General features: G+C 42.3%; 2 protein-coding genes across 4 annotated transcripts; one reads left to right on the plus strand and one right to left on the minus strand.

The window, feature by feature from the left end:
- Positions 1-7885: 7885 nt before the first annotated feature.
- On the minus strand, positions 7886-27843 carry LOC149321731 (ubiquitin-like domain-containing CTD phosphatase 1). 3 transcript variants are annotated; one of them, XM_089527605.1, is made up of 12 exons: positions 27765-27843; positions 27224-27260; positions 25923-26102; positions 24300-24391; positions 22847-22932; positions 22648-22763; positions 22142-22240; positions 21047-21084; positions 18138-18236; positions 15816-15932; positions 13382-13509; positions 7886-8860 (listed from the first exon to the last, which is right to left on the minus strand). In XM_089527605.1, the coding sequence occupies exons 3-12, from the start codon at positions 26074-26076 to the stop codon at positions 8833-8835; spliced, it is 957 nt and encodes a 318-aa protein (XP_089383731.1). In that variant the 5' UTR covers positions 26077-26102; positions 27224-27260; positions 27765-27843; the 3' UTR covers positions 7886-8832. The 3 variants fall into 3 exon arrangements, with proteins under 3 accessions (XP_089383731.1, XP_089383721.1, XP_089383742.1); XM_089527595.1 differs by having other exon boundaries at positions 27218-27260; XM_089527616.1 differs by lacking the exon at positions 27224-27260 and having other exon boundaries at positions 27765-27841.
- Positions 27844-37805: 9962 nt separating this feature from the next.
- Positions 37806-120927, plus strand: RNF145 (ring finger protein 145). Its single transcript, XM_089527631.1, has 11 exons — positions 37806-38079; positions 55972-56185; positions 83288-83396; positions 89503-89594; positions 98902-99137; positions 108926-109101; positions 110485-110625; positions 112010-112192; positions 114761-114908; positions 116024-116380; positions 119274-120927. The coding sequence occupies exons 2-11, from the start codon at positions 55987-55989 to the stop codon at positions 119706-119708; spliced, it is 2076 nt and encodes a 691-aa protein (XP_089383757.1). The 5' UTR covers positions 37806-38079; positions 55972-55986; the 3' UTR covers positions 119709-120927.
- Positions 120928-144179: the final 23252 nt, after the last annotated feature.

A 144179-nucleotide genomic window follows, 5' to 3' on the forward strand; every position in this document is an offset into this window, starting at 1 on the left:
ACAATAATAATAATAATAATAATAATTTGTATTTTCCTGCCTCTCCCTCCAGATTGAGGGGGGGGGGGATTACATCAATAAAATAACACAGTACAGATATAAAATACAATCAATAAAACACTGACATTATTATTGGTTCAATAAAATACCTAAAACATCTAGAACAACATCTCGAAAACATACATCATAACCAGAAGTGAAGCATTTTATCTTAAAGCTCTCCTACAAGAGGTTGGATGGATAAGCCCGCCAGAAGAGATCTGTCTTAAATGCATCTAAGGTGGTGATAAGACGGATCTTTTCCGGTAGGCTGTTCCATAGTTTGGGGGCTGCGACTGTAAACAATCTATGGGAAGTTGACATTAGCCTGGGTTTACGGTTTCTAATAAATTCTTCCCAGATGTTCTGAGAGTGCGGGGCGGATTGTGTAGGGAGAGGCATTCCCTCAAGTAATTTGGGCCCAAGCCATTCAGGGCTTTAAAGGAAATAACCAACACTTTGTACTGCGCCCGGAAGCTAATCGGCAGCCAATGAAGAGTTTTTAACACAGGTGTTATATGGGCCAATCTATGTGTTCCAGTGACCAATCTGGCTGCCACATTTTGAACCAATTGAAGCTTCTGAAATTGGTACAGAGGTAGCTCCATGTAGAGCGCATTACAGAAATCTAGACGAGAGATTTCCAGTGCAAGTACTACTGCTTCACGGTCCTTTTTGTCCAGGTAGGGACACAGTTGGCTTATCAACCGAAGTTGGTACCAAGCACTCCTGGCCATCACATCTATTTGAGATGACAGCTGTAGAGATGAATCCAGGAGTTCTCCCAAACGGTGAACTTTGTCCTTTAGGGGAAATGTGACCCTGTCCAGGACTAGTTAGCAAAACTCCTTCCCCAGACTTGGCATGCCTATCGCAAGTACCTCCGTTTTCTCTGGATTCAGCTTGAGTTTGTTTTCCCTCATCCAGCCCATTACCGACCAAAAGCAGGCATCCAGAGTAGAGATGCTATCCTTAATCACTGCAGCAGTCGGAGACATAGAGAAATAAATTTGGGTGTCATCAGCATACTGATAACAACACGCCCCATGTCTTCAGATGATCTCTCCCAGTTGCTTCATGCAAATGTTAAACAGCATTGGGGACAGAATCGCACCTTGAGCAATGCCCACTTTGAGCTCCCTCTTAGATGAATAACTGTCCCCAAGCGACACCATCTGAAATCTGCCCGAGCAGTGCCCCTGATACTTAACTCTCTCAGGTATTCCAGAAGGATACCACGGTCAATGGTATCGAAGGCCGCTGAGATGTTCAAGAGCACCAACAGGGTCCCACTTCCCATGTCGATGCCCAGATGGAGATCATCGACTAAGGCGACGATGGCTGTCTCCGCTCCATATCCTGTCCTGAAGCCAGTTTGAAATGGGTCCAGATAATTGGCTTCATCCAAGACAACCTGGAGCTGGAAGGCAACTGCCCTCTCGATCACTTTGCCCAGAAATGGTAATAAGGAGACCGGTCTATAATTGGCTCTCACCAGGGGGTCCAGGGAGGGTTTTTTTAAAAGCAGTCTAACTAAATTTTACATTTTACTTCTTTTTTTAAAAAAAAATCCTGGGGCCTTTCCTTTCTCCTCTCACTGCCCTTCACCCTACTCACACCATCTCTTTAGCATTTTAAAGAGATACAGCCAAATGCCACAGACTGTTTCTGCCAAAATACACATGTTTAAGGAGCAATGATGCCACACACACCCTTAGGGTGTCACCTGATGTGGTCCAAAACCCCTGCACTGGGTGAAGGCTATAGGCTCCCCACCCCTGGATTAAAATGTAACAGAGTATGCAGCCAACTGTATAAAACCAAATGAAGTGTTTATTTATTTTAAAAGACAAATTCAGGTAGGTATAGGGGGCTAAATAAAGAAACCTCAATGGACCTAATTAAATGATTGAAACAATAAACATCCATGTTTCTAATGCTGGTGAAAAATGTCAGTGCTAGGTCCTACCTATCATGCCCTGCACTGTGAATATTCCAGTTGTTATCTGACACCATTGGTTCCCAAACTTTGGTCTTCCAGGTATTTTGGACTTCAACTCCCAGAATTGCTGCCTGTTAGCCAAGCTGACTGGGGCTTCTGGGAGTAGAAGTCCAGAACAACTTAAGGACCAATGTTTAGGGATCACTAGACCCTGGAGATTGAGGTTCAATTCTCCACTCAGCCATGAAAACCAGATGGGTGATCTTGGGTGAGCCACACCCTTTCAGCCCCAGAAAAACCCATGTCATCTAAGGGTACCAAAGTCAGAAATTACTTGAAGGCACACAATAACAACAATGACAATGAGCAGTATTAGAAACCAAACACTAATCTAAATCATGGGTGAGAATTTTGTGACCCTCCAGATATTGTTGAACCACCATTCTCAGAAGTCCTGTCCAGTTAGTTCAGTGGTGAAGCACACTGAGAGTTGCAGTTCAGCTACGTCTGGAGGACTGTTTGGCTATTGTCATGCTGGCAGAAGAGAGTCTGGGAACTGTTGTCTGAAAAAGTACCATGCTTTGGAGTACAATGTATTAAACACAGGGGAAATTGTGCTGTTAAGCTGATCCAGGGGCCTTCTCTAGCAAGAGAAAGTATCTTTTTAAAACATTTGATCTTATATAATTTCCCCAGGCCTAAGATGAGAAAATATCATTTGCTATGATTCTTGGAACAACACAAATGTGATGCTATTTTAAAAGATATCATTTTTCCTTATGTAGGTTGACTGCAGTGGTTACAAGAAGCCTTCTGATAGGACCAAACCCACAAGATGCACCCTGGAGTACTTCCCAATATGTGGCACCAATGCCCAAACATACACCAACAAATGCCTCTTCTGCAGTGCAGTTGTGTGAGTATAGAAATATTACTTCTGAAAAAGAGAATCTGAGATAACCTGCCTTTTCTAAAGGACATTTTCCTTGTAAAATGCTAAATCATCCATAGTTGTGCCGCTGTGGTTGAACTATAACTCCCTTCCTCCCTGACTGATCATGTTGGCTGAACCTGATGGGAATTGGAATCCTACAACTCTTGGAATGCCACAGCTTAGACAGTTTGGACTAAAGGTATAGGTTCAGATGCAGAAGTTTGAAGAGCAGCAGGAATGCCTAACTGATGTTTTTCTGTATGGCTGTCTAAGGCTATAAAGGTAGCATAGTCTAGTGGCTATAGATTGTATTCCAGCTCAGGAAGCCTTTAATTCTCCTGGGTTGTGAATTCACTAGATGGGCTTAAACAAGCCACTCTCTCACCCCCTCCTTGCTCACCTGGAAATAGGAAGGAAAATAGTACTGATTTATCTTACAGGGTCATCGTAAGGATCACTAGTACAGAATCTGCACAAAACACCTGGAACATCTGCAAGCATGATGCAAACATTAAGTATTATCTTAATCCTATTTCCTTGTTTCCTCCCTAGGGCAAGTCAAGGGAAGATCCATTTTAAGCATTATGGGAACTGCTGAATCATTGCCACTGATGACCAGTGGAAACATTAAACAGGCAGATAAAAGTTTTCAGCTCTTCATAGTAGCATTGGCTGGAATTGTCAGCATTAAGGCAGCAGATAACCAAGGAGCAACAAACTATTTAAATCAAAGTTTAAATCATGCCTAAATTGCTTGTAAGAATATACACCATATCCAATTTCACAGAGACATGTTTTAACGTAGGGTTCATTCACACATTGTGTGTTTTTTTATAGCATGACTGTGCAAATAATCTTACGCATTCCGAGGTTGTTGTTCACACTATGGAAATGCACTTATGTGCATTTTTGCAAGTTCAGTTGTTGAAATGTGTCAGCACTTGAATAAAGATGAAATTCTGCACTTATTGGAGGCTTCTGAGTTCCTGCAGAGTCCATAGCAATAGCTTTATCATAGAATCATAGAGTTAGAAGAGATCACAAGGGCCATCCAGTCCAACCCCCTGCCATGCAGGAATTCTCAACCAAAGCATCCCTGACAGAGGGCCATCCAGCCTTTGTTTAAAGACCTCCCAAGAACTCCACTACACTCCGAGGGAGTTTGTTCCACTATCAAACAGCCCTGTCAGGAAGTTCCTCCTAATGTTGAGATGGAATCTCTTTTCCTGTAGCTTGCATCCATTGTTGCAGGTCCTAGTTTCTGGAGCAGCAGAAAAAAAAGCTTGCTCCCTCCTCAATATGGCATCCCTTCAAATATTTAAACAGGGATATCATATCACCTCTTATCCTTCTCTTCTCCAGACTAAACATCTCCAGCTCCCTAAGTCGTTCCTCATAGGGCATGGTTTCCAGACCCTTCACCATTTTAGTCGCTCTCGTTTGGACATGCTCCAGTTTCTCCACATCCTTTTTGAATTGTGGTGCCCAGAACTGGACACAGTATTCCAGGTGGGGCCTGACCAAAGCAGAATAGAGTGGCACTATTACTTCTCTTGATCTAGACACTATACTTTTATCGATGCAGCCTAAAATTGCATTGACCTTTTTAGCTGCCGCATCGCACTGTTGATTCATGTTCAACTTGTAGTCTACTTGGACTCCTAGATCCCTTTCACATGTTGTCTCGTTCAGCCAGGTGTCCCCCATCCTATATCTGTGCATTTCATTTCTCTGTCCTAAGTGCAGTACCTTACATTTCTCCGTGTTGAAATTCATTTTGTTAGCTTTGGCCCAGCTTTCTAGTCTATTCAGGTCATTTTGAATCTTGATCCTGTCCTCTGGCGTATTAGCTACTCCTCTTAATTTGGTGTCATCTGTAACTGATAAGTATGTCCCCAATTCTGTCATCCAAGTCATTGATAAAGATGTTGAATAGCACTGGGCCCAGGACATAGCCCTGTGGGACCCCACTGGTGACTTCTCTCCAGGCTGAAAAAGAGCCATTGTTGAGCACCCTTTGGGTACAGCCAGTCAACCAATTACATGTAACAGTTATCTTGTCTAGCCCATATTTTACAAGCTTGTTTGCGATAATGTCATGGGAAACTTTGTCAAAGGCCTTACTGAAATCAAGATATACTATATCCACAGCATTCCCTTCATCTAACAAGCTGGTAATTTTATCAAAAAAAGAGATTAGATTTGTCTGGCATGACTTCTTTCTCTGAAACCCATGTTGACTTTGTGATTATGGCATTGCTTTCTAGATGTTCACAGACTCTCTGTTTAATGATCTGCTCTAGAATCTTTCCTGGTATTGATGTCAGACTAACTGGATGATAATTGTTGGGATCCTCTTTTTCCCCCTTTTTGAAGATGGGAAAAAAGCTTGCCTCCTCCAGTCTGCTGGGACTTCTCTTGTTCTCCAGGAGTTTTCAAAGATTACAGTCGGCCCTTCTTATACACGGATTTTTTATACACGGATTCAAGCACACACGGTTTGAAAATGTTCCAAAAAAGTATAAATTTACCATTTTTTATAAGGGACACCATTTTGCTGTCATTATATTTAATGGGAGTTGAGCATACACGGATTTTGTTATACACGGGGGATCTTGGAACCAAACCCCAGCGTATAACAAGGATCCACTGTATTGCCAATGGTTCTGATATTACATTTGCCAGTTCTTTTAATACTCCTGGATGTAGTTCATCACATCCTGGAGACTTATATTCATTTAGATCAACAAGGAATTCCTGTACTATCTCTTTATTTATTCTGTGCTGGATTTCCCCTATTCTGTCCTCTGCTCCATTATCCTCAGGTTGAGCATCCTTTGCCTTTTCTGAGAAGACTGAGACAAAGAAGGTGTTGAGTAATTCTGCCTTTTCTCTATCCCGTTAGCATTTTGCCATCTTCTTCTTCCTTTTGCTGCGGATATACCCAAAAAATCCCTTTTTATTGTTCTTAACCTGTCTAGCAAGACTGAGTTCATTCTGCGCTTTAGCTTTTCCGACTTTACCCCTACACATGCTCGCTATTTGTTTGAATTCCTCTTTGGTGATTTCCCCATTTTTCCATTTCTTATACATGTTCTGTTTAAAACTTAGCTCAACTGAAAGTTCTTTAGTCATCCATCCTGGTTTCTTGAGACACCTCCCATTTTTCTTCCTCATTGGAACTATTTTAAATTGTGCCTTCAGTATCTCCCTTTTGAGCAGCTCCCATCCATCTTGAACTCCCTTCTCTTTTAGTATTTATAACCACAGGATCATCCCAAATATTGCTCCAAATTTACTAAAATCAGCTCTCCTAACATCTAGAATACATGTCTGACTATGCCTGGCTACTCCTTTCCACTGCGTAACAAATTCCAGGAGAGCATGATCACTCCCACCTAATTCACTCAAAACCACAAGGTTGCGAGTTCAAGACCAGCAAAAGGGCCCAAGCTCGACTCAGGCTTGCATCCTTCCGAGGTCACTAAAATGAATACCCAGACTGTTGGGGGCAAATTAGCTTACTTGCTAATTAGCTTACTTGCTGTTCACCGCTATGATCTTTGGAATAGCGGTATATAAATAAAACAAATTAATTAATTAAATTAGTATCCCACTACTTGCACCCCATTAACCAGGTCCTCCCTGTTGGTTAGGGTCAGATCTAAAATAGCTGATCCCCTTGTTGCTTCTTCCACCTTCTGTACAATTAAACTGTCTTCAAGGTATGATGGACAGATTTCAATAATCAATATTTAGCTTATAAATATAAAATAGAAATAGAAATGTAGAAAGCAGAGCCACATTAGATTTAAAGGTATTGGCAGAGCTTTGGCCTAACTGCATACTTGGGAAGAAATTTGAAATTAGGGCCCCAAGAAGGAATGCCAGATGAGGATCTGGAACAAAAGTGTTTAGAGACCAGAATGACCCTTTCAAGGATCCTTGGTAATATGGCGCTTGGCACTGCTCTAAAAGCCATAATAAATCAAAGATAAAAGAGCAGCATCCCTGGCAGAGGAAGGGGGCCCAGGATAACACATAGATGATAAGGAAGGATGGAATGTAGCCAGATGTATCTTAAGTATATTTTAATGTACTGTATATACTCATGTATAAGTCTAGAAATTTAGGTTAAAATATGGATCCAAAAAACTTGAGTCAACTTATCCATGGGTTGATGTAAATACTGTACCCCTTGGTGAAAAGCAAGAGCATAATCTGTCCTGGAAGTACTGACCCCCCTCTAGTCTCTCATCCATCCAGCCTTAAGACTGAGCACAAAGAGTTATGTCTGCTGAAATTTTGGAAGTTCTTTTACATTGTTTTGCTTTGCTTCATCCTTTAGATCCTTTGCTATATGCCCCTAAATTTTACCCTCGACTTATCCATGGGCCACAGCAAAATCCATAATTTTGGCCTCAAAACTTGCCCTCGACTTATACATGAGACTTATAGTCGAGTATATACGGTATTCATATATCTTTGCTCTGATTGTAAGAAAGTTTATATTTCCTGTGACCAATGAGATGTATTAGATGTATTAGAAGGTATAAAAGTGGCCATTTTCCTTTGGTCTGGGTCCAGAATCTTTGGAATATTAATTCCTTTTGGGACTGCCAGCATAATAAAGAACTTTGTGTTTAAAACTGACTTTGGTCCCTGATCATTCCTCTGCTCTGTCAAGCTGAAGGTTTGCTGTGAGTTGGTGAGAGAAGGTCACAGGTGGCTGTTTTCCAGAACAGAGGAAAGTGAGGAATTTGATAAACCTTGAGGATTTTGCTGAGTTTAAATTCCAGCAAATATCAGGATAATTGAAGTCACCCATCACTACTAGCCTTGAGAGATTTTTATTAAGAGTGTCATATACTACTACTGCTTAAAATCCTGTTCTCTTCTGTATCAGAGATTTAGTCTAGGACTGCAGTGAAACTGGAGAAAAAAGAACACACTTTTTAAGAAAAGGCGTTTTTATTATTATTATTATTAGTGCACTTGCTATAGCTCCATAAGAACAATATATGCTATCTTCATTTGAAAGAGGAATTCTGTTTTCAAATACATGAGCGGCATGAAGAAGGACTGTCAGCAATGCAAGACAGTGTGCACATTACAACTCCATACTGGAGGTTGAAGCAGCACGTGTTAAGTGATACTTTAGAACAACGGTGACTGCTATCAAGAGAGCTTGTATCCTAACAAGACACAACTACTGCTCATGCAGTAAAGAGCTAGCCTTTGGCTCTCTTCAGATTCAACCTTTCCTATGGTTAGAAATATTTTTGTTAAGAAGAAAAGAAATGCTTTCCAACTAAGCATGAATTTTTTTTAAAAAAAAACCTTTTCCTGTCTTCTCATCACAGTTTTATCATTGAGTTCTACACATGAAAGCATCTTTGCCTTCTAGTGGTGCATTGCACCCTTAAAACTGTCTTGCACAAAAGAAACACTTGACAGACTAATACATAATTAGACAGTTTACTTCATAGACTTAAATACCTTAACAGGGAAGGGAAACTGTTTTAATCACTGAAGATGCCAATACTGTCTCCACAATAAAACTTCTGGGTCTGGGCTGGGTTTTTTTTTTTTGGTCTGAAACTATGCTTCTTCCCCCACTTCAAAGCAACATGGTCTTTATAATTTGGAGAATACTCCAATAGCAGTACAAGTGGCATTGATTTAAATGGTAATACCAGAGATAAATGCAACCAGTTTTCCTTTCTGTTGTTCGCAGTGACCTTCAGAAGACAGAGAGATATACATAGAGACCTACAGCAAACCAAAAGGAAGACCAGGTATAAGCAGTCATTCTGGTTGTTAAGTCAGTGTCCAGCACTACTTTATTCTAGCTTACACAGGAGGAAAGGTCAGAGGGTCTCTAGGTTCCATCTGGTTTCAGTGCCACAAATTAAAGCTACTGGCCTTGCTTCTTTGAAAGGTACCTAAAGAAAAAGACAAATATTGAACATTTATAATATGATCATACATATGCATAACCCGTGCACATGCTGTACATATTCAGGAATAATTTCATTTATTTATTTAAGTATTTCTAAGTTGCCCCGAGTGAGTATATCTGAGGGTGGAGCACAACCAACAATATGACATGAAGATGATGTAAAACAGTTCAAGTATCTTAAAACAATTCAACAACTTAAATAAAACAAAATTTGCAAAACCACAACTGAAAACCAAGACTAGGCCCTGAATGCTCAGATGAACAACTTGGTTTTAACTTGACACCAAAATATTGACAATGTTGGCACTGGATGGACCTTCACAGGGAGGCCATTTCACAACTAGGACATCTCTGAAAGTGCATTGCTAGGGCAAAGAGAAAAACCCCTACCACTGACAGATCTAACAGGGATCAAGCAGGGATACTTACGAAGAGGCACTCTCTTAAGGATCGAGGTCCCAAACCATCTGAGGTTTTCACATTTGTAACCAACAACTTGAACTCTGTCCAGAAGTGCTTTAACAGCCATTTGAAATTGGACAAAATACTATCAGGTCCAGAAAGATCTGTTTCTCGAAAGGGCAACCATTATCTCTTTTAAAACAGCAGGCCCACTCCTGACTCCGCTGGACCCACTCACCTAATCCATTTCTGTTGGAACATACCAACCATGATTGGCAAAGATTGAACTTACATGCAAGGGAGAAGACAGATTCAAGTGTTTTGTCCAAATCAACAGCCCAAAACAACTGAAATAATATGCACTTGCAACTCATACATGGACACTGATATTCTGGAAACACACATAGTGGTAAAACCCACAAAGAGCCATGTAGCATGTTAACTAACATATTTTTAATGGCATAATTGTTAACATACCACAATACTCTTTACTGTTTGTGTTGCAACAATCTCTGGAAAATAAATACTGGTATTAAAAAGTTAGGGTTATTTGTTTTATTTTTCTGTCACTTTCACTGAAACAGTAGTAGTTTTGATGGGCAGTTTCATTAGGAAATCTGATATCCAACTATAATAGAAGAAGTCTGATAAACCAACACTGTTCTAGCTCATGTAGCTGCAAAAGATAAGTTCTTATAAATAGTTCGATTTACTCCTCTGACAAGAAATGCAAACTTTGACGTCTGTTTCGTTCACAACAAATATTCATTTGTTTTAAGATCTAACTAATGAAACAAACACTTGTGCATAAAAAAGAGAAACCTTGTTTTCAAGATATCAAAACATTCAAGATAGCAAACATATTCTATAGTTGGCAAGATCAGTTTTAAAATGCATTTTCAGTATGTAATTGATGCTCTCAAGAAGAGGGTAAATAACCAATTATCTGAACTGCTTACTTTCTAGGATCTTACATATGATTCTATTTTAACAAGTTATGATATAAGGGGAAAGACTGTAATGTTATTCACGCTCACTTCCTATGAAAATACTGAAATAAAGGTATATGCAGGGGAATGTGTGGTCTTCCGATATTGTTTTACGGCAATTCCCATCATCCCTCTACATTGGCTATGCTGGCTAAGACTGATAGGATATAAGGATATGATAGGATATGAGGATTTGCAACAATATCTTGCAAGTCTCTTATTTCCCACACTCTGATAGGTCAACTTCTTAAAAATTATACATTGATTTTAAAAATATTATGGTCACCAAGATCAGAAAATATTGTTTTGCAAAGCTGTATTGACTCTCAAAACCTTCAGCTGTTGATCCTGGTTGTACCTTTAATGCCTGCTAACTAGTAGCACATTCCTGTCTCTCACTACCAAACAAGGCTAATATAGCATTTTTCAGAAGAGGGCTGAGGACACCATGGACAGCCAAAAGTCAAATAAATGAACAGATCAAGCCTGAAATCTCCCCAGAAATCAAGGCGCGTTACAGACCGCTGCCGCCGCCGGTTGCTGCATCCAGGAACCACAGCAGCCAAACGGCGCGGTTCCTGGACGCAGCAAAGAAGGAGTGCTCTTTCTTGCTCCCCGGAAAAGACGCTACGAGGTGCTAGTCGTGCACTCACAGTGTCATTTCCGGGCCGTGTGGAACAGCCGCCGCCGTTTGTTACGGACTCTGTCTGTAATAGGAGTAGGGGCATCTAGAAGAGTTTTTCAAACTGGGACGTCCTGAGGACGTCTGAAATGGCGGTCTGTAACCTGCCCAAGATGATCAAACTGAGGCTGTCATACCATGGCCACATAATAAGAAGGCATGATTCTTTAGAAAACACAATTATGCAGAGAAAAGTGGAGGGAAGAAGATAGAGAGGAAGACGACATGCTGGATGGATAAACACAATTAGGGAGGTAACGGGTATGAATTTATAGGACCTAAGCAGAGCAATGGAGAACAGGGAATCTTGGAGATGTCTCATCCACAGGGTCTCCATGAGTCAGGGAATACTTGAAGGCAGTTAACAACAACAAACAAAATTCTGACTTAGGCATGGAACAGATGGGCTAAATAAAGAGGCTTCCAGCTGCTTTGGAGACATGGCATTTAAAGAACACACATCCTCCAAAGCAGCCTGAAGCCACTCCAGAGCAAAAAGCTGTTGGAGTTGGGTACTCTGGCTGTGACCCACTTTGGGAGCAGAAGATGTGGTTGGTAGACTCAGGCCACTCTTTTGCACCCATCTGCTCTGGCCCTTAGTCCCAGTTTAGAACACAATAGGAGTGGAGTAAAAAGCATGCATAAATCAGTAGGCCTGTAGGAATGAAAGGATTCATCCCTTCGCTATCAACAGAGAGCTCTTTCAAACTACAGCATGATGCTTGTTGAAGCAGCACTAGTGAAGCAGCACTAGTGTTATCTTATATATGTCAGGCATATCTGCTATGAAATATGAAAGCTGTAAAATTTCAATAACAAGAAGTTTAATGTTCACAATGCAAGGTTTACAGGTAGAGAAAACTAGATAATTCATTAAGAAATCTTACTGCTGAATCCTTCCAAACCAGCAATTTTGAAGTGGTCCCAAGAGCAGAAACAGTTACCTAGACCATAAAGAGGAAAATAGGGACAATGGTCCAACTCTGTAAAAATGACATTGAATGGTAGCCTCCTCCTTCGTAAGCTGAAATGTCAGGTATGTATTTTTGATGAACTGCAATAAAATGCGAAACACCAAGACAAGACTGCCAAGCCACATATAATGCTTGCAGTTAGGAGAATTCTGAGAAATACAGGTTTTGTTAGCCTACATTAGCATAAAATATATACACCGCTAAGGGTATTGGATTTTAACAAAGTCACTTGAACTACCCCTTTTACATGTGCAGAAGCCCTGGTAGCAGGAATGCTATTCAGTTTTGTGATAATCCCACTCTGTGATGCGATTAGTCCTTTGCAAGCGTGAAGGAAGTGGATCTGAGGAGGGGTTGTGGGTGGGGACATGTATGCTGGCCCTGCCCACTACCCCTATAACCATCCCATAAATGGTTATAAAAATAAATATACATTTATTTGAGTTATATCCTGCTAGGGGTCGAGCTAGAGTCAAAATGAGGACACTGCCTCCAAATAAAAAATATGCCCCATTGAAGAAATTTTCCTTCAATCCCAAATTCTTAGTATGGCAGTAAATTAAAACCTCAGTTGCATCTGTAAAAATACAGTTCAGGCATCCAAAGAAAACGGGTAGGCACAATTATCTAGAGAATACGAACACAGCATCACAAATGTGAATGAATTGTAGTGTTTTACTCTCTGAAATGTTAGAAATCTGAGGGGCAAAGGAAAATTTCACGGGGGGGGGGCAGAATTCTTATTTGGGAAGGTAATTCCCTCAGTTTGCACCTCTCCCGATAACTACACAACTGGATCCTACCTCTCCCCCAAGACTGGGACTCATGATGGTTCACAAGATTAAAGTAAGTGCAGATAAAAACAAAGAAAAAAAGTCTTTGCTTGCCAACAGTAGGACATCAAAGAGGGAACTAGCCTACCCTTCCTTGACAATGAGTTTCAAAGCATGGAAGCTGCCAGGTATAAAGAGGAATAATATCTGTGTTTGGCTGTAAGTATTCACAGTCCCCTTCAAGAACAGGAACCCTCTTCAGACAGAGTTCACAATGGTAAGAGGGATGTCATATAGCCAGACATGCCAACAATCCTTCTTCAGACCATGCTGATCCATGGAAAAAGACTAAGGGTAGGGAGAAAGGCCAGTGCACAAGCCCCTGTAATCCTGTCACAGACACGACTTTCAGTATGTCTGAATAAGTCTAAAGCTCTTTTTGCCTTTCAAAGCATTTGTATGCAAAAAAGCAAAATGCCAACTAAATTGAACTGGCACTTTCAAGAAGATACTCAAGTGTATTGTTCCCTCAAGGCCAGAGAGGCTAATCTTCTAACAACTTCAACAAGAGATGCAGATCTCTGACCTCTGCTAACTGAGTTTTGATGCTACCAAAAGGAAGGACAGTCTGATTGTCCTATGTAGGATACATTGAGCAAGAGTGACATCTAATTTAAACCTTACCTTTCCCAGTGTTTGTGGTTCAATTCCAAAAAGTCATCTAATTTTGCTATTTCCTTGAGATACTGAGTAAGTTTAAAAAGTTCCTTATCTTTATCTCTGTTTAAATGTGCTTTCATGAAGGGCTTTATCTGTTGAGAAAGAAACCAGGTATAAACGTGTTTAAAAGAGAGACTACAAACTTTAACATTTTAGCATTAACTGAATATGAAAAACTTTCACCTTTTCAGTACAGCAACCTGATCAATCTTACCAGCCCTTAGCTTTGTCCATTCAGTCTTAATTCCTCCCTTCCAAAAGAAGTCTGAACTGACCCCTAATATCAACTAGGGATTCTGTGGAAAGGGATTTTATCCTTCCATTGTGTATTACCCAGATTCATTTCACAACTCAAAGGATCAAGCTGCTGGACCGTGCATGCAGAATGAACCAGCAAAAGCCCTGTTTCCTTTGAAAAGTTTATCCTTTCCTGCACATGTCATGAGCTGCTCAATACATTGGCAACTTATATGTTGTAAGCCTGTACTGCTGCCTCTTTGTATTAGACAAAAATACCCCCATTTCTGCTTAAGAAACAGTAAGGCAATTTTTTGTGTACTATTACATACTGTCACCCGAATACAAACCCATTCTAGAAGCAAAGCAATTTATTTTAACAGCTGTCATTCTACTCTAGCTTCTCCTTGGAACAGATACATCGGTATCCTCTCAGACAGAAAAAGTATGAGGATGGTCAGTCCTTGTTCTGCTTCTCCAATTTCCCCTCTTCACCCTACTTGTGCCAGCACCTTCTTTCTCATTCACCAGCATCCCACTTTTCTTGCTGCTCTTCCCATCCTCATTCTCCCAGAAGAGAGGACCACATTCATTAGCACTGCATGGATTCTGCCAAGAAGCACTGGCTACTTGTTCTCTGCCAGGAAGGGAGTCCCAGGGAACAAATTCCAGAGCCAAGCCCTGTGTCTTAGAAGCTAGGCAAAGTTATCAGGTATTTCTCTTTCATGTGCTTAGCCTTAGTGAAAGGTAACACCCAGTCCAAGACTTTAGCCACTTTGAACCCCATTTTGGGAGAAAGGCAGTATATAAATACAATAAATAAATCCAAGGTTAATTAGTGTCTATTATGGCTGCAGCAATTTGCATCAGCCCAGAGGGTGGTGGTCTATCACAGCCCTGCCACTTCAGACCCTCCTGAATAAAAAAAGAATTGGAACTTTTCCCATTCAAAGTATGGACTCTGCTGCAATAACAGTGTTTGTTCCCAGACCCTGTTAATTTCATCTTTTTCATCCAAGAGGAAATAAGAGCACCCTTTACACAATTCAATTGCTCAGTTGCAACACACCAAATCCAATGGGGATGCCACTGTCATGATTTTTGTCGCGGTAGTCTCCAGTGGTGACTTGTGTCCTTCTGAAAGGCTTATAAAATTCATCCCATGAGTTACATGTCACATTTATCAAAGAGTTGCGGACAATACGTTAATCCTGTATGGAATGGCTGATTAAATTCTGTTGCCTGTGGTAGAACATCTGATCTCAATTCCTTCTACAGCAACATTTCTCATAGACGGTCACCTCTAATTTGTCTGGCTGTCAATAAAACTTGAGCTTCAGCAGTATACCAGCTCTGTTTTCCCAAAAGAAGGCAACCAAATCAGTCTGCCAGCATTGTGCTACGTCAATCCTCCATCCAGCAGTTGAGCAGCACTTTTGAAGCAATTTGCATTCGTCTGTCAGCCATTTCTCAAAATGAGAGAGACTTTACAGAAGGCAATGTTGGCATCATAACAGCCTGTTGTCTTTTCCAGGACAAGAACTTTCTAAAAGTACTGACATGTTTGGGAATTAAGGGACGATGAGAAAGATATTAACATGTAACTGTGTTGACAACCATTTCAGAATTGGTACATGCTGTACCTTAAGTTCATTCTGACTAAATTTTTCCCCAGCCCAAAATACATCTGACAGAAAACTCCTTTAGGTTCCTTCAGAAGGCTCCAACACTGACTTCTGACAGTGAAAGCATGGGAAAATGCTGTCACTTTTTAACTGGTCAGATGTCACAAATAGAAAATTCTCATTAGAAACACAATGGCCTTCCCTCCACTAAACAAGAGAGTAGCTAAGAGTACAATCATTCAAGGACTTACTTCTGTGCAGATATGTGTAAGACTGTGCTGTAAAAACCTAGAATGTAAGCAGAAAGTCCCTGGTTCAAAGCCTGCCCCAGCCATCAACTTACCAGACAGACTTAGACAAGTATTTATGCAAAATCCAAATCCTTATTTGCAGTATACGTACTAGTGTACAGACTAGCTTGATAATGTGAATGACACAGAGCCCTTCACACAAAGGCAACAGTATTTTTCATATTTCAACTCACTTGAATTCCCTTCAATAGTTACCATTTCTCCAAAAACACTTTAAAAATGTACCTTTAGTCCATTTTGTGGGTTCATCAGAAAATTTCGTCCAATGTCATCAAACATAATAGTATTTTTCTTGCTGTAAAACTCTGAAAATTTGCCCCATATGACACCTAGAGGTTTCACCTGCAAAACAAAGTAGGAAAAATCCCAAATTAAAACAGCATTCTAGAAACAAAATCAATCAGGGTGAGCAACTTCCAGAAATACATGTCACTGACCTGGGTTCTGCACCACAACATCACCCTGACACTCTTCTACCTTTTTTTAAAACTAGCAAAGACCTTTTTATCATCTATATGAGGTTTTACTTTGGCCCTTTCCTAAGCTCTTGTAAGCCTTGGAGATACTGGCCTGTTACAGACAGCCAAAATAAAGCTGCTTCGAGGCACATTGGAGGTATGGTGTTTCAATGATGCATGCGTCCTAAGAGTCCAGAAGTCGCGCCAAAGCCATGCTCCAGCCCTTCAGGACTGGAGCGTGGCTTTGGTGTGGCTTCTGGACTCTTAGGACGCATGCATCATTGAAACACCATACCTCCACTGTGACTCGAAGCAGCTTTATTTTGGCTGTCTGTAACAGGCCACTATTTTTGAAAACTGCAAGGGACATTATTGGCCATTTGGGGAACATGAAAAAAACTTTTGTAAATAATAATAATAATAATAATAATAATAATAATAATAATAAATTGGGGGATGGAGTCACAAAAGGTCTTGCTGAAGCAAATTTATTTTCTGATTTCACTGTTCAAAGTTGTTTATTATCCTACTTATCCAAGACTAGGAAAATCCTAGTAAGTTCAACACCATGGTTGCAACTGTATAAAGATTTAGCAGGGACTATGCTCCACTTTATGCAATGGGTCTCACCTCTCAGGTCCAAAACACACTACAGAAATATTATGGTTTGAGACTGCTTTAATTGCCCTGGCTCAATGCTAGGAAATCCTGAGAACTGTAGTTTGCTGTGGCACCAGAGCTCTCTAACAGAGGTTAAATAGCTCACAAATTACAGTTCCCAGAATTCCCTAGCACTGAGGAAGGGCAGTTAAATCAATCTGAAACTGCATTATTTCTGCAGTGTGTTTTGGACCCCAGTTAAGTATAGCTGCACAAGAACATTCCAATTTTACAAACAAGAACCACTGGCTAAAACGTGGCAAGACATCACCTGAATGGATCTTTGAAGGAGCTGGAGAAAATCCAGGTCTCACATTTCTTTTGGGAGATGTTTGCTTCATTTGGCAACTTTAGGTTTTTTTCCCCATAATTAATTTACATTATCAAATTAGATAAAATTATTAATTTCATTTATTACAGAAAAGTACAATAGATTAAAGCAGTTGTTGTATGCCTTTAAATTATTTTTCACTTATGGAGACCCTATGCCAAACCATCATTGTTTTTTCTTGGCAAGATTTGTTCAGAGGGAGTTTGTCTTTTGAAGCTAAGTGCGTGATTTGTCCTGGTAACCCAATGGGTTCCACTAGCTGAATATGGGCTTGAACCCTGGTCTCCAGAGTCACAGTCCAATGTTCAAACTACAACACCACACTGGATCTCATTTTTTCATGAAATTTCAGTTCATTTACTGAAAAAAAATTAATTAATTAGTTAATTAAACTAGTGTTTTTCTGAGGAGCCAGTATGGTGTACTGGTCTGAGCCTTGGACTACAACTCTGGAGACCAGGATTTGAATCCTCATTCAGCCATGGAAACCCATTGGAATAATCACACATTTTCAGCTCCAGAAAACCCCATGAAAGGTTTACATTAAGGTTGCCATAGATCAGAAACGACTTGAATGTACACAACAACATCATTTTGGTCTATCCCAATGTTTCATAATAGAGTAAATTTTGGATACCACTATATCTCTAACATGACAACCAGCACGGCATAGTAGCCTGAGTGTTGAACTACAACTCAGGAGATCAGGGTTCTATTCCCCCCTCAGCTATGAAACCCACTGGGTGACCTTGGGCAAGTCACCTGCTTCCAGCGTCAGGGGAAGGCAATGACAAACCTCCTCCAAACAAATCTTGCCAAGTAAGCCCCATGATAGGATTATTTTAGGACTGCTATAAGTCAAAAACTATTTGAAGGCACACAACAACAATATCTCTAACATACCTTTAAAGTATATGATATTGTGAATTGTCCTTTTGCACAAAATAGAAAAGATGAATGGCAAAGGAAGACAGTTAAATGGCCATGTAGTAACCTCAACTAAATGGCTATTTTGTCACTAATTCTACATTCTAAATTAATGTTATTACTTGTAAAATAAAAAAGGCAATCCTTTCTAGGGAGAAAAAACGTTCATACATCAATTAATCCTCTTCTTGGAGTGTGCACAGTTATCATGGCAGCACTATCCAACATGAAGGCAATCTTGTAGTTTGCATTGGTGCTCACTCCCAGCTCCTGTATTCCAAATAAAATAAAATAAAATAGTTAATGTCATTTTAGACTGGCTATTTGACTGCTGCATTTCCCAAATGTTCTACACTTCACTTGACAAGTGTGAGCTGTAAAGGGTGAAACAAAGGTATGCTAAAAATACATGTCTGCTCCATTCTCCAAGGGATTTATTGTGATGAGGTGGAAACCGCATTCCAAACCGCTACGAGCCAATGCTATCTGCAAGCATCAGAACAACTGTTTTTATGGAGTAGATGGATGGGTTTGGATCTGTTTCACCCTTTTGAGGCCTTGTTGTTCTCCTAGTAAGAAAATAATGGAGGCAAACTGTGATATTGTTGAATTCTCTACTTTTGCTAAACCATTCAACTCAAAAGAAGGTATTCTCATTTTTATTTTTATTTACCAGTTCATTTCATGTTACAGTCACATTACAAATTCTGCAAAAAAAATTCTTCGTATTTACATCAGCACATAGCATTGGAAAGTGATAGGATACTTTAATTCAGCATAATTCAGCTTTCTATGTCCTTTGCTGAAGAGCATGTTTTCATACATTTCACTTGTTGCGAGGAAAAATGTCACAGAAGCCAGTTTCCAGCATGGGGGAGATCTACATTCCTAGCCTCTCTTGTGAACGTGAACTAAGTGGTTAAATTACATACAATGAAGATCAATCGTTTTCAGTGAAGGTGTCTTCATTTGAAATGATCAATCCGAAGTCAGCCCAGAATCATACTTTTGGCTTGCCATGTAATGGACAAGCCCACTAAGACAAGTACGCATGCATAATTTAAACAGCATACCTCCAAAGTGACCCAAAGCAGCTTTATTTTGGTCTGTCTGTATGGGGCCATAGTTTGTGACCTATTTAACCTCTGTCTGGGAGCTCTGGTGCCACAGCAAACTACAGTTCCCAGGATTTCCTAGAATTGACAAGTATGCAGCAAGACAGTCTGAAGAAACAGAAGGTTTACTTAGCTTCCAGAGGCCTATCATATGTGGCAGACTGGGCTGTGATTCTCTTGGAATGCCACAAGGAGTGGCAGGTCTGACAGAAAAGAAACTGATTTTGATTGCTCTTTATGGTCTAAATCCATGTTCCACTAGCATAACCTCTGGAACCTAACCCTCTGTCCATTGCAACCCAGTGTGTCATTGAACAACCAGCCTCAAAGGGTTTTCCAATCTTCAAGAGCCCATGTTAGAGGCACATGGGGATTTGGTGCAGCTGTGAAGGGGAACTGCCCTCTTCTGTTTCTGTTGGATTCTATCATTCCAGCAGTGGGAATACACCACTGTATTCAGTCATTGAAAATCAGATATAGATTACACATGCTGCTATCTTGCCATAGCTTTTCAGTTTAAACACAGGCCAGCATGTTTTAGGCAAATTTGATATTCACATACTGTATAGAGATACTTCAACAGTGAACCAAAAAAAGTTCAACTGCATTCCCAAGAAGAATGTCATAAAGCTGTTCTAACTGACCTGAATTCTGAGTTGTCTTTCTACAAATGAGAGAGCTCCTTCTATTTAAAGAAGGAACAGTGGACAAAAATGCCTCCTCTGGGTGGTAGCAGAGGTTGCCAATTTGTGGCTATATTTCCCCCAGCCAGCCCTCAGAACTACCTCCCATGAAATTTCAACAACCTTCAATCCGATTTTCAGACAGCAAATGGAAACTGCCAAATAATTTGATGCAATAAGGGGTAACAAGTGTTCTATATCTCATGGCCTGGATTTGGACCCAGAGCCCCATGAAGGGGAGTAAGGGAGACAGGAAAAACTGCCTAACCTATGACCTGTACTTCTGTGAGCAGGAGCAACCCAAGAGTGCAACTATTCTTAAGGTCCAAGCCAATGCATTCAATTATGTCAGTTTAACACTTAACAAACATTTCTGCTTTACGATTAAAACAGAGGTGGCCCCCATGACCATTTTTGTGGCCCCTAGGGGTAAACCTCCTAGAGAATTAGACACCCCTAGAGATAATTCTGTCAAGGGCATTTCCATCATGTTTACAGCACCCCTGGAACACCCAGGAGTCAAAATAATTTTTTGCAAAATAATATACAGTGCACCCACCCCATCCGCGGGCTTGCTATCTGCGGATGGAAGCTCACGCAGATAACAAACCCTGGGCATTAAAGAGGCCTGTGCACCTATGGCGTGTGGAAACCACCACACACAGGAGCACAGGCCATAGTGAACAATAGGGCTTAAGGGCCTGTTACAGACAGCCAAAATAAAGCTGCTTCGAGTCACTTTGGAGGTATGGTATTTCAATGATGCTTGAGTCCTAAGAGTCTGGAAGCTTCACCAAAGCTGCACTCCAGTCCTTAGGACTGGAGCGTGGCTTTGGTGTGGCTTTTGGACTCTTAGGATGCATGCATCATTGAAATACCATACCTCCAAAGTGACTTGAAGCAGCTTTATTTTGGCTGTCTGTAACAGGCCAAGGTCTCGCTTTTTCCCCATATGCAGGGGAGTCCAGAATGGATCCCCTGCATATACAAAAGGTCTACTGTAACTTTTTACCTCAAAATTCCCTTTAGGAGTCTAGGAAGGCCCCCAAACATGTCCCCTAAAAAGAATTTGGGGAGAAAAATGTGTGAGTAGGTGAACTGGGTGAGTGCAGCCTTCCAAAGTATCCTGGAAGACTAATGTGGCCCTGGTCTTCCACAGTTCCCCCACCCCCGATTTAAAAGATGATTCATAAATTTATGAGGCGTGGCATTTGACGAAAAATCTAAAATTCTAGAAAACTGAAATCACAAACAAGGTTGCACACAAAGCCACATAGCTTACTTTCATTTTAGCTTCAATCCACTTCATGTTAGTAGCAGCTGAAAGAAAAAACAGATGTTTAAAGTGATCACAGATGAATAGCTAAACTATTATTAAAATCTGTTTTACCTATTTAATCATTACAATCTGGATAGAACTTAATTATTATTCATGAACTATAGATGCCAAAATATAGATGTAAGTTCTCTCTCATCTCAACTAATTTTTAGTTTTGACTCAGCTCTCTCTCTCTCCATATTCATGGCATTCAGGCCATCTAATGCATTCAAGAATAATAGTTGTGTGAATTGGCCATTACCTTCCATTCCAGCTCTACCCTATGTCCCTGTAGCTCTTTGAATTCTAATTTCTCTGAGCTTCTGAACTATTTTAAAATGTGAGTTACAGTAAATATTACACATGAACATAAGGCACAGACTACTCAATTTATTAACAAGAAAAAGTAAAATATATGACACATATGCATTAGAGTTGTTTAACAAGTAAGTATGACACAAGTATGAGCAAGCAGACTCACTTTTCTCCAGTGCCAAATATGCATTACTCTAGCAGCCCTCTCCTCTCACCTTAAATTCAGCAAGACAAACCTTGTTTGAAAAATGAAGTGAAAATTTGTTAAGCAGCTTGCAATATGGCGCAGAGATCTGCTGTTTAGAAAAAACGGTCAAAAGGTCCACCATGAGCTACCCAAAAGGTCCACTCATGGGCTATCTGAAGTAGCTCTTTGATTCCCCTTTTATGTTTACTGCCAGCAGAGTGTCATATCCTATTTTATGGATCAGAGTCTTTGCTCCAGACAGCACTGTGTTTTATCACAGCTGGTATGAAGGCTGCTTTTAATTAGGCATTTATTTTCATTGGAACAGGGATTAAGTGCTGCCTCCCCATAAAAAATAAAGGCTTCATTGAATCATTTCTCACAATTGCCAAAGGGGAAAATGCCATTAACTGTACAGATTTACCAGAAGAGAAAAGCTCAGTACCAAAAAAGATGCAAATCTAGTCTGACATCTCTAGTAGATGTTCTAGTAGATCTTGCAAATTATAACAGTAACACAATAGAAAGCATTGCACTTTGGGGAAAAAATAACTTACACCAGATTACAATATCATAGTCTTCATATGCAGATGTCAGGAACTCGTGAAGGTATGGCCTCATCAGCTCAATCCCAGTTTCTGCACATGACCTGTGATCTGGAAAGAAAGCCAACTACTGTAGTTCATTTTGGTAACTTAACATTCTCCTGCAAAGCATATCGTAGCATCTTTGAAACTGAGAGAAAGATGTCTGTAGCATAAGATATCATAGATTGAGTTGTTTTCAACAGTTGCATTGGTAAATGGATTAATTTGTCCTTACAATTCATATGAGTCCCTCACTGGTGCCATAGGATGCCAAATTTTTGTCTTTGGTTGTTTCAACTGTTAATTACCAGCTTTATTTTAATATTTTTATTATTTAATATTTTGTATTATTACTTGTAAGCAGCCTTTTGAGGATTAGAATGAAAAAGGATGGCTCTAAATATATTAAACAAACAAATAAATTGGGTATAAAGCAAACTGAGTAATGATTCAAACATAAGACACGTGTCACTTACCAAACAGTGTGTAATCAACATCTAGGACCAACAATTTCTTCCCTTCCCGTGGAGGATTCAATATTTCCACTTTGTACTCCTTAACTCTGCGGGAGATTTTTAACAGATTCTCTTCCCTGTGCACAAAATGCATAAATAACATGTGATTGTTGCATCTTCATTAGCCATTCAGTTATTTCTCCATGCAGCAACAACTCACCTGTTTTCTACCTCAACAACCTCCTCTTCAATATCAAAATCATTAACTACATCTTCATTATCAGGGGGTGGCCCAAGGACATCTTCCTATAACAAAAATGAGTTTAAAGATTGGCAAGTTTTCTCCTTAGCAACTGGCTGTGCAAAAAAAAGTCATGGCCACATTTTTCCAGAATCTTCACTTGCCAAACAGAGTGCTAGTGCACGTGTCCAGTGAATGCTTGCTCCAACTAGTTCAATTTGTTAAATTAACCAGAAATGGTTTACTTAACACTGTCAACAGGGACAGGCATGTAGCCTTAAAACCAACCAGGATATGTAGTCAACTATAAACCCTGGTTAATAAACCTGGCAAATAAATAACACAAGCCAGGATTATCTTTTCAGTATGCTTAGCTTCTGATGTTAGTGGGAGAAGCTAAGAGGGAATTAACAGGAAGTGAGCATCAGCACATAGTTTGAACATGAGAAAGCCAAGATGTGCCAGAATTCTGGCTTGCCATTTTAGATGAATACTGCCAGTAATTAACATTTCTGCTCTACTAACCCCCTCACTCCAAATGGTACTCACACCTTGAGGAACAGCAGTCATATTTTAAAATATATTACATTGAGAAGTATATAAATGGAATAAATTAATTAATAAGTCAATAGCCAGCATAAATGCAGAGATGAGTAAAATTCTTTAAGAAAAGGAATCACTAGAATAAATTAGGGTAGAGGAACATATGAGATATTTTAAACAACCCACATGTTATAGCTATTTTGGAGGAGTGTTGTTCGGCAAATGGCAGTGGGAGGGAACTCATCACTTCTGAGGTTGTCTAGATAATAAAATAGAGGAACTAAGATGAAGGGTACAGAGAAATTTAAATAGAGTTAAGGGGAAAGGGAATTCCATTAATGAAAAGGTAGGAAAAGGGCACTTGCTTGTAATTCTGATTGTCTACAATATTTTGAGTCTTCATTGTAAATTATTTTAATCTTAAGAGAATGAGAAATGAATTGGGGGATGGGCTTGCTGCATTTAAAACAGAAGCTGCTTCTTCAAAAATATATACATGCTCCTACTTTTCAAAGCAATATATAAACAAAAACACAATTTAAAAATGATAGTGCAACATAACACATGAAAAACTGCATAAAATAGAGAATGCAGTAATGTCAGCCTGAGAGGACATATTTCTTGTCTATTTTTAAAGGCTAGAAAACATAACAAATAAAAATTAAAATAAAGAGTTTGAAAAACAAAATACTCTATAAATTCACAACACTTATAACTAGAATAAGGTCTTCTCTGTTAAATTCTAATGTGCAAACATATACCAGTAAGTTCTCATTTATACATAAAAGCAAGCTCTGAGGTCATTTCTGCGTAACTCTACCTTATTGTAATCATATTTTTATCATCTTTAAGTGCATGTATGCATTTAGTAGTAGGGGGAAAAAATTACCAAGCTTTCCTCACGAGTCCCCATCATCATGATTTTAGTATTAGGTTTCAGTTTTAATGAACCAAGCTTGACGTCATTTTCTGCTGGTTTGCCTAAAATTTAAACACATTACAGTTTTCTCAGTGAAGATATGCAGTTTCCTGTGAACATGTTCTTCCCTCTCCTTTAACATATACAGTATAGATTTTTTTTTAAAAAGTGAAAAACATATATTGGAGATTCAGAATTTTTCATAATTCAGGCTTGTTGTTGGGAAAGAATATAGCCTCTGTTTTTTAAAATGACCCTCATTTTATAAGCAATGTGCTAGGAGACATTCATTAAAATATGTCTAGATCTGAAATCCTAGGGAATCATAGAATCATAGAGTTATAGAGTTGGAAGAGACCGCAAGGGCCATCCAGTCCAACCCCATTCTGCCATACAGGAAATCCAAATCAAAGCATCTCTGACAGATGGACATCCAGCCTCTGTTTAAAGACCTCTAAGGAAGGAGACTCCACTACACACCAAGGGAGTTTTGTTCCACTGTCAAACAGCCCTTACTGTCAGGAAGTTCCTCCTAAGGTTGGGGTGGAATCTCTTTTGCTGTAGAGTCTCTTTGATGGTCACAATCAAGTTGGGGACCATCTTTTCCCATGAAGCTTGTATAATTCCCAAATTTAACCTTCTTACACTGGACTCTTTTGTTTTAGCAGACAATTACTTGCCCTGCCATACAGCTAAAAAGTTTTTTTTTTAAAAAAATCTGTTCCATATGTCCTTGCTGTGTTTTGTTGATATCAATATTTGGTGCAAATATCAAAAAGTTAATTGATGTAAACTCACTAGATCCTGAGTGACTCACTAGAAAAGACACTAATGCTTGGAAAGGTGGAAGGCCACAAGAGAAGACGAAGACTACAATCCAGAGGGATAGACTCAATCAAGGAAGCCACAGCCCTGAGTCTGCAAGATCTGACTAAAGCTGTTGATGATAGGGTGACTTGGAGGTCTCTTGTTTATAAGGCCATCATAAGTTAAAGTCAACTTGATGGCACTTAGTAACAACAATCCTGAGTGATTGATATTAAAACATTTCTTATGGGTCTTCTGGCAGGTGTAGGTATCTAGCATTCTTACAATAGATAACGGACAACAGAAAATCTGAGGAGATCAAGTGAGACAAGTATATAATTAGTTTACACATAAGACCACAACACAAAGTAGTGTTAGATCTTCCTTCTTGCTCTGCATGTGTGTGTTAATGCACCACTGGGCTATTTCAATAGGAAGAAAGATATATATTACACAACATTTCTATATTATGGGCTCGTACAGATAGGTCAAAATAAAGCTGCTTCGGGTCTCTTTGGAGGTATGCTGTTTAAATGCCACACACATCGTAAGAGGCTAGAAGCTGCACCAAAGCTGAACTCCAGTCCTTTGGACTGTAGAGTGGCTATGGCATGGCTTCTGGCCTCTTAGGACGCATGTATCATTTAAATAGCATTCCTCCAAAGAGACCCGGAGCAGCTTTATTTTGGCCTGTCTGTATGTGCCCTATGTTTAGTCAATTTAACAACCAGCTCTAGCTAAGCAACCTCACTTCCCAATGAAAGACGCATAAAAAATAAAGATTACCTTTCACTTTAAGCCCAAGAAGCTTTTGGCGCTCGGGTAACACTCCCGTAAGTCCTTTGAGAGACTGCTTGAGATCCAGTACTGTGTCTTCTTCTGACAAGGTGGTTATCAAAAATTCCTGCCCACCCCATTTTATAATAAGAGACACAGCCATATTTGTAACATATGTTCAAAATAAACCTATGGGGAAACAGGAAACAGCTGTCAGATAACTCCGAAGTCTTACATTCTTTCCTGTTTTCGTAGCAGTAGTAGTCTAAATGCATACACTTAGGCTGCACTCCTATATCACTCACCTGGGAAGAAATGATAAGCAACTCAGTAGGATTTACTTCCTAATGGAAGTGCGCTATCAAGAACCAGTAGACCATGTCTCTGATAGCAATAGCAATAACAAGTACATTTCTATACTGCTTATCAATGCATGTAAACACTCCCTAAGCAGTTTATAATGTATAAGCTAATGCCAGGCTGAGTTGACCCTGGAGCCCCTGGCTCATATTGAACTCACTGCCTTGCAACTGTGAGCAAGTGGCTGCAGCATTGGCATTTAACCTCTGCACCAACAGGGCTCTGATATCCTATATATACGTTTGGAAAATGTTTCACTGCATGACCCTGTACACATCTCTCCCAGGAAATATGCTTCACTGAATTCAAGAAGACTCATCACTCCAGGTTACGTGTGCATAGTTAGGGTTTTAGGGACTAAATGGTAAAGGGATGTGACCAGAGTAAGCAATGGCATCCTGCATTTAATCAAAGTACGGTTCCCATGATACATCTGCTCTTGTGTCATCGCAATCCTCCCAAACCATACAGTGCCTCGACTGAGCAAGAAGCCAGAGCCAGCGCTCATGTGCAAAATGATGCGCAATATCAAGCTGAACTACAGAAGGATCCTTTTTAATGTCAACTCTGAGGAAATATGAGCAGTACTTTTAACAGCACAGAATCTCCTCATACATTCCAACTCCAAGACGTACATTACTCTAAAAGCAACAACCCATCTGAAACTATTTGAAAAGTTTAATTAAACCTTTTGGCAATATGGCTGCCAAGGAGCAGCTTAACGCTGAGTGTGCAGAGATGCGAAACACGGCCTGTCTTCTGCACCAGGAAAATGCTTTAGTCAACCACAGTTTTTGATTGTCTGAAACACTAATAAGAGTTTGCTTCTGGTCAATGAAGACGGTTGGACGAAGCGCCTGCCTTTATCTGTGCCCTCGCCTCCAGAAAGCAGGGCACTCTCAACTCTGCACACAGCTCCCAAGGGATTAAAGTACTCTGAGTACCTTCAACTTCTGGATGTAGACAGCAGGTGTTCAGCCTTGGGTCCTGCGTAAGGAGAAGAGAGAGATGCAAATCCAAAGTAAGCGCATAAAATAAAGTGGGTGTAACTTCTATCAGCTCATGAAAGGCTCCAGAGAGAAGCCGTGTCCCAGGGCAAGGACGGGCCTTAGAACCCTTGCATTAAAGCTGCCCTTTGCCTTCAAGGAGGTTGGCAAAGCCCTGACTGGGGCAGGGGCCCTGTGCCTTTTGGATCTACAGAAAGCAGCGCTCCGAGCCTAGTTTCTTCTTCAAGAAGAGCCCAGGACTCCGAGGCAAAGCACCAGCCGCATGAACAAAGCCCCAGGCTCAGTGTGTGGCCCCTCTGGGCACAGATGGGAAGGTCCCCTTTCCTAAGCTGTCAGGCATCGTACATAAAAGGATCTTGCAGCACCTCTGGGACTAACTGAGCGAAACGCTCCGCTCTGGGCCCCACAACAGACTCCAACTCCCAGAATTCCACAGCCTTGAGCCACAGAAAGAGCTAAAGCAGAAGGAGGCTCCCGCTCTCACCCTCTGAGCGACCGTTCGCGGGAACAAGCCGAGAGTCAAAAGCAAGGGCCCCGCGCGACACCGGAAGCACTTTTTCAACCAACCGGAAGTGAGGTCCCGGCCGGTGGGAACATAGAGATACGAAATTTAGAGAGCCGAGCTTGTTGGGGGGCGGATCTGCAGTTTCCGAGTTCGCATCTCATTAGAAAGTATTTGTCCTTCCCTCGCTGCTGGGAGAAAGCCAGCGCTCTTACTATTGTGGGTCTTCAAGTCCTTTCTGACTTATGGTGAAGCTATGGTGTGGTTTGGGGGGCAAGGTGTGGAGGGGGGGTTGTCATTGAGGCTGAGAGAGTGTGACTTGGCCCCAAGGGATCCAGTCCAACCCCCCAGGATACCTAGAGGACCGCCTCTCCCCATACATTCCGCCCCGCACCCTCAGAACATCTGGGCAGCAACTTTTGAGGGTCCCAGGGGCTAGATTAGCCTCCACAGCAAGGAGGTCATATACCATCATTGCCCCGACCCTCTGGAACACGCTGCCCATAGAGCTCCGCTCGGCCACCTCCCTGGCCCAGTTCAGGAAGGACTTAAAAACCTTCCTCTTTCGTTTGGCATTCCCAGATATAAGTCCTAGTTAGTCTCTCCCCCCCCCCCCCTGACAGCAGGGGTAGCTGGCTAGAATGGGTTTTAATACGGGTTTTAAATGTTTTTGCATTTGCAATATGTATTTTGTATTAACTGGTTGTGCACCGCCCTGATTGAAAGAAGGGCAGTATATAAATAAAACTATTATTATTATTATTATTATTAAATGAAAACTTTAAAAATGCTTAATCTCAGACTGCAAATCCATGCTGCTTAGTCCTGCTCCAAATGGAGGACACTTTGGAATTCCTCTTGGATAGATAGAAGGATGAAATGGAGGACAGGTTCTGGAGGAGGAGGATACCCAGTCATAACCACCAAGGAAGGTCAAGGCACTGAGGAATGTAGGGCCTTCAAGAAAAATATGTAGGGCATTGCCAAACAAATACAGTGATGCCCCAAATGGAGGGCGCTTTGGAATTCATCCCAGACAGGGGTGAAAAAGGAGGACATGTCTGGTCACCTGTGTGTTTGTGTGCCTTTAGTTCGCCTGTGGACCTACGGCGACCCCATGAATCTCACAGGGCTGAAGGTGAAGTTGAAGGCTTTCATGGCCGGCATCCACAGTTTTTTGTGGGATTTTCAGGCTATGTTCTAGAAGAGTTTCTTCCTGACGTTTCACCAGCAGCTGTGGCTGGCATCTTCAGAGGATGCTGGCATGGAAGAGAGTGGGGTATGTACAATATCCTTATACATACAGTAAATAAAACCACCCAGGGTGAGGGGGGTTTCCCAGCAGACAATGGATCATTAATAGACCCCCTGAGGCTTTGCCATTCAACAACAGACCAACACAGAGATAAGCATGTAAATTGTTTCCTCTCAACCAACTATATATATACCCCACTCTCTTCCAGGCAAGCATTCTCTGAAGATGCCAGCCACAGATGTTGGAGAAACGTCAGGAAGAAACTCTGCTAGAACATGGCCACATAGCCCGAAAAACCCACAAAAAAACTCACAGGATTCTCTTAGGCAATGAGTCCTGGGGAGTGGTTTTGCCAGTTCCTTCCTCTGAAATGGATGCCTTTATAGGTGTTAAGTACTGTGCGAATTCCACTGACCCATTGCCCTTCCCTGGCAGTTTGGGTCCCTCAGGCTGAGAGAGAGACACAAAAGCGCCGCAAAAGGTCATCTAGAATGTATTTTAGGATGATAGGTCAGGCTGCCAGTGGCTCACAACAGCAAACCTGTAGTGTAGTCCCATGCAAGAAGAGCAGTTTGGGGAGACATACTAAAACAAATGACAGTATTTGACCATAGGGAAACCATACTTGCTCATAGAGGATCATTGGAGAATACTTCCCCATAGGGAAACAATGGAGAATACTTGCCCATAGGGAAATATTGGGCCCATACAGACAGGCCAAAATAAAGCTGCTTCAGGTCACTTTGGAGGTATGCTGTTTAAATGATGCATGCTTCTGGAAGTTGCGCCAGCGCTGCACTCTTGTCCTTAGGACTGGAGCGTGGCTTTGACATGGCTTCTGGCCTCTTAGGATGCATGCATCATTTAATAATAATAATTTGTTTTATTTATATACCGCTATTCCAAAGATCATAGCGGTGAACAGCAAATAAGCTAATTAGCAAGTACAGTGGTACCCCGGGATACGAATTGATCGCGTTACGAAATTTCCGGGGTACGAAAAAGTTAGATTGGAAAAAACTGTTCCGGGTAACGAAAGATTTTTCGGGTTACGAAATTCATTTCGGCGCGTTTCGGCGCGAAATTCAAATGCGAAGCGCGGCTAGCGGCTTTCCAGCGCTAACGGAAAGCCTTTTCGGGTTGCGAAATGTATCGGGTTACGAACGGCGCCGCGGAACGAATTAATTTCGTAACCCGAGGTAGCACTGTAAGCTAATTTGCCCCCAACAGTCTGGGTACTCATTTTAGCGACCTCGGAAGGATGCAAGCCTGAGTCGAGCTTGGGCCCTTTTGCTGGTCTTGAACTCGCAACCTTGTGGTTTCGAGTGAATGGCTGCAGTACAGGCATTTACCCACTGCGCCACCAAAGTGACCCGAAGCAGCTTTATTTTGGCCTGTCTGTATGGACCCATTGGGAATTACTTACCCATAGGGAAATGTAGGGAATACTTGCCAATAAAGAATAATTGGAAAACACTTGCCCATGTTGCCCATTAGTAATCCCCATGATTCTCTATGAGCAAGTATTCCACATTATTCTCTATGGGCAAGTATTTGCCAATGATTTTCTATGGGCAAGGATTTCCCTATAGAAAAGTAGTCATTTGTTTTAGTACGTCCCCATTTTGGGGACCTGAATCCAGCTAAAAGAGGGCTTCCTACAGCCACTGCATGGAGCCTGCCCACCTGAGTTCCAGATTGATATACCTCTGGGAAGTGAGGCAATTCATTTTTGTTGTTGCTGTTGTTGTTACTTTGTGCCTCCAAGCCATTTTTGACACTAAGGCAAACATATCATAGGATTTCCTGGGAGGTTTCTTCAGAGTGGGGTTCCCTTCTCCTGAGGCCAAGAGAGTGTGACTTAGCCACAGTTACACAGGCTGCATCAGCACCACAGAAATTATCCAGGTTGACACCACTTTAGCTCCCCTGGCTCCATCCTATGGGATTCTAGGAACTGTGGTACCATAGCTCTCTGGCAGAGAAGACTAAGAAGTTTATCGTATGGGGGTTAAACCGCTCCCCAGCGCGTTCTAACGGGGGCGCGCACAGAACGCGATGGGCACCGGATGGGGCCCAAAACGCGACTTTATCACACGGGGGGACGCCGCCGCCACCGCGCGTTCCCATCGCGTCCCAATTCGGTTCCAGAGGGTGCCATTTCTGGGAACTGTTTCAAAGCATCCCCAGAAATGGCGCCCTCTGGAACCGAATTGGGACGCGATGGGAACGCACGGCGGCGGCAGCCCCCTGTGCGATAGTCGCGTTTTGGGCCCCATCCGGTGCCCATCGCGTTCCGTGCGTGCCCCCGCTCGCCCCCGTTAGAACGCGCTGGAGAGCGGTTTAACCCCCATGCGATAAACTCTTAAATGTCTTGCAAAACTACAGTTCCCAGAATTCCCTAGCACTGAGCCACCACAGTTAAAAGTGGTGTCAAACTGGTTTACAGTGGTCCCTCCACATTCACTGGGGTTAGGGGGTGAAGGACCCTCCTTGAATGTGGGAAAATCACAAATAAAAAAACTATTCTTTTTATCTAAGAGAAGGTCCTCCAATGCAACTCTATGGCCAACATCTGCCTGAAGTTGATCATAGAATCATGCACGAGGGCCTACAAATGCCTAGAGAAGTGTTTTCTCTAGAACCTCTAGGCTCTCCAGCACAACTCTATGGTCATCTTCTGGCAGAATTGCGCTGGAGGACATAGAGATTCCTAGAGATAACATATTAATCAAAACTGCAGATAATTAAATCTGCAAAAGTCAAAGCTGCAAATGTGGAGATCCAACTGTATTTCTGTAGTGCAGATGCAGCTCTAGGAATCGAAGGCTAATCTCCAGAGTCAGTGCAACACTCAAACCACTACACCACACTGGCTCTCATTTAATTCAGGCACTGGGTAGGCGAACTGAGGCATACCATTTATGTGAGAACCACAAGATATAATATGCGTCTTCCAAAGCCTTCTCTGATTCAAAGGCATCCATCCAGTGGTGGTATAGCAATGTGGAAGAAGGCCATATCACTGCCCTAGATGTATTCTAAAATGAGTGCATTTGTTGCTAGTGCAGCGGAAATAGCCATATGACAATATATAATTTTCTCTCTCAACAAATTATACTTAGCTGTACAACAGTCTTCCAATGAAGAAATCATAAGCCATGCTGGAACTGTTCCAACCATCTGCATGTGTGAAGTCACACCCTTCGATAAATATTTTAGATAAGAATGTTGTACCCAACGGCCTCTTTTTTTACTCTCTCTGTCAGAAAAGGTACTGTTGGTTGACGAACTCATTGACATGGGTGTAAGCCCATTGAGCTCAATGAAATTTACTTCTGAGTAAATATTTATATAATTGTAATTTTAATTGTTAGCATGTTAATTCTCTCTGTATCATTAAAAACCCACTGGGGATGCTTGCTGAGGTTCTTGTTGATACGTGACTTTAACTTGGCTCCAACTTTTGGTGAAAATCATAAGATTTTCTTGGCAAGATTTATTCAGAAGAGGTGTGCCACTGACTTCTTCTAAGGCTAAGAGAGTACTGTATATGACTTGACCAAAGTCACCTCCTGAGTTTCCTTGAACAGCATGGCGTACTGTAGTTAGTAGTTTGAATGCTGACCTAGGACTGCAGGAGACCAGGACTGCATCTAGAAATGTAGAAATAATGTTGAAATCATGCAGTTGAACACCATTTTATTTGCCATGTGGCCAATCTTGGGATTTGTAGTTTTGTGACACACCAGCACTCTTTGGCAGAGAAGGCTAAAGACTTTGTGAAACCACAAATTCCAAGGTTCCATAGGAACTGCATTATTTCTATATTGTAGATGCATCCTTACAGATTTTAAATCCCTGGTCAGGATGATCTACAAATTGTTTATAATACAACAAAATACAATAAAACAATTTCAAAATTTTAAATTAGAACCAAAAATGCCAATTTAAATATATTTATCCCTGACACTAAAAGTTGCAATATTGCCATCAGGCAAGCCTCTTTGGGTAACCAGCATAGCACAGGGAGACCTAGTGTAGTGTTGGACTAGGACCTGCAAAAACTGGGGACTTGTTTCTACGGACAGTAACTTCGTGCCCTCACTGAGTGGCCCTAGGCCAGTCAACTTCTTTCTCAGCCTGACCTACCTCAGAGGGTTGTTGGGATGATATAGTAGGGAGGAGGAAAGACATGTTGCTGTTGTTGTATGCCTTCAAGCCATTTCCTAAGGCGAATTTATCACATGTTTTCTTGGCAGGTTTCTTCAGAGGCGGTTTACCTTTGCCATCCTCTGAGGCTAAGAGAATGTGACTTGCCCAAGGTCACCCTCTGGGTTTCCATGGCCAAGCTGGGATTTGAATCCTGGTCTCGAGTCATAGTCCAGTGCTCAACCACTACACCATGCTGGCTCGTTAAAGCCATGTTAAGTGGCAATCAGATATATTATTGGTTATTCAGGAGCACTTATACTGTGACAGGAGAAAAAATAAAGATTAGTGCAGCTCTAGGGCATTTTTTCAGGACAGGAACAAGTGTGTAACAGAGTGCAGGGTTGGTCAGTACCCTGCACATAACAACAAATAGATGTCTGCTTCATCAGAGTGTTAACTCCTGAAAATATAAATAATAGCAAGATAGGAAAACACAGATTTCTAGCCACTGGGCTGTGGTACAAAACACACTTTCCTTCCCTCTGCCTTGCCACCCCCTCCAATTAAGCTTGAAGCAGCAGCACAGGCCAGCACTTGTCCTCCTCTACCATTTAGTGAAGCCATCCTCCCATAACTGTAGAATTAAATAAAAACAACAGTTACACCACAAAAGAAGTGGTGTTATTCCTGTCAAGGTACAGACATAATGTAAAATTGTTCTATTTTGATTATTGGAAGAGCCATTAATTACAAGCAACTAGTATGAAACTTATTGCTTTCATGCTCTGTACCTTGGAGTTCAAGAGTGCAGTGATAGCAAAGGAAGACATGTAATATCCGCTTTGAGCAGACGATTATTCTAGTGCCTTATTTCCTTCCTGTATCTAAATCTGTTTTCTTATACTGATATAGGTGCAAAACACCCTGCAAAAATAATCCACTTTGGGATTGCTTTAACTGCCCTGGCTCAGTGCTATCTTGGGAATTGTAGTTTATTGTGACACCAGAGCTCTCAGACAGAGAAGGCTGAATGTCTCACAAAACTACAGTTCCCAGAATTCCCTAGCATTGAGCCAAAGCAGTTAAAGTGGTTTCAAACTGGATTATTTCTGCAGTGTGTTTTGGACCATAGTTACACTAGAATACTGCATCAACAGGAGTCCTAGTATTGGCTCTGTAGAACAGGCTAAACGTTCTCTCACACTAGACAGTTAAAGCACTATTATGATTCCACTCCCTTGGCTTCATGGGGAGATAATGGAATCCTAAGGTTTGTAGTTTGGTGAGGCACTACAGCTCACTTGCTTAAAATTATAAGCACTTCTCTCTAGATTACAAATTATAGGATTCCAGAGAATGGAGCTATGGCCACTAAAGTGAAATCTTCATGCTGTAACTGTAGTATGTGTTGTGAAAGAGCCCTGAGCCTGGATGCCTGAAATAGCATACATTCAGGTTCCAGTCCCTGTTTTAAGCGCCTGCTTTTATACATTAAAGCACTTAACTGTTTAAATATTTCATCTCACAACAACTGAATAGAGATCCCCTCTAGTCAGTTTTAGGACATGTTGTGTTTCCCTCTCATGACATTGTTTGCTTCAAAGGAATTTCCCTTTGGACTAATTTAAGGTGATGGCTTTTGTCCAGCTGCTGTCATCAGGCCCTTGCATTATCTCTCAATTCTGAGAAAACCTTTTGAAAGTTTTAATGAGATTCCTGTGTGTCCTGGGAGCTTTTATTCTTCCAACTTCAACAGAGCTTTTCTTTCTGAGATCAGTGACTCTTTCTCAGTTGATGGCTGAAAGTTGAGAAATGTAATTTATATAAAGCTCAGTTAATAATAGGGTAAATTATAACTTTGGGCATTGTGGCAACAACATATGAGACTTACAGGAGGGCTTTGAAAAGACTGACCAAAAATTTTCCCCCCTAGAACATTGCAAATCTCTCCATCTGGTTTCTGCATTGGAGGGTTTCTGTTTTGGGATGAAAATGTTTTCCAGAAAGAAATTCTGTCAAATGTATCTGAGGTCAGGGAGCATTAATTTGTCTCCTTGCCAAAACTGGAAAGATGATTTGTTATAACAACTTGGAAAACCATACAAATACTGGGTAGAGGGCATGGGAATCAGGGAGGTGCAAGAAGGCCACAATCAGCTCTACTTTTGCACTTTGCACTCAATTTGCAGCAACTGAAGTAAGCTGAGGACAAAAGGATGAAAGTGGGAGGAGGAGAGAGAAACTGAGGCCTGTTACAGACAGCCAAAATAAAGCTGCTTCGAGTCACAGTGGAGGTATGATGTTTCAATGATGCATGCGTCCTAAGAGTCCAGAAGCCACACCAAAGCCACGCTCCAGTCCTTAGGGCTGGAGCGTGGCTTTGGTGCGACTTCTGGATTCTTCGGACGCATGCATCATTGAAACACCATACCTCCACTGTGACTCGAAGCAGCTTTATTTTGGCTGTCTGTAACAGGCCAGTGACATTTTAAAAGCAACTGGAAAAGTGGGACAACAGAGGAGTCATCAGGATTGTCTCTGCAAAAGCAGAATGGTAGGAAGGTAAGGGCATTTGTGAAGTGGAAACTGGACTACTTATCTGTAGTAGGATTGAGCAGTACTCTATTTAGATACTTAACTCCAGTGTTTTTCCTTCTGAAGAGAGATGATGTAGGGTGATAAAATGAGTCCTTGCTTGACCCCTTTGCCAGTTCCAATTGGGAACCAACCTGTTTCTCCATATTCTGTTGTAAGTGTTGCCTCTTGCCCTAAGTAAACATTCTTCATCAGGACTATCAGATGTTTGGCACTCCTATGTCCTTAAGAGCCGCCCATAGCTTTTTGTGCTCTATGCAGTCAAAGGCTTTGCTATAGTCTATAAAACACATGCTGGTTTTCTTCTAGAATCCCTTGGTGCCCCCCATTAACCATTATTTGCAATGTGATCCTCTTCCATTTCTGAACCCTGCCTGCACCTCTGGGATGTCTCTCTCCATTTTATGGTTGGATTCTGTGCTGCAGAATTTTGAGCATAATTTTGCTTGCATGAGAAACTATTGCTATGGTCCTATACTTACTGCAGTCCTTTGTGTCTCCTTTCTTTTTGTGTATGGATGGGGATGTATATTTATCATTTCCAATCTATTGGCCCAATGGCCACCACCTTGCTTTTCGTATTTGTTGGCATATACTGTATTCGTTATCACTAGAGTTGCTTTGGAGTCAGCATGGTGTAAAGTGGCTTGGGTATTGGACTATGACTCTGGAGACCAAGGTTTGAATCCCAGCTAGGCTATGAAAACCCACTAGGTGGCTTTGGGCAAGTCTCACTCTCTCAGCCTCAGGGGAAGGCAATGGCAAACTCCCCTCTGAACAAACCTTGCCAAGAAAACCCCATGATAGGGCTGCCATCAATGGGAGATGACTTGAAGGTACGCAACAACAAAGAGTTGCTTCTGTCTATGTGGATTGTAGATGTTCAACTGGGATACCACCTGTTTCCTGGTGATTTATTCTTCCCAGTAATTTCTCTTAGGTCCAAAACACACTGCAGAAATACAGTGGGTCCTTGTTATTTGCTGGGGTTTGGTTCCAGGACTCCCTGTGGATACCAAAATCCGCGGATGCTCAAGTCCCACTAAACACAGTGGCATAGCAAAATGGTGTCCTTTGTATCAAATGGCAAAATCAAGGTTTGCTATTTGGAATTTATACTTTTTTAAAATATTTACAAGCCATGGATGCTTGAATCCGTGGATAAAATAAACCAGTGGATAAGGAGGGCCGACTGTGATGCAGTTTGAGACTGCTTTAACTGCTCTGGCTCAATGCTCTGGCATTCTGTGGGTGGAAGTTTTGTGAGACACTTACGCCTTTTCTGTCAGAGAGAGCTCTGGTGCCACAACAAACTACAGTCCCCAGGGCCCCATAGCACTGAGCCATGGCAGTTAAAGCGGTGTCAAACTGGGTTATTTCTGCAGTGCGGATGCAGCCGTTTCTAGAATGTGGGGTTCTCCTTCAACCATAGGGTCCCTCCTTCCAGGGGTCAATCATTCCCCCTTCTCTTTCATGATACATACACAGACACACTTGTGCCTCCATACTCGCTCGGGTTGGGGACACAGGACCCCCGTGAATATAGACAAAGCCCAGATAGCGAAAGCACCATGTGTTTCCCTGAGAGGAGACTCTCTAGGTCCTCCAGGGCAACTCTGAGGGACACTGGCCATGGACCTTCCCCGGAGGGGCTCCAAAGGCCGAGTGGAGCGTCCTCTCTAGGAACCTCTAGTCAAAGTTGCAATCTAGGAGGACCTAGAGATTCCTAGAGAACACATTCACCAAATCCGTAATCAGATCTGCAGATATGGAGGGATGAGTGTCTGTGTGTGTTTGTCTCTCTATCTATCTATCTATCTATCTCCTGATCTCTCTCTCTCTCTCTCTGGGGTCCTCTCCAGGAGATGGCGCTTCCGGGCCCATCTCTCTCTGTCTCTCTCTCTCTCTTCCAGGCCCAGCGGCCCCTTCGTTGCCGAGGCGTCGTCGGGGGCGCATGCGCCGTGTCCGGTGGCGGCCTCCTGCTGCTGCTGCTGCTGCTGGTGCTGCTGGGTGGGCGTCGGGGCCATGGCTGCCCGTTAATGGCGGAGGGGGAGCTGTGCGGGCGCCCTCGGGGGACGAGGAGGAAGACGGCCATGCTGCCTGCCCAGGCCCAGCCGTTGCCGCTCCTCCGCCCGCCCAGGCCAGGCAGCAGGGGGCCCCGGAGGCTGCTCTGAGCGAGGAACCCGCCAGCCAGGAGGAGGAACCAGGCAGCCAGCCGCCAAGCAGGGAGGGAAGAGAAGGAGGCAGCCAGGCAGCCACCCCCCCCCCGGCTGGGGAGGAGAGGGAGCGCAGGTAAGCAGCCAGAGGGAGCCCACCCTTCCCTCCTTCCAGGAGCCCCGCTGGGCCCCTTGCGCCTCCCTCCCTCCCTCCACGCCTGGCTTGGCCTCCTCCGCCTCTCCCCACTCCAGTCCCAGGCCTCCCCCCGAGTCAGGCCCCCCTCCAATGCCCTCCTCCGCCTCCTTCTCCAGTTCCCCCACTCCATCCTCCAGCCCCCCTCGCCCCATATCCTCCAGTCCCCCACTTTGCCCTCGCCCCAAGCGGCCCTCCTGCCCCCCCTCCTCGCGGGGCCTTGCTTTCAGGGCCCCGAGCCATGCCCCGTGCCGCCCTCCCCTTCTGAAGAAGCTTGCCAAGGAAGACCCTGCACTCCAGGGCCTTTGTGGCTGTTGTTTTGTGACGACCCTAAACATGGGCTTTTCTTGGCAAGGTTTGTTCAGAGGGGGTTTGCATTGCCTTCCTCTGAGGCTGAGAGAGTGTGACTTGTCCAAGGCCGCCCACTGGGTTTCCACAGCCAAGCCAGGATTCAAACGCTGGTCTCCAGAGCCCTAGTCCAACACTCAGACCACTACACCATACTTAGGGGCGCCATAAACTGGAAAGGACTTGAAGGCACACAACAACAACTTGGATCACAACCTGTACAGGCAGAAGGGAAATGAGAAGAAGGGAGAAATCCCTGATGTCATAAAGAAGGAAGGAAGGAAGGAAGGGGCTGGCTGGTTTGTTTTGGGGTGGCCTAGTTTCCAAAGCAAGTGGGGGACTCTTGTGGCGGGGACTTGCCTAAATCCAGCCAGGAGGGGTGTGTGTGTGTGGCTTGTTGACCCTGGTCCTGTGTGGCATCGTTGGGCTTGTGGTTTCCTCCTGGCTTTTTTTCTCATGGTCTCACTTTGTTTACATTCTGGTCTTGGCCAGAGTCAGAGAGATGTGTGAACCAGCAGCCTGACTCCAGATCCCAAGGATTGCAAAGGGAAGGGTGTGTGGCCAAAATCAAAAGAGGGGCTTTGCCATAGGAGTCACCTTTGAGAGCTCTTCCTTGTTTGGTTATTCATCCTAAACAAGAAACAGTTCAGAATCTCCCTCCTGCAAAGCCTTCCCAGTTTGCTGTATGGAAACCCCCTCTGAGAGAGACTCAATTGGACCTTAAGCCAATGCTTATGTAAGGCTTATTCCTCTTTTCTCAGTCCAGTGAGCAGTGTGTTGTGACTGTGCATCTCTCCTGTGCCACCACTTTTCATTCTTTTAGATACCTTCCCTTCCCAGTGCATGGACGGCAATGGCAAGCCCCCTCTGAACAAATTTTGCCTGAAAAACCCTGTGATAGGCAACTTAGGGTTGCCATACCCTAAATTGCCCATACCCTCAGGGTTGCCATAAGGCAGAAACAACTTGAAGGCACACAACAACAACAGCAAGTCCTTAGGTGGAAAATTCCTTTTGGGACTGCAGTTTTGTGGCATTTTCTTAAGTGCATTTTGACACATAGGTGGATTTTTGAAAACTATCTCTGTATAAGGTGCTACTTTGCCCTCTGGCAAGTTATAGAGAGGCATGTGTGCTAAAGAGACAGGCTGGTTCAGAGGAAAATGTGACTTTAAAGATAAGCTTTAACAGGCTTCTGCATTTAAAAAAAAGAATACTGGTAGCCTTTTCCTTATGTTCTGATGCACATTTGCTCTCACTAATGTAGATTTCTCTCTCTCTCTCTCTCTCTCTCTCTCTCCCTCTCTCATTCTCTCTCTCTCTCTCTCTCTCTCTCTCTCTCTCTCTATATATATATATATATATATATACAATTTATTTTTAAAAAATAGAGCTAGGGTTTAACATTTAAATCTCACTGTTGAATGAAGCAGAGGCAAAGCAATTGGTTTACTATATTAACATCTAAAATAATTCAGTTACTTTATAATGCTGAATACTGTACTGCAGCACTACACATTGTTCTTCCTTCCAGAACTTAGTACAAGCAGGAGCATGTTTTCCTATAAGCTGTTGATATTGGGCCTGAACAGACAGGCCAAAATAAAGCTACATCGTGTCACTTTGGAGGTATGCTGTTTAAATGATGAATGCGTCCTAAGAGGCTGGAAGCCATGCCAAAGCCATGCTCCAGTCCTAAGGACTGGAGCGCAGCTTTAGTGCAGGTTCTGCCCTCTTAAGATACGTGTGTCATATACGTGTGTCATTTAAACAGCCTACCTCCAAAGTGACCAGAAGCAGCTTTATTTGGCCTGTCTGTTTGGGTCCATTGTTATCCTAATCCTTGCCAAGGCACTATATGCAGTTTAGCAAAGAGTCTTGCCAAATAGCATGAATTGCAATTGTGTTATAAAAGGTTACTACTAGATGTTAGGGTACTCTGCTAACCACCTGGGTATAAATATTTTTAGTGCCTAAGAGAGATTACTCAAATGTTGTTCCAGTCATAAACCTAGCATCTTTTACTTCTACATGGTGCATCTCTTTTACATTGCTTCTGTGTCTCACAGTAATGGATGTTGCTCATCTGGCTATTCTTTCTGATAGGCATGGAATTAAAGGGTGCCTATACACACTGTAGAAATAATGGAGTGTAACACCACTTTTACTGTCTCTGCTCTGCCCTACAAAATCTTGGGCTGTGTAGTTTTGTGAGGCACCAACATTCTCTGGCTGAACGGGACAAAGACCTTGTAAAACTACAGATCCCAGGATGCCATAGGATACAGCTACAGGACTTAAAGTGGTGTCAAACTGCATTATTTTTTCAGTGTAGATGCACCCAAAGATTTTGAAATTTATTTTGAGTTATGATTTCCCTAAGGCCTTTAGCTTTCTCTGCCAAAGAGTGCTGGTGCCTCACAAAACTACAAATTCCAAAATTCTATAGAATGTCAAGCTGCATTATTTCTACAGTGTAGATGCATCCTAAAATATGAATGCTACAGGTCATCCCAAAAACTTGTTTACTGCTACAGAACCATTAGGATTTTAGATGAGTAGCTTTTAGTCTCAATACTGTAGGAAAAACTTAAGATACTGAAATGGTTGGGAGTTGTTGTTTGATAGCCTGTTTGATAGTGCATACTATTAAAAATGTTTAATGCCAGTTGGTACATTATAATGACAGACAATGTGGGGTGCTTGGGTTGTGTTCTGTGTACATTGTAGCAAATCACGATCCACAAATGAGAAAAATCTAGTCATTTCTCTGTAATAGGAAAATTACACAGGAATAAACAAAGCACTGGAACTTTGAACATGATTGTTCTGATCTTACAGACAAGTGCCTACAGTAAGGCAGGTGTAGGAATCATTTGTTGTGTGCCTTGAAGTTGTTTCCAGCTTAAGGCGACCCTATCATGGTCTGGGGGAGGGGGTTGAGAGTGTGTGACTCACCCAGGTTACTCAGTGGGTTTCCATGGCTGAGCAAGGAATTGAGCAGTGGCCTCCAGGGTAATAGCCTCACGCTGAGACCTACTACACCACGCTGGTTCTGTAGGAATCATACACCAACTTACACTAGCCAGCATAGCCAATGATGAAGAATGCTGGGAATTGCAATTCAGCATCCAGAGGGCCACATGATTCCCACTCCACTATAAGCCCTGTGTATGATTTCATCAATATTAATGGGTATATGCTTCATCATACAGATCTTCCAAGTAAAAGATGATAGGTAACTAGTGATGTGAAAGACCTCATGTTGAGTGCTGCTACTAGTCAGCACAGATAGTGCTGGGCTAGATAGGAAAATAGTCTCACCTGATACAAGGTAGCCTCTTGTGTAGTCCATTGGCATTAAATATGTATTGTATAGTAATTTGTGTAAAAAAAAATGTACTATGTACTATGGTCTTTGCAGAGTAGAAAACCTGCCCTGCCTCCCTAAAGTGAAATATATGCTTGCAAAAGAAAGTTTATTCCTAGTTATTCATACTTTCAAGCTTGCATTCAGAACATTATTCATACACACTGGAATTTATGTAAAAGGCACATACATGCTTGTAGTGGGTGTGCATTTAGAATGGGCTGGCTCACATGAAAGCCAGCTTATAGCCTGGCTGTCCTTGGACCTGTTTACTTCTCCTGGTTCGGGCAAAATGTAGTTGCTGCTAACGTCCACATCTGAAACATACTCTTAGTGCCTTTCTTCCAAGCAGCCCTGAAAACCAGTTTTGTCACTTTACAATTCAAGTGTTATATCTTACTTCTGTAGAGCATTGCCATGGATTGAATATTTTATTATTACTTTTCATCTGCATAAGGAACTCTATGTTGGGGCCTAAAATATTTAGACTGTGGCAGATCTGAATACCATTTAGAGAAAATAATATTTTTAGGTAAATTAGACTGAGAGATGGCAATTTGTTGAAGAACTAGTCTATGAACCATAATGTTTTAATGGGGATCTAATCTGAGTTGTCATATCCCAGTCTATTACAGATTGGGCATTGTCCAAACTGCTTGGGACCAGAAGTGTTTCAGATTTTTTGTGGATTTTGGAATATTTGCATATACATAATTAGATGGCTCGGAGATGGAACCTAAGTTTGTGTACAAAATAAGTACACTAGGTTGCAATACAAGTACGTACGTGAAGGAACGTCTTCCTTATTCAAAGCATTTTGTATAAAAACAAATGTTTGAAGTATTCTTACTCTTTGATTTGGCTGGAAAATATATGCTTGATTCTGTCAGCGTTCAGAAACCATAGATCTACAACAGAGTACATAGATGGAAATAAAGTAGGTTCTAGGTTCAGTTCTTGGAACTGCCAGGTTTTTTTAAAGACCAGGGGCCGTTTCACACTACAGTATTATAGCACTATGATTCTATTTTAATTGATATTTTCCCATCCTTTGGAATCCTGGGATTTGCAGTTTGTTGTTAATTGTTGTCAAATCAACTGGGACTTACAGCAACCCAATGAAGGAGAGACCTCTAAGTCACCTTTTCATCAATAGCCCTGCCCAGGTCTTGCAGACTCAGGGCCGTGGATTCTCCTTGATTGAGTCTATCCATTTGGAATGTGGTTTCCTTCTTTTCCTGCTGCTTTCAAACTTTCCAAGCATTATTGTCTTTGTCAGGATATAGCAGAGTATCTGACGTATCTTGGATGCTTGTTCTCAGGTCTGGCAGCAAAGGTAACAGTGGATGGCTGTCTTCCAGAAATGATGGATGCAGGTCACCGGGAACTGTCCAGCTTCTCACCAGCCTTCTGAACGGAAGAGGCTGGGTTTTAGGACCGCATGGCATTGTGTCTATATAAACCCAGAGGCTTCCGGTAATTGTTGTTGGGTTTTGTGAGAGGAGTGGATTGTGAGTTCTGTATAGTAAAAGTCGCGTTGGATAATTGGTTTGCACTTGTAAATAAAGATAAGCACTTTTGGGAGTTTGGCTTGTCTGTCGTTAATCATCAGAAGCCTGGTGCGAAGCTGGACAGTTCCCGGTGACCTGCATCCATCATTTCTGGAAGACAGCCATCCGCTGTTACCTTGGCTGCCAGACCTGAGAACAAGCTTCCAAGATACGTCAGATACTCTGCTATATCCTGACAGTCTTTTCTACAGAGTCATGTCTTCTCATGGTATGGTTAAAGTAACAACAGTCTCATCAGGAGAATTCATGCTTGATTTGCTCTAGGACCCGTTTATTTGTGTTTTTAGTAGTCCATGGCATCTATAGAACTCTTTTCCAGCACCATATTTCAAATGAGTTGGTTTTCTTCCTTTCAGTTTTCTTCACTGTCCAGCTTTCACCACCATAGATAGAAATGGTACTGTAAATTAGAAGGAATGGACAATCCCAACTTTAATATTCAATGCTATATTTTTACACTGCAGGATCTTTCTTTGTTCCATCATAGCTGTCATTCCAAGTCCTAATCTTCTTCTGATTTCTTAGTATCATAGACTTGGAAGAGACCACAAGGGCCATCCAGCCCACTCCCTGCCAGTCTCCATTTTGGTTAATGACTGAGCCAAGGTGTGGAAAATATTTCTACGTCTTTAGTGTCTACTTTAAAGTTATGTGAATCATTTGTAGTCATTGTTTTGGGTTTTTTTTTAATGTTCAGAGGTCTTTTCACTTTCTTCCTTAACTTTCTTCAGTCATTGTCCCAAGTCTTTGCTGTTTTCTGCTAATAGTATGGTGTTTTCTGCACATCTTAAATTGTTGATATTCCTTCCTCCAATTTTCACACCTCTTTTCTGCAAGTCTAATCCTGCTTTACCTATGATATGTTCAGCCTACAATTTAAATAGGTAAGGGGATAAAACGCAACCTTGTGTGGCCACCTTGCTAATTAGAAACCATTTGGTTTATCATATTCTGCCCTAATGGTAGCATCTTGTCCTGAGTACAGGTTATACTGGACTCCAGCATTAATTCTCTCAATTTCTTCTTCTTCTACCTCTATGATTGGAGCATATAAACTTGGATTAAGATTATATTGGTGGGTTTTCTCTGAAGCCTTACTGACACTATATCCTTTTACTGCTTTTGCTACATCAATCCTCACTATAAACGCTACCCAATTTCTTCTTAGAATTTCATTTCCTGAATAAAATACCTATGTAATTATCTGACTCAAAATGTGCACCCCAGGTATTACAATGTGTACACATTCCATTTCTTGTTTTACTATGTCTAGCTTCCCCTGATTCATGCTTCTCACATTTCATGTTCCTATAATATGTGTTGTGTAGCATCAGACATTTCTTTCCTCTCTGAGCATATCAGCCTGAGTCTAATTGCATAATTAGCCACAGTGCTACTTGTAGTTGTCCTCTGCCCTACCCCAATTGCTCACTGAGTGTCATTCAGCCTGAGAGCCTCATCTTCTGGCACTTTCTGTGGATTAATTTTGGACTGTCCCATCATAAGTAAAAGGTTTTCAAAAGGAGGTTTACCATGCCGCCCTCTGCTTGAGTACTAACAAACATTAACTATGGTGCCACTGCCATTGTCTCTGAGAGATCCTCCACCAATATTACCTTCCACTACTGCTGCTTCCAAGTAGCTCTTTGGCACATTTACGTAGTCTGGCTCCTCAGCAAAAGCATGTCTGAACTGGGAGACCCTACCAACAGCACTGCTGCTATCAACATACCCTCTTACATCCTTTTGCCTCACAGGAGCACGCAATCCCACCACCATAAAAAGGTAGTGCCATAGGTGGGATTTGCATTTTCGAGTGGGATGTTTAAAATTCTCAGCCAGAGAGCTCCTTTGGTGCTTAATGAAATAACAGGCCCCAGGATTCCATAGGATGCAACCAAGGTTGTTAAAGTGGAATCATAGTGCAATAAGGCCCGGGCTCCCTGATCCCCTCTTTCCTCTCGTGGTCCCATCTTTAGTGATGGTTGAGGATCTCCAGAGGGACACCAGGGTTTTTAGTTTGTTTTAATTATGTTTTATGCTTTGATATTGTGTTTTTAATCTGTCATATTTTTTAATACTTTCTTAAGGAGGGGAGGGATTATAATGTTTTTAATTTTATATTTTACTCTTGTTATATTTACTGTTGTCAACCGCCTGGATTGGTTCGCCACAGGGCGGTATACAAATAATAATAATAATAATAATAATAATTATTATTATTATTATTATTGTGTGAAATGACCCAACGTTGAAGCGGATTCCTATGAGACAAGAGCTCTCTGGAACGTCAGTTGGAGAAGGGAACCCTGGACTGCATGACCAAATAGCCTGAGCAAGTAAAAGTCAAATTCCTGTGTTCCGCTGGTAGTCTCCTTGATGAACATTTTCAAAGATAACTGAGACAGTATCACCCAATGAAAGGAAAAGAGCTCCCCTGGCCTTCTGTCAGTGTTTACTGTTATTTTGGCTTTATATACCCTGGTGTTCATCCTGAAAGGAAAACAAATGAACTATGAGGAGGTTTACCTGTGGTTTCAGTAACTGAAAAACAATACACAGGTATGTAGCATTGGTTGTCCATGAACTACCAGTGCCCTTGGACCTTCCCCACCCACTTTCTGGCTTTCTTCCTTAATCCTCACACAGTATTTAGATACCCTAAACATCTACCATTGCTACCAGTGTGAAACACACTGCACTGTCTAATGCTGTTGGCCAATTAAGATTGCAAACCTAAATACATTTCAAAGGAGAGTATGTTTGAGATTATAATTAAAGAGAAGGGTGGTATAAGAAGAAGTTCACAGTTTCTCATGCATCTCTTTTTAGTAATAGCAGTCTGGTCAATTAATCATTGCTCTATCCATGAGGAAGTACTGCCACGTCTTCCATGGAGATGATAATGCTTTAACAACTGGCCTGGTGCTTTTTAGCATAATTGCATTTTCTAAAAAAAACCAAAAAAATAAATAAAAACATTTTCTTGTGCTTTGTTGCTTTGCTTTATTTTTTAAAAAAATATCAGTGGACAATTTTTGTAGAAACTTTGTAGAAATGCTATAGAAACACTATAGAACACTGTAGAAGCACTGTAAAATCTAGAAACTGCAGTAAAACCTTGTTTTGGTTTTTTAAAAGGGAAGTTAATACTGCTTTACTGGGACAGTTGACTGATTTGTTCCCAGTAACTAACATAAGTATCACACCCATTGAGCAGGGCTCCAGATGAGGATCAAGTCCCAACAGCCTTATACAGCTGTTGGTGATAAATGCTGGGAGTTGCAATCCAGTGTTGTCTGGAAAACTGTGTGATTGTTACCCCCATCATTGATGGTGAAATACCTTTGATCTAAACAAGTTGATGTTTTTCAAGTGCCTGACTGTTTTTTGGTCACGTTTGTCTCATCAAAGAGCTGTCTCATACAAATGAGACCTTATGCAACGTCTTCCATGTGGAGAAGATGCAGCACAGCAATTTCTCACAAGACCAAGATTGGGGACATCACTTGTCTTATTCCCTTTCTAGAACTTTAACCTCTACACACTTTGTGTGTCTTCAGCAACTGTCAATCAACACATGTTTCTCCCACTGTACAGGTGGCTTAAATAGCAACTTTAGTGTGTTGTGAATCAGCCATCTTTTACTTTCATGGTAGAAGTCAATGTGTATGACTCTTCTCTGTAATTTTGGCTTTTTAAAAGTGGTAATTTAAAGTGTTTTAAAGTTTTTCAGTAATATTTTTTATTTGCAGAGCATCATCTTTGGAACCCTGTTGGCAAATTATACCTTTAATAAATAAATATGACATCACTAATGTGGCATATTACTAAAATGTGTCTTGGAATGGCTGTAATGGAATAATACGCTGATGTATAGATTTCACTAGAATCAGTACTGCAGGTTGGAAGTGGTGTTTGGCATTTGGAACAGCATATATTACTAAGTTCTCCCTAGTCTATTTCTCCACACCCACCACAAATCAATGCTGAGATGTAAAAGGAAATCTGCTAGAAATTATTTTGCTAGCTTTCTGTTCTGTGGCATTCAACGCATGGGTGTAAAAGTTGCATCAGAGTGGATAAAACACTTATTTTTTAATAATGTATGAATAACTTTATGCTAGAATGCTAGAATACCAGATGTCAAGATCCTCTTGCATGACAGCCTCTAAAAAGTAGTACTTCTCATAGTATTTTTACTGTCTGATTTGAAGTCTTATCATGCAGATCTGTATACCTCTACTCAGAAATAAGTCCATTGAATTAAGTTAGTGTTACTCTTAGATAACAGTATATATCACAATTTCAACAGGGATTAACATTCTGTGTTTGAGGGTCTTCAGGAGCCACACAGATTTCCAAAAGAAGAAAAACAGAACTGGCTGGGACTCCACTAAAAACAGGCATTTTGGGGTGTTAAAGACTGAACCCACCTTTAAGAAAATATTTGAAGGCATTGTCATCCCTGGAGCTTCCAGTGTTGGGCATTCACTTTAATTTCTATTTTGGCCAAGTAAATGGTATCCAGGATAGGTCGACGGCTGCAAAAACAGCTTCAAGGCCCACACATTCCACCCCTGATATATAGTATCATAGCCTTATTAATACAGAACATTATGTTTAGCACTAGAACTAAAAGTAGAACGTTCACGTCGAGGGTTTAGCGGACGTGCATTACCCAGGAGTTACTGAAGGATGTTCAGCTTTTGCCAAAGCTTGAGAGTGAAATGCCTGAGAATGTTTGCCTTGAGAGAAAGAACAGCAGGGGGGGAAACTGTGAGCTACTGTGTCAGCTACATAGTGTGGGCAGCTCTGTACAATTGGCTGTTGTACTGTTGTCTGTGACTGAAGGAATTTGTCTTAATCATCCTGTCATTTTTCATTCTCCAACAACTGGAACAACAATGTCTCTAGTTATGAATGAGAGTTTTGGGGGCTGCTTGCAATTGAAACTGTGGCAAAGTAGAAAATTGTTGAGAACTGTGAAAGTGTTCTGGAAATAGTTGGTACTCTTTAATGTAATTCAGTTTAAATAATTCTTTTAAATTTGAAGTGAGTAGCACAGACAGCGCCAAGAGCAGCCATGCAGTGAGGAAAGCATTCTAACTTGTCCAGATCAAAAAGCTACAAAATATTGTAGAATAGCGCCTATGGTGTATCTTCTACCAGTATTCAGTTTTGTGGTGGCTGTACTTCACTGTCCTGTATCTTTGCTTGTTAAAGCACTTCATTGCAACAGATTTGTAGTTTAGTGAGATATCTAAAAAAGCTGTGCTAGAAAGCTTTACTCTTCTAAACTACAGCAATAGAGCACTATAGCAGAAAATTGGGAGTACCATGCCAAATTCAAAAGCCCAGAATTTCATAGAATGAAGGTCTAAGTGATAAAGTTGGTATCAAACTATTAAAACTATTTAAGGTACATATACTCTTTTGACTAAATCTGGCTGGGAGTTGTGAGGCCCCTTAGCTGCATCTCCCACCATTTCTTACCATGGGCTACCCTGGTTAGGGCTAGTGGGAGCTGCAGTTGAATAACATCTAGAAGGTTTCATCATGACCCTGTTGAATCAATTGGATATAGAGAGAGTTAGACTTCTCATTCAGCATGTTATTCAGTGGGTTCATTCTCTAGGTCCTAGCAATTACAAATACAGGAAGCCCTTAGTATTTGCTGTGGTTTCATTCTAGGACCTTCCATGTATATCAAAATCCATGGATACTCAAGCCCGCTTAGACACAATGGCATAATGAAGTGGTGTCCCTTAGGTAAAATAGCAAAATTGTGGTTTACTTCTTGGAATTTATATCTTTTTGGAATGTTTTCAAACTGTGTATGGTTGAATCCATGGATTAAAAATCTGTGGATATGGAGGGCTGACTGTTGGCCTTTCCCTCTGCATTTCACAGAGTTTAAAACAAAGCAAAATAGTGCTAATGGGTGGCTGTTATCATTTGACAGGAGAATGTTCACCAGCTTTTCCCTATATCTCCCAATGACCAATTAAAGGTCCTTTACTCCACCAGGTTTCATGGGCTTCTGACACTCCTTGAATGATGTTGAATGATTGCAGATGGCACAATAGTTTCTGTTGCCAATTGTGCAGATGATTCTAAATCGCATCTGCATTGATTCACATGGATTGTTCTGTTGCAAGGAGGCATCCATTTAAATATTGATATTTATTGCGCAGCCCTTCCAGATTTCTCTGTCCTTAATTATACTAGATTCCTGGGCATGGAAACCTGCTATATCTGTCATGGCTGATTTGCTAGCCTTGGACTTGGGTCACACATGTCAGTTCCTATGTTAAAAAATTTCCTAAGGAGACCCTGTTTTTGATGAACTGTAATGTTCTCCACTTGATTCCCCAACCAACTTGGAATCACAGGCAGTTAGTTGACCTCACTGGTTGTGTCTGTGTGTCTGTGGGCCTTCAAGTCGCCTGTCAACTTAAGGCAACCCCATGAATTTCGTATGGTTTTCTTAGATATGTAATATTCGGAGGTGGTCTTGGCAGTTCCTTCCTCTGAAATATAGCCTACAGCACCTGATATTTCTTGTCAGTCTTGCCCCTTTCATTTAAAATAAACTTTCCTGAACCAAGAGAATTGCAAGAGAAGAGGTGGGTCTGTACCTTTGCCTGCAGTGGGTGAGCAGTGTTAATTGAATTGACAGCAAAATATAACCGTTTACAGCAGGAGCAGGTGGACATTTCTGGTGGAACATTTCCTGCTTTCCTGGAACTCTTGTCAAGAGTACTATGCATCTTTTGGTCTGAGTGACAAAGTCACTTGTTCTTAAGCAAACGTAAATGCTGGGGATTGACTAGTATAGATTGCTCTTTGGTCTAAGTAATCAGGGCTATGTTTAGCATTTCACTTGTGGCAATTCACCTTGCTTGCACTATCATCTTGTGTCCCTTTGGTGACTTAATGTGGCATTCAGTTTTCATGATTTTGAGAGTATTAAAGATTATATGCATTTGTACACACACAAACACACAGAATCATAGAGTTAGAAGAAACCACAAGGGCCAATCTCCTGCCCTGCAGGAATACACAATGAAAGTGCCCCCCTCCAACAGATGGTTATCCAGCCTCTGTTTAAAAACTTTTAAAAATTCTCTAAGGGAGCATGTTTCACTGTCGAATAGCTCTTACTGTCAGAAAGTTCTTCCTTATGTGTGTGCGCGCACACACACACACACACACACTTTGGGGGTTATTTTATTATACTTTGACTTCATTTTGTTTAGCATAACTGTCACTTGCTATTTGATGTTCTTTTGTTGCCTGTTTTATTGAATCATTTCCTGATTGCTATGTATTTTATATGTATTATCCTACTAGAGAGGCAGGCTAACTCCAACAGGCCTCCCTGGAAGAAGTTTACCCATCCATTAAGAAGCCAAGCCCTCCCTCCAGTCCATCTGCCTTGGTCCAGGCCACGGAGGTAGAGAAGAACTGCTGGCCCTCATCCCCTTCCCCTCCACCACCCCCTTCTCCTTTTTTGTTGTGTCTTTTTAGATTGTAAGCCTGAGAGCAGGGAACCGCCTAATTAAAAGATTGTATGTACAGCACTGTGTAAATTTACAACGCTTTATAAATAAAGGATAATAAAATAATAATAATAATAATAATAATAATAATAATTATCCTATAGCAAATTTTTCAAGGGCTGATGGGCATAAATAAAAATAAAATCCACAAATGCAAGATCAAAATGAAAAGAAGCACAGTAAGACAATCAGTTTTAAAGCAATCGATACTAAAATATGACGGCAGACAATACAGATCTGAGAATATCTTTAAAAATGGACATGGACAAAACCATATTAAAAATAAGCAGGCAACAAGAATATACAAGTTAAGTGGTGGTGGTGGGGGGGTGCAGGGCACTTACTTGGTATTGAAAAGCTTGGAGTAGAGGCCAGGCAGACCTCTTTGGAGATAAGATTCCAAAAGTGGGCAGGACTACAAGTGAAAAGACTGAAAACACAGTGAAAAGTGGGGTGGGCTACCTGTGAAAAGACTTTGTGAATTGCTGCTCCCTGTATTCCAGTGTGTCACCTTGACTAGAGCCTATGATTGTCCCAGGGTACACAAAGTGGCATATCTTCAATGCTCTGGTAAACACTGTTGGTAGTAAAATATTATCACATTTTTTCCAAGGCAGAATTTTTTTTAAAATGTGTTGGTTAGCTCTGAGACTTTATCCCCAAATATTTTGTAACCGAGCTTACCTCAAATTGCCTGATAGCTGCTGCAGTGACATCTGCTCATTTCTGCGCCTGTGCTTGTTAGTGTCCAGCACTGGTAATACCTCATAGTGTATCATAGTAGAATCATACAATCATAGAGCTGTATCCAGTCCAATCCTCTGCCATGCAGGAATGCACAGTCAAAGCACCCCTGGCAGATGGACATCCAGGCTCTGTGTATAAACCTCCAAAGGAGGAGACTCCACCACTCTCTGAGACAAGATGTTCCACTGCTGAATAGCTCTTACCCTCAGGAAGTTCTTCCTAATGTTTAGGTGGAATCTCTTTTCTTGTAGTTTGAAACCATTACTCCGTGTCCTAATTTCTGGAGCAGAAGAAAACACGTTTGTTCCATTCTCGATATGACATTCCTTCAAGTACTTAAACATGGCTAGCCTCTTACTCTTCTCTTCTTCAGGGTAAAAATACCCATCTCCCTAAGCCACCCTTCATAGGGAATTGTTTCCACATTTTTAACATTTTGGTTGCTCTCCGTTGGACATGTTCGAGCTAGTTAATATCCTTGTTGAATTGTGATGTCCAAAACTGGATAACGTATCCTTGGTGAGGTCTGATCAAAGCAGAATAGAGTGACACTGTTACTTCCCTCCGTCTAGACATTATATTCCTATTGGTGCAATCTAGAATCACATTGGCACATTACAGACTGCCCTAAAGCGGGCGGTCTGCTGCCGCTGTCATTAGCTTCGCCGAGAAGCCCCGGCGGCCAGACCGCAAGGCTTCCTGGTGCAGCTAAAAAGCAGCACCGAAATGGGGCTCCTTTTTGGCCCCCGGAAGTGGCGCACACTCGCGGCGTCACTTCTGCCGCGCCACGTCCGGACGCTGTGCGTCCGAGACATGAATATGGCGGCGCCATTTACTACGCGCTCTGCGCGTCCTAGGAACGGGGCCGGTTATGAAAGTGAGACCCTTCCTAACCCTAGCACGCCCCTTCTTAACCCTAGCACGCGCAGAGCGCGTAGTAAATGGCGGTGTGTAACGTGCCATTGTCCCATATATCAAAGTTTTGTCAAAGGAGCAGTTTGAGTTTCACACACATAGCTGACAGTAGGCACAGTTGAACTTTTGGGAGGGGAGGTTGGTGCTGGATACCAAACTGCATGGTAGCCAACAATAGGGCAAAATTTAACAAATGGATTGAGTATTTTTCTTTTTATATATAGCTGTATACAGATCTGGCTTTTTTTTTTTGTCTAATACTACACTGTGAAATAATTCTAAGTTGTTACAGTTGTGGAATCATTTGGCTTTTTCTTGTAAAATAACTTAATTTGGCTTTACATCTGGTTTTGATTTAACTTTATTTTGGGGATATTTTTCCACTTTGGAAAGTTGTGGGGAGCCAAATAAAGCACACCCTCCACATTTTGGTGCATTTTGTGGTAGTTTCAGGCCTTGGGGCCAGTTTTATCCTCCATTAATTTTTGGATGTCCAGGTTCTTTGAGGGTGTCCCGACAGCGTGGTTGCGGGATGTAAAAAGGTAGCTAGGGCCTATACCTGTCTGAAAGGCTGTATGTCTCTCACATCTGCTTTATATGACCATAAATTCAACCAAATTGATACCATAAGAGTTTGGGATTATAGATTAGTTAGGCTATTTTGACTTTCTTTTAAATATGCTATTTTTAAATCTGAATTAACTGTAGGTGAGTACAAAATGGAGAGAGTGTGAACATCTAGAAAGCAATGCCATAATCACAAAAAGTCAACACGGGTTTCACAGAAAGAAGTCATGCCAGACAAACCTTATCTCTTTTGTTGATAAAATTACCAGCTCGTTAGATGAAGGGAATGCTGTGGATATAGTATATCTTGATTTCAGTAAGGCCTTTGACAAAGTTCCCCATGATATTCTTGCAAACAAGCTTGTAAAATGTGGGCTAGACAAGGCAACTGTTACATGGATTTGTAGTTGGTTGACCGACTGAACGCAAAGGGTGCTCAACAATGGCTTCTTTTCATCCTGGAGAGAAGTGACCAGTGGGGTCCCACAAGGCTCTGTCCTCGGGCCAGTTCTATTCAACATCTTTATCAATGACTTGGAGGACAAAATTGGGGGAATACTTATCAAATTTGCAGATGACACCAAATTAGGAGGAGTAGCTAATACTCCAGAGGACAGGATCAAGATTCAAAATGACCTGAACAGACTAGAAAACTGGGCCAAAGCTAACAAAATGAAATTCAACACAGAGAATTTTTCCGCACTTAGGGCAGAAAAATGAAAAGCACAGATATAGGATGGGGGACACCTGGCTGAATGAAACTACGTGTAAAAAGGATCTAGGAGTCCAAGTAGACCACAAGTTGAACATGAGTCAACAGTGTGATGTGGCAGCTAACAAGGCCAATGCAATTTTAGGCTGCATCAATAGATGTATAGTGTCTAGATCAAGGGAAGTAATAGTGCCACTCTATTCTGCTTTGGTCAGGCCCCACCTGGAATACCGTGTCCAGTTCTGGACACCATAATTCAAAAAGAACATTGAGAAACTGGAGCGTGTCCAAAGGAGAGCGACTAAAATGGTGAAAGGTCTGGAAACTATGCCCTATGAGGAATGACTTAGGGAGCTGGGAATGTTTAGCCTGGAGAAGAGAAGGTTAAGAGGTGATATGATAGCCCTGTTTAAATATTTGAAGGGATGTCATATTGAGGAGGGAGCAAGCTTGTTTTCTGCTGCTCCAGAGACTAGGACCCGGAGCAATGGATGCAAGCTGCAGGAAAAGAGATTCCACCTCAACATGAGGAGGAGCTTCCTGACAGTAAGGGCTGTTCGACAGTGGAACAAACTCCCTTGAAGTTTAGTGGAGTCTCCTTCCTTAGAGGTCTTCAAACAGATGCTGGATGGCCATCTGTCTGGGATGCTTTGATTGTGATTTCCTGCATGGCAGGGGGTTGGACTGGATGGCCCTTGTGGTCTCTTCCAACTCTACGAATCTATGATTCTATGAACTTAGTGGTGCTATGGCTAACTGAGGATGGCTTTCCTTATGGCTTGTAGATCATGTCTGGAATATTTACTATTAAAACATCCATATTTTCTTTTTGGGGATCATAAATATAAGAAGGAATTACTTTACTTTTTTTTTTTTTTTGAGTATGCACCCTAGATGGAGTTTCAAAGCACTTACTTTAGTTTTCTTGTGGCTTGTTAGGTAAACCAGTATTGTACCAATCTACAATTTCTACAGTGTGGAGCACCTGACCACGAAAATCAGGATGTGTCAGTTTCCTTTATGGCTAGGTTGTTGTCATCCCTTTCATCCCATTAAGTAGTTGAGGATTTTAGTGGAGATATGTGGTAGTATATATGATATGAAAGGATCACTTCACAATTGATCTCACAATTTATTAGCATATCACCTCAGACATGACAGGATCAATTTCTCAAACATGATACAGATGCAAACATTAAGAAATAAAACACTGAGATCTTTGTAAAATCTAGTATTCAGCTCTTGCCCAATGGTCTGCCTTGTTTTACACCCAATGTGACAACTATCGTATTGAAAACTGATGATTGGCCTGACTAGGCAACAGAGGGGGGTTCTAATCTTTTGACTAATGGATCATCCATACATTTTTCACAGAAGCTGAAATCCACTCCTAATCTACTCCTTTTGTACAAGAAATAGTAATATGTGGTTGACTTTGTTGTCATGATTGGTATGGCGCTGAGCTTTAAAAAGACAGATTAAGCAATATGAGTAAATATGACAGCTAAATGACACATCCAAGTTCAGAGACAGTCCACTTCTGAGTCACCATGATCTTTGTGCTCTGTTTTTGGCCTACAGAAAAATTCTGACAGCCAGTGGTGAAAAAAAGAATATCGAACTAGAAAAAAATTGAGGGCTAATCCAGAAAAAAAAAAAAAAAGGGGGGGGGGACTGTAGCTCATCTGGTAGAGCACATGCTTTGCCCCCAATCCAGTTGTTATTCCCCAATAATTCAGTTGCTGAATGATAAGTTAACACTTATGTAAATCCCATGGATTCAATGGGTCTGCTCTAGTGGGTAGTTAGATTGTGCCTCCAGACTCCAAGTTGAATCTTGAGTATCTTTCACTGAAAAAATCTATTAACAAGTAAAAAGGAGGATCTCTTCCTAAGACCTTAGAGAGCTGTTGCAAGTCAGGCTAGGTAGTAGCAGTGGAGAGCTGTGGCTCCAGTGTCAGTGAATCTATTTGGAGTTTTCATATGAAGTTTTACTGAAAACTTCTAGTATGCTGAAACTTATTTATCTGCTCTTTACAGTTTGCTACCGATTCAATGATCAGAAACAGAATGGCTGCAAAAGAGAAGTTGGAAGCAATGTTAAATGTGGCCTTGCGGGTCCCAAGCATCATGCTTTTGGATGTCTTGTACAGATGGGATGTCAGTTCCTTCTTCCAGCAGATCCAGAGAAGTAGCTTGAACAACAATCCCCTCTTCCAATACAAGTACTTGGCTCTTAATATGCATTATGTGGGTGAGTATCCTTTAGCTGGGGAAAAGCATGCATTTGTCTTTCTTTACTTTCTAATTGAAATAAAAACATCCAGTGATGATTTAACTACAAACTTAGCTTCTGTTGTGGGGTTTGTCTTTCTGTTCTATCTGAACAGGGACCAACTGTGATTAGTTTAAATAATGGCTTGCTGAAACCAACTTGAAATTGATTTATGATACTGAGTGGTTCTGATAAACCATTGATAGAAGTAATATCTGTTGATAGCTGAACACAGAAGCAAATGCTTTATAACCTCTCATTTGTAGCCACACCAGAGAAAAATGGAGAAGAAGAAAGTGTGGAGCACAAGTGTTTACCTTGGTTCATTTTTGTAGCACTACGGCTTAGCATTTAGTCAACGCCAGACCAACATTTCCAGGCAGTAGTATCCATCAAGTGGGATATATACTTCTAGCCCATCAGTACAGATCATCCACACACTGATTCTACTGTCTCCTCCCTCCCAACCAAAGGAAGGGAGAAGCAGGAGCAAGGATTAACTGTGTGTGTGGAGAGGATCTACCAAATAAAATTGACAAGTTACTGGAACCATGTTTACCCATTCTATTTGGATCTCCCCATCCATGGACTGTGTACTGCAACATTTAGGGCAGGAGTGGGCAAAGTGTGGCCCATGTGGCCCCCCATGTCCCTTGGAGCCAAAATGCCCTTAAATGCCCTATAGAAGTGTGATGGCATTTTCACCATGCCCCCCCTGCCATTTTAGACTCAAGAGAAGCCTTAAAAACAGGAAGTACTAGGGATGTGGTCCTCCAAGGTCTGTTGCCTCCTACAGTAATGTCTAGGCTTTATGGGTCCCAAAATATGTACTGCATCCACCCAATTGCATTTCACAAAAACTAATGAATTAACACCAAAGGACTGACTTACTTACGGCTGTGTCTGCTTGCTTCATTGCCAGCATCTTAGCTAAGCCTCTGTTGAAATGAGAAACCTAGTTGTCAAAAAGTACAAAATGTGTGTAATTTGGCATTGGTCACCAGCCAAGAAAGACACATATGGAATGAATTAAATAAAATAATGCCACGAGGAGGCAGGGAGATGATAGCTTATGTCTCATTGTTGTTAGTTAGTTCACTCTGTAGGTGTGGAGGGAGAGTGGCTGCGTATGAATTGCAAAATTAATGCAGTTTGACACTGCTTTAAGTGCCATGGCTCAATGCTGTGGAATTCTGGGATTTGTAGTTTTGTTAGATATTTAGCCTTCTCTGCCAGAGAGCTCAGGTGCCACAACAAACTACAAATTTCAGGATTCCATAGCACTGAACCATAGCGATTAAATTTGGTGTCAGGCTGCATTATAAGAGAAGAGCCTACTCTGTGTTGGCTGTCCAGAAAATCTTGAAAGTCAGACATTCACAGAGTACAGAGAAAAGGGAGGTGCAATAGAGGGGTAGTGCTAGTATGTTCCCTTGCATGTTGACTAAACACAAAATTGTGATGCTTCATTTGGGATAATGCAGAGGTGAGAACTGCAGAGGATGCTCAGACCTGTATAGCTACAGAATACTTATTGAGTCAACAGTGAGTCTGGTGAAAGGATAATGTCAACTGAGAGGTAATAGGATGGTACACTAGTTTTGAATGGGAGGGGATACCTTTAAATAGTTCTGCTTCTTTCATTATCTTCTCCCCATCACAAACATGAATTGAAAAACACTTGGAGAAAAATTATGGTGTTGTTTAAAGCAATGCTTCTCAATTTCTCATCCTCCAAATATTTTGGATGTCTTCTAACTGAAGCTCCAGTGAACATGGTCAGTAGTCAGGAACTGTGGGAGTTAAAGTCTCAAACACCTGGAGTACTAAAGTTTGAGAACTAATGATTTAGAGCAGGGTTTCTCTAGTTTCCCTACTATCCTGGGATTCCACAATGAGTTACTAGGTGGTCCATGAGTAATTCAAATTGTGCGGAAGATAGACAGATAAAATATTTTTAGCCAAGGAATCTTCCAAGGTAAAAAGGTTCAGAAAGACTGATTTAGACTATTTCCTGGGTGACAGGGTGTAACTCATGGAATGATTATTTCATGTATGTATACTTTAGCAGTATTAATGTCAGTATTCTGACTTCATTCCATGAGTCACACCTTCCTGGTTTAGCTAGCAAAATACAAATGGGGCATATTTAAATAGTTGACCATAGAAGGTACATCTAGAAAGTGATCTGGTGCTGGCTTTGGGATGCAACATGGGCTGGAGAGAAGTCTCCCTTCCTCCCTCTCTTTGAGTGGTAAAGCTGAGGATTGTTCAATAGTATTGGATAGCAGAAACTTTATGACAAAGGAGTTGCTTTTTGGAACATACCCGTAATATATGGAATTCATTGCTACAAGATATGATAATTTGTCCTCTAGCTTTTGTGGGTTTGGAGAAGAATTAGATGAATTAAGGAGAAGATTAATCAAGAACCATTATCAAGTGGCTAAATGCAAGTTCTTTTCTCAGAGGCAATATTACTGGATTCTGGGAACAAGCAACTGAGGCAAACTAGGTATATCTGGCACCAGATTCATACAGCTAAATGGGTATTTGGCTTTATTTTAGGCTGGAAAAGATGCACCCCTCTAAATATGGTTCAACCACAACTACCCCCTCCCTTTCCCCATTAGCCAGTGATGGATAGAGGTCATGGGAATTTCAGTCCAACAGTACTTGGAGAGCAGCCATGTGTTCCCCACTTGTGTTCTCGGAGAAGCAACTGTTACTTTTATTGTGATAACTAGCATTTTAAAAGTGGGCAACCCATTCATAACTAACGAAGCCACAATGTCTGTTGTGGATGAAATTGCAGTATTGGTTCTCATAATGGTTGTTTCTTATTTTTGTTATTTTATTTATTATTTGTTATTTTTAGACACTTAAAAATAGCTTTCAGGGAACCCTGAAACTAAAAGTTCTGGGGTTCTTTTTAAGGGGATCTCATAATCCCAGTGACATAGTAAGTGAGATTCACTGCCTTATAACCCAGTTTATCGAAGAGAAAATGCTTGTATTTGTGATAGTATGCAGTGCCCTTGATTTTAATGGGCACTATTAAAAGTGTTTGAGATGCACATAAAAGTGTTTCGGATGAATTTGTTGATTGCATTGCCTGTCCCCAGAGGGTATTAGAAGCTAGAAGGAAACATTTATAGTCAAGGGAACTCTGTAAACGAGGCTTGGGAAGGAGTTCACTAAAAAAATTAGATAAGCAGATAGAAAAAGAAAAATGATATAGATTGTGGTGCAGTTAGGAAGCTGAAGCTGAATCAGAAGGAAAGAACTCTAGACCAGGGCTTTTAGGGGGTTTGGACTATACCTCCCAGTATCCTTGATTATTGGACATGCTAGCTAGAGCTTCTGGAAGGTAGAGACAGAAAGCATCTGAGGACCCAAGATGGGAACCATTGCTCTAAACCTATAGTTCCTGAATAGTTATCCATAAACGTTCTGATTTGACCCAGATCTTAGCGTCAGTAAAGTTGCTGCGCCAATAGGTTTCACCTAAGTCTATCTAAAACAGGAGTTGACAAATGCATGGTGCTCCAGATGTTACTGCTTTACAACTTGCATTATTCCTGATCATGCTTTTTGGCTACAACTGAAGGGAACTGAAGACCAGCAAACGTATAGAAAGTCACATATCCCCCAGCCTTAATGCAAAGATATACTACAGTTTTGAGCTAGTATGTACAAATCTGTCTCTCATGTTGATGTTGGAAATAATAGGAGGCAGGCCTAGCATCAGCATCTGATATGGTTGGTAACTGCCTGTGGCCATGGGTCTTAAGATTTCCAGGTGTCCTCTTTGTGTTGGTTGTCCTATAGTCGGAGTCCTAAAGACTGGTCCTATGTGGGCTAGGCGTCTGCTGAGATTGTAGCTGGTGTGCACTGGTGTTCCTCCTCTCTGTCCCTCTGAGATTACTCCAAGCAGTAGAAATCTCGTGGAAGCCCTGGCATCTTGTGAGAGGCTCTCCTCTCAAAAAACTTTATAGACTTATTTCATCCTATCTCACAGATCCCATCTTGATTTCCAGAAAACCTGGCAACCCTAATAGCTCCAGAAGGTCCACCAAGTTTGTCATCAATATATAATGAAATCATTCTGATTATTTCCAGGGCATTCTGCTTTCAGTACCTGGTGAGCAGCTCTGTCATGACCACCATCTTTGTTCCCTACTTTGGGAAAAGAAAAACCTCTTGGTTTAGCCACAGCATGATCCTGTTGCCTTGGAGAGGAGGCTAAGAGGTGTTGGGGAGAAAAGAAAACAGCACTATCCTGTGACATAGCTGATGGGTGGCGTTGATGGTGGGAGGCATTAGGACCTCCTGTGTCTTAGTACTGAGCCTAGTGGGAGGTCTTCAGTTCTTCATCCACTGACAAGGGCAGTAGGAAATCAGGGTGACTGGACATAATTGTCACAATAAAAGGTTGCACTATATGGACACAGAAGTTGAGTCCTGATCTGGCCCTCAGCTACAGAGGCCTGGTAATTTAGCATTTTTTTCTCCTCGTTCCAGAACATTGCTGCCTTTGCAGTATTTGTGGGAATGAGGTTCATTATAGATTGGCACTTCTGCACTGCATATCAATTATTTGGAATGAGGTTGCCTGGGCTTTCCAGAGGACTGTTGGCATACAACTCTTCCATTATGCTTGGCAATGCTTCCTTATAAAACCTGGCTCAGAAGAGAGAGGCTGCACAGCTTTTGCCAATTAAACATGGTGCCCTCTAGTGTAAATGACGAAAGTGTTGTTTGGTTTGGCATAGTAGTTTAGCCTTAATCACATGATTGCAGGTGTGTGCTAATTATCGGCTTACACATCTGTTCCTGGCAGCATGTTGATTTTTATCGCAGATTACATGTTGTCTATCCTTTGGCTGTTGTAGGCTAATGTATGGCTTGCAGAGGTATTAAGAAATATACTTAAGTGGATGAAACTCCATTTGTCTTCCTTCCCTGCCCTTGATAGTTCTGCCTTAAATGGTGACATGCATCTAAGTTAAATAGAATGTTAGGATATCTTGGCCACTTCAGGAACAACCAATACTGACAGAAGATGCTAACCCTGAAGTATACAAAGAAAATAGAAACACTGGGGGAAAAGAAGACATAGCAAGCTAAACCCCAGGACTTAAATCAACATGCTAACTCCACTACCCTCCATCATAGCTTTGTTCACATAAAAAGCTGTGGTTCTGGAGGGGAGAGCCTCTTCTATGTTGTATTGGGTTTGGAAGAATGACAGGGAGTTAGGAATGAACTGACACTGTGCCCTAGACAGAACTCTTCAGGTACAGCTTAGTGTAGTGATGTTTTGTGCCAGAACATGATGTGGTTCCAGCCCCCCCCCCCAAAGTTGGTTCTGGGTTGAAAAGTGATACACATTACTGGTATGCATAGGTTTCACTGGTGGTAAATGATGCAGCAGATGGTGTATATCAGAGAAGCATTCCACCCCTTTTGTCAATGGGGTCCAGCATACCCTTTTAGCCACTGATAGAATAGGGCCTCCAAATAAATTCTTCCAGACTAACCTTTGTGGATAGTCTGGATGGAAGGTGGGCTCCCAACTGTTATATAGTGCAGAGGCAAACAAAGAAAATGAAAGTGTACAAACGTGACCCATTTCCTCCTCCAATAGCCATGACAACTGTATAAGTAAGTTAGCAACAAGGAAAAATTTCCTCCCCCAGTCCCTTCTCAACCTTCATATCTTTTCTTAACCTCAAACTACAAAATGAATGCAAAAAGTACCCAACTAGGTCACTAATAAATCCTTTCATGCCATTGGACAGTTGTTCATGTTTGGCCATTATACTAACAAGGATTCTAAAATCCTTCTGTCAGCTGACAGAGGCCCAGCTCACTACAAGTGGGGGTTTTCTAGCTAAAAAAAGTAGGTCTCATATAGTTTAGCCAGTGCTAGATGAACAAAGCTTCTGATGTAAACTATCTTGCAAATGTCTGGTACTGTCTCCCACTTACCTCATCACTTGACAATACCGGCTTTAGTTATTACATATTCCATGGACAGAATGTTGGTCCTCCTCCCTCATGAGAGGGGGGGGGGGCTATTTCTTACAGAGAAAGACATTTCTTTTCCAGCCTGCATTTATAATGACAGCTTCATAATCATAGGGAGAAAGCTATATTGAGAGTTTATTATGAGTGCACCCTTTTGTTCTCACCTTGCACTGAAGAAGTACATTGCCTGCTGGGGCTTTGCTGGACCATGGAACACTATCCCGTGTTGAGATGCATGTTGAGAATGTTGAGAATAGTGATGCAGGGGGAAGGGTCATCTCTAGGAAGCCCCCAATGCTTATTTGGGATGCAGCTCTCCTGTGGTCCTACAGAACCAAGCCATAAAGATAATAACGCATGCACCACAAAGCAAGCAAGTAACGGGATCATGCACTGACAATAGTGGAAGGACTGGTGACTGTCAACACACACACACATACACACACATCTACACAAGGATGGGGTGATCAAACAAGCAGGAGGAAAGAAAGCAGCCCATAAGGCAGCCATGGAAGAGCCGGGGAGGCACCCGGAGGGCTAGTGCAGCCATTGGTTCCAAGAAATTTTTATTTCATTAGCTAAGAAGTGTGTGTAATCTTTCTTCATATTTCTCTCACATCCAAATATAATGTGTGTACCATCAGAATGTTATCTTGTTCCACAAGTAGCTTTGTTTAATTTTGATGATATCAGACCCCAAAAGTGTTAGCCCTTGGTGTCAGCCCCTAGTTAAGGTAGGAATGAATCATTTGGCTATTCCCCAACCCCTTCTTTTCTTTCTTTGTTCAAATAAGCAAGCTATACATCAACTATAGTTCCTAGTTTTGTGCAGACCAGAAAATGGTCACTAACAACTTCAGGCTTGAGGGCCACATGTAGCCTCCTTCCTTTTTTGTCTGGAAAGCCCCACCAAAAATCTCAATAAGGCAAATGCCCCAGTATAATGATCTACCATTCTTAGAGCAGGTGTTTGCTTCTAAATAGCCCTAGTTTCCCAGCCAAAAAATCTGGAACGCAGAACTTGCAGACTTTTAGTCATTTTAGGGTGCTATTTTTAGCCAATTTAGTCTGAAATGGAGTGGCATAGCTCACTGCAGGGCTGAAAAGGTTCCTCTGCATCTGCTACTGTTGCCCACTCAGTTGCCATGGTTTGAACTGTTCTTAATAATATCTTGGCTTTTTCTGTGGTCACTAATCCTAATTTCTACATTCATATGAAATCAGACCTTCTGTTTTCACCAAGGAAGAGGTGAAAGGCCTGCATATACAGTTGGAAGACTTCCTCATATTTTGATATTAAAGTGAGAAACGATCATCCAAACCAGTGGTCCCCAAACTTTTTTGGGATACCGCCCCCTTTCCTCTTGGGACGCAATCCTAGAGCCCCCTGGGAATATATTTTTTTATATTTGGTCAACTGTTCTACTGCAACTTCAAAACAACCAATCAGTCATCTTGGGAGCCGCAACTGAGCAGCTGGCTGAGCAGCAACTGAGAAGTTTCTTGCTTGTGCCAGCCTTGCAGCTAAGTCTGGCGCAGGCGAGAGTCTTCTTGGTTGCTGTTTGACTGGATGCTCAGTCACTGCTCCCTTTGCGCCCTGTCATCCTAGGAGCATCAGCTGAGCAGCTGCCTAAGCCAGCAGCTGGGAAGCTTGTGGTGAATAGACCAACTAGTTAGCCAATCACAAGGCAGCTGCCTTCAGCCAATAATATGCAGGCTGGGGAAAGTTGAAAATTTTGTGTGGCAGTTGGGTTTTGACAGTTAGGGAACTGCTTCGTTCAGGGTGGGACAGTTAGAAGAAGGGTTCCAGGAGCGGAGTTTATCGCACTGGCCCTAAAACGGGCCCAGTGCGTTCTAAAATGTGCATGCACGCGCTGCGCATGGAACGGGATGGGGCCAAGAACCCCATTTTACTGCACAGTGGAACGCCGCCTTTGCCGCTGGGCATTCTAATTGCGTCCCTGTTCCATTTCAGAGGGTGCCATTTCTGAGAACCCTTTAGAACAGTTCTCAGAAATGGCGCCCTCTGGAACGGAATGGGGACGCAACTGGAACTGGAAGGCAGCATTCCAGCGTGCGGTAAAATGGGGTTCTTGGCCCTGTTGCATTCTGTGCGCGCTGCACGTGTACTCATTTTAAAACGCACTGGGCCCATTTTAGGGCCAGTGCAATAAACTCCAGGGTCTGTTCCAGAGAGGAACTTGGTTATAGTCTAGAGTGAGAGACCTTTAACCAGTTAATGATTCTAGTTGAGGGAGTTATTATAGTAAGCCTGAATGGCAATACTATTGTGTATAAGCTTAGGAAAGTAGGCAAGTAGGACAGTGCCAGTGTTCTTGAAATCTAGTAACAGTAATACTCTGTAGTGAGTTTAACAGTTGAAACAAAATAACCTCTAAGAAGTAACACGTGCCTGAACTAACAGCTGTTTAATGCCATTCAGTTCAAGTAACATCTGTTGAAATCCTTTGTTCAATAAAGTTCATATTTTGTTTTATCTAAAGGCTTGTCTGCAGTATAAATTATATCCACACTACTATTATACAGTACTGTGACCCTGAGTTTTAAAGAGGGTCTGCTCAAGTTTGGGGGCCCACTGTTACATAAGCATAATTTTGGTGGCAATTTAATTAGAGTGTGCATCACAAAGCCTCTCATCCGTGACAGCCTACTGCCCACTGGGGATCACTGATCCAAACCAACCTGTTATTTCCACGCTGTGGGTAGCCAACCTCACAGGATAGCATCAGACATGGAAAAAGAAAAGAGAATGGTGCCATCAACTTCCTGAAGGAGGGGCAGGCTACTTTCGTAAAGGCATTAAATAATGAGATAGTGAAGGACACAGCAGAATAAAATATGAATGAAACCCACTGGGTGACCATAGTCAAGTTGCATGCTCTTATCCTCAGGGGACGGCAGTGGCAAACCTCCTCTGAACAAACCCCCATAATAGAGTCACCTTAGGGTCGCCATAAATTGGAAATGACTTGAAGGCTCACAGCAACAACAAAATGAGGCTTACCATACAGATGTAGAAATAGATTTTGAAATGTTTCAAGGAGCATTGTGGTATCAAAGTAATTTTTTAGCCTAGCCTAAATTAGGGGTAGGGGTGGAATTGTCTATTAGTGGAATTGGGAGGGGGGGGGTCATCTTCTGTTTCCATTAAAGCCTCACATTGCATCCCCAAAAACTTCTCTGGGAAGCTGAGAAACCCTCCAGAGCCAGATTTAGGGGAGAGGAGAGGAGGGAACACTGGCACTGCAGCACTTGTGCAGTATTGGATCAAGGCCAGTCAATTTTAATACATTCTTGTAAGTTTAGTTGCAGACAAATTGCCACTCTATTTAAGGAATCTTCTTTTAGCAGCTTATTATTTTTTGTTTGTTTTTTAAGGGAGCTTACCAACAAGTGGATTAGTGAAAGAGAAGTCTTCCTCTTTTCTCCTCAGCCTCCTGCATCTCTGTATTCATTTTGGAGGAAAATAATAATAATAATAATAATAATGTATATTTATATTTTCCACCTCTCCCTGTGGGATCACAGCAATAAAACAAAACAATTCCATATAAAATACAATCGTTAAAACAATAACATTACTATTAATTCACTAAAATAACTATTGCTCTGTGGCTAGTGTAGGAGCTATGAATCCTAGCATAAGCATGGGGCAACCCACGAAGAACAGAACTGGATTGCAGTCTTAAACACATATACACACGCAGTCTTCCTTTTTGGAATGCCATGAAATTTCATAGTACTTTACAACACAAGTGGAAAAGAAGAATCACATTAATAAATATATATCAATATTGTGATAATACAGGATCTGGTGTTATGTTTGTGGAAACTTTTATTTTGGTTGACATCCTTTATTTTAGTGTATTACTGATAAGTAACTGCCTGCTGTGCAATGTGCCTTCTAAATATGGATAAAAGTGACAAAAAGGCATGCTGTTATTATCATGCATGTCAGTAGGCATGTTATAATATACCCACAGTTTTGTCTTCCCTTCCCACATACAGTTGGCCTTCCTTATCCATGGATTCAACTATCCACGGCTTGAAAATATTTAAAATTACATATAAATTTCAAATAGCAAACCTAGATTTTGTCATTTTAAATCAGGGACATCATCACTAAGGCCATGGTCGCCTTAGTTGATGATCTCCGTCTGGGCATCGACAGGGGTAGTGTGACCCTGTTGGTGCTCTTGGACATCTCAGCCACCTTCGATACCATTGACCACAGTATCCTTCTGGAACGCCTGAGAGAGTTAGGTATTGGGGGCACTGTGCTCCAGTGGTTTCATTCCTACCTCTCAGGCAGATTCCAAATGGTGATGCTGGGAGACAGCTGCTCCTCTAAGAGAGAGCTGATATCTGGGTCCCTCAAGGTGCCATTCTGTCCCCCATGCTATTTAATATTTACATGAAGCCGCTGGGAGAGATCAACCGGAGTCATGGAGCATGGTGTTATCAGTACACTGATGACACCCAGATCTATCTCTCTATGTCTCTGATTGATATAGTGACTAAGGATGGCATCTCTCCTCTGGATGCCTGCTTGGGGTCAGTAATGGGCTGGATGAGGGAAAACAAACTCAGGCTGAGTCCAGCGAAAACGGAGGTACTCGTGATAGGCACCCCAAGTCCAGGGACGGAGATTTGTCACCCAGTCCTGGATGAGGTCACACTTACCCCTAAGGACAAAGTTCGCAGCTTGGTAGTACTCCTGGACCCATCTCTACAGTTATCATCTCAAGTGGATGCGATGGCCAGGAGTGCTTGGTACCAGCTTAAGCTGATACGCCAGCTGCATCCCTACCTGGACCAAAAGGACCTTGAAACGGTGGTACACGCACTGGTAATCTCTCACTTAGACTTCTGTAACGCGCTTAACATGGGGCTACCTTTGTACCAGGTTCGGAAGCTTCAATTAATTCAAAATGCAGCAGCCGGATTGATCACTGGAACTTCCAGTCAGAGCATATAACACCTGTCCTAAAATCCTTACACTGGCTGCCAATTAGCTTCTGGGCACAATACAAAGTGTTGGTTGTTACCTTTAAAGCCCTACATGGCTTGGGCCCGAGTTACTTGAGGGAACGCCTCTCCCTACACAATCCGCCCCGCACCCTCAGGACAACAGAGAAGAATCTGTTAGACTACCCAAAGGTCAGACTAACAGTTACTTCCAAAAGAGCATATGCAACTATGGCCCCCAGGTTATGAAACAATCTGCTGTAGGAGATCCGTGTCATCACGACCCTAGATGCCTTTAAGAAGGCACTAAAGACGGATCTCTTCTGGCGGGCATACCCACCTGACCTTCTATAAAGAACTTTAGGAAACCCCACTTCCGGTCATAACAGCATAACTGCCTGCTGCCCTGCGATTACTGTAAGTGAACATTTTATACTTTGTGCTGTTTTTATGATATGTATTTTACACATGATTGCCTGTATGGAGATTTTTGGTTGTAATCCCGCTTTGATCCATTGGGAGAAGCGGGAAAATACAAATAAACTTCTTCTTCTTCTTCTTCTTCTTCTTCTTATTATTATTATTATTATTATTATTATTATTTTACTGTGCCATTGTATTTAATGGGATTTGAACATCCACAGATTTTGGTGTTCTGGTTCCTGAAACCAAACCCCAATGGATACAAAGGGCCCACAGTACTTTATTTCTGGAAGAAAAAAATGTATTACTTCTGGGAATTTGGGAGTGGAACTGCCTTTCCAAATCTCATGAAAGCATTCCAATAATGTTGTTTATAATACAATCAAACAAAAAGTGCAAGACAACTCTTTAAACATACACACATATCTCCCCTCACCATGGTTTAGAGGGGAGGGCTTCCTGATTGGGAGGAAGTGTATTAATGTATTCAGACTCCTAAGTAAAGAAAGTATGTAAGACCTCTCACACCTGCCTTTGTACAATTGAATCAAAGTTTGACTTCTGCTTAAATGACTGTATTCTTGGATTTGTGGCATATTTGAGCACTGTCAAATACTGTCAGATCATATTTTACCTTCAATGAGAGGTAGCCAGTTGACCATGATCTTGCATCTCAGAGTAGAAAACCCAGCAATAGTGACAGAGAGTGTCACGCTAGCTGTCCTTGCAAAAGAAAATTGTTAATTTAACTATTAAATATTAATGCAGATTATGCAAATTCTAGAATCCTACTACTTCAGAAGTTCTTGGATTAAAGAAGGCTTGCTCTATTAAGGACCAAGAGTCTCTTATCCAAGCTACTTTCTCCCACATTTTAGTCAATTTCTGTTTCTTTCATTCTCCTGTTCTGTTCTCCCCCTCCCCACAAAAAGCAACAACAACCCTGCACTTATCAGGTTGGCTACCCACTACCTTTGGCATATTTGGCAGCAGTTGCTTTTATAGCAGCATGTTACAGTGGTGGTACAGTTGGGGACATCATGTGCTTGACTCTAGTCAACATTAATCAGGATTCTAACACTCTGTAATGCACACAGGGTCACACAAGTATCCTATTCCTGCTTCTTTATGAAATGCTCCTGGGACAGAATGGCAATTTTGATTAAACGCTTCTAACAGATCTTGTCGTTGTGTGTTTCATGCTCAGGCAGACACTAGAGTGAGTGGCAGATCTAATTTTCAAATGTTCTATTTTAGCGTATAGCTATTTTTAAATGAACTCATAATCTTATGACTTGGTCTTATGTGTTTCTTTTTGCTCATGCACATGGAAGGAGGAACTCTTCTGCAGTGTGATGATCAATCACTATAGTTATGTTTTTGAAGAGCACTCAGAATATGATGTGCAGTCTATTCCTGTTCCCCCTTCCCTCTGTGCTGGTTGCTAAAATTTATGTAGTGTTGTTTCAAACATGGGAGAGGACAGAAATGGAAATCATGATTGGAAGGAAGTCAAGCAGTTGATTTAAAACAACTTGCTGTAACTCCTTTTGTTATGGTCAGTTCCCTAAGAGAAGTCTGTGTTCCCCAAGAAGGATTTCAGCCATCCAAGTAATGTAGTAGCCAGAATTGAAAATTATGGGACATAACACTTGTGAACTATCTGAAAGTTAACTACCTGCTTTCACTGGAAGCAACTGAAAGGGATCAATGAGTCCTAGTAGTGAATCTGAGTCAACAGTGTGATACGGCATCTAAAAAGGCCGATGCAATTTTAGGCTACATCAATAGAAGTATAGTGTCTAGATCAAGGGAAGTAAAGTGCCACTATATTCTGCTTTGGTCAGGAATCACCTGGAATACTGTGTTTAGTTCTGGGCACCACAATTTAAAAAAGGATGTTGACAAGCTAGAGTGTGTCCAGAGGATGGTGACTAAAATGGTGAAGGGTCTGGAAACCATGCTTTATGAGGAAATACTTAGGGTTAGGGAGCTGGGGATATTTAACCTGGAGGAGATAGGATTGAGAGGTGATATGATAGCCCCATTTAAATATTTGAAGGGATGTCATGTTGGGGATGGAGCAAACTTGTTTTCTGCGGCTGCAGAGACTGGGACCCGGAACAGTGGATGGAAGTTACAGGAAAAGAGATTCCACCTTAACATTAGGAGGAACATCTTGACAGGAAGAGCTGTTCAATAGTGGAGCACACTCCTTTGGAGTGTGGTAGAGTCTCCTTCTTTGGAAGTCTTTAAGCAGAAGCTGGCTGGCCATCTGTTGGGGATGGTTTGATTGAGAGTTCCTGCATGGCAGAGGATTGGACTGGATGGCCCTTGTGGTCTCTTCTGACTCTGATCCTATGATTCTTGAAAGAGGCTATTGAACTACACCACTTGAATAATACATGATGCTTGGATCCAGAGGTGAATGTCAAGTTTAATGGTTCGAACTGCCAACTCAAGCCATTATAGGCCATGCTTGGTAGTCTCCCAGCTTTGATCTTGCCATCTTGCTTCCTGTAGTTGTCTAGATAAAAGGTCATGTAGTACCAACAGTGAATGTTCTTCATGGAGGAAACTACAGTCAACTTGAAGCAGCAGGCAAGCCCCACTGTGGCCTGGCCCACGTCAAATATCGTCATAAGTTGGGGTACTGTGGTAAATCTAATTTATTGTGCATGTGCATTTACTGTGCTTGGCTTGCATTGCTGATTGCACCCACTCACGCAAAGAGTAGTAAGAGACCTTCTGTTTGTTTACCATCATGTCTGTGGTTTATTAACTACAATGTACTTTCTCCACTAGGCAGATTCTTTCCCTGTGGCAGGCCTGAATGGGTCCCTCCACCCAATTAGAAATGAAAACTGTTTTAGTTGTGGCAGAAAATACCATGTATCACTACCACATTGATCTTTTGATAGTTCAAGCACTGTTGATCACATTAGTGCAGTTTGGGTAAAGATGCTTTAGGGAGGAGAGATAATCCTTTGGAAATGTGCGTGATTTTGTTTCTTTGTTGTTATTCCTTCGTTTCTGGCTTATGGCAACCATAAGGTGACCCTATCATGGGGTTGTCTTGGCAAGATTTGTTTAGAGAGGATTTATCTGTGCCTTCCCCTGAGGCTGAGAGAGTGTGATTTGCCCAGGATCACCCACTGGGTTTCCATGGCCAAATAGGGATTTGAACCCTGGTCCTCCAGAGTCATTGTCCAATGCTCAAACCACTACACCATACTAGTTCTCGTCCCAATTATAAAAACAGAGTGAATGCTAAGATACTGCTTTTGATTCATAAGGAGGGACAGCATTATAGCAGAAAATTACTGCAGTGACCATGACTCTGCTGTTTCTGGCCATTAAGTCAGTATTGCTTTTTTTTTTTTTTTTAACAAAATGAGCATATTTTTACAGTCTTTGGTCCAATCTTCCCAGCCCTTCAGAGGCCAGGATATTGCTTAATTTTGCAAGTGGACATGTGAACTGCTTGCATTGAAGTCTTTCTTATACAAGAGTTACACATAGAATAAATGTAGTGAATCCATGGTGGTGAGGGCCACAGTCATGCACTACCCTTGCTTCCCATCTTTACCTAAAGATGAAAATAGAGGCTATGTGCAGATGTGCTAGCTGCATTTAGATTCCCTCTCTGCTATCACAAACTCTGTAAAATGTTGGTACAGAACGTTGGTGCATCCTGTTCTATTGCACAAGATCTCTTTATATTTTAAGCTTTTCATACAGATTTCTTGGGGGGGGGAAGTGGCTTTGTTATTTAATAATAATAATAATAATAATAATAATAATAATAATATACTGCCTTTCCAAGGATCAAGGCGGTTTACAAATTAGATAAACAAATACATAAAATAAACAATTTACATAGGCAAATACATCAAATACGTTTATATTATTTATATCTATAGTAATTATTTATATTATCCTTTATTCAGCTTTAAGTCCTCAAGCCTTGTCAAGTTGGCTTACTAGTAAAATCTAAACATGACAATAAAATCACAGTATATCAGAAATGAAATGTAACAGATCAGTTTTAGGTGGGTGGATGGATGGATGAGGGAGGGATGTCTAGCAGGGGCAGGCACCTCTCCTATTTCTTCCTGCAACGTACTCCAAGGTACTCCCTATTTTGTATTTTGTATTCATGTGTCTGGGAGAGCAGTTTAGCAAGACTCCAGATTCATTTACTTTAAGTATGCTGGTAATTGTGACTAAAAGGGCAGTACCCGACATGTAATACTGTATTCCAAATGCAAAGCTGCATTTGTTTGATTAGTGATAATGAATAGGCCACTTTGGCAACTGTTACTCAGTTGTTCAGAGTAAGGAAATGTTTCAAGACTGAATGAAATGTGCAAACAAAAAATGCCACAGGACGCTCTCAGAAGTGTACAACAGCACAGTGCCATTCTACTTGCGCCAAAGGCAGTCAGTGTCACCATCTCTCAGTGGTTGTGCTTATGACCACAACATCCCTTTTGAAGTTATGCAGACTAAATTTCTGAGAGCAGTATCTGGCATTCAGAATTAGATGGTCAATCCTGTCATGACTTTCAATTATTAGTTAGGTTAAGGTTTTTGTGAATTCAGTCTTGTCGTGGTTTTGAGCTTTGTTATGTTCATATACAACAAGATGTAATGATTTTGAGCATTATTAAATAATGTTCACATACATAATGTTGTTTAGAGGGAGGGAGGATTTCATATACAAACTTGACACTGCTCTTTGATCACATATGGGTTTATTGCTGTATTGCGTTGTTTGATCATATTTCATTATGTATGCTTATGTTATTGACATATGCATGTTCTAATCATGATCACATAGATATTTTGGTTGTGTTTTCTGATAATAACTTCTTCGTGGTCTCTGCGAATCATACAAATGGGTTTCACTGCGCCTGCGCAGTGCTGTTCGGAAACTTCTGGAATCACTGGGCAAAGTTTACTTTGCAACATATAGAAACTTTTTGGCGGTAACTCCGCCCACCCGTTATAAGGCCCCTGCCTTCCCGCTCTTTCCCCAGTTCCTTTTTTCCGCCGCGCTAACTGCTTCAGGGAACTTCGCTCGCTCTTTAGCTTGATCGGAATCACTGTGTTTTTGACCATTCGTTGTCTCCCGCCCCTGATAACTTCAGACTCTCGGCTTGTTGACCTCGATTTTGGACTTTCCTTCCGCTTTTGTTTCTTCGGAAGAAGGTCTCCAGCACCTTTCAAAGTGTGACGTTGCGGAGACAAGGTGCCCATCCGGGAAAGGACCACGATCCGAAGACTTGTCCACCCTGCAAGCCCCTCTCTTCCCAGGCTCGGAAGAATTGTGAGTCCTGTCTGACTTCGGCCATCGACCAGACCAAGACCCTTCATCATCGGCTCCCTCGGCTACGCTGCCTGCTTCTTCTTCCCGGGCCAGCGTGTCCAGCGTGGTGTCTGCCCACCAGTAACTGAATCGTCCACCACCGTCGATGTGGCCAGTGGTTCATTCAGACCCAGTGCCACCAACAAACCCTCCGAGCGCCCCCACATAACGTCGGGGACTGAGGGTTCCGAGCCCAGGATGGAGTCCAGGAGAAAGGCGTCCCCGGAGGGCTTGCGCTCGAAGGATCGAGCCGATGTGGCCCATGGTTCATTCAAACCCAGCGCCACCAACAGACCCTCCAAGCGCCCCCACATAACGTCGGGGACTGAGGGTTCCGAGCCCAAGGCCAAGTCCGGGAGGAAGACATCCCCGGAGGGTTTGCGCTCGAAGGAACGAGCGGATGCGGAGGCCCTGGCCGTGCTGGTCCCATCTTCCAAGGCGTCGTCGAAGGCGTCCCGTCACGCCTCCAAGCCGCCCAAGATAGGAGCACCCTGGGTGCCATCAATGAACGCCGCACCGGAGGACGAGGGCAAGGCGACCAAGCCTCAGCCTTCAGAGAGCACTGCCGGGCAATCCCTCCCCCCCCCCCCCCCCCGAGGAGCGGGGCGAGACGCCGGGATCCTCTAAGAAGAGGCACTCCGAGGGGGCTTTGGACAACTCCATGCCCAAGAGGCCCAAATCCACCCGGTACCAGGTGAGTCGGTGGCGTCCTCCAAGGGCGAGGAGTGCGCTTCGCACAAAACGCGCTCTCCATCCAAAAGGGCTCCGACTCCGGTTTCTTCTCGCCCGAAGGAGTCGTCGGCATCGTATGCGGTTTCCACGCTCAACACCCCGCTGCCTTCGACTGTGAAATTTGTCCGTGTCAATGTGGAGAGGGCCAGACCTCCGCGGAGGGAGTCCTTCCCTCTGACCCTTCACTCAGGCGAGGAACCGTCTGATGAGGATCCTTCAGAAAATTCACGAGGCTGAATCTCCGTCTTATGGCCCCTGAGAGAGACAAGCCCCCGGTGTCACATGCGAGGGTTTCAACATCCGAGTCGTAGCAGCCCGCTGTGGAATCGTCAGCTTTTCAGCTTCCGACGCGTCCCCCACGCGAGTCCGGGTGCCGGATCTCCCACTGGCATCAGACACCGTCTCTGAGCCAGAAATCTTGTCAACTTCGGAGGACCCATCAGATGATGAGGCCTCCATCCAGGCTTCTCCTCAGAGGATGCACCACCCCGAGCCTTCTTCTCCCACCGATGATGGCCGCTCTTTCAACAAGCACATCAAGTTGCCAAGGTCCCTGGACATTGGGCTTCCCTTCCCCAAGGAGAAAGCTCACGACCCAGTCGAACACAGGGTGCACGGCCGTGTACCGTCCCCGACATCCATCCCGCTGCTGCCGTCCCTGGAGACCTTCATCAGGCGGCCCTGAGAGTGCCGGCCTCCTTGGTGAGATCGTCCCGCAGGATCGAATCCCAGTACCAGATCTCTCCATCCAGCGGTTTCTGGTTGACCAGCCGCCCCAAACAAAATTCGGCGATAGTCAAAGGGACACAGCAGACCTTCATCCCCAAACAGATGACACCTCCGGCAACGTCTACACGGGGGCTTACATCCAGACCTCGATGGAGGGGATTTTGCTATTCATCCCTGACGTCCCGAATGATGTCTAGAGGCGCCTGGTGGAGATCAGAGATGAGGCCCACTCCATCGGGAGCTAGCTCATCACTGCCTCCACAAATGTGGCTGACTGCGCTGGACGGGCCATGGTGGCATCGATGGCTCTGCGCCGACATGCATGGCTGCGTTGATCTGACCCGAACACCAACGTCAGGACAGCTATTGAGGACATGCCACTTGACGGCTCTGGTCTCTGTCACGCCGAGACCGACGAGCGCCTGAACCGCGATTTCAGGATGAAGGCGGCGGCCAAGAACCACAGGATGTCGTCGGCCTCCATCTCGCCCATCCGGAAGAGACAGCGACCGTGGCAGCCCCAAGGTCAGACGCAACGGTCTTTCCAGCAAGACCGACAGTCTCAGCAGCAGGACTCCCAGAGGTGGCGTTACCCCTCTCAGTCTTCCTCCTCCTCTGGCTGTCGCAACACCCCCCACCCCCACCCCCCCGGTATCGGACGTCCCGCCGTCAGGATACCGACCGGGGGAAGAAGAGAACCCGAGGGGTTCCTGCGCACTTCGTCTCTCTCCCCTCCGGTTCTTGGACATCTTGAGGCTTTCCCACTATCGCCGGTTCCGGATGGTAACCTTGGCCTCTATTCAGCCTCTACTCCACCAGGGCTGGTGGTTCGCGATGTTCGACCTGGGGGAAGCCCACTTCCACATCGGAAGTCGAGATTCCCACCGGAGATCCCTCGCCAACGTACTTCCTTTTGGCCTAGCCACGGCCCCGAGGGTCCTCACAAAGTGCATGGCTCCAGTGGTGGTATACCTCCATCAGAGGGGTTACAGAGTCTTTTCATACCTCGGCGACTGTTGTTGCCGCCGACTCACAGCAGGAGCACCAGGAGACAGTCTCATTTGCCTTGCACCCTGGGCGCCCCTCGGCCTGATTGCCTGCGAGGAAAAGCCACTGCACACCAGCCAGGCAGGCTAAGTTCATCGGGGCTATCCCCGACTCCGAAGGATGCTCCTCCTTTCTCCCTCCGGACCCTTTTCAGGCGTTGGCAGCTTCACTAAAGCTTTGCATCTCCCACAGAAAGGTGAGGGCCAGAGACGTCCAGGTAACCCTAGGCCACATGGCGTTGACAACGTTCGTGACGCCGTGGGCGAGGTTTCGCCTCTGACCCCTTCGGGCCTGTTTCCTCTCGGTCCCCTCAGTCTTCAGACTGATGGAGGACTCCCCGACCAGGTATCTCACGGCACTGAGGCCAGTGGCCGCTTCTCTGAGATGGTGGTTGGCTTGCTTCAGCGTCTCCATCAGAATGCCCTTCCATCAACCCCAGCCTCAAATGACTTTGACAACAGATGTTTCCCTGGAAGGCTGGGGCGCCCACCTGCTTAACCTCGTTGTCAAGGACAAGTGGTCCGCCCGGGACAAACGTTTCCACATCAACACGTTGGAGATGCTGGCAGCCGACAAGGCGTTGAGGGCATTCAAATCCGCTGTGGCGGACAAGGTGGTCCTCCTGAGAACAGACGGCACCACTGTGATGTATTACATCAACAAGCAGGGAGACTCCAGATCCAGGACCCTGCTCGAGTTCATTCTGCGCGTCTGGAGCTGGTTCATCCAGAGACAGACGCTCCTCTACGCAATTCACTAAGCAGATCTCCTCTGGTGCCATGAGTAGAGGCTCCATCCGGAGATGGTCAGCGACCTGTTCGACCGGTGGGGGACCCCCCAAGTCTATCTTTTCGCGACCGAATGGAACAGCCACTGTCCCCAGTTCTGCTCCGGGAGGCGAACGGACGGTTCCCTCGGAGACGCGTTCGCCTTCCTTTGGACGGGAGAGCTGCTCTACGCCTTTCCTCCCTTCCCTCTCATCATCAGGGTGGTGTCCAAGATGACAACAGACCAATCGGATGTGATCCTGATCGCTCCGTGGTAACCGTGGCAGCCCTGGTTCGCGTCTCTTCTCCACCTCCAAGAGATGCTCCCTCCGCCTCGACTTCCATCCGGACCTGCTGTCGATCCAGGACGTCCGGATCCTCCAACCGGACATCGAGAGCCTGCCGCTGGTGGCCTGGAGAATCCAGCCCTAGCCTCACTGCCTGATGCGGTGAGGACTGTGACCCTGCCTATGCAGAAACCATCCACCCAGCGGTCCTATGCCATTAAGTGGAGGAGGCTTAGCCTCTTCCTTGTAGAGGTTCCTTAGGAGATGTGCCAACCTGCACCCCCTTGGGTCGGTACTGGTACCAGCTTGAAGCCTGGAGGCGGTGCTGTCCACTCTTCAATCCAAGCCTTTTGAACCGATGGCCACGACGGACTTGAGATTGTTGACTTGGAAGACTGCCTTCCTTGGGGTCATCACCTCCGCCCACCGTGCGGGCGACCTCTGTGCCTTGCGGAGGGACCAGCCCTTCCTTAGGTTCACAAGGAGTAGGTAGTCCTCCGGTCAGACATTACTTTCTTGCCAAAGTACTGTCTGCTTCCCACATGGGCCAGGACATTGTGTTGCCTACTCCGGCATCCAACCCAACTTTGGACGCAGAGCAAAGCCTGCACTCTCTTGATGCCAGGAGGGCGCTGGTTTTTCACTTGGACATAACTGCTGCCTCCAGTCGGTCCAAGAGACCCTCTCTGTGCTACTCGGAATCAATGAAGAGGTTGCCTGTGTCCGCGCAGAGGTTTTCCAATGGGTGGCTGGTACCATCCACCTCTGCTATGAACTGTTGGGTAACATCTCCCTGTCAGGGTTCGGTTCCACTCCACAAGGGCAGTGTCACAACCCTCAGGATCCCTGTCGGGGATTGCCTTAGAGGATGTCTGCAAGACTGCTGTCTGGTCCCAGCCTCTGACTTTCATAAGGCATTACAGGCTGGACACCAGGGCCATCCTAGACGCAGCTTTCAGGAGGGCTGTGTTGGTCTCAGGGTTGCATTGGTTGCACTACTGATGATGTTTGTTTACAAGGTTATGTAAATTATGCCACTGTTTTACATTCCTGTTGAATGTTGGTTTGCACAAATTGCCATGGGATTGGTCTTGCATGACCTTACGTTCCCTTCTCAGGTTCTGCAATGTTATTGCTGTGTTGAGGTGTTTGTGCACAAAGACTGACTCTTTTATGGTTCATGGTTTTTATTGTGTCAATTATATACCTTGGTTACCATAGCTTTGGTTTCAGGACACTCCCTCCGCCATTTACCTAAGCTTGTCAGTCTAAACCCATTTGTATGATTCGCAGAGACCACGAAGAAGGAGGACAGGTTGCTTACCTGTAACGGTATTTCTTCGAGTGGTCATCTGCGAATACATACAAATCCCACCCGTCCATCCCCTCAGTGTCCTGCTCTTATTGGCTCTTTCCATCGCCCGCTTGGTGGAAAAATTGCGGAACTATGGAAAGAGCAGGAAGGCAGGGGCCTTATAACGGGTGGGCGGAGTTACCGCCAAAAAGTTTCTATATGTTGCAAAGTAAACTTTGCCCAGTGATTCCAGAAGTTTCCGAACAGCACTGCGCAGGCGCAGTGAAACCCATTTGTATGTATTCGCAGATGACCACTCGAAGAAATACCGTTACAGGTAAGCAACCTGTCCATCACAGGCCTCTAGCAATCATGCTTATTGAGATACTGCAAGGAGATATTGTTTGGACATTAACACAGCAGAGAGAAGAGGTTTGGTTATATAAGGGTTATTACTATATACTGTAGATGTTTTCTGTTAAATTAGTTATTACATTGTTTGATTATTTTCATTGATTGTTTGGTTATTATCCTTAGAGATGGTAAGCACATTGGTATTTTATTAGAGTGGGGAAGAAGGCTGGAATTGACTTTCACTGAAAAACATCAATGCCAGCTGCATATGTGGGAGGAATTTTTCTGTCCAGAGCATTTATCAGCTATCAGCTAGCTTCATCAGCCAGTGAGGAGAGTGGGAAAACCATTGACTAATTTAAAAAATACTTTTTTGTTATGGGAACAGATGAATTGGACTTAGCCCACCAAATTTATGAGGAGGAATCAGAACAATTTTATTGTTGTATGTGAGTTTAGTCGTCAGTTCTGTCTAAGACATCTTCTTAGTATCACCTCTGCAACTTCAGAAATAAAGCCTTACTGTTTGATTTGCAAAGGAGCAATTTACCAATTTGGTGGAAGGAAGTTCACACAGATCTTGACACAATGTAATTTTGCAGCTAGAGGCAGGGCAAATCTTTGTAGAGGCTTATACATGGGTATGCTGTAAACTCCTGTTTGAAATTGCTTTTCCTCCCATGGGATTTGGCCCCATTGAATCCATCTGATACCTTTAAGACAAAATAGAAAGGGTAATTGAATGAAAAAATACAGAAATTATGTATCACTGCTAGGTAGTCATACCAAATTTAAAGATGTTCAGTAGCACATTTGGAATATAGTGTGAAACACAGATGGGCATTCCCCTTGATTTCTGGGACAATGGGAGGACTATTTCCCCCCTGCAAATTACTTGGAAATTTTGATTATCCTTCAATTCAGAAAGGCATTATTTCTTCCAATAAGGTACCCAAAGCAGCATTTACACTAGCAAGATGCAGCTTTCTGTCATTTGCACTCCTGGAAGGAAGTTTTACGAGGGCCTCTTATTAAGAGTAATGGTGCCTTTGTGATCAAGAGTGATGACACATCCTTGCAAGCTGGGGGAAGTGAAAACAATTAGACACGTTTTACTATGCTCTTTTTATTGAGGGATTTGGTTGACTTCTAGCATTTCAGTTTTACATAAAAATTCTAGCAGATCTAATAAATTCTATTTTTCTGTCTTTTGTCAGATAAGAATATTGTGTTAGAGGTAAAGTGGTTTGTTTCATTACAGTTTCTGTCACCTGCCATAGTCTTCTGACAAAATCATATTTTAATATTTACTTAAAGTTTTGATATCAGGGCTGCATGTTCATGTATTTCATGTGGCTTGCAAATTAAAAGTGGTTCCGGTCCCACCTCTTGGGCAGATTCCAGATGGTGTCGCTTGGGGACAGTTGTTCGGCCAAGAGGGAGCTCAAGTCAGGTGAGCCTCAAGGTGCGATTCTGTCCCCAATGCTGTTCAACATTTACATGAAGCCGCTGGGTGAGATCATCTGGAGACATGAGGCGGGGCGTTATCAATACACTGATGACACCCAAATATATTTCTCTATGTCTCAGACTGATGCAGTGACTAAGGATGGCATCTCTCCTCTGAATTCCTGTCTTAATGCGGTAATGGACTGGATGAGGGAAAACAAACTCAAATTGAATCCAAGTAAAACGGAGGTACTTTTAATAGGGACCCCTAATCCAGGAATGGAATTATGCCAGCCAGTTCTGGATGGGGTCACACTTCCCCTGAAAGACTCTGTTCGCAGTTTGGGGGTGCTCCTCAACTTGTCCCTTCAGTTGACAGCTCAGGGATGCGACAGTCAGGAGCATTTGCTATCAGCTTCAGCTGATATGCCAGATGCGCCCCTTCCTGGAGCAGGGAGACCTTGAAACAGTAGTACATGCCCTAGTAACCTCTCAACTCAACTTCTGTAATGTGCTCTACATGGGGCTACCCTTATGCCAAGTTCGAAAACTTCAATTGGTACAAAATATGGCAGCCAGGCTGGTCACAGGCCCATCCAGAACTGCCCATATCACACCAGTTCTAAAATCTCTCCACTGGCTGCCTATCAGTTTCCAGGCAAGGGACAAGGTGTTAGTTCTAACCTTTAAAGTCCTACATGGCCTGGGTCCTGACTATTTGCAGGAGCGCCTATTTCCATACAGTCCACGCACTTCGGTCCTCTGGAAATAATCTGCTACAACCTAAGAAGACCAGACTTTCAGCGGTGACCCAGAGGACTTTCTCATCAGCCGCTCCTAGGCTCTGGAATGACCTGCCGGACGAGATCTGTCATATTACCACCCTGGAAGCCTTTAGAAAGGCTATTAAGACGGATCTCTTCCGGCAGGCCTTTCCAGACTAGGTTAGATCCATTAGATCAAGGGTCGGCAACCCCCGGCCCGCGGGCCTGATGCGGCCCGCGGAGGCGGCAGGACCGGCCCCAGCCCGGTCCTGCCGCCGACTCCTCTTCCTCTGCCCCAGGCCGCACTGCCCTCCTCCTTCTGCACCGCGCGGAGGAGGAAGAGAAGGGCCGCGCGGCCTGGGGCAGAGGAGACAAAGGGGGAAGCCCCGTGCCGCCCTCCCCGCCTCCAGCGCTGCCCACCTCCTTCTCCTCTGCCTCCTCCGCTCCGCCCCCAGGCCACACGGGGCCTTGCCTCGGCGAGGGCTCTTTCCCTGCATGGCCCCGCCTCCAGGGACGGAGACCAGGCAGAGAAGGAAGCCTTGCCTTGGCGAGGACTCCTGCCTGGCCCCTGATGCAAGCATCGGAGACCAGGCAGGAGAAAAAGCGCCTTGCCTGGGCAAGGGCTCCTGCCTGGCCCCCGATGCAAGCATCGGAGACCAGGCAGGAGAAAAAAAGCCATGCCTCTTCTTTCTCCTCCCCTTCTTCCTCCTCCTCCTGTTCTTCTTCCCTTCCTTCCCTTCTTCTTCCTCTCTACTTCCTCTTCTTCCTCTTCCTTTCCCCCCTCCTCCTCCTCTTCTTCTGCTCCTCTACCTCCTCTTCCTCCTCTTCTCCTTCTTCCTCTTCTTCCTCCTCTCCTCCTCCTCTTCTTCCTCTTATTCTTGACAATGATAGTGTGATGATGAAGATATGACTCAGCTTGAGAGGCATGCAGGCACTGTTTCTGAAGCTGAGAGAGTGTCACCTTCCAAAGTGTGTTTTGGGTGCTTTTAATGCTAACAAGTCTTCCTTGTTTTGACAATGATAGTGTGATGATGAAGATATGACTCAGCTTCAGAGGTATGCAGGCACTGTTTCTGAAGCCAAGAGAGTGTGACTTTCAAAAGTGCCTTTTCTGTGTGTTTTTGGTTCTTTAATGGTGATATTGATATCAGCAAGCCTCTGAGGCAAGGCCAATGTAAATTGCTGTGATTTTTACGAACTCATGCACAGTGAAGAAAAACCAAAGTCCCTTGACCAAGTACACACTTCTGAGAAGTACACTTGGTGCAAGAACAGTGGAACCATCTTGACATGTTCAATATGCATAGCCATGTTAAACCATGCTAAGTATTAAACCCAAGGGGCTTGGTTATGGAATAAGCCTCTGAAATGTGCAAGAGGCCACGTTAAGTAAAGCGATGTGTAATGCACAAATGTGCTGTTGTGTGTGTTTTGGAATGTAGGTTGGGGGGTGTTCGGCCAGAAAGGGACCGAGGAGGAGAGGGCGGGCACACGCCTCCCCCCCGCGGGGCTTCGGTGGAAGCCCCGCCCCCGGTGTGCAGCTCTGCCCCTGGCATGCGGCCCCGCCCCCGGAGGGTGGAAGCTCCACCCCCTGGCTTCGGCCCCCCTGACTTGTCTGAGGGACAGCAACCCGGCCCCCGGCTCAAAAAGGTTGCCTATCCCTGCATTAGATCCATTAGACTTGCCCCCCCCTCTGTTGATACTGATATCGAAATTGTTTGATACCATCGCCCCCGTCCCTCCACCTCTAGAGAAAGACTCATTTCTAGCGCTAATCTGCCTGAAATTGTAGTTATTCATATTGGACAGTTTTAAATTTTTTTGATGTTTAATCTTTTTTTAGGGATTGATCACTGTTTTTCTGATTGGGGGGAGGGTTGGGGTTTTGGGATTTTTAAATTGTAATTTTTAATTGTTTGATATTTTAATTGTACTGTTGAAATCCACTTTGATTCTTTTGTGAAAAAGCAGAATACAAATAAATATTATTGTTGTTGTTGTTATTGTTATTATATTCTGATTTTTAAAGCCTTTTTTATTTTATATATGCTGATCTACGCCCACAATAACCTTCATTCATTTATTTCATCTTATTGATTAATTGATGGCCTGCTTGGTTAAATGTTCTTGAGGATACAACTTGAAGGATATTTTGATCAGGCAGGTGGTGTTGTGGGGTGTATGTCTTACACACACACACACACACACACACACACACACACACACACACCCAATACCACTGCCTCAACCTGAATTTTAGATTCCTTTTCTGGGAGAAATGATCTTACTCATCACTTCTACTTTAGTGTCTTTAGTATAGCTCGTGAGATATTGATAGATTGCTTGACGTGACTGTGTATGCCCATGCTAGCTAGTAAATTATAGGAGTTGTAGTATCAATATATGGAGGGCACCACCTGAAGAATGCCAGTATAGGCTATAGTAACCCAGATATTGACTTTGGGGATTTTGTGACATTAAATAAATCCTTATGTTTGTGTGAGACCATTAATCACTATACTATAGTGTTGGAATAAACCAAGGAGATTTTTAAAATCCAGTTCAATTGTGACTTTCAGTTCATACAAACAGCCCTCTGTTCGATGGATTCTGCATCCACAGATTCAACCATACAGAGCTTGAAAATATTTTTCAAAATCCAAAAAGCAAATCTTGATTTTGCCATTTTACATAAGGGACACCATTTTACTACACCATTGTATTTAATAGGACTTGAACATCCAGCAGATACAAAGAAGCCCCTGAACTTCAAGTAAGGAATGAAAAACAATATTTTAAGATTTATGTAATTAATTGTGAATTTTCTTTATTTCTTCTCCAGGTTACATCTTAAGTGTTGTTCTCTTAACCTTACCAAGACAACACCTGGTTCAGCTCTACCTGTATTTTCTAACTGCACTGTTGCTGTATGCTGGACATCAAATTTCCAGGTAAGAATAGCAGAAATTGATTCCTTCCCATCCCCCTGGATTTGGGTTTTCAAATTACTTCATGACTATTCTACTAGGAAATCTATCATTTATTGCTTAAATGTACAGTGTGCCTGCGTCATACAAACACAAGACCCATTACTTGTAATGGGGCTTGAGTATACACACTTTTTGTTTTATGCGGGGGTGGGTGGGTCCAGAACGGATCCCCGCGTAAAAGAAGGATGCACTGAATATCTTTTCAAGTAGCTTAAGGCAGTATATGTACAGTGGATTCTCTCCACTTCATTTTATGTAGTAATGGTTTGTTAGGGGGCAGTTACTGGAGAGGGAGTTAGTAAGGTAGCCAGAGCATAAAATATCAGTGCAATGCCAGTTACAGTTATTTCACAGCAACCTTTAGGACCATGGTGGGGATGATAACTTAGAGCACAGAGCAGCAGGAAAGATGTGCTGAAAGGGGCTTTCACATTTGGGACCCTGCTTAAGTTTTATCAATTTTGCCAGGACTTGGCTTGCCAGTGCAATTTGGAGATTCAGTGCTGGTCCTGCTTTCTTTTGTTGGACAAACCAAGAGAGGTAGCAGAAGAAACAATGTTTGTGTGTGGTGGGATGACTTGAAGCTCTATGGGGAAGGCATGTCTATGGGGGAAAGAGTATCCAGAGTCAGTTCTTCAAAAGACTCCTTTGCCTCTCTTGCCTTTATCAGATTGAGACTCTTTCCTTGCTGGGAAGAAAAGTTGGAAGCCAGCTGCACCCCTTTCCACCACAGCAAAGAAGGGGAGTAGCTTTTACTTTGCACCTAGTCACCTTGGGAGCATCAGCCAAGCAGCTGATTGAGCAGCAACCAATAAACCTCGTACCTGCATTGGCTTTTGCCACAAGGGTGGAATGGGCAAGAGGCTTCTCAGTCACTGCTCACCAGCTGCTTGTTTGCTGTTCCCAAGTTGCAAAGGAAGCAGTGGCCAACGGGCTGAACACACAGGCCATATGTTGTAGAGTATGGCTGGGGGCAGGCTTCCAAAAATGCTCCCAAAATGGTTTTGAAAAATGATGTTTTTCAATTAAACAGTGTGGAAGTGGTTGCAACCTATTTAAAAGTCAATCATTACTCCTGGAGGTTTTTTAAAAAGGCAATTTATTCTTTTGGTGGGAGCAAGAAAAGGCTGTCTGCAGAATCAGGAGAGGCTGAGGGCCACAAAAGTGTTCTTGGGAAGGTGACAATTTTCCCATTCCTGTTGAAAATGAAAGGATCAAGGCTTATTGTGTGACGCAGGAATGTGTAAACACAGTGTTCACATAGTGAAAAGTGGAGAGTGCAGCCAGGCCCTTCTTCAGTACATAAAGATGATAAACCTTCATGCTACCTTGATGCAAACAAGGTTAAAAACACCTCTGGTACTTGGAATTACTATTCACAGTGTGAACTGGTGTTTGGATTTATCCTTGCCTTGTCCTTGTTTAAGAATACCATTTTGTCAAACAAGGTGTAATATTTGTCTGTGAAGCTATAACTTTTGTTCATGTGTTTTTAACTACTTGAGGGAGGGATGATGCCTCAAAGAAATAACAATTTGTTGAAAAGTGACTGTTCCACACTCCAGTGCCCCACCCAGTCCCTTGACAAAAAAGAGAGCTTCATTCAGAGGTCAGGAGATTCTCCAGGATAATGTGGCATGAAGGAGAAGAAGGGAACTGAATTGCCTAGTTTTTGACAAAGGCATCTCCAATCTGGCAGAGGCATCTCCTGTTGACAGAAGGTGCCTCTTTAAAAATCCTGATGATTCCCCTCTTTACCTTCTGTCCTACTTGGGGATGAGGGTATTTATCATTCAGAAGGGAGATTTTTTTTTCCTTTAGGGGGTACTCAGTGGGACACCTAGAGCCCATTCGTACTAGAGAATTATCTTGTGATGATTCCAATTTAATTGCCAGGCTTTCATCCTGTGGAATCCTAGACTGGCTAGTGTCCTCATCCAGAGTGCTCCTATGCCTCTAACCAAACAACCACCACCTCCAGCACTATAGCTGTTTAGTGTGAATGGGGCTTTAGAGGGGTTGTGGTGTCATCTGTCAGCAGTCTCAGGATCCAAGGCTGAAAGTTTGTTTGTTGTTGTTGTTGCTGTTGTTGTTGTTGTATACCTTCAGGTAGTTTCTGACTTATAGTGACCCTAAGACCCTATCATGGGGTTTTCTTGGCAAGTTTTGTTCAGAGCAGGTTTTGCCATTGCCATCCTCTGAGGCTGAGAGAGAGTGTGACTTGCTCAAGGCCACCCAGTGGGTTTCCAAGACCAAGCCGAGAGTCAGGTCCTGGTCTCCAGAGTCATAGTCCAAATTTCAAACCATTACACCACCCTGACTCTAAATGTTTATACATAACAGCAATGTAAAGCACTTACAATTTGCATATTTGTTTCTCCTGACACCTATATATTCTTTTGGTAGGATGTGTTTCTGCTTCTACCCACTTGATATGTCACCATGATTGTCAACACAAACTTTGCTAGCCAGGGAATGCATGGAATCTGCTTAGCCATAAACCTTCCATCTGAAGGGTCAGGCTGTGTCTATTCAAGAATAGGGGCATGTTTTGCTGTCAGCCAGAAAATAAAGGAAGCAAAAAGGTTGTTTTTCCTTCTCCAAAGCTGCAGGATGGTGGATTAGGATAAACTGATTGGCAAGCCCCACCCCCACCCCCATCCCATTGTATCTGGGAAGTCTCTGGGGGCTTTTCACTCTTTCTAACCTTTGCTCTCTGCCCATACCTCCTAAAGGATTATGACCAAATAATTAATTGGCTATGTCTGAATGGGATACTTTAAAAAATCTTTTAGTTGTTCCTTTTTCATAACAGTGTTTTCCCTGTGCTTATTTGCCATAAAACAAATGCTAATGAGGCAAGACACACTGTTCTTCTAGTGCTCCATCATGCCAGTTTAATAAGCAAGGCTATTACTTAGAAAACTATTATTGTGTTTTAACTGCTGCTGTACTGCAAAAAAAAAAACAAAAAAAAACAAACCATTAACGAACAATGAAAGTTTGTCTCAGAAGTGTATAAAGTGTCGGTAGTACAGTATGACATCTGAATCCAAAATAATAATATGAAATCTAGAAAGGGTTGTGTGGATAGACAGTCAGTTGAGTATTATTTTTGTGAATATCTAGGATGCAAATTCACAAAATGAAAAGAAGCATGTGCCTTTAGTAGAGAAGCTTGATCATCAAAGTACCTACTGAATGCTGTGAGGATGCTGAAGGATCACTATGTTGACTATAGTGTACCTTTGGCTGCATCCTCGCCATAGAAATAATCCAATTTGGCATCACATTAACTGTTCCAGCTCAATACTGTGGAATTCCGGGAATCGTAGTTTTGTGAGACATTTAGCCTTCTCTGTCAGAGAGCTCTGGTACCACAACAAACTACAATTCCCAGGATTCTATAGCACTGAGCTATGGCGGTTAAAGTGGTGTGAAACTGGAATATTTCTACAGTGCAGATGCAGCTTCTCTTAGCTTGCAAGCTCTTATGTGTGAACAAAAGGAGAGCCAGTGTGATGTAATAGAGTGATAATAATGATGGGACTTGCGAGATCCAGAATCTAGTTCCCACTGAACCAGGAAGCTCATTGGTGACTTTGGACCAGTCACTCTCTCAGCCTGATTTGCTTCACAGGAGGTAGCGAACCATGTACACTGCCTTGAGATCCCCGGAGGAAAGGGAATCTATAAATATAACTGATAAATAAATAAGGATGCATGCATGTAGGCTGAAAAAATGTTTTTCAAACTGTACCTTTAATTTTAATTGTAGTGGCTGTGTGCATGTGAATTTTTCCGGACATGGGTTCATATCAGATATCATTCAGTGTCCCAGTACTATATGTTACCTATTTACTGTATTTTCTGGCATATAAGACTACTTTTTAACCCAGGAAAATCTTCTCAGAAGTCGGGGGTCGTCTTATACACCGGGTTTCGTCTTATAGGGCGGGTGCTGAAACTTCCGAGCTGGATTGGAGAATCTGTGGGCTTTGTATACAATCCAATCCGCGGGCTTTGTATACAATCCAATCCAAGCAAGCTTTGTATGCAACAAGTTTTTCTGCTAAGTTCCTGCATGTCATAAGCATTTGAATTAAAATTACCATATTGAAATAAAATCTGATTTTTTAAAAAAAATTATTTGGTGTGTGTTGGAAGAGAGGTAGTCTTATATGGCGAGTATATCCCAAACTCTATATTTTAACTGGAAAAGTTGGGAGTCGTCTTATATGCCCAGTTGTCTTATACGCCGTAAAATATGGGTATTTAAGAGATTTATATATATTAAACAAGGTTATATCTTAAATCTTTATTATTATAGATGTAACAATTAAAATAAGAAATTGGCATATCTGATTTTTTTTTTTTTAAAATAAACAATAAAACAATAAGTAATAATTTTTTTGCGGCTGGGTGTAACATAATCAACCACATTTTAATGCAGGAATGGGGAATGTGTGGCCATCCTGATGTTTTCAGGCCAAAACCCCTGTCATCACCCAACAATCTTCTGTGGTGATTATGACTGATGGGAGTTACAGTACAGCTATAACATCTGAGAGCCATCTGTTCTCTAGCCTTGATTTAAAAAGAGCATGTATACTCAAAAAGAACTGTCGTTGTTGCTGAACAGACATCAGAATAAGAGCCAGACAAGTCTCCTTTGTGAAGGATTTGAGGGAGACAAGTCCGGACAACCAAGAGCCTTCTTCCTCATTTGCCATTGTCTTAATTTCTGAAGGCAGGACACACTCAGATGAAAAGTTTTGCAAAGACTAGTGCACTGGCTTGCTTTGTATGGGAAACAGAAGTCTATTGGGTACCTAAGTCTGAAGCCATGTAAGGCAGTAAAACATCATTCATATTGCACTGAAGCTGCTGCCATTCCGTAGAATTAATGCAGTTTGACACTGCTTTAAGTGCCATGGCTTAATGCAATAAATCCTTGGGATTTGTAGTTTGTTGTGACAGCAGAGTACTCTGACAGAGAAGGCTAAATATCTCACAAAACTATCAGTCCCAGAATTCCATTACATTGAGCCATGCGTGTCAGACTGCATTAATTCTGCAGTGTAGATGCAGCCTCAGAAATGGTTCAGCAGTCAGGGAAGCTGTTTCAGAAAACTCGCTATATTTTTTGCTTTCTTTTTAAAAAAATGAACAAATGCAACAATCATATGTGTGCCAAGACAGAATTCCTATTAAGTTCCACGGGGCTTACTAGCAGAAAGGTAGCAGTAGGATGGCAGCTGACACAGAGTTTCTGAATTCCTCACACAGTAATCTAATCTGGACTTTAGCTTGATTGTTCTTTCCTGTTGAGAAAAAGAGAAGTGATAGAAAGCTCTTCTTCTCCATCCAAAACAAAATGGATCATACTTTTACAGAGCAGCAGATCACTCACTGCTGGCAAAAAGAGGGGAAAACGAGAACAGAAAATGTAGCAAAGATGAAGGAAGAAGACAAAGCATACTTATCCAATCTGATCCTCTAGATTCAATGTTTATACTCATGCATTTTAATTTCAGGTTGTAACCTAAAGAGGGCCACTTCAGCATAACTTGCACATACTTCTATGGCTTAAAAATCTGCAATGAAGTTGCAAGCCTGTCACAGTTACACAGGAGAGGCGTTTGAAGTACATACCACTTGAGAATACCTTTGCTTGTCAGTTTTATAACTCAGAAAGTAATTTTTTTGTAGGAAGGAGTAAATGAGAAAAGCTGTTGAGCCAGACTTGCAACTGGAGTGCTTTCTTCTCTTCTTTTGGATTGGCAAAAACTTCAGACCATGGGAAGGATGCAGATTAAATGAACCAGAGAAAGTGTGACATAAGCAAATAGTAAATGAATAGCATTATCTCTCAGCTCTAAATACAGACAGTGGTTGGATCTCTCATTTGGTGCCTTACTTGTTCTGATTCCCAGTTATCCAGCTGTAGAATGGATAAACCAAGGAAGATTGATTGCTTGGCACAATAAAGTTGCACTCTTAGATATACTACCTTTCCTTAACTAATTTTAACTTCTGTTAACATATTTTCATTGTGTTTTTTTAGGGATTATGTAAGGAGTGAACTGGAATCTGGCTATGAAGGGCCAATGTATTTAGAACCTCTTTCCATGAATCGTTTTATGACAGCCTTAATTGGTGAGTACACACACATACCATTGTCTTTCAAGGTGCCCCCAATTTGTTTGGTTTCTTAGGTGTTGTTGTTGTTATGAGTCTTCAAGTTGTTTCCAATTTATGACGACCCTAAGGTGAACCTATCATGTGGCTTTATTGTCAAGATGTGTTCAGAGGGGGTTTGCCTTTGCCTTCCTCTGAGGCTGAGAGAGTGTGTCTTGCCCAAGGTCACCCAGTAGGCTTCCAGGGCCGAACAAGGAGTTGAAATAAAATATGTTGTTTATCATCTAAAGCATTCATTGATCAACCTGAGATAGCAACTTCACTTTACAATTGCCAACATTAGAAAGCAATGTTGCTAACAAGGATTTTGTATACAGTGATCCCTCCACATTCACTGGGGTTAGAGGTGAAGAACCTCCGTGAATGTGGGAAAACAGCAAATAAAAAAACACTATTCTTTTTACTTGAGGGAATACCTCTTTAGGAATTTCTAGGTCCTCCAGTGCAACTCTATGGTTAAGTTTGCCAGAGATTGATCATAGAATCATGCTGGAGGACTTACAAATGCCTAGAGAAGTGTTTTCTCTAGGAACATTTAGGTACTGTAATAAGGATGGTAAGTTTGCTTACTTTAATTGTCACTAAGGAGGTTCATATTAACTTCATCTCCATCACACATACTGAAAAGCACACATTACAGCCAGACCTGTCAGGATCCTGATGGTGATGAAACAGCTGCCTTCTAATATAAACTTATTTATTGGGATTTTCTGCTTGGTGCCCCAGGGGATGCATTCTATGGCACTCTATGAGTCTTTAACCGATCTCTTCCCAAGGCTACAATTTCCATTAATGCTAGTTTTGCAAATCGGGGAACAATCCACAATCATGGAACAGGTCCAGAAAAATCAAGGAAACTACATTTTCAAAGAAAAGAAAAAGAAAAACCCATGTAATGCTGCTTGGCCACATATGTTCCTATGCTAAAGGGAGACTATCATAAACTTCAGCATAGAAACAATGGAATATATGTTGAGTATTCCTTATCTAGAATTCCAAAATCTGAAATACTCCAAAATCCTAAATTGTTCACATGGGTGGCTGATATAGTGACATCTTTGCTTTCTGATGGTTTGGTGTACGCAAGCTTTGTTTCACACACAAAATTGTTTAAAATATTATATATAAAATTACCTTCAAGTTATATGTATGAGGTGTATACAAAACATGAATTTCATGTTTAGACTTGGTTCTCATCTTCAAAATATCTCATTATATATAAGCAAATATTCCAAAATCCTAAAAAAATCCAAAACACTTCTGGTCCAAAGCATTTTGTATAGGGGAGACTCAATAAATGATTTACAAAATGATATAAATGAGTGAATTCTGTAATTATTTTTCTAAGATGAGAGGCTCAGTCTGGGTCAGTCTAAATGGGAAACAGTTTAAAAAATAGCAGTGATGGGAAAATTAAAACAACAGAGTTTTTGTTTGCTTTTCACATGCAAGGTAAGTAAGATGTGTCCCTCCTAACTTAAAAAAAAGCACATTTTGCAAACTGCAAAATGGAAACAGAAGGAAAGATTTGTGAGCAGAATGAAAATAAACAAATGTTTCAAGGAGTCACACCAGGGATCCCTGCTTTTTATTTCCCATAATTACAGAAAGCATAGGTGTTGTGAAATCAGCCGAGAAAGGAAGCCAGTGCCAACTCCCATTGCTGCATTAAAACAGCCTCCCCTGAAACCAGATTTTCAGATCTCCATGTCTATTCTCAAAATCAACACAAAAAGACTGGAAAAGATATGCTGCAACAGTCTTCATTTTTTAAAAAATGCTCCAAGAATTTTAAGTTGTCAACATTGCACATCCATAGGGAGATCCTTAATAATCTAGAGCTCTCTTCGTGAGGAGAAACTTTATATGTACTGCATATGCACTACATGCAGAGAGCCCTTTCCATGCCATCCAAATGTCCCAGTAGTGGGAGAGCATTGCTAGTTGTATGCTTTTCAGTGTGTGTGATGGGGGTGAAGTTAATGTGAACCACGTTAGTGACAATTAAAGTAAGCAAACATACCAGCCCCATTATGGTACGCTCTGCCTTTCAAATAGTACTAGATGAGCAGCTTCCTGCTCAGCTAGCCTGGAAGCCAAGCGATCTCTAGAGGGCACTTGCATCCAGCTGCTTAGGTCTAAGGCTAAAAGAGCAGGAAGTTGTTCAAGCGCAGCAGTTTGACTGTGTAATGTAGGAAGTTCCCACTTTACACACTCTCCTTCTTTCCTTTCCAGACTTGCTTCCCCTCCTAAAAAGCAACATGCTTAAACATTTTAAATTATTTTGTTAGGATAAGGAGATTAGATGGAAAAAGAGAAGCCCAAGAATTGGTATTGTGGCCATCATTTTAATGGTATGCTTAAACACATGAAACAGAATATCTGTTACTAAGTCAGTCTCTTCCACAACATCTCCAGTCAGGTAAGGCAACTGACTAAAAAAGAAATCAGATCAGAACCCTTATGTTCAGACCTGCTTAGCAGCTATGAAGGAACTAGACAAGATCCTGAAATGTAAAGATATATCAATGAATACAGTGGGCCTTGGTTCCAGCATCACCCCCATCCTGTGGATACCAAAATCTGTAAATGATCAAGTCCCATTATAAACAATGGTCCCATTATATACAATTATATAAAATGGTTTCACTTATATAAAATGGCAAAATCAAGGTTTGCTTTTTGGAATTTTAAAAATACATATTTTTTCGAGCCATGGATGGTTGAACCCATAGCTTGAAATATGCAGAATGGGTATTAACTAGCCATTAAATTTACAGCATCCGTGGATACAGAGGATTGACTGTATTAAAGTTAGGATTGTCCATGCTATCGTATTTCCCATTTCTATTTCACACCCGGATAGACCAGGATCTGAGGAGAATGGGAGCTCCATGCTGGTGTTATAAATGTTCACAAAAGAAATAGAAATAATGGTATCATTCTTGTTTGAGTTCCAAGCTGCTGTGTCAGAAGTGCATGCCAGTCAAACTGAACACATCAGTAAGTTATTTCAAATTTAAAGAGTTCTAGAAGCCCATTGCCATTTGTCACACAAGTCACTTCCCAGCCATAATGGTTATGGTCATCCCCTGCCACAACACTGCAACATAGTCCTCAGTGGCCAGTGTTCCTCATTAGTGAGAGTATGTATGTATGCATGTATGTCCTGTGCAGTACATGCATAGGCCTCTTCCTTGCAGCTGAAAATTCTTGTTCACAAGGAGGAGGCCTGGAGGTTCTCATGTCAATGGTAACACTGATTATGAAACACATTTGATGCCATGAAAAGACTTATTGTGCAATGTGTAATGCTTAAAGGCAGCTGTAAACCCATAGTTTCTAGCACAATAGCAAAAAACTCAAACAAACTAAGATTTTAAAGATGAGGGATAGGCCAAACCATGCGGTCCATTCAGAAAAGCTTCTGAAATGGCATTTTAAATAAATATTGGGGTTTTTACCACTTCTGTAAAATGGCTTCTACTCTTCAGTCTGCATTCTAGAATGTGGTCTGCTTAACATGAGAAAAAGTACACCCATCCCTCCACATTTGCTGCGGTTAGGGGTACAGGACCCCAGTGAATGTGGAAAAACTGCAAATAACAAAACCACTATATTTTTACGTGAAAGAACACTTCTCTAGGAACCTCTGGGTCCTCCAGTGCAGCTGTGTGATCAACATCTGCCAGACATTGGCCATAGAAGTGTGCTGGAAGAGCTACAAATGCCTAGTGGAGTGTTCTCTCTAGGAATCTCTAGATAGTCCTAGAGAGAACATATTAATAAAATCTGCAAAAGTCAAAGCTGCAATGGAGGGACGAGTGTACTTACACTCTTTCCATTGGTTATCCAAATGAGAAGATTGTTTCAAAAGTTTTCTGGTCCTGAAATTTAGATTTTAATAACTTCTAGAGATATTTTTTTTTAGCAAGGAACAAATATAGATGTCATCTTCTTGATTTCTAGTAATTTGGTCATTTAAAAATATATGGGCAGGGTCAAGCCCCAGGAAGTAATAAATAAAAAAATAATAAAATTTTTATTTATACCCCGCCCTTCTGAACGATCAGGGCGGCTAACAAAATGCACCGAAGCGCAAACAAAATACAAAGTTAAAAACATACAATTAACAATACAATCCTTAAAAACAATAAAAACCCCTTAGCCCATCCTCACGGCCACGAGAGAGGAGGGAGGCCCACAGGATGTTTAGTCGGGGAATGCCTGATTGAATAGGAAGGTTTTTAAGCCCTTCCTAAATTGGGCCAGGGTGGCGGATGAGCGGAGCTCCGTGGGCAGCGTATTCCAGAGGGCTGGGGCAGCTATGGAAAAGGATCTTCTGGCAGTAACAGCCAACCTAGCCCCAGGCACCTTCAGGAGTTGCTGCCCAGATGTTCTGAGGGTGCGAGGCGGAATGTACGGGGAGAGGCGGTCCTTCAGGAATCCTGGGCCCAAGCCATTTAGGGCTTTATAGGTAATAACCAACGCCTTATATTGCGCTCGGAAGCGAATGGGCAGCCAATGGAGATCTTTAAGCACGGGTGTTATATGGCTGGTCCTGGGAGCACCAGTGACCAGCCGCGCTGCCATGTTCTGCACCAATTGCAGCTTCCGAGTTTGGTATAAGGGTTGCCCCATGTAGAGTACATTACAGAAATCCAGTCTCGAAGTTACCAGAGCATGTACAACAGTTTCAAGGTCCCTCTGAGCCAGGTATGGGCGCAGCTGGCGAATCAGCCGAAGCTGATAACAGGTGCTCTTGACCGTCGCATTCACCTGAGCCGTCAGGTGAAGGGAGGAGTCAAGAAGCACCCCCAGACTGCGCACGGAGTCCTTCACAGGGAGCGTGACCCCATTCAGGACAGGTGGAACTACCGCCATTCCTGGGCCAGGGGAACCTATCACTAGTACCTCCGTTTTCTCTGGATTAAGCTTGAGTCGGTTTTCCCTCATCCAGCCCATTACCGACTCCAGACAAGCCACGAGAGGAGAGACGCCATCCCCGGTCACAGCATCAGTCGGAGACATAGAGAAGATGATTTGGGTGTCATCAGCGTACTGATAACCCCGCGCCCCATGTCTCCGGATGATCTCTCCCAGCGGTTTCATGTAAATGTTAAATAGCATGGGGGACAGAATGGCTCCTTGAGGGACCCCAGTTTTCAGGGCCCGCTCGCTGGAGCACACGTCCCCCAGCTGCACCATCTGGGACCTCCCAGAGAGGTAGGAGCGGAACCACTGGAGCGCAGTGCCCCCGATTCCCACCTCAGCCAGGCGGCCCAGAAGGATACCATGGTCTATGGTATCGAAAGCCGCTGAGATGTCCAAGAGCACCAACAGGGACACGCTTCCCCTGTCAATGCCCAGACGGAGATCATCGACCAAGGCGACCATGGCCGTCTCAACCCCGTGACCCGCCCGGAAGCCAGTTTGAAATGGGTCCAGATAATCCGTTTCATCCAAGACCGCCTGAAGCTGGATCGCAACCGCCCTCTCAATCACCTTCCCCAAAAATGGTAGCAGCGACACCGGCCGATAATTATTATGAACCAGGGGGTCAAGGGAGGGCTATTTTAGGATCGGTCTTACTATGGCCAATTTAAGATCCGATGGAAATCGCCCATCCCTGAAAGATGTATTAATTATCCGGCGTAACAAAAGTGTCACCGCCGGTCCCCCCTGGGCCGCTAACCATGAGGGACAGGGATCAAGAGAGCAGGTTGTTTTCCGAACGCTTCCGAGGATCTTGTCCACATCCTCGGTACTCACCGACTCAAACTGATCCAGTATAACATAGTCCACGGAGGCTCTGGATGCTTCTACCCTAGGTTCTGCCATAATGTCGGCGTTCAGACCTACGCTTATACGAGAAGTTTTATCCACGAAAAAGTCGTTAAACAAGTCGCAGCAGGCCTTAGAAGGTTCAAGGATCTGGTTCAGGGCGGGAGGGAGCTGGGTTAGCTCTCTGACCACCCTGAACAACTCTGCTGGACGCGACTCCGCGGACGCAATACGAGCACCATAGAACGAATTCTTTGTTGCTCGTATTGCCTCTCCGTAGTCCTCTAACAGTCGGTCTAGGAGAGTCTTGTCGCTTAAGCGAAGGTGTTTCCGCCAACGGTACTCTAGCCGTCGCAGAACCCGCTTCCTCGCCCGGAGATCTTCCGTGTACCAGGGCTTGCGTTTGGAAGCGGGCCTGAGAGGGCGCTTGGGAGCGATTCTGTGTATAGCCCCAGAGAGACCGGTATTCCAAATACCGGTAAGGGCATCAACAGAGTCGCCGTCATTTCCAACCGTGAGCCCCTCTAAGGCTTCTCGGAACCTCTGAGGTTCCATCAGCCTTCGAGGGTGGACCATCCTAGTCGGTCCACCACCCCCGGGGGGGATCTGGGTAGAAGCCTTGATTATCACCTCTACCAGGAAATGATCCGTCCATGACAAGGGGGAAATATCAGCTATTTCCACCCACGGATTTTCCGCCTCCGAACAGAAGACCAAATCAAGAGTATTTCCCGCAAAATGCGTAGGACCCTGTATCAGCTGGGACAGGCCCATGGCCGCCATGGTCTCCATGAATTCCCGAGCCGCACCAGATGGAACAGAGCTGGCCGTGAGGGAGATGTTGAAGTCACCCAGGACAAGAAGCCTGGGCGTCTCCAACATCAGCTCAGCAACCAGCTGTGTCAGCTCGTTAAGGGAGTCCGCTAATGCACGGGGTGGCCGATACACCAACAGAATCCCTAGACTGTCCCTAGCCTTTAGGGTCAGGTAAATACACTCGATATAGGAGGTCTGCCGGATGTGGTTCCTGGTGAGGGACACGGTGTTCCTATGTACCAAGGCCACACACCCCCCCCGCCCACCTAACCTGCGCTGGTCCTTCACCGAGTACCCGGCAGGCAGGGCCTGAGCCCACACAGCATCCCCTTCAGGCCCCAGCCAGGTCTCGGTAATGCAAGCCAGGTCACACTTTGAGTCCTCCAGGAGATCCTGGAGGATGTGGGTCTTGTTATTAATAGACCTGGCGTTGCAGAGGAGCAGCGACAGGGTTTGTGGCACGGTTGGAGTGACCCTCAGGTCCTTCAGGTTGGGAGGGGGACAGGAAGGCGAGATAGATATGACGCATCTATCCCGTCTTCCCCTGGAACGGAAGTCCCTTCTCCCACCGCCATACCTCCCCCTGCCCCACACAACCTCAATTGGGGCTCCGCCCACCAAGGTGTTATCCCCGGCCCAGGCATCCCCCGCATCTCTATCCCTCCCCCACCCTCCTATGGCTGTTAATGGGGCAGGGGCTAGCCACTGTAGGCATCCCCTGCTCCTAAGGCTATTCTAGCCTCCTGCACCCGCTGAGGCTGCGCAGCTGCGCAAATGCGCAGCAGCGGAGTTCCCAAGGTCCGTAGGCGGCGCTCCCAGGGGCGATGCGCAGCTGCGCACCTCGGAGGACCCCGGGAGGAGGCCGTCCGGCGAAAGGCACGGTCCCAGCGGCAGCGGCGACGGCGGCGTCGGTGTGCCCTTGTGCGAGGAGGCAGAGGGGGGTGTGTCCGGGTGGGCCGGTTTCCCGGCTTTTGTACCCGCTGCTCTCACCAGCGGGCTCCTCCCAGACTTCCCCCCAGGTGTGTCCAACAAGCCCCCGCTCGCACCTGGCCGCCAAACGCCAAGGCCAGGCCGAGCCCAGAGTCTTAAAGGGACCACCGCTGCGGAGTTCCCAAGGTCCGTAGGCGGCGCTCCCGGGGGCGATGCGCAGCTGCGCACCTCGGAGGACCCCGGGAGGAGGCCGTCCGGCGAAAGGCACGGTCCCAGCGGCAGCGGCGACGGCGGCGTCGGTGTGCCCTTGTGCGAGGAGGCAGAGGGGGGTGTAGCAAATATGCAGATCTTGAGAAGTAGGATACTGAAATAAACAATGGCCAAGGTTATTTTCCTTCTGGGAGAAGTTACCACCTCAGCAGTAAGAACAACTTAAGTTGAAAATATGGCTTGTTTCTCTCCACTTGTGTAAATGTAATGTATATCTTGAACATTGAAAGTACATCCATAGTCTGTGCAGCTTATTTATTAGGGTAGCAATGCTGTTAGTACAGTAGACGCCAAGTATTTTGTTAAAAAAAATCTTATTTCAGTGTTTATACACCTACACATTCACAATCTTTAGAGAACATAATTTGCTTGCCTTCTTTGCTACATCTTGTGCACATATGAGAGCTATGGCAACATTATGAAAGTATTGGGCACTACACAATGTGACACTTTTGCTATAACAGTGACTACAGTACAGGGCATGAAAACCTGTATATATGTCAGGCTGCATAATTAAAGAATGATAATTATTGTGCACAGTGTGAACATAAATGCTTCAATTCTCCAGGATACTTTTCTGCATCTACTGGGTGAAGCCACTTAAATGAAATGGACAGGGAGGTGGCATTCATCAGTTATGATGATAATACACAACTGAAGAGTTTTTTAAAAATTAATGTTGAATTAAAATTATTCCTGGAGAAAAACAAGGAAAAATGGACTCCCCCTCTGCCCATAACATCAAAATTTCCAGAAGTTGTACATTGTTGGTGAAAATTTTGAGTAAATATGCTTATGTTAGTTGGGTATGCATAGCAAGGTCATTAAAATGTTCCCACTGAGGCATGGGAAAATGTTGATTTGTGGGCTGAACAGCTCTAAAAACTACCGCTCTGTTTTGTTTTTCAGAATTACTTTTGACAAAAAATTTTCGGGGTGGGGGTGGGGGAATGGTCTCAGATGCTTTAAAACTGCCTACAAATGCAGTACTGTAGTTCCCTGAACCCCTTCCCAACTCCCACAGAATAGCTGATCATTAGCCTAAACAGGTACCAGACGTGATGTCGCATCACTTCCAGTCCTCTGGCAAGGCACTGGTGCATCCCAGTAGAAGTGGATGGGGGTAGAAATTCACTCCTGCCTTAGAATCACTGACTAGGCCTATATTTTGTTATTGCGCATTGACACAGCATACAGACAGCTTTACAAAAGCAGATTTGCTTGGCTTAAAAAATGATTAATTAACTTAATAATGCCTTCCTAGCAAATGTGTTTTCTTATATTTGCAGATTTTAAAGGTTTTGGATTCAGTAATTTTATACCTTTTCTGATGGCTGTCACTGCTGTATGTAAAGGGGAATGCTTCAAAAATAATGTGTATTTTACAGTGTATTATACCATTCATGGAATTTTCAGGGGGAAGTGAGCCATGTTATGATACAGGTTTTGTTTGTATCAATTTTAGGTCAGCTTGTGGTGTGCACCCTTTGCTCCTGTGTCATGAAAACCAAACAGATCTGGCTCTTCTCTGCTCACATGCTCCCTCTGCTGGCTCGACTCTGTCTGGTCCCTCTGGAAACGATTGTCATCATCAACAAATTTGCAATGATTTTCACTGGTTTGGAAGTTCTTTATTTTCTGGCATCTAATCTCCTGGTACCGTACAATCTGGCGAAGTCTGCATACAGAGAACTTGTCCAGGTAATGTCTGTTGAAAATAATGACTGACTGTATTCCTTGGCCTTGGATTATTTCTATAACATAGGCTGACAGGACAAGAGCAAACAACCTACATTCCAATGTTTAAGTTTTGAATTTAAGACGAGTCATCTTCAGTTGTAGATTCAGTGCACTGTGTTAATGACTGAACAGGGCTACAGAATTACCTACAACATTTTAGAACAGTTTATGCAAGAAGACTTCCCAGCTATATTTTTCTGAAGTGCAACAAGAGAGTGGAAATTTTGGGAGGAAATAAAAAGAAAATGTTTAGAAATATATACATTTTCTTGAGCTAAACATTGAAAGATACTTGGGAATAGTCTTACCATTGCTGATTTCTGCACCCTTTGGAAAACAACCTTTGTGCTTTTCAATCAGTCAGCAAGGCATTGAGTTGGGGCAAGTGGAAATGAGCATCCATTTCTTAAGGGTGATGGCAGGAACTCCACAGTACTGTAGTTAGGCAGATGGCTTAAAGGCAAAACAATACCCCAAGTTGCCAGGATGATACCACCTCCCATGTCCTCCAAGCCCCCTGTGTGTATTATTAAAAGTTATGGCATTTACTTTTCACTGTCTCTAACTAAACATGAGAAAATTTGTTCTTATATTTCACTCAACATATTACTAACTATTTAAGTCATTTTAAACTTGGATTCTAAGGATGAGTGTGTGTGTGTGAGAGAGAGAGAGACAGAAAGAGAGAGAGAGAGAATTCCTTATCAGTTACTCAATACTTGATCACTTGCAATTGAATGTGTGTATGTTCTGATATACCTCTATATGTGTAGTATTTGGTTGTTGTTTTGTTCTTTGGAGTGATACAGTACATACAAGCATGAGGCAGGCCTGAAATGGCTAATCTTGATCACTATGAAGTGCATTGCACAGTACATATATTTGTTATTAACCACCTTTGAGTTGATCTCTACCTATGGTGACCCTGTAGATGAGACGTCTCTAAGACTCCCTGTCTTCCACTGCTCTGTTTAATTCCTGTACTAGGGTTGCCATAATTGTCCACTAAAACCCAGGACAAAATGTAGGACAAATTCTAGACCAAACTGTAGGACAACTGCAGGACAAAACTCAGCCCAAAATGTAGGACATTTAAGGTCCTTCATTTTTATTAAATGTCCTACATTTTGGGCTGAGTTTTGTCCTGCAGTTGTCCTACAGTTTGGTCTAGAATTTGTCCTACATTTTGTCCCGGGTTTTAGTGGACAATTATGGCAGCCCTATACCCATAGCTGTGATCTCCTTAATAGTGCCTATCCATCTAACATTTGGCCTTCCTCTCTTTCTACCTCTCCCCACATTTCCTAGCATTATTGTTTTTTTCCAATGATTTGTGTATTTTCATGATGTGTCCGAAGTATGACAGCTTCAGTTTTGTCATCTTGGCTTCCAGAGAGATTCTGGCTTGATCTGTCCTAGGACACATTTGTTTGCCTTTTTGGTTGTCCATGGAATGCTCAGCACTCTTCTCCAGCACCACATTTCAAAGGAATTGATTTTCTTCTTGTCTTCTTTCTTAACTGTCCAGCTCTCACATCCACACATGGTAATAGGGTACATATTACAGTAGTGCAGTAGATTTCAGCTGTGCTTAGTCCAGTGAATTTGTAGTGGTTTCAGTGATTTTACGACCTTCATTGTCTTTCTTCTTTGAAATATTATGAAAACGATCCCACATTTTAACCGTTCCATCTTATTAAATCTGAAGCATGCTTACTGTTCCTAAGCTTTTTTTCCCACCCTACTCCACCTGTTTGTGTGCTTTCTGTGTCCTCTGGACCCCACAAATACAATAGATCCTAAATTGTGAAGGTAATGAACCACTGAAATAGCTAATTACATTACTGCAGTCTCAAATGCAACCATAGAATTGAAGACATATAAATAACCATCACCTTGTTAATTAACAGGTTGGCCTGTTCTCTTTATAGTAGCAAATGTTCTGTCTGATTTTTATGCAAGTGCATTAGTTGGGATGGTAGTGACTGTGAAGAAAGACCCATGCCAAATATCTAAAAGGTAATTAATGTGAGTTAATTAGATGTTAAATATGGGAACTATTTTCACTGCAAGCTGTTCAATTGTGTCCCATTGTTTTGCCATTCTCATGTTCATGCATTTGTAGTAATGTGCAATACATTCTAGTGGGGGAGAGGTTAGTACTCTGCCTAAGACTCTTATGGCATAACCGAGAAAGGGCCCCACATCTGCCGATATTTGAACCTGGGGAAAGGTTCATGAAGGTTAGTCCAAAGGTAGGCACCTGACTGAAAAACATCCAGTTAGTCACCCTCTTTCCTATCTTGCCTAGTTTTTGAACCTATGAGTCTCGTCTGGAAAATGGAAGCCCTTGTTCAATACTTCACTATAACCACAGACTCATTCAAAGAAGTTAGACATGCCTCCCTCTGCCCGCCTCTGCCAATATTTAGATTATGGGCATAACAGTAGCGGCCAAGATCCAATAGTATACTTTAATGTGCAGTGACAGTGGAATTGGAACACCACCACCCCCCCCCCCCCGGTTCCAGGCCTCTGTGGCACCAAAAACAAGTTCCAGGGGGTTTCCCATCCAAGCAAGTTCACACAAAATTCATATTAAAAATTTAATCATATATCATTTTCTCATATACACATAGATATATAGACAAACTGAAACTACTTGGTGTTGCCTGGGTTGATTTGATTTTGCTCATGATTTGAATGAAATAAACATTTGATTGGTACCACCGAGTTCCATGCAATTGGAGGCCCTTCTCTGTGTCCCACCAACCTCACAGATACATCAGATGGGAACATGAGAAGATCTTCTCAGTAGCTACTCCCAGGCTCTTGAACTTTCTTTCTAAAGAGGTGAGCATGATCCTTCCTGAGAGGCTGAGAGAGTCTGAGTTGTCCAACAACACCCAATGAATTTCCATGGTCAAAGCAGGGATTTGAACCCTTGTGTCCCAGTGTTGTAGTCCAGTGTTCAGACCACTACACTGCAATGCATTTCTTGAAATAAATGGCTCACAAAGAAAGGCCTCACCAGCAGATCTTATTAAGATACAGGTGTTCAGTATTAACCAAGCATGAGTCCTATTTAAAGGCAAAAATGATTTGGCTTTCTAATGCCATCTCTATATGAAATCTTAATGCCCCCTGAATAGTGCCTAGATCTCTTCACACTTTACGAATAATGTTCAGGTGCATTGTTCATGAGGGACAGTATTCTTTTCACCATTTTGTTAACTCCTTTGCAAACAATGGCATTCATTTCTTAAGACTATTTGAACCTTGAAGGTATTTACAGACTCCTTTTTTGGTTAATGGGAAAGCCAATTAAAAATACTTTGATTAAAAATAACAGTTTAGATGGGAATGAATGAAATGGTGTCACAAGGAAAGCAGTAGATTTCAGCCCATTAACTTCCTCCCTTCTTGATTTGTATCCCAGACAATTTGCCTATAATCAGAACATAATTATACCTTTCAGCTGGCTTTGTGTTAAGGTTCTAATCTAGTATAATTTAGAGTTAGAGAATAATAGCTTTTCCTAATAATATGTTGTAATCAAGAGTTTTATTTCTCTTGAAATAAATATACATATAATACCCAAAATTCATGAGATCAAAAAAGAAGAGATTCAAAACATTACATCAAAGACAAGTCTAGTCCTTGCCCCCATATCTTGCATGCCAGCTCATATCTTGTCTCATCTTGTCCAAGGTTGGCTTGACAGTAATTTTCTAACTTTACATTCCATCTGTTCTCACGTATATGATCAGTTGCCTTTGCTCAGCTTGAATTAATTCAGTATAAATCAATACCTGGCTTATAAGTTTCTTTTTGAGACTTAGAGGTGACATTGTTATCAATAGGTTTTTTTTCTTCATGCCATTTGAATTTTTGATTGCCTTGTCTTGCAGCCACGTCTCTGCAGCCCCGCAGTTCTGTAAGGTGTAGAGTATAGTCAGCCCTCCGTTTTTGCGAGGGATCCGTTCCGGACACACACATCCCCCCCCCCCCCCCGTGAAAACAGAATTTCACATGTACTCAACCCCCATAGGCTTGAATGGGGATGCTCCCCCCCCCCATTTTAATCCCCTCCATTTGCTCCTTGCAAATAAGCAAGGGTCGTGCAAACAGAGTCCGTGCAAAAGGAGGGGCAACTGTATAGACAAAACTGCTTGCTTACTTTGTCTTACCTCTGGGTACAAGGTATCTCTAGCCAAAAACTGTTTTTCTGATTATGTATCCTCCTATGCCCTTCCTTTGGGCAAGCACTCCTGAAATAATAATAATAATAATAATAATAATAATAATAATAATTTATTTATAGCCCGCCCAATCACAAGGAATCCAGGCGGGTTACAACAGTAAAAATAAAGATAATAAAATAAAATACAATAAATAAATAAAATACAATAAAATTAAAGAGAGCGAAGTGAGTACATTCACAGTTAGGCCTGATGGAAGTTGGGCCTCTCTTTTTAATTTCCTCCCAGGTCTGATGGTGATGTCATGGAGGGAGGGCTCTTCTTGAGGCAAGGATTTTATTTTAATTAATTTTAATGTAATTCTTCTCATTAAATTTAAGAGAAGAATTGGTGGACAGAGTGACATAAGTCACAGTAAATGGGGAGTAGAACTAGGTAGGGAAGGCCTGCTGGAAGAGATCCGTCTTAAGAGCCTTCTTAAAGGCTGTAAGAGTAGAAATGTCACGGATCTCCTTCGGCAGGTCATTCCATAGCTTCGGAGCTGCAATGGAAAAGGCCCTCTGGGTGACTGAAGTTAGCCTAGATTTTATTGGCTGAAGTAGATTCTTCTCCGAGGACCTTAGAGTGCGGGACGGACAGTATGGAAGTAGGCGATCTCTTAAGTATTCTAGACCCAAGCCATGTAGGGCTTTGAAGGTAATCACCAACACCTTGTACCTTGCCCGGAAACTAATTGGCAGCCAGTGAAGGGATTTCAAAACCGGTGTTATGTGATTGGTACGACGAGTACCTGTAATTAACCTGGCTGCCATATTTTGTACAAGTTGAAGTTTCTGAACTTGGCACAAGGGTAGCCCCATATACAGCACATTACAGAAGTCCAATCGAGAGGTGACCAGCGCATGTACAACTGTTTCAAGGTCTCCCTGTTCCAGGAAGGGGCGCAGCTGGCGTATCAGCCGAAGCTGATAACAAGTGCTCCTGACTGTCGCATCCACCTGAGCTGTCAGGTGAAGCGACGAGTCAAGGAGCACCCCCAAGCTGCGGACAGAGTCTTTCAGGGGAAGTGTGACCCCATCCAGAACTAGCTGACATAATTCCATACCTGGGTTTGGGTTTCCTATAACAAGTACCTCCGTCTTACCTGGATTCAGCTTGAGTCGGTTTTCCCTCATCCAGTCCATTACCGCCCCAAGACAGGCATTCAGAGGAGAGATGCCATCCTTAGTCACTGCATCAGTCTGAGACATAGAGAAATATATTTGGGTGTCATCAGCGTACTTATAACATCCTGCCCCATGTCTCCGGATGATTTTTCCCAGCGGCTTCATGTAAATGTTAAACAGAATAGGAGACAATATTGCGCCCTGGGGTACACCAAATTTTATCTCTCTTTTAGAAGAGCAACTGTCTCCTAGCGCCACCATCTGGAATCTGCCTGAGAGGTAGGACAGTGCCTCCGATACCTAACTCTCTCAGGCGTTCCAGAAGGATACCATGGTCGATGGTATCGAAGGCCGCTGAGAGATCTAAGAGCACCAGCAGGGTCACACTTCCCCTGTCGATGCCTAGACGGAGCTCATCGACTAAGGCGACCAAGGCCGTCTCAACTCCGTATCCTGCCCTGAATCCGGTTTGAAATGGGTCCAGGTAATCAGCTTCATCCAAGACTGCCTGTAGTTGATTGACGACTGCCCTCTCGATCACCTTGCTCAAGAATGGCAACAACGAGACTGGCCTATAGTTATTTCTATCCAGAGGGTCCAGGGAGGGCTTTTTTAAGAGTGGTCTGACCACTGCCTCCTTAAGACAAGAAGGCAGGGTACCCTCCCTGAAGGATGCATTGATTATATTTTTCAGCATCAGCTTGACTATATCACCCCCCTGGACAGCCAGCCAGGATGGGCAAGGGTCAAGAGGGCAAGTCGTTTTTTTCAGACTACTAAGGAGCTTGTCCACGTCCTTAGTACTTACCGACTCAAATTGATCCAGTCTAACAGTAATGTCGGAGGCGCTGGATGCCTGTCTCATTGCTTCTGATTTAAAGTTGGCATCCAAATCAGCTCTTATCCGAGAGATTTTATCTGTGAAATAATCATTAAAAGCATTACAGTAAGCTATGGTTGACTCTAATAGAGGGTTCTGGGTGGGAGGCAGTTGTGTTAAACTCCTTACCACCCTGAACAGCTCAGTTGGGCGAGATTTCACAGACGCAATAGATGCAGAGTAGAAAGATTTTTTGGCTGCATCTATCGCCACTTGATAGGACCTAAGAAAAGTCCTATGAAGTATCTTATCAGATATGAGTTGATATTTCAGCCAACGCTTCTCTAGTTGTTGTCTAACCCGCTTCATTTGTTTAAGCTCTTCAGTGTACCAAGGGTTACGGTTTTTAGTGGGTTGGAAAGGACGCTTGGGAGCAATCATGTCTATAGCTCTGGTGATGTTGTTATTCCATAAATTAACCAGAACTTCAACAGAGTCACTGGCACTGCCAACCATAGAACCCCCTAGGGCTTCTTGGAACCTAATGGGTTCCATCAGCCTTCGAGGGCGGACCATTCTAATTGGTCCTCCACCCCTAGAGGGAGGAATAGTAGTCTCCAGACCAACCTTAACCAGGAAATGATCCGTCCATGATAATGCGCAGATACTAGTTATTTCTGCCCACGGATATGCCTGTTCGGTACAGAAGACCACATCAAGAGTATGACCTGCAGAATGCGTGGGCTCAGAGACTATCTGGGAGAGGCCCATGTTTCTCATGAAACCTATGAACTCCCGAGCCACACCAGTAAGATTAGTCAAATCACCCTTGAGAGGGATGTTGAGGTCACCCAGGACTAACAGCCTAGGTGATTCCAACATCAGCTCTGAGACTAGTTGTGTCAGCTCAGCTAGGGAGTCTGTTACGTTACGGGGTGGGCGATAGACCAAGAGAATCCCCAAACTCTCCCTGGTCTTCAAGCAAAGGTAAATGCATTCAATGTGGTTTAATGCACGGATAGGTATCCTGGTTAAAGTGAGATTGTTTTTATGGATTATGGCTACGCCTCCCCCCTGCCCGCTTCCCCTTATCTGCTCATTGACAAGAGTACCCGGCTGGAAGGGCCTGAGCCCAGGTTACAGAGCTATCTGCTCCTAGCCAGGTCTCTGTGATACATGCCAGGTCAGCGTTGTGATCTATTAGTAAGTCATAGATGATATGGGACTTATTCTTCACTGACCTGGCATTGCATAAGAGCAGGGAAAGGTTTGGCGAATGGTTAGGCATGCTCTCTTGATCTTTTGGGGTAGTAGGGCAAATGGAAGGCGGAATAGATATCAGACATCTATCACGTCTTCTTCTATAATGACCTTTTGCCCTGCTAATGCCATATCTTCCATTGCCCTGCACAACTTGAATTGATGCTCCGTTGAAGACATCTAATCCCTCCCCTGAAACACACATTGATGGATATATATCTTGGTTGACATCAAGACCCTCCATCTAACCAGTGTCTCGTAGTCCCCTAAATAGTCTGCAGTCGATCTATTGTGACTTTTTAAGTAATGACAAAAACTGGGGACAGAGTTCAATGGTCTTGAGACTAGGCAAGTGGAAGGAAGAGCAGAAAAGAGCCTCGCCCAGGCCTGACTGCTTCTGCGCCGCCTCTGTTGTTGGAGAGCCGATAGTGAAGAAGGCGGCAATGGAGTCCCGCCTTGGCCTCCGCTTCAGTTGCGTCGCTCTGGCAACCAGGCAGGTGGAAGGAGGGGCGGAAGAGAGCCTCGCCCAGGCCTGACTGCTTTTGCGCCGCCTCTGTTGCAGAAACCATTTAACATGGATGTTCAACTAATCAGGGACTATTATTTATGTATTGAATTTATATCCCACCTTTTTCCCAAAATGGGAGTCACACTACACACACTCTGCACTAGGCCTTAGAGGGACACATTTTCATGCTCTCTCATTTTGCTTTGTTTTAATTCAAAAATTGCCTCCTGAGTCCTCGTAAGTGATTTTGTCAAGTATTCTTATTTTGAAAAAATAAAAATAAAAATGAGTATAGAACAATATAAAACAGGCAGAGGAAGCAGTAAAGCCATGGCAGCATTGCTCCCCTACCCCCTGGGAAGTGTGAATGCATTTGGATTTAAACACACACACACACACACATTTTGCAGGGTGGAGCCCTTTCAGAGTGCAAAAACAGCTTTAGCCACATTTTGCCCACCCCATTACAGTCTGCTTAAAAAAAAAAATAACTAGAGCAAGTTGTATATTGCCTTTACCAAGGCCATGAAATGAGCTTGAGAGCACATCAAGCCTATTCACTTCCTGGAAGCCAAGATGACTAAACTGAGTCTGTCATACTTTGAGCATATTATGAGACGATGTGACTCACTGGAAAATGCAGCAGTGTTTGGTAAAGTGGAGATCAGGTGAATAGACTCAATCGAGAAAGCCACAGATTTCCCTTTTCAAGACCTGAGTAGGGTTGGTGAAGACAGGGTGTCCTGGAGCTCTCATTTATAGAATTGCCATAAGTTGAAGCTGACTTGATGGAAAATAACAATAAGGACTTCTTGGCAGTAGCTGAAATGTGCAAACCTTAGAAAGAATCCTTGAGAAGATGGCATGCTGTGTTACGTCCAGTGTAATACAGAAAGTAGTTTTTAATGGTTTTAAAGCTAACCTGAATACGAGAGAGAGAGACCTTACCGCTTTTTCAACTGAATGTTCTCCTCTATGTTAAATGTAATGCTAGATTGTCCTGCCTCAAAGAACTCTCAGAAAGCTAAACTGCCCATTATGCACTTGCTGTTGCCCTGGCAGTAGTAGGCCTTTTGAGAAAAGGAACTTCCTTTCATGTCATCTAGTCATTTTAGATAAATAACATTTACATCTTTCCTTGGTAGCCTCTCCATTCCCTGCTAACCCAATATTATTCCTCTTTGGGGAGCATTGCATAGTTGAAAGTGTATCAGCGGCAAATATGCCAAGGAAATGTGACCAAGGTGAGAGTTGTGTGCCATTATTACCATTGGTCTTAAAATTACCAAGCCATGACAGAGTGTATTAAGTTGAAAAAAAATGAGTGTGCACACACATTGAAATCTTAATCAACACCAGTTAATTAAGTGTCAATTAAACAGCATTCACACAACACAGAAAAAGAGGAAGTGGTAACTCAGGTTTATAACACCTGCTTTTAAAAATTCTTTGCCAGGAAAGATGTAGTAAAAATAGTTGGTAGGTGTTTGCTGCTTTTTAAAAAGGTTCTGAAGCACATTTCCACACTATAACATGTTCTGAGAGTGAAGAATTCATTGAATATTTATTTCTGCTGTGATGCTTAGATGGTGGACGTGGGAGAAGTAAAGAGAAAGGGAACATACTGGTGCATAAAATTCTTTTATTTATATTGTTTAAACTAGATACATGAGTCATGCCATCACCTTTTGTCTGAAAGTCTATAGTTAAATGTGTATGACATCACCTACATAGAGATAATTGAAAGAAAGAAAACAACTAAATATGATCTTCTCTTCTTTTGGCTTATCCAGGTGGTTGAGGTGTATGGCCTCCTGGCCTTAGGAATGTCTCTGTGGAACCAGCTGGTAGTCCCTGTCCTCTTCATGGTCTTCTGGCTTGTATTATTTGCTCTTCAAATCTACTCGTACTTCAGCACACGAGATCAGCCTGCCTCTAGGGAAAGGCTTCTCTTTCTCTTTCTAACCAGGTAATTAACTAAAATCTATAGTTAGCAGTTGTTAGTCACTGGCATTTGGCGGGGGGGGGGGGGATCTGCTTCTTACAAATGAAGAAAAAGAGCAACAATAGACAGGTCCCCAAGAATATATCTAAGATAGGACTTATTTCAAGTAATGGAATATGCATCACCTAGGCACAGGCATATATATCTGTGAACCTGTTTACTTTATGCCCAACTTTTTTTAAGGTATAAAAATTGTGAAAATTCAGAGGTCTTGTTTCTGTTTACCTTTTCTCTGCAGTGAAATGGTTTGGAAGTTGCAATGTTTAAACTTTTCAGAGAAAGCATTTGGGAGACATACTAACTGAAATTATCAGAACTGGGTGGCTGACAAATTCCCTCAGGCTAGAAAAATCATGAGTCCAGTATGTCCAAGTTCAAGTGCCTGCTTCGCTGTAGTCTTTTAGGATTACTCCTGTACCCAGCATTGTGGTTGTGCAGAGAGTCTTGTGTACTCTGAGACCTCTATAAAATGTGTTGTGCCCATACAGTTAGATTGATTTTGTTTACATGTTTAGAGAATGAAAAAAATAGGGATTTTTCAAAGAGCTGTCCTCAAAACTCTCAGTGCAGTCAAGTGGAGTTCAGTTGCACAACATAGTTATAAAATATTGAAGGAGAAATGAAACTTGGATTGATTTATGTTGCTGAGCTTCCTCCAGTGATCATACTGCAATAATGCAGAGGAAGGACTATATGTACCTGAAATAAAAACAAAGTAAGGAATGGGAATCTACACTGAAAAGAACCCAGGCCCCATGTTTTAACATAATTTTCTTACAAATATGTTCAGTTTGTATGAGCTCATCCTTGGGCTCACACATGTCTGTAACAGTCTAGAGAGTAAACACAGGAATTGCAACTTACAATTTAAACCTATTTGGTCTGTTGTCTCTGACTATTAACTACCTCTTTCTAAGATGTGCTTAATGGAGAATGAATTAGCAGATCTATATGTTTATCCTTACCATTTTTATTTGAAATGTCAATAAATTAGATAAAGGGTTTCTTTTTTCTTTCACAAATGAATAATGTTTTCATAAAATACAAGCAGAGCAGCAGCCCAAGATGGTGCTGTCTTGCAATAAATACTGACAAAATGCAGCAGTATCTCCATCTGATAAGATACTGTGTGTGCGTGCATGCACACACTACATACACACTTAAGACTTGCTCTGGGTCAGCATATTTTAGGATTGATCTGTTTTGCCAGACCTGCATATTGGAAGCTTCATGGAGCTAGGGCTCAAACATGCAGTTGTCAAACAGAGCATAGGCATCATTATAGCACTATATAACATGCTGTACTTGTTCAAAGTTTCAATAATAAGTGTATTTTCTCTATCTAAGTATTGCAGAATGCTGCAGCACACCCTATTCTCTTCTGGGATTGGTGTTTACAGTCTCTTTTGTGGCACTTGGAGTTCTAACCCTCTGCAAGTTTTATCTGCAAGGCTACCGAGCATTCATGAATGACCCAGCTATGAACAGGTAAGCTGCACAATAGGGAATCAATTCTCAATCCATGTTAGATAGACTGAAACAGATTTTACACCTTACATAGATTTAAAAGCACATGTGGGATACACTTTGTAAAACATCCTCACAAAAAGCCATCTGCTCTGATTGTTTTAGAATCAGATCCTGAAAGACAAGCGTTCTTGAAAACTCTCTTTTTGCTAAGAGGCATACTGGTTGATGTTTCAGTGCATTGCTTGAATTTTATTGCAAAGCCCTACTCCAGCTCCCCAAATCTATTTTGTGTGTTCCTCATTCTTTCCTTTCAGCTCTTAGTATTCCATGCTATGTTCTTTGAATTACATTTCAATATTCAGTTTTTGCTAGCTGCACTTAAACCTTGATGGCAATATCTCTGCCAGGGTTCTTTTACTTTCCCGGTTTAATTCTCTGGATCCTTTTGCATTTGTTTTTCTCTTGAAAGAATAGTTCTTACTACTACTACTACTACTACTACTTCTTTTTTAAAGAAAAGACCCTCTTCAGAATGTCTTCCTTTGAGCCTTCTTTTAGCATCTCCTCTTGGTCTGAACAATGCATTGTCTTTGTACATTTGAGTGAATGTGCAACTGCATTTGCTTGCCATCTTGATGTGTAACCCTATGTTGCTTCATCTCGAGTTTCTTAAAACTACTAAGCTTGAGGCACACTGTCACAGAATTGTAATAAATAGTAAGCTTTCTTCATACTACCAGTTCCTTTCCTCCTTTTGTTTTTCTTCAGTGTGCCAGTCAGAGTAATTTTGTTTCATCTTCAAAGGAGAGAGAGCTAAAAATAGTTTCTTTTCTCTGTTTAATGGTGTGGCAATACAATAAGAATTGATACCATAAGGGCACATGATTTCTAGAATTGAAATCCTGTTTCAGTGCAGAAGCACACAAAGAGGGCTATAAAACAACTGAGAATGGAAGAAGTCAGATGTGATGCAGGAGCATTTCTGGTAAAGAGAATGTGTAGAGAAATTCTCCAGTCATAGCATTCTGTATTAATCAATGTATATAGATTTAGGTGTACTCAAGGCCAGTAACATAGGACCACTGTGATTTCCTTTGTATAGTGGAATAAATAACACTGAAAGACAATGGCTTTTCCAGGTCTACCCAAATGACTTTAAGAAAAGTTTGAAATCAGTATCAACCTTCTATTGGGTTTTGTAGCTGGCACTTAGCAAATAGAATCTGGTTTGAGGAAGGCCACTAGCTGGAATCTAGTGCAAAATGCAAAACATTCTCACATAAAAAGCTTGGGGGAGATTGTTGCCTGTTAGTTAAAGCAATTTTATAATTGTTTCAAACTAGTTTGTACTCTGTGTTTTGTTCTTAATTTCTCCATTTTTCTTTTTCTTTTTAATCTAAAGAGGAATGACAGAAGGAGTCACACTTCTAATACTGGCTGTGCAAACTGGACTGATTGAACTTCAAGTTGTCCATCGGGCTTTCCTGCTCAGTATTATCCTCTTCATCGTGGTTGCTTCCATCCTACAGTCCATGCTTGAGATTGCAGATCCCATTGTCTTAGCTCTGGGAGCATCAAGAGACAAGTAAGTCGTGTATTTTCTAAATTTGGTGGTAGCTTTTCAGATTCTGGATGTCTTGGAGGTAAATCTAATTAATTGTGGGTTATACAAAATGAACTCCTTTAAATATGAACACCAAGCTTCATTTTGACTCTTTAAGAACAGGCTCCCAAATGAGCTTGGATGCCTTCCTCCTGTCAAACATTTCTTTTTCAGTCCGAGCCAAAACAATGTTTGCAGTTTCATTCAAACTAAGAAACTATAAGGTTTCTAATCCTAGTTTGCTATACAAGCATCATCCATTTTGGGTTTGGAAAAAGCAGCAAGCACTAGTTTATGTTAAATCAGAAGATGAGGGAGGGAAGGAACTGTTGCACTTGAGCAGAAGAGGTAGCACCTGAGCACAAAGCTTATTGAAAACCCATCCAAAGGTTGAAATAATTTTTAAAATAAAACTCAAAAAACACAGCCCCTGTTGTGGCTGAATACTTGGGATACTTGTATTTTTTGTGTGCATGGCTGAAAAATACTAGGGTAAAAACTTACAGGTAAGAGGTATAGGCTATGTGGTTTGAGTATGTTCTGCGTGGCTCTATTACTAATATGCAGACATAGTACTCAGGTCAGCAGTTAAAATATTTTTAGGCAGATATAAATAAACTACTAAAACTGTGCCATGAAGCCTGAATTACCCCTTCTGACAAACAGATGCCAAAATGTATTTATACTCAGCAGATACTCTGTTCTATGCAGATAGATAGAAGAATAAATTCATGCAGCCCTGCAAGGGAACAGTGTGGTGAAAATTATGCTCAGACAAAATGGAACAAAATAGACCAATGGCAAGCAAACGGACACATATAAGAAGGTGAAAATAGCCACAGAAGGCAATAAATCAGAGTGCTGGGGTGGGGTAAGACAGTAATCTTAAAAGTAAAGCCTAGAGAACCAGAATTGTTTTTCACAATTGGACAGAGGTGGCCCACAATTGGTTTAATGTTGCTTCTTTATTTCAGACTTAATTTACCCATCTGAGATATTTTTAGTGCCTCAAGAAAAAAGTGTGTTTTTTGTACCATGCTAATCTTCATTTCAGCTTGTCTTTTTTCTCTGTAGCCTGGGAACATAGTTAAATAAGAAGTTTATTTTTTATCTACCGTCTGTTTTGCTTAGAGGTTACTTGTGATCGGCACAGGTTGCCTGCACCATGTTCATGTTATTTTTATTAGCAAGGGGAAAAGAGAAAATCAGAGTTAACTTGTATAGCCCTGGTGACAGCAGACTGTATTTCAGCTCTGCTTGGTTCAAATTAAACTCTGAAACAAAGTTCTGGAAAAGACCTTAGATGGCACTTGATAACACTGTGTTTTTGAAATTTAAAGACACAGATATTGTGCTAGTTCCATGAATGATTGATATTTGATTATGCAAGTCCGCTGGTTAGACACAGTTTAGCGTGATGTAGTGAATACTCCCCCCACCCCACCCCATGAGATCTGTAGCTGGATGTGCACTTCATCCATACATACGCCTAAGGGATGAGATATATCAATTAATTAGGTTTCCTCAGTTGAATTAGATGATGAGTAAGGATCTACATGATACTACTCTTGAATAGTAAGGATGTTGCTATGAAGGTTATGTATGTTCAGTTCACAGAACCATATATGTATTCATTCATCTTTCGTACAGTTATGGATTCAGTATGATTCTAGTTCCTGAATACAAGTAAGGTATAAATGTGATCTCGCCATTATCTGAATATTACAGTCTGAACTCATGTACAGTGTGCTGCTTGAACCTACCTTTTACTATTATTGGATCAAATGTTTCCCTAAGAACCCTCTGGTGTTTGCAGAACAGCCATTAAAAAGCTTCCAAATAGGCCTGATTATTCAGAGACTGTACACATGCTCAACATAATACATGGGCACCCCTATGGTTGTCTTGAAATCTTGCTGATGGCCTGACATATCCTTAAATAAGTCAAATAATCTACAATCCTTAAGCTATTCTGTGATAGTACCTTTGGTGTTGATTACACTGCTCTGAGATTTAAACCGAGGATTGTAGAATGTCTATATCTCCTGCTCACCAGTTTCTAAAGATCACATGCAGTGAAAGGTTTATGACAGGGTGAGCAACTGTGGAAGGGTAGGGGATCACAGCCCTCTCCCAGACCACTGTGTATATTTAGGAACATTCTGGAGCATTTTTCTTACTTGAAATTTCAAAATAAAATGAAATTGCTCTGTGTGTGTGTGTGTTGCACTTTCATTTTATTTTGAAATTTCAAATAAGAAAAATGCTCTAGAATGTCTCCCAATGCTCCCAGTGCACGCACGCGTGCACGTGCACACATACACACACACACACACATACGTGATCCCCTCTGAGGAACACATGGAGTTGTATATGTTTCCAGCAGAAAATGTTTTAAAATGTGCATACTGAAAATGTTCAAACAAGGATTATGACATTTTTGAAAGAGTACTGCCTGTTAAGTCACTTCTGATCTTTGTTTTGAAAGTGTAAAATCAGCTTTAATTAAACCTTTTCTTTTCCTTTTTTAAATGGCACTGTTTCTTTCAGGAGCCTCTGGAAACATTTTCGTGCTGTGAGTTTATGCTTGTTCTTACTGGTCTTCCCAGCATACATGGCCTACATGATATGTCAGTTTTTTCACATGGATTTCTGGTTGCTGATCATCATTTCCAGCAGCATTCTCACCTCCCTCCAGGTAAGCCCTGATAGCATCTTACATGCAGTTAATGATTTGGGGGTGTTATAGGAGCCCAAGGCCTGTGAAAGAAGTTAGAGAAACACAAGAAGATGGGAAACAGAATATAAAACTGAGCAACTGGTTATTTTAACAACAGAGTAAACACATTTTAAAAATAATCTTAAGTAATGTTATTAATATATCTTTAATATGCTTTTAGTCTATTTAAATTATTGGTACAGTACTGTTTTAAGATGTTTAAATAGATTTTATTTGTATGCTACTCTGCAATCCCCTGACTCCTGACTCTTGGCTCCTGATTCCTAACTCCCGATGTGCTCCCCCCTCGTCAGCACTGTTGAGCTGGCATGATATGTGGTTTTTACTGTGGTTTTATCGTGGTTTTATTGTGCAATTGGTTATGATGTCTGATGGTTTTGTATATATATCCATTTGCTGTTAACGGCTTTGATTTTTAGAAAAGCGGTATATAAATAAAAATTTTATTTATTATTATTATTATTATTAGAGGGTGGGATATAAATATTGTAATTAATAAATAGATAAATAACATTTGTTCCTGACCAAGCACAGTCTGTTGTTTATCCAGTGCAGATTACCTGTTTGTCATGATGCCATAATGAATACACCTATCATGAAAATCTCTCTCTCTCTCATGTCATGGCACCCTGGGGATGGAGTCAGGATCTGGACGCAACACCCCGACTCCACCCCCAGGCTTGCCTTTCAGGCTAGTCTGAACAGGGCCTAAGTTCTTATAAGTGATTGATGGCTGTCATTTTTGTGAGTGTGTTATACTGCCTCTGATAGATCAGGAATGTACTAAACCCACCCAAACAGAATTTTGCAAAGCTCCAAAACACACTGCAGAAACAATCCACTTTGAGACCACTTTAACTGCCCTAGCTCAGTGCTGGGGAATCCTGGGAATTGTAGTTTATTGTGACACCAGAGTTCTGTCACAGAATATCTCACAGAACTACAGTTCGCAGAATACCCTAGCATTGAGCCAGGGAAGTTTAAAGTGATCTCATACTGGATTATTTTATCAGTGTGTTTTGGACCAAAGTTCTAGCCTTGTGATCTGGTAATAAATGTTTTTCTGCTCCCAGGTACTTGGAACACTCTTCATTTACGTCTTGTTTATGGTTGAGGAATTCAGGAAAGAGCCAGTAGAAAACATGGATGACGTCATTTACTATGTGAATGGCACCTATCGATTGCTAGAGTTCCTTGTCGCTCTCTGTGTTGTGGCTTATGGTGTATCAGAAACCATCTTTGGAGAGTGGACCGTGATGGGCTCAATGATCATCTTCATTCATTCCTACTACAATGTGTGGCTCCGTGCTCAGCTGGGGTGGAAAAGCTTTCTTCTCCGCAGAGATGCTGTGAATAAAATAAAATCATTGCCTATTGCTACCAAAGACCAGCTGGAACAACACAATGATATCTGTGCCATCTGCTACCAGGTGTGTGTGTGTGCCTTCAAGTTCTGTGGTGACTTATGGCAACCCCATGAACCTTAAGAAGGGGGGTTTAAAGCAAGGAATAAGAGATGGTTTTGCCAGTTCCTTCCTTTGGACTATAGCTTACACTACCAGGTATTTGTTGGCAGACTCCCCTCCAAGTACTAACCAGGCCTGACCCTGTGTAGCTTCCAAGATCAGGCAGGATCTGGTGCCTTTACACTACAGTGTGCCCACACAATATGTGGACGCACTATACGCGCCTTTAACCTTACGTGGAAGGTTAAACTACCAGGAATATAATGGCATATACACAGGAATACTCCCCATTAAAACAAATGGGGTTTGAGAATACGCTGGGGAGGGACCACTGTATATAACTTTACATCTCTACGTTTATACTAGTATATGATGCTGCTCTGTCTCCCCCTTGTGGTCATTTATAGGAATAGTTGACATGTATATCTTAAGTTGGACTATAAATGAAGTGAGCTAAGGAAGAGAGTAAATTACAGGACTGGCACCATGTAATTGGCCTTTAATCAATCACACATGGGCTTCACTATGCATTTAATATACGCTGTAGCTGCTGTATGCACAGCAGGCTGATCTGCAAGATTGTGCCTTCTGTGATTAGGTGTGTGAATTGGGCCATTAATATTTGTAAGTCTCCCAAGCAGTATGCTCACAATATGTGATGTACAAATTGCATCCTAGACAATCCTGTCAAAGGGCTTTCTTGGTAAGGTTTGTTCATGGAGGTTTGTCTTGGCCTCCTTCTGAGGCAGAGAGAGTGTGATTTGTCCAAGGCCACTCACTGGATTTTCATGGCCAAGCAGGGCCATGAAACACTAGTCTCCTTGAATCTCCTGGAGACCTAGTCTAGCACTCAAACGACAACACCATCATGCCTAGCCCCAGTTTAATAATTCAGCATTTGATACAGACTTGTTTCAGAGGCAAATCAGTTGGGGAGGGAAGTGCAGCCACTTTATAAGAAGGAGCTCTCTTTGACAACTAGAATTGAAATGGATCATGGAGTATTTAGTGAGAATAAAGTGCTCATAAGCAGTACAGGCATCTTTGCAGGAAGACTTCTGTTCTCACCTACTGTATATACTCGACTATAAGTCGACCTCATGTATAAATCAAGGGCAAGTTTTGGGGGCAAAATTATGGATTTTAATATGACCCTTGGATAAGTCAAGGGTAAAACTTAGGGACATGCAATAAAGGATCTAAATGATGGAGCAAAGGAAAACAATGTCAAAGAACCTACAAAATTCTGGCAGGCATAACTGTTTTGGCTCACACTAAAGACTGCATGGAAGAGAGAGTAGAGGGAGGTCAGTGCTCCCAGGACAGATTGCACTCTTGCCTTTTACCAGGGGATGGTTCCCTTTTTAATAAGAGTTAAAGTATAGTATTTATGTTGACCCATGGATAAGTCAACCCAGGTTTTTGAGGTCAATTTTTTGACTAAAATTTCTAGACTTATACATGAGTATATACAGTATATGTATGCTGTTGCATTGACATTTTTGCATATTCATCTGACTATAGTTTTAGTATCCTTATCTAGAATTCCAAAATACAGAATTGTCCACATGGGTGATTGAGATAGTGACACCTTTTGATGGTCCAATGTACACAAACTTTGTTTTATGCACAAAACTATTAAAGATGTTTTGTATAAAATTATCTTCAGACTATGTGTGTAAGATGTATATGAAAGAAATGAATTTTGTGTTTAGACTTGGGTCCCATTTCCAGTATATTTCATTATGTATATGCAAATATTCCACAATCTGAAAAAAAAATCCAAAACATTTCTGTTCCCAAGCCTTTCAGATGAGGAAACCTCACCCTGTAATTTCTGCATATATACCACCAATGAATTTGCAAGATCAGCCTCTAGGACTTTGTCATCTGTTCATTTCTGCTTGAATCATACTGCATTCCTTTGAACATACTGCAGCCACAAAGCTCTAGGCTGTAACCTAGCATGGAAGTGGAAAGGCAGGTGGGGGGTTGTCTCAGAATGGCCAGGTATTTTGGAGACTGATGAAGGGCCACAGAAGGAAGAACCTTTTCCATATGGAGGTCAAGAGGGACCATTTGCCTCTCTAGCCCCAAATTTGAGAGGGTGACTAGACCTCACCAAGCTTTTTAAGATGAGTAAGTAGGCATGTTATTACAGACCTTACATTTTCAGATAATAGAATGAGATCATAGAGAGCTGATGTTGTCCTGTTAGAAAGGCTAAATTGGAGTTAAGCAACTTGGCACCTTCCATGCATGTGGTTTGAACTAGAACTCGCATATTACCTGAACATTGGTTGTACTGCTTGAGGCTTATGGGTATTACTGTCCAAAACATCTGGAAGGCACCAGTTTGCCCAGTGCTGGGATAGGTGGACTGGTCACTTGCTGTGAGGGACTTTCCATCCCTGTTTGTGACAAAATTCACAACTACAGCAAAGCCAGGAATGGCCTTTTTGGTTTGCACTGAAACCCGAGGGTATCAAGAAGCTCAATTCTGTACCCTTTTGCTGCAGTTCTATGCAGCTTTCATACAGCTCTGTTCCGGTTCTAAAGCTTTTAGATGGCACCTTCTTATTTACTTAACACCTAGTCCATGCAACACTTGCCTAGAATGACTCCTTGGGGTTTTTTTTAATGTTTTGATGATCTAGTGCATTTCTAATACTAAGGGGTATAAAACAAGTCTCCTCTCCATGTGGATAATGTAAAGGGTGGCAATTGAAGTTGGGCAGTGGGTCACCCTGGCTGGTTCTTTAGCAATCAACCTGGTCTATTTTGAGTGTTAGAGCAGCCTCAGGAGAAAGTGTTTGTTGATGGTTATTGTGTGATCCCTCTGTCTTTTTCCTTTCAGGACATGAAGTCTGCTATCATCACGCCTTGTGGCCATTTCTTTCATGCGGGCTGCCTTAAGAAATGGCTGTATGTGCAAGAAACCTGCCCCCTGTGCCACTGCCAACTTAAAAGCCCCACACAGATCATGGGGCAAGGATCAGAGCCCTTGCCACAACCAAATCCAGGAGCAGAGCAAAATACTGTGCAGCGAGAAGCTACAGAGCCCCCTGGCGTAGAGCGCCAGGAGGAGCCAAGTGGTGAACCTGTTGACAAGGGACAAGCTGTCAAAGGGATGGGTGTCCTACAGGACTCTGCTGATGCCAAGGATGCCTCACCCAGTCTGGGCAATGCATCTTCCAGTGAAGCCAGTCAGAAGAAAATGGCCACAGAAGGAGCAGCAAAAGAAGAGGCAGAGGTTTTAACACGGGATTTGGGAGGCTGCATCCAGAATTAAAGTAGCAGAGGCTGCTGCAAGAATAAACACTCCAGGGCCACTCTGTTCAGTGGACAGAATCCAACCCTTTTTATTGTCATAAGCAAGTTTAACTCTCAGAATGCTGGCCAAAATGTATTTCTAAGATCCCATGCTGATTTCTGTGAGTTGCTTGGTTTATAGGGCTGCCAGTGCATTCCACTGGAAACTTACTTTTAAAATCTGCCATCATGTTGCGAATGAGCAGAATCTGGAAATTTAAACTGAGTATTTTTTGAAGGGAATGGTAGGGGAGGGCAGAAACATGAGGGAGGTGGGGAGCTGGAAAGAAGACAGATGAAACAAAAAAACCAGTGTTTCTGATAACTGAAAAGGGAAAATAAAGCAAAGACAAAAACAAGGATTTGCATCCTTGGCCTCATCTGTCAGCGTTGAATGGAGCTGAATTATGTATGCTGACAAAAGTCCTGTAGAGGCTGGAAGTTTTAAAAATTAAAATATATCAAGGATTGTGTTGGGGCAGGGCAGCACTCCAGTATGTCAGATGTAGTGCTTTGGGCATGTTGGGTAGGGCATTTGCATTCATGTAATCTATAGCAATTCTTGACTTTTTATGATGAAGTCTTCAACACTTTAATGTTTAGGAACCTTTTTTGTTACTCAACATTCTGAACAGTGTTGGCTGTGTGAAGTCAATTAAAGCTCCAGTGAACTCTCTCTATATGCCACCAATGAGTGCAGGAGAGACATGGGAGGAGTTTTAGGTCACTGACTGAAGCCATTCGGTGCTGTTCAGTTTTGTGTAGTGTTTAATTTCTTGCAGCTGAATTAAAGCAGTATTAATCTCCTGGCAATATTTGCACCTTTGGGAATGAGTACATAAACTGTATGATCAAATGCCGCAAATGCCACTCCAGAAGCTGTTACCAGGATTTGCACCTTTTTCTCCTTTGACAATAATGTGTGTGTACTCAAATTTTTACATTTATCATGGCTTTCAGGTAGAACTAGGGGCTCGGGGTGGGCTGGGAGCTGGCAATTTTTTATGTGAATTTTGATATGAAAAGGAACTAGTCATTTATTTATACACTAGGCTTGGCGCTTGAAAGTGTTTCCCCTCTTCCCTTCAGAATTGGTGTTCCAACCGTGAAATGTGGATATTATTTTATTTTTTAGTAGTGAGTTTGGATGTAGACTGACAGACATAGCTGAATGTCTCAATAAACTACATTTGAAGATTTTTGTATATTTGATTGTCTTATTCTTTTAAAGGTGAGGCTTTCATAACAACATGTACAGTAAATGGAGGCACTTAACCAATTCACTTTAATATCTCATCGAGCCAGTTTCTAGTAACATGCTGTCTGTGCTATGCCTTTGTTTGGTTGACTGCTAGTATCCCATCATATATCTAATAACTTGGAGTATACCTACTGGAGTTTTCACCAAGCTGCAGGAATGAAATTTGCTGGAGATGAAAAATTTCCAGAAATTTTGAATCCATGGAGGAGATTTTTTTCCCCAGTGAGTTTTTTGTTTTTGTTTTTTTTGCAGGGAAGGCGACCTATTTGAAGAATATGGGGAAAGTTTCTATTAGCATCATTTACCAATTTGTTACTCTGGGAACATCAAATATATACATAATATTATGCAGGATGCCTTAAGAAATGGCATAATACATAATATTATACAGTTACACAGTTTTGCTAGTAACAAAGTTACTACATTTGGTGTATTAAAGCTATGGTTCAGTCAACAGTAACTACAAACTGAATCCCTTTTTAAAAAAATGTTACAAATAGAACTGTAAGGAACAGAAGAAACCAACAACCTTAGTAAAAGAGGAAAAAATAATTTTGTCTCCTACTGGAGAAGAAGTATAACATATTCATTTCCGTAAGCAGAATTGAGAAAAGGATCAGCAATTGCAATGATCAGATAACTAAATTGTCTTGCATAACAGTCTTCCTATTTACATAGTTTTTCAAAATAATTTTGGGGGATTAAATATATAAACAACTTGTACTAAACCATGTATTGAACATCATTCTAAAAGAAAGTATTTTAAAATCTATTTTTATCCACCACCCTCAGTTTCCAGTGTTTTTCCATTTTTTTCTGGGAAGAAAAAAACTTCGGGGGGGGGAAATGGGGGGGGGAATAGCTTTATCTGAATTTTCCACCCCTCCCCCAGGCTCCACATCTCCAGGCACCACTGATCTAACATTCAACCAAAAAGGTTGACATCAGGATCAGTCAAGGTACTTAGCACTAATGGCAGAGGCCCTGTTAGAAGGGCAAGAAGAAACTCCACAACCAATATTCAGAACAAGGGGATATGATATTCATAAGATGTATGAGAAAGAAAAGCTTTAGGATCATAGAATCATAGACTTGGAAGAGACCACAAGGGCCATCTAATCCAACCCCCTGCCATGCAGGAAATCACAATCAGAGCATCCCCAACAGATGGCCATCCAGCCTCTAATAATCACATCTTGATTTGACAGGTGATGGCTAGTATCAAGTTTGTAGTTTGTTCCCTATGTAGTTACTCTGAACCATCTTGTTTGTTTACCTATACAGACTTGTAATTTGAAGAGGATTTTAATTCTAATAAAATAAAATTAAAATTAAAAAATGGCAAGAAGAGGCCATTTCCATCTTGAAGCAGCATCCACACCACAACATCCAGCCTTCCAAAGCAGATTCTGAACTCATGAGCAGGGCTCTCTCTGTGTGTGTTGGGGTGGGGGACAGACATTTCTTCTCTTTGTATTCTGTCATCAGCATAATTTTCCAATTGGATCACAGCCTTAATTGCCAGCTTTTGTATTTCCACTAAGGCTGCATCAAGACTGCAGAAAGAATGCAGTTTGACAGCCCTTTAACTGTCATGGTTCAGTGTTATAGAATACTGTAATGTGTAGTTTTGTGAGGCATTTACCCTTCTCTGTTAGAGAGCTCTGGTACCACAGCAAACTGCAAATCCCAGAATTCAATAGCATTGGCCCAAGGCAGTTAAAGGGGTGTCAAACTGCATTCTTTCTGCAGTGCAGATGCAATCTAAAATAAATCCTGGTCTTTGTCTCATATTCTTTCCAGGGCTAGGCTTCAGGATGAAGATGACTACCAGAATTTCAAACGTTTAGCATCAGTTTGGGCTACAAGTGTTTGTGGATGTCACATACACTTATCAGGGCAGCTGGTATTTGGTCAAATATGGTAAACTGTGGCTTTCCATCCAAAGCTGGCCCAGCTTCCACTGGTAATCAATAAATACATAATCAACCAACAAACAAAGTGCAGAGGGGGACTAGGAGACGGACAAATGGAAACTGCTAGATAACAAGTGACACCTAGAAATGCCACTTTACTCTTATTTAGTAGCAAGCAAAGCTTTTTACATTTCAATTGTTTTAGCCGCATAATCCTGTGAGGCCAGAATTGTGGATCCTTTTATGGATGGGAAGCTGAATTTCCTCAAAATGAAAACACACATACTAATAACTAATAGAGACATTCAGAAAACCAGTGTAGCCAAAACTACACCATCCATGAATACAAGGGAGATATCTGCCAGCTTGTGGGAACCCCAAGATTTTCTCCAAAGTTTAAAAGCCAAACAAATGGGGAGGGTGTTGGTGGTAGGGAGAAGAAAACTACTTGAGTATCAAGGGGAATGGCTGGGGAATAGAATAAATGGAAGCACTCGCACTACAACATTTTGTTGCATGTCCCACTTACCTGTAGTTCATTAGTGGGAAACCTGGAATTTGTGTGACCATTGGCCATGCTGCTTGATGCTGATGAGAGCCAGAATATAATGGCAGAGACAATAGGGTTTTAAAAAACCAAAAAACCTTACTATATTAGAACTGAAATGTGAACCCAATTAATAGGATAAAGATATAACCATCTGCTGTCAAAATGAGATGTTAGGTGGCTTTTACTATGAGGGTTTGCTAATTTACCAAATTACTACACTTTTTTTTCATTTTCTTTACAAGATACTTATAATGCAACCAAAAAAAGTCAGTTCTTCTTAGTGGTCTCTGTGATTCATATGTATGGGTCATTCTGCACTTGTGCAAAGATTTTCAGAAACTTCTAGAGCTGCATTTTGATGGTAGTCCAGCCCTGCTTGCCCACTCATATATACATTCTCGCTAAAACCGTGCTCCTTGGACAAACCATGTTCTGTGGACAAACACCATCATTGTAGGGTTGTTAAGAAGTCTCAGCACTTTAGCATTTGTCAGTTCATCTTTTCATTCTCCAGAGACTCTTCAAGGTGTGTCCAGACTGTGGGGTTAAGTCGCCATTTTTGGATAGTCACACATATTGTCTCCTCTGCCTGGGTGAAGACCACATGGTTGACTCTTGCCTGTTTTGCCAGACTAAGCAAGGCATAACAGAGCTTCCTATCTTAAGGCTTTTCTATGGGAAGGACCCCTCCAGACTGTGGCCCTTGAAGCTCAGAAGAAGCCACTTCATTTGTTTTTAATGGCTATCTGCTGACACCTATCTTCGACCATGGAACAACAGCTAATACTCCTAATGAGCCAGATCCCTTAACCCTTCTTCAATCTCCTCAGAAGACAAATTGGTGCTGATATGAAAAGAGGCTCCTAAAACCTCTTCCAGGGCTCAAAAATCTAGAGATGCTCTGCTTACACTTGGCAAATGTCCAGAGAAATAGTTGAAAAGGGGAAACATCTGTTCTCCAATTTCAGCAGAGCTGGAGGAGAAGGGTTTGAATCTTGCCCCCTCCCAAGATCAGTTATCTAGGAGGCCCAGGCAGAAGCAAACTGATGTAGCCTTTTTCTGAGCCTCCCTCAAAGGTCTCCATCTTCCATGGCGCACATTGTTTCCAGGGTGAGCAGAGGCCTCTCCCCCCTTCTCAAAACAGAAACTGACCACAGCAGTAAGTTCATTTGCTTTTCTGTTTTGAAAGACAAGGCCCAAAAACGGCAAGAGAGAGACCCCAACCCAACACGTGGAAAATGTGGAATGTCCATTAGCATCTCCAAGTGCTCTTGGGAGCACTTTTGACTATTTGGAATCAAATAAAATTAAATAAAAATCAGCCCCCTAAAATTTGGGTAACATGGAATGGGTTGAAATGGGCTGTGGTAGTGGAGGAATGTGGCCCTCCAAGGTCCAGCAGTGGGCAATGTGGCTTCCCTACCCCATGGTGGTTGTCCGCTGTTGCACTAAAATGGACATTGGAGTACACTGTGAGAGAAAACCCACTCACATATTCAGAGCATAATCTCCTTTTTGTGGATCTGCCAGTACTGGATACCCACAAGCCCATTTATCAAACATAGAACTAGCAGGGTATGTAGGTGCTAAGCATGCGGTTGTGGTCAGGCAGATAAGGGTGACCACCATATGCCTTCTCAACCTTCTCATCTGAAGAGTCCTGAAGAACAGAACCTGGAAATAATAAGGTACAAGCAGCACAGTTATCTGTAGCTAGTTACTCTTGTTTGGTAATGAGGGTATAACGAAGCTATGTTTCAAAATTAGCAAGCGTAAAATTATTTTATTTGTGTAATGTGTAACACTTTCATCAGTTACTTTTAAAGAGCATTTTGGTACATTTTCCCCAAGTTTTATGCTGTTCTCTTATCAACAGTAACAGTTTTCTCTCCAAAAAAGTATTAATAAGTAAGAAGCAATTCAATAATGCAATATGCTACTTTTTCAACACTGTAAATACAACTGGGCCTCCGTAACCATGAATTCTGCATGGCTTGAAAATATTCCCCCCACCCCCCAATTTCAAAAAAGCACTTTTGTCATTGGATAAAGGTGACACCATTTTGCTACACCATTGTATTTAATGGAACCTGAGCAGCCATGTATTTTAATATTAGTGCTGAGTCCTAGAACCAAACCCCAGTGGATACCAAGGGCTCCCTGTACTGTAATGGCAATGGACTACAGTGCACCCGCGCATACGTGGCTTTCAACACATGATGAAAGCTGTGCTGGAAAAGCCTGTTGCACGCCCCGGAAGAAATAATGGAGCACATGCCTATGGTGCACGCGCACTGTTGTGTCGCCCTGCAGGCACGAGCTCCATAACTTCTAATGGGGCTCCAGCACACACAGAATTCCCCGTACGTGGAGGGATCCGGATCTCCACGTAAGGGGATGGCCCACTGTACTTTTAAAACACTGTAAAGAGTAATAGAAGCAAATTGAAAAGTAACATTCTGCTAAAAAGATGAAACTATCAGAAATGGAGGTGAATTCCAATTTGAGAAAGAGGTTGTTCCCACTAGGTGAAACCCCGCGTTCTGAATCGAATCCAAGGAGTGGCGTTCCTATTAGGATCCGATTTAAACCTAGAACGGTTCTAGAGCAACCCGCAATCGTCCCCACTACAAATCGAATCGTAGAGCGGGATAAAAATTTAAATCGAATTTTCCTCATTTAACGCGTGTTAAAAAAACACTAGGGTCCGACCTACGTTTTTCCATTGATTCGAGTTAGGAACCGGAGTATTTAAATAGGAACGACAGCCTTTGAATTGGGTTAGATGGATGGGAGGAGCCGAGTGCGATGGGGCTGGCCTTGGGGGAGTTGCCCTTTCTGTCCCCATCCGTCATGGCTGTCGCCATTTTTACTTCCCTCACCCCTTTGTCCGCTGTGGTCTTTCAATAAGAGATAAGGATTATTTTTATTTTTTATTTTAATGGTTTACAGGCGCTTAATCTCTTCAGCGCTTTAAGCGCCTGAAGTCCCGACGGATTTTTGCTTCCCTCCCCCGGTGGATTGCAACCTCCCCTCTGTGTGGGGAGAGCCCATTTCTAACGGAGGAGAGGCAGGAAGGGAAGGCTCCTCTCGAAGAGGCATTCCCTGCCCGCTTGGGCTCTGATCTCGCCCAGACAGGGAAGGGAAGGCTCCTCGTGAGGAGGCATCTGATCTCGCCCAGACAGGGAAGGGAAGGCTCCTCGCGAGGAGGCATCTGATCTCGCCCAGGCAAGGAAGGGCTCTGATCAATGGAGGGGGGGGGGGATAGAGCCTTTCTCCCTCCCTTTCTCAAATGGAATCTGCCTTCTCCTCCAACCCTGGAAAGAGAATCTTTGGGAAGAGTGCTCCCTCCCTGCTTTTCCAGCAGCCTCCTTCATTGATCTCTGGGCTCTCTGAAGGGATTCTCCCTGGCTGTCTTGGGAGACATGAAGAGGGGATGCTGTCATGCAAAACCTATCCCATAGTTCCTCTGGAAAGAGCTTGGGTTTCTTAAATTCGCTTTGCCAGAAGCCTCCCCCATTGATCTCTGTGCTCTCTGAAGGGATTCTCCCTGGCTGTCTTGGGAGACATGAAGAGGGGATGCTGTCATGCAAAACCTATCCCATAGTTCCTCTGGAAAGAGCTTGGGTTTCTTAAATTCGCTTTGCCAGAAGCCTCCCCCATTGATCTCTGTGCTCTCTGAAGGGATTCTCCCTGGCTGTCTTTTGGGAGACATGAAGAGGGGATGCTGTCATGCAAAACCTATCCCATAGTTCCTCTGGAAAGAGCTTGGGTTTCCTAAATTCGCTTTCCTAAATTCGCTAAATTCACAAACAGTCAATGAAATGGAAACGATGCCAAAAGATAAATCGCTTCCAAATATTCCGGATTAACGTTACGTCATTCTGACGTACTATTGATTGACAGCTCCAAATAAGGTATGGAGGAGAAGAATCGCTTTATTTAAACACCGATTTCATGCCAAGTAGGAACGCTTGCAGGTAAAAACTTTGATTTAAATAACCAGATGGGAACGATGAACAAAGCGATTCGGATAGCGGGATAAGAACAGTGTTATTTTGAATCGATTTTATTAAAAACGTTGTATTTTAAATCGTTTCAAATCTTAAGTGGGAACAACCCCTCAGTCCCTGGGAAGGAAGGAGTGGAGCCAGATATAATTACCTGTTTGGCTGGTTTCCCACCAGGCATACAAAGCCTAGGTCAATTCTGCTTGTGTCTACTCAGGAGGAAGCCCTAGTAATATAGCTTCTGGTGGTACAAACCAAACTATGGTGTAGAATGTAGTTGGTAAACGGTTTCCCGGTGGTGTTGGACTACATTTCCCAGCAGCTCTACCTCTACACTGTAGAAATAATGCAGTTTGACACCACTTTAAGTGCTACAGCTCCATCCTATGGAATCCTGGGATTCCAATACAGGGAGAGGCGGGATACAAATAAAAAATGTTATTATTATAGTTTTGCAAGTTTGTTAGCCTCCACTGCCAGAGTGCAGGTGCCTCACAAAACTACAAATCCCAGGATTCTGTAAGATGGAACTATGGCAGTAAAAGTGGTGTCAAACTGTTGTATTTCTACAGTGTAGATGCACCGTTGTCAGCAGAGCCAATGGTGAGGAATGCTAGAAGTTGCAATTCAACAACAGCTAGAAATCTGTATTATTTCTTTCCCTGCAATAACGTATTTGATATCAGTGATATCAAACTCCTTGTTGCAGGGAAAGAAATAATGCAGCTTTCCAGTTGTTCTTGGATTGCAACTTCTAGCATTCCTCATCTGTGATGTTGAGAGCTAGTATGAAAGTAGTGGGTTGAGCATTGGGCTCTAACTCTGGGGACCAGGGTTTGAATTCCAGCTTGGCTATATAAACCCACTGGGTGAGTCAGTTTGGTGAGTTTCCCTGTATACCTTAAGTCACCATGAGTCCCCACTGGGTAAGTCACCATAGTGAGTCACTAAGTGAGTCACCATGTAAACCTTGGGCAAATCACACTCTCTCAGCCTGAGAGGGTGGCAATGGCAAACACCATCTGAAAAACTTGCTAGGAAAACCTCATGATAGGTTCACCCTACTGTCACCATAAGTTGGAAACAACTTGAAGGCACACAATAACATCTATGACTTGTGTTAAGAAATGTTTGACTTATGGGTTGTATAACAAGGTGTAGGGTAAGAAGCTGTTGGGAGGGGGAGAGAAAGGACTGTTGGAGTGAATGCTGATTAGTGGAATATTTGAGGAGATAAGGCATAAGGCTGGTTAATGACAGCTGGAGAATGATGGACAGTTGTTGTTTTAGTTTAGTGGGACATAGTTGGGATCCATGAGGGGTATGGTTGGCCTGTGTGAGACAGTGCACAAGATTTATGGTTAAAAAACCAATCAGATTTAGGAATAAATTAATGGTCTGAGTTAGCTAGAGAGGAGTGTGAGAGCAATGTGTGTAGCATTTCAAATATAATAAATATTTATTCTTCCTTGTTATGTTATGTGTAAATTTACAGCACCATGCAAATAACAACAACAACAACAACAACAACAACAATAATTAACTTCTGTAAATAATGAATTGTTTTTGTTTTTATACACTTTTGACCTCTGGGTATATTTAAATGAAACCTTGGATTCAGTTAAGCTGTCTGTGGTTGCAGCATTGAATAAAGAGGAGTGATGTCCCCTGGGGACAGATGTTACGTAAGTCTTCATAGGAACCTTGAGGGCATTTAGATGGTCCCCACAGTTGGTGTCACACAAGTGGGACAGAAGCCTTACAGATGAGGGGAAGCCCTCACTCTTGGTCATTGCAGTAAGCACTGTGGAAGTCTTCACATTTGATGGGTTAAGAAGTAGAAACTCCACATCTGGCCATCATAGTGTGATTTCCTGAGAGGTTGGTGGCAAGGGAAGGACTTCTAGAGAAGAAACCCACACATTTGTGGAATTGTTTGAGGGGAAAATCCTCATAGTATCGGCCTAAATATGAATCCTTTTTAATGAAGCATGAGCTCTCATAGGCTAGAGCTCACTTCATCAGATCCACCACTTCCTCTTATGTTTGGATCAACAGAATGTTTATCATGCCAAAGGATCTTCAGCATACCTTGCTGAGAACTGCTCGGGTCATAATTTTTGAACTTCTGCTATTAATACTGCTGGTGCTAAATTCCAGAGCTCTTTATAGGAACAGATGTGGAGAACAGCCCAAAAAAGAAGGCAATGATATTTTCAGGCCTTGCCTGATGCTTAAAGGAAGAGAGATACGGAGGACATAACTTCCTTTGTAGATTGGAATAAAATGTTTTCTTTTTCAAGAGCTCTTCTTAGCTTTGCCTTCAAAGCTGAGAAAAGAAAACAGAAGTCCCAGTTGGAATGCAAGGGGATTAAGTTTGTATTTATTTCCCCTGCTCTGAGCTTGTATTGTGCAGTTGGGAAGGAAATGTCCTTGAAAGATGGGTTCCTCCATAAACTATTCCAGCTTCTGTTTGTTTTTAAGATGGAAATTATTTTCTCAGAGACCCTGCCTGTGAGGAAGTGAGTGTTGATAAGCCAGGCAAAATAAAAAACACTATAACCTCTTTAACAGAGTAGCAGCCTTTCTTTCTTTCTTTCTTTCTTTCTTTCTTTCTTTCTTTCTTTCTTTCTTTCGACACTGGACACAAACCATTCATGACTATACATGAGTTTTATTCAACGTGTCTTGTTTTCTCAGGGCATGCTAAACAGTCTGACAACTGCTTGGGCAAATCCAGAAGTCTACATGCACCCAGATGGCCCTTATTGGAAGGAGTACTCATCATTCCCTCTAATGCACTAGGAAGGGGATGGCTGACTTTTGTTCTCAAAGGGAATACACTGTGTCCCCCCCCCGCCCCAAAAAAAAAAAAAATATTACTAATGAATTCAGAATACTTGGATCCTTCATGGATGGGTCCAAATGGGACTCACAACAAAGAGCCTAGAAAAGTTTCATCCTGGTGACAACTTCCAAATTATGGGAACTATAGTCCACAACCGCAGTAGTCCCTGGCTTTGACCAATGTTACAGTATTTCCTCATCCTTTCAAAGAAGTATGTTCCTGGGCAGAGTTCCAAGGTGGATTTTGTACTCTCTTCCTCTAGCTCCTTGGTTTTCCATTTGTTTCTGTAAATGACACTCAGCATTCTGTGACTATTGAGTTTGTTTAATCCTTATTGTGGAGTGCTAGACAGGGGTGCCTTAGTCTATCAAAAATATTTTTGTATTTATGCAAGTCACCCAGCACACCAATACTGCTTCTCACTGTCACTGTTTTCACTCCTCTCATGTCATCACTCAATAAATGAGTTCACTATTATTATGTTATTATTTGTTTGTTTAGTCAATTTCTGTGCTGCTTTCCATGATACAACAATATCTCAAAGCAATGTACAGGAAAAAAAGACAAGTAAATAAAGGAAGTTAATCATAAAAATATAAAGTGAACGTTGGACTAGGAATCTGGAGACCAGGGTATGAATCCCAACATGTCCATGTGAACCCACTGGGTGACTCTGGGTAAGTCACATTCTCTCAGCCTTAAAGGATGGCAATGGAAATAACCCTCTGAAGAAATTTGCCAAGAAAACCCTATGATAGGTCCAGTTTAGGGTCACCATGAGTCAGAAATGACTTGAAGGCACACAAAATCATCATCAATAGATAAAAATAGATTACAAATAATGGGGATCATGCCCGCAGTGCAATGCAACATGTGCACCCCATTACTTCTTCTGGGGTGCGCCATGGCTTTTTTCAATATATCGCATACACTGTAGAAATATAGTTGGCCCTCCATATTCACAGATTCTTTATCCATTGATTCAACCATCCATGACTTGGAGATATATATCAAGCTTTGCTTTTTGGAACATATATATATAGTGTGCCTGTGTCATATGTGGGTGCACAATACACGGCTCTCAGCTTATGTTGAAGCTGCGCACCAGAAGTGGCAATGGTGTGTGCACCGCTTGCATGAGCCCCATTGTTTTCATTCAAAGAGAGGGGGGTGGAACGGATCCCCTATGTAAGGAAAGGGCCCACTGTATATTCAAAAAGCAAAGCTTGATATTGGCATTTTATGTAAGGGGCAACATTTTACAATCCATTTTATTTAATGGGACCTGAGCATCCATTGGTTTTGGTATCCATGGGGCAGGCAGGCACCGGAACCAAAACCCAGCAAATAACAAGGGCCCACTATTATGCAGTTTGACACCACTTTAAGTGTTGTAGCTCACCCTGTAGAATCTTGTTCTTGTTATCCAGCTTTGCTTTCTGGTTTGTCTTTTGTGATTGCCTCCACCCCACTACCGACATGGCGGTCTCCACTGTATGAAGTATCACCTATATATCCACCATTTATATCATGTCTGGGCAACTGTGGCCTTTTAGATGTTTAGGTCTTGCATAATCTATCACCACCAACTCTGCTGAGTGGGGCTGATGATAACTGTACACCCAAAATATCAAGGGGTGTATTCGTCCACCCTGATTCATAAGCAGGCATCCAGCTCCACTTAAGTCTGGCCTATCCATAAACTCAGAAGTGATCTCATTGCAATGGCTGTGAGGGATTGTTACACTTCACCCTTCAAATGGAAATAAGGTCCTAATATTAAAGTTTTCCCCCCTTCGTGTTAAGGTTTTTGAATTTGTCCACTCATGGATGCCCTAGGAAAAGAATAAACATCAGAGGATTAAAAGAAGCAATTTTCCACTTCACACAAAGTAATAAAAGCAATTATTCAATTAAAAGAAAAACAAAATGTGGGATGTACATCATGTGTTTAAACTGATTCTACACAAGAAGCTTTCATAGCTGGAAAAAATGTCTCATCTGGAAAAGACTTCACAAATCATAGAAAAAGCTACTAGGAAAGAAAAACAGAAGTGTATACTTTGTTTTCTTAGGTTGCTCTCAAGAACAGAGGGAATGCATAATTGCACATACTCACTTTTTCGTACACAGCAGCATGGGGTTACATATCATCTCCTAAACTATTGCCTTTTGCCTTTTTAAATATTAGTAGTAAGGAACATTTGGGACTTCAGGTCAGAGACGCCCTGTCATCATCCCTCATAAACCGGCCTGGAGGCTATTTGCCTTTTAGGGAGGATACTTCAAGAAACTTATGGCACCTCCTGGACTAATTGGCAGATCAGAAAATGATTATCCTTCAGATTTAGCACAACACTGAACTTTGTAATACAGCTTACGCCAAAAAACAACAACATGAAAATCTGTTTCAAATGCTTATGTTTTAGAAATTGATTGACAGACGTTGATTACTTAATAACAATAACAAAATAGGTTTTTAAAAGGAAGGGATGTTCAAAAATGTGTATTTAAATACAAGTGTTTTTGTGGAATTATTTTTACTTTTTTTTGGGGGGGGAGGTGGAATTATTTTTAAAAAGCAATTTAATGAAGAACCATGGACTAGACTGGTGGGGGACACCTGGCTGGATGAAACTATGTGTGAAAGGGATCTAGGAGTCCAAGTAGACCACAAGTTGAACATGAGTCAACAGTGTGATGCGGCAGCTAAAAAGGCCAATGCAATTTTAGGCTGCATCAATAAAAGTATAGTGTCTAGATCAAGAGAAGTAATAGTGCCACTCTATTCTGCTTTGGTCAGGCCCCACCTGGAATATTGTCTCCAGTTCTAGGCACCACAATTCAAGAAGGACATTAAGAAACTGAAACGTGTCCAAAGGAGGGCAACTAAAATGGTGAAGGGTCTGGAAACCATGTCCTATGAGGAACGACTTAGGGAGCTGGGGATGTTTAGCCTGGAGAAGAGAAGGTTAAGAGGTGATATGATAGCCCTGTTAAAATATTTGAAGGGATGTCATATTGAGGAGGGAGGAAGCTTGTTTTCTGCTGCTCCAGAGAACAGGACCCGGAGCAATGGATGCAAGCTGCAGGAAAAGAGATTCCACCTCAACATTAGGAGGAACTTCCTGACAGTAAGGGTTGTTCGACAGTGGAACACACTCCTTCCTCGGAGTGTGGTGGAGTCTCCTTCTTTGGAGGTCTTTAAGCAGAGGCTGGATGGCCATCTGCTAGGGATGCTTTGATTGAGAGTTCCTGCATGGCAGGGGTTGGATTGGATGGCCCTTGTGGTCTCTTCCAACTCTACAATTCTATGATTCTATGATCTCTTTTTCTGCTTTAGTATCACATTTCAGGATTCTTGTGAAGCAGTCCTTCCTGTGCCATATCTACAGAGATAGGACAAAACAAGAGACATTTTTAATCCACAGGAAGCTAGTACATCTCTGTAGGTCATATGATTCCCTATACTACCCCTCCCCTGTCTAAGAATTCATCTGCAATATAGAAATAATGCAGTTTGACACCACAGCTATAGCTCCATTTTATGTAATTCTGGGGTTTGTAGTTTTACAAGGTCTTTAGCCTTCTCTGCCAAAGGGAGCCTCACAAAACTACAAATCCCAGGATTCAGTCGGATGGAGCCATAGCAGTTAAAGTGGTGCCAAAGTGCACTATTTCTACAGTGTAGATGCAGCCTTTGATCATGCTGGTTTCTGAAAGCAGAAAGTAAATATGTTAACAATATATTTAAAATAACACATAAATGCTTGGCTATTTAACAGGCTGATCCTACAGAGAGTTAGGCAGTTAAAACCAGTGAATGAAAATTCTGTACTCTCTTTATTTCTATGTACTGTATGTCTGGCGCTGCATACTTTTAAAAAATAAATATTGATATAACTAGAGAAAACCATAACTAATTGTTACCACTGGATGGCACCATGGTTCTGGAAACCAAGTCAAAGTTGTCACCAATTTCTTCAGTTGCCAGTAGCAGAGGCCTCAGAGGAAATGTAATAAATGAAATGTTTATTATGTCCTAAACTGTATAAACACCAAGTGCAGTTGGCAGTGTTGTGATGTTAGAAAACACTGACTGGAATTAAGTGCACTGTGTTTTCTGTTACGCTTCTTTCGGGGGGGGGGGGGGTTAAGTACTTTTCCCCCAATATTTTTTGCAAATGAGATCTAAAAAACAGACAGATTGCAAGACAGAAATAACAGAGTGATCTTCAAGCCATCCCAAGGCCAGGGAAGGGTCACTGAATGTGACAAAAACACCATTCCACTGGTAGAATGACACTTCTGCCCTCATGATCCTTCTGGAAAGTTCTAGGATGGGAATTATGTGGTCTTCCAGATGTTGTAGGACTGATTGTCCCATTAATCCCAGCCAGCATAGACAATAGTAAAGAACACTGGGAGTTGCAGTACAGCTAGACTTAGAGGGATGTGCCATTCACCTAGCCTGCTGTAGATGTACCACTGGCAGTAGAATCCAAATCAGGGCGTTCACAAATGTCATTTACAACAGTGGTTTTTAACCTTTTCATTACCTCGTTTAAGTATCTTTTGTTACTAAAGAAACCCTTCCCAAACACTTGTCTCAAGCCCTCCATTTTGCAACAAACATAATTCTACACTAAATCACTGTTCTTGTTCTGTGAATTCTAAGAACATATGCTTTGTCTATCAAATTACTGTAGAGCCAGTATGGTGTAGTGGTTTGAGTGTTAGATTACAACCCTGGAATCCCTGCGCAGCTATGGAAACTCACTAGATGACCTTGGCCAAGTCACACACTCTCAGCCTAAAAGGAAGGCAAAGGCATATCAGAACAAATCTTGATGAGAAAGCCCTGTGATAGGTTTGCCTTAGGGTTGCCATAAGTTGGGAATGACTTGAAGGCACACAATAACAATAAATTTATTAGAATCATGATGATTTTTGATAGCCCCAAAGCATGTCACTAATTTCCTAATCACACTACAATCTGTGAATTAGGCAGGGTCCTTGTTCATTTACATACATCAATACAAATGACAACACAGAACACTATGACCTGTAACCCCATACTTCATGAATTAATATTCTGTACTAACATGGACATATTCCCAGGAAAACATTTTTGTGCACAACCTTCCTTTTTTACTCTATCACAGATTCCAAATTTTGATCAGGCATGGGCTTCTTTGGTTCTGATTTTAACTGATCAGATCTGCTGATCCACAGCAGGCGTAATATAAAATGCTGATCAGGTTTTAATTGAGATGGGATATATTCTTTCAACTACGGTCAGTCAAAATGTTAAAATCAATAATAAATGCTGTAGGTCTTGACTAAGGGAATTCACTTACCTTTCCTTCAAAGATTGCACCCACTACGTTGCAAATACAATGAGGGGGGGTCGCATTGGCATCAATGGGAGCTGCTGTCTCATACCATACAACATTTCACAGATGTAAATTGAATCACATGAGATCAAGCAAGTGTGGACAAGATGATAAATGTTATTAATGAGGTAGAAGGCACAAGCCAGGAGTGGGTGCAGCAGTTTTCTTTTGCCTGAGTCTATTGGGAAAGACGCAAAATGACTGAGAGAGCCAGTGTGGTCTAGTGGTTTGTGTGTTGGACTATTACTCTGGAGACCAAGGTTAAGATCCTGGCTTGGCCATGGAGACCCATGGAGTGGCCTTGGGCAAGTCACACTCACTCAGCCTCAGAAGTAGGCAAAACCCCCTCTGAAGAAATTTGCCAAGAAACCCCCATGATAGGTTCATCTTAGGGTCGCCATAAATCTGAAACAATTTGAAGGCACATAGTAAAAACAACTGGAAAAAGCAAGACTCCACCCTCTCCTCTTCTCTCTCCTGGCCTACCAAGTCATTGAATGCAAACTACTTTTGCACTTTGAAATTAGTTTGCACCAATGTGAGTAAGTCTGTAGATAAAAAGGGAAAGTGAGAGGAGAAGGAGGAAAGAGAAACTGAACATTTTAAAAGCAATTTTAAAAATGGAATGTCAGAGAATTAATTGGGCCTGTCTCTGTCAAATCAGGCTAGTTGGAGGGTATGCTTCATTTTTCCTGTTGCTATTTGCAATGGGGCAAGTGGTAGCAATGAAAGCCTTAAAATTTCTTCCCCACAAGTTGGAGTCCTAATAAGAATGAGGAGGACCACATATTATTTCAACACTGCATCAGTGTTGCAGGTGAAATATTGAAAATAATGTGTATACCAGCATCAAACAGAATGTGAAATCTGCAAATTTCACCAAGGCTTCCCTAGGTTCCTCTAAAATTTGAGCCCTGCATGCATTTTGTAAATTAAGCTGGAGTCCTAAAAACACTCTCTAGGGAGTAAGCTACACTGGAAAAACTTGCATAACATTGTCCTATAAGTAAAACTGGAATCTCAAGTATCGGCAATTTATCTGGACTTTATACTTACAGGAGACACGTAGGATTCTATTTTTTTAAAAAACTGAGCAGTAAAGTTAAATACTATAAAGGAAACAACTCTCACATTTCATTCTTGCTTGCTGTGTGGACAGGAAGTGCAGAATGTGTAATTTCTTAGAATTATCCTAACCTTTTATTGTGCAGAAATGAGTGAGAACTGGGGGAACCATAAACTAAATCTGGCAGGGGATCAAAATTGTGGAGAGAAAAATCATGGCTCTTAGGCCATGGGTGGACAGAGGCAAGCCTCCAGATGTCCTTCAGTAACCATTATCCATTACTATGGACCATGCTTGCAGAAGCTGGTGGGGATGGACATCTACCTTCTGCCCTGCCTCGGCTGCTTGAAATATCCAAAGAAATCTTGAAATTTTCCCTTAAAAGCAAAATCTGACAAACCAATTATATAGATTCTGAAGAAGTTACTGTATACTATAGCAGTGAAATAATTTATGAAACAGGATGTGTATTCAGAACCATACAGCTTTTTAAATATCTTCCAGGCTAACACTACCTAGCCTAGTGCTAATTTCAGGATATTTTTGGATAAGTGGCATACTCATTATGTTCTGTTAATGGCTCATGTTTTCAAATATTACCAGTAAATTATGAATTAATTCACAGTGAGAAAAGATCCGCTTTGAATCTAGACTCTTCTATTTCAAAGCCTTTTTTTCCCTGTGAAAGTCAGACGATTCTGTTCTCAATGGCAAAGTAATTATATGTCCACAAGCCAATTTCTAACTTAGGTATTTCCTACAGATAAAGATTTATGAGAATGAAATTATACGACTGAGGTCAGGATTTCTTCACAGCAATGTTACCCAAAGGGATTCTTAGGAGTGCTCAAATTTTTATCTCATTCCCATGGGATGCTAATCAACAAACCGTCCAACTTCAATTATGGTTTCAGAGGGCTGGTTCCCTAGTTTCCATCTCCATGACTTCATTACTCTGAATTTTAAAGTTATATGCAAAAATACCGCTGACATTTTCCAGTTTTAATCTTTTTCTTTTACAGTTGTGAGATTATCATTTGTGTAAATAATTTGGAGATCTAAATTGGCACAAATCATTTTGTTTTTAAATTCATTCACCTCAATAATGTATTGTGCTGGTGTATACCCCGATGATAATGGTCCTTCCACTACCCACCTACTCCAAATTATTCATCAAATCACTCCTCCTGAACCTCCAAACTTGCATAATATTGAATCAGATCTTGGTCCATATTTATCTACTTTGACTGGCATGGGCTTTCTCAGAACATAGATGTCACAGTGGTCCATTTAAAATGGAGATGCTGGGAACTGAAATTGGAACCTTCTGCATGTAAGCCATGTGCTCTGAAGGTCTGTCAGTGGGCTCTCAGAAGGAAGGGTGACCAGATTCCCAAGGACCATGGGCACAAAAATTATTCTCTCTGAGGGACCTTGCTCAGGGTGTGTTGGTGTAAAACCATACTTGGGAATTTAGGGGACTGCAAGTCCCAAAATACCCCAGCCAATGCTGGGAGATTCTCAGGGTTTCAATACAAATTAAAAATGATCTAGGTCTACCCTTATTTGGTCTTCATTGAGAGAGAGTCAGCATGGTATAGTGTTGGTATAGTATAATAATAATAATAACAATAATAATATCTTTCCTGACTCTCCAGGCCAGGATTCAAACCCCTGCTCAGGCATGGAAACTCACTGGGTGACCTTGAACAAGCCACTCTTTTTCAGCCTCAGAGAAAGGCAAAGGCAAAGCCCCACTGAACAAATCTTGCCAAGAAAATCCTGTGACGTGTTTGCCTTAGGGTCACCTTAAGTTGGAAATTACTTGAAGGCACACAATGAAAAACAACAAAGTCATTCTGAACTGTCCCCTTCTCATTTAGGGAGTAATCTGAATTCCTACCCTAACCAAAAGGCATGCTGACATCTCTTAAATTCTAACAGGTAAAGTCAGCCCAAGGAATTTTGCTGCCTGATATAGCACAATAAATGATATGTGCCCCCTTCCTAAATTAAGAAACCATGGTTCAAATCCTCTTGGTGACTGGCAGTAATGCCAATGCTCCTTCTTGGGCACTGTGCAAAGACGTAGCCAGTACCTATTTTTGCAATGTTTTTCTCGTGACTACACAATGGCAGGTCCCAGCACCTAATTTAAACAACCGCTGATTAACACCCCACTTTGGTTTGTCATTGTGCAACCAAGGGAGGAAGAGCAGCCTTTGCCCTGCAGACTGGTGTAAGTCTCTTTGTAGAGCTTTACACTTTGCAAACCTCCAAGAGAACACCAAAATAGCCAGGGGACAACCTTTTTTTTTTTTTTTTGGGGGGGGGGGGAACCTGAGGCAAAACAACAACACAAATCCCACACGAGCATTTGCTCCTCCCTGAAGTAAAAATATGGTAACAATAAGCTAAATGACTATCAAATTGGCACTCTTTATTACATACAGTGCGTCCTTGCTATTCACTGGGGGTTGGTCTGAGGACCTCCCCACCCCCCATAGATACCAAAATCCGTGGATGCTCCCATTACATACAATGGCCTAGTACAGTAATAGCAACCCTTTTAGAGACCAAGTGCCCAAAGTCAAAGACATGCTGAGGGACAGAACTTTTGGGTGAGGGACTTCCAGGGGCAGCACTTCCCCAGAGGCAGCTGAAGGCCCTCCAGAGCCTGTAGCTGTCTCCGGAGAGGCAGCTGAATTCATGGGAGGGTGGGGGAAGAGGAGGAACAAGTGCATGCCTGTTCCTACTCTCCCCCCGCCCTCCTCTCTCCGTGTGTCCTCAGAAATGGCTTCGTGTGCCAGAGAGGGTACGTGTGTCGTAGGTTTGCTACCACAGGCATAGTAAAATGGTGTCCCTTATATAAAAGCAAAATCAAGGTTTGCTTTCTGGACTTTATATTTTTTTGAATATTTTCATGCTGTGGATTGTTGTATCCGTGGATAAAGAATCCATGGATAAGAAGGGCCAACTGGACTTGATTTACATGATGTTATGAGTATGGCTGGAGCAGGGTTAAGCAGCTGTCGGACTGGGGGTTCAGACCACTACTCAGTGGCACTCCCTATATGGCTCAGCATAGAGCCTCCCTTTCCCAAGCCTTCCCCCTGTACACAGCCCACCTATCCTTCATGCAGTCTGAATATAGTGATACTGTGGCCATGGACTTTTTGCTTGACAGGAATTCTGACATCAACTGCCACCTTGTTGCACTCCTCTGTGCCTCCTGAGTTTAACTGCAACACCCACAGTAGCTGCTGGGAAGATGTGTTTGTTTTTTAAATCTGGTCTGGTTGTAATCTAAAGTAGTTTGTGGTGGATTGATCTTGAATTAGCAAGAGCCATTAGCTTTACAAAAGACCTGATCCTGGTGGAAATGAAACTTTCTCTCTCCCTCCTTCTCCCCCTATGCCTTAATCTGCCTATCTATCTATCTATCTATCTATCTATCTATCTATCTATCTATCATCCATCCATCCATCTATCTATCTTTAAATGTAGCTTATTGCAGCCGCGTGCAATTTCAGGCTCTTCTTAAGGCTGTTTCTATAACGATTGCCATGAGGATCCGCACTTCAGAATTACCAGTTTCTGAAATTAAAAGAAAAATGCAGTGCCTGAGCCTATGCGTTCTTGCAGTAAGGTCAATGGCAGGCTTATCCTTTAGAGAACAAGAGGGCTGTCCTTTGTACTTGAAGACAGAATCATCATCTTCATGTATGAGATAAAGCCAAACAGTTGGGAATAACAGCTAAAATAATGAAGGAATTAGTGGATGTGTAGGTAAACGAGGTCATCTAGATGGTTTCGGATTTCAACTCCCATAATCCTGCACCATTGGGTGTACTAGTTAGGGTTGATGGAAGATGTAGGCAAAAACCATTTGAAGGGTCCATGTGCTTCCTCTGAATTGGGTGGGGAAAGTGGAGCTATTTGTCTGTGGATCAAACTAGACAATATAATATCATATTTTGCAAGAGGTGCTGCCTCAAATAGTGAAAGACATCAGTTTGTACAACCCATGATTTTAGTGTGTTTTGTTTTGTGCTTGGTCACTGCAAGTTTGAGATTAATTTGCAAGTCTGATTGCTGGAGCATGCATCTCTAAGAAAACCCCAATGTGGCAGGGAAAATAGGTTAATTTGAGGAAATTAATCTTCCTTTTAATGTCACACTTTGACCATGAGTTTCTTTGTTTTCAAAACAAAATCAGGGGGCAGAGTTAAATTTGCTCCTTCGCACTTTCTCAGTTCACAGTACACCACTGGCTTAAATATTAGTGATCAGGTTGGAAGTTACACAGCACAGGCTGGTCCAAACGAATATCATTTCAGAGCCAGTGTACTATAGTGGTTTGAACACTGGGCTATGACTTTGGAGGCCAAGCCTCAAATCCCTGCTTGGGCATGTAAACCCACTGGGTGACCTTTTACAAGTCACACTCTCTCAGCCTCAGAGGATGGCAATAGCAAACCCCCTCTGAAGAAACTTGCCAAGTAAACCCAATTATAGGGTCACCTTAGGATCACCATAAATCAGAAAACACTTAAGGCACACAACAACAAACTATGTTTGCTTATGCACTGTACAATGCATGCCATCAAGAAGCATGTTATAAAGTCTATGTAACAACAAACATTTTAAAATGGCCCACATTATACCCCAGCCTTTCCCAATCTGCCCATCACTATAACTCCTATCACTCTGATCTATGATGTTAATATTTTTCAAGTTGTAAAAGGGTAAAAAAGCTGGACTCTGAGAACTATTCAGTGTCTCATTTTGGATTTTTCCAACTGGTCCTATTTCTACAGAACCCACCACAATACCTTGTTTGTGTTGCTTCTACTAATTTGGATCCTCTTTGCTGGACAATGACACACTTGTGACAGAATAACATTCTTTTATTTTAGTTTTCTGTCCATTTAAAACCTCCTATTACTGTGGCTGGCATGGACTAAACTGGCTAGGATGATAGGTATTGTAATCCAGCATACCTGGCAGTTCCCTGGAATGGAGATGGTGTGGTACTGGAAGCTGTATGAAAGACAAACTTTCAGAACTTTTGTCCTTGTGCAGTTACTGAAACAGATTTTTGCATTTCACTTTTTTTGCATTTTAAAACCACACATACACACCCTGGAGGGAATAACATCAAGGAATAAGAGGGAATAATATAACTCCTGGCTCCAATGATGTAATGGTTCTCTGCAGTGACATTTTTAAGAGCCCTGGGGGAACAATGACAATAGCAGCGTAAGCATGTGAGATGTTCTTTGTAGTAAAAAGGAAACAAATAAACGTCCCCATTAAACTCTCCGAGGTCAAGAGCATTCTCCAGACCATTTGATTCATACTTTCACTGACACTTTTTTCCTGACTTATCTTTTAAAAGGAACATAAAATAGAGGTACTATTCCCAACCTTTTGTATGTAGAACGTGACAAAGATTTTAGAATCTGCGAATATATATATATATATATATATATTACTGTCTGAGTATGAAAAAGAAGTTCTTTGTGAAGAAGTTCTTTGTGCTAAGGCCCTCTCTCTCCACCAGGATTCATTTGTAAAGTGAACTTGCCATTTCTATTAACAGCCCCCCACCCCTACTAAAAAAACCCTGCTCTTCTAGTTATTTGATGAGAAATGTTTGAAGCCAGAAAGGGTTGAACTGTCACTTTAGGCTGTCCCATCTCAAAATGATACATCAAAGCTGGAGATGGTACCAAAAGAAGGAGACATCAAATGATCTAGGGGTTAGAGCACTGTCCCTATAGAGAAAGGTTAAAGAGTTTGGCGCATGGGGGTTTAGAAGAAAGGTTGCTGGAGAAGACATAGGAATGGTTTATAAAACTGTAAAATATAGGAGAGTGAACATAAGTTTTGTTCTCTCTTGCTCTCACAATTGCTCTCACACCTATCCTAGAACTGAGTTTTAATATGGAATTGATTGACAATCAGTTTCTGAACCAGGAAAAGGAAGTATTTCTGCATACCATGAATTTAGGAGCCTAGGAAGCTGCCCTACAGTCAGATCAGTGGTCATCCAGATGAGGGATGACTTTAGCCACACTGGCCTTCCAGGTTTCCAGACAAGCATCTTTCCCAATCATACCTGGAAATGTGTATGTGTCCACTTATGAAGACCCCACAAATTTCATAGGGTTTTTGTAGGTGAGGAATCCTCAGAGGTGGTTTTACTATTTATTGGCAATCTCCCATTCAAGGACTAACCAGAGCTGACCCTGCTTAGCTTCCAAATCAGATGGAATCTGGTAACAGGGGTCAATCCATGAAGGATGAAAGCTACAAGCAATATATTTTGAGTATGGGAATCAGAGAATCTACCATAATTTGGAAAACTAGCATTGCAGAAATCTCATTATGACCACAAGCCTTGTTTTGGTTACTAGACCATTCCCGTGTTGTATCACTCCATAGTGGTCTAGTTTGTCACTTTGACTACTGTTGTTTTTGTTTAAAACAAACTACTGGATCTGCTCCATAAGACATGGTCCAACAAAGCAACTGTGTGTACTTTCATTCCTATAATGTCACTTCTACAGTGGAGAGAGAGAAATAACAAAATATGAGCCAGACAGTAGAGATAGAGAAAATAGAATTGCAATCTTTTCCCATAGAATATGGGGGAATCTCAAGAACTAATGGCTGATCAGTACACAGTGTTACTCAAAGAACGGGGGGGGGGGGGAGAACTGGGGGTCTCCACCAACTGTCCGAATTACTTCAAATGTTGGGGAAATTAGCTTTTGCTTGGGTAAGCTTTGGACTGTTTGCACCAGTGTATACCTGTACTAACTAAGGAGAACTCCAGGTCTTTGGTGAGTTAAGTTAATGCAGAGTACAGTCACACACACAAGATAGCAACACAGCATACAAAACTAACTGAAATGGAAATATAGAAAGGGGAAAGTGAAAATTTTAGGGCTTTGCCATGGAGTTATAATTACCTATCTGGTAAGAAGACTAGAGAAAGCTGGGATGGCTCAGAGTGGGAGGTCTGGGAGCAAGACAGAACATGCACAGAGTGAAGGTGTGTAGATTAACTTTGTACTGGTTTTGTGTGCAGAGGCTAGGTTTTCAAACCATATTTATATCTTAAAACTATCAAGTGGTGTGCTATCTAGCCAGGTAACAAAAGCTGAACGTCTTGTCCCAGGAATTGACAATTGGAATCTGGACCAGTTGATGGCTTCAATTTTAGTGTAACAAAAACAGTGGTTGAATCAGTATATCCCTGGACGGATGGACGGACGGATGGATGGGGAAGTGTTGCAGGAGACACAACAGCAGGTAGGCAGGCTTACTGTTTTGGGTGTGAAGAGATCCTTTGTGTCAAGTTTTGAGAGGAAATGCAGATTACTTGAGGGAAGA

This window comes from Sceloporus occidentalis, unplaced genomic scaffold (genome assembly GCF_023333645.1).
Source record: "Sceloporus occidentalis isolate IW3139 unplaced genomic scaffold, rSceOcc1.0.p SCAF_1, whole genome shotgun sequence".
In the NCBI taxonomy this organism is placed as follows: Eukaryota; Metazoa; Chordata; class Lepidosauria; order Squamata; family Phrynosomatidae; genus Sceloporus; species Sceloporus occidentalis.

Coding starts and splice junctions, on each gene's coding strand:
- LOC149321731 (XM_089527605.1), bottom strand. CDS start 26,076: ATGGCTGTGTCTCTTATTATAAAATGGGGTGGGCAGGAATTTTTGATA. Junction 22,241..22,647: donor TGTTGATTACACACTGTTTG/GTAAGTGACACG, acceptor CTTTCTTTCCAG/ATCACAGGTCATGTGCAGAA. Junction 8,861..13,381: donor AACCACAAACACTGGGAAAG/GTAAGGTTTAAA, acceptor CTTTTTCTTTAG/GTACCTTTCAAAGAAGCAAG.
- RNF145 (XM_089527631.1), top strand. CDS start 55,987: ATGATCAGAAACAGAATGGCTGCAAAAGAGAAGTTGGAAGCAATGTTA. Junction 109,102..110,484: donor CTCTTTCTCTTTCTAACCAG/GTAATTAACTAA, acceptor TCTCTATCTAAG/TATTGCAGAATGCTGCAGCA. Junction 110,626..112,009: donor AATGACCCAGCTATGAACAG/GTAAGCTGCACA, acceptor TTTAATCTAAAG/AGGAATGACAGAAGGAGTCA.